Source organism: Protobothrops mucrosquamatus, unplaced genomic scaffold (genome assembly GCF_001527695.2).
Source record: "Protobothrops mucrosquamatus isolate PMUCROS unplaced genomic scaffold, P.Mucros_1.0 scaffold1, whole genome shotgun sequence".
Classification (NCBI taxonomy): domain Eukaryota; kingdom Metazoa; phylum Chordata; class Lepidosauria; order Squamata; family Viperidae; genus Protobothrops; species Protobothrops mucrosquamatus.
Window position 1 is genome coordinate 5,173,423 of NW_015386388.1, and position 127,783 is coordinate 5,301,205.

General features: G+C 38.0%; 2 protein-coding genes and 1 non-coding gene across 6 annotated transcripts in view; all 3 read left to right on the forward strand.

The window, feature by feature from the left end:
* Positions 1-36,107: 36,107 nt before the first annotated feature.
* JUP (junction plakoglobin) lies at positions 36,108-93,404 on the forward strand. 4 transcript variants are annotated; one of them, XM_015832292.1, is made up of 15 exons: positions 36,108-36,181; positions 74,770-74,993; positions 77,740-77,993; positions 79,012-79,250; positions 83,281-83,482; positions 83,830-83,974; positions 84,653-84,756; positions 85,100-85,438; positions 86,342-86,497; positions 87,054-87,173; positions 87,904-88,054; positions 88,975-89,096; positions 90,485-90,524; positions 90,840-91,018; positions 92,049-93,064. In XM_015832292.1, exons 2-14 carry the CDS (start codon positions 74,777-74,779, stop codon positions 90,983-90,985), a joined length of 2,235 nt encoding a protein of 744 aa, XP_015687778.1. In that variant the 5' UTR covers positions 36,108-36,181; positions 74,770-74,776; the 3' UTR covers positions 90,986-91,018; positions 92,049-93,064. The 4 variants fall into 4 exon arrangements, with proteins under 4 accessions (XP_015687778.1, XP_015687777.1, XP_015687776.1 ...); XM_015832291.1 differs by lacking the exon at positions 92,049-93,064 and adding an exon at positions 93,331-93,404 and having other exon boundaries at positions 36,166-36,181; XM_015832290.1 differs by having other exon boundaries at positions 36,166-36,181; positions 92,052-93,064.
* On the forward strand, positions 75,784-75,914 carry LOC114923960. The gene has a single exon (XR_003810750.1). It is a non-coding gene; the product is annotated as a small nucleolar RNA SNORA5 (small nucleolar RNA).
* Positions 93,405-122,895: 29,491 nt separating the features above from the next.
* Positions 122,896-127,783, forward strand: part of HAP1 (huntingtin associated protein 1) — a 63,052-nt gene continuing 58,164 nt past the window's right edge. The window contains exons 1-2 of the mRNA XM_029287363.1: positions 122,896-123,081; positions 124,258-124,456. Coding sequence (XP_029143196.1) covers positions 122,896-123,081; positions 124,258-124,456 — 385 coding nt within the window. The remainder of the gene's footprint in view (positions 123,082-124,257; positions 124,457-127,783) is intronic.

A 127,783-nucleotide genomic window follows, 5' to 3' on the forward strand; every position in this document is an offset into this window, starting at 1 on the left:
CCTCCCCCTCCCCCTCCTCCTCCTCCTCCATGTCTAGGTCAAACTTTAAATTGTCAGAATAAAACCACCTTCTTGGCTTTGTCATTCACCAAAAATAAGTCATTTTCAGTATATTTTTCTGATAGTAGCTGACATACCAGCAGATAGGCCAGGCTCTACATCTCTCCACGTTCATATAGTGTGTTGTTATCCACTAAGAGCTTCCACATTGGTTTTATATTTAGGCACTCCAACTCTCAACCTATTCAGGTCCTCCATGTAATATAAGAGAGGTCCGATTTTTAGTTATGTCCTCCTTTAATGTTATTCCTTGCTCGATGGTCTCCTTCCTCCATCTTTTTATTCAATTTTTGTCTTGTGTACCCTCAAGAGTGTTTGTTCTTGCCACAAAGATGTTCCTAGATCTATGTCGGGGGGCTTGAGACCTATGTCCATTGAGAGGATGTCAAGGATCATTCTCTTGCTTAGTTCTCTCAGCATCTGCTGCTATTTCTCTCCTGATCTTAGATAGGGCAATGCCAGCAAGAGGACATATTTTTTCAATTGGTATAGGTTTGTCACAAGCTGTCACTATACTGCTTCATTGACAGCGATATCATACTTGTTTTGCATGTGCAGATGAGCCTCACACATACTCTGCTGCAGAGACACTCAAGGCCAAGGTTGATGTGCACAATGCAGGTGGTTGAGCTCCCCATGTGTAGTTTATCAATTTCCTGATGACATTGTTCCTCAAGCTGACTTTAGTCTTAATATTCAGGCAATCCTTATTTCATACAGTATGACCAAACCATTCTTTCAGCTGCTTTCTTTATTGTTCTTTGTGTTTTTAAGCTTCTAGTCCATGTAATGTTTGTACTTGGAAACAAATTGAGAACCTACGCAGCTCCTGCAGCAGAGCTGTAGCAAAACTGATTAGATTAGATGGAAAAATACAGCCTATGAGCTGCAAACTATTGGCACAATAGTTTGTACCATACTGTACCATGCTTTTTTTTTCACTTTCCACACCTGCTTTTTTCATCATGATCCTACCTATTTTTATAACACGGCCATGCCCATCAATTAAATATGTCCTTCAGACTGCAAAAATTGCACAATTGTGCCATTAAAGAACTATAGTATCTTCTTTTATCATATATACATTTACCAGCTCTTTTCTTACTGCCAGTACTGTTACAATCTAATCTCCAACAAGGTTTTGCCTGTCAGGGCTGTAATCCATTGAATCATTACCTTGTATTCATAGTATGGGTACATTAATTTGCAGAGGCAATTTGCAGACCATTGATCAATATTCGTAATCTTAATCCATCTGGTAACCAAAAAAAAGTGGACATAAGAGATTGGTATGCAACACTCCCTGGAGGGCAAAATCTTTCGGTAGTCAAAAAAGAAATGAGCCATTTTTGGTGGCATTATATTATTATTATTATTATTATTATTATTATTATTATTATTATTATTATTATTATTATTATTATTATTATTATTATGTTGTTGTTGTTGTTGTTGTTGTTGTTGTTGTTGTTGTTGTTGTTGTTTCACCGCACAATCAGCCAGTTATTCAGACTGGATTTTTGTTTACCTATTGAGTCATTACAAAGGACCTGGGATAGGCAGATCTGGATGTTTGATGGAGTTAGAAATATCGTCGCAGAATGGAAGTTGTTCTCTGTAAGGCCACCTTTTGCAATTGACTGATGACAAATTTGTCAATGCTAATGGTGTTCAAGTGGTGCTCCAGTTGTTTTGGGATTGCACCCAAGGCACTTATTACTATTGGTACTACCCCTGCTTGCCTTTGCCACAGTCGTTCTATTTCTATTTGTAGGTCTTTGTATTTTGTTATCTTCTCCAGGTCTTTCTCTTCTATTCTGCTGTCTCTAGGCACTGCCATGTCCACTATCCAAACTTTTGTCTTTCTTATCAACAGTTGTTAAGTCCGGGGTGTTATGTGGCAGGTGCTTGTCTGTTTTGAATTCTAAAGTCCCAGAGCACTTTAACTTTTTCATTTTCTATGACTTTTTCTATTTTATGGTCCCATCAGTTCTTGCTTGCAGGCAAATGATATTTCTTGCACATCTTCCAGGGCACCATTATTGCTACTTTGTCATGCCATTGCTTGTAGTCAGTCTGTGCGATCTTCTTGCAGCAGCTTACCAGGTGGTCCACTGTTTCTTCAGCTTCTTTGCATAGGCGGCACTTACTTTCTGTTGTTGTCTTGTCAATTCTGGCTGTGTATGCATCATCATCATCGTCGTTGTTGTTGTTGTTGTTGTTTGCCACCCATTTCACCACAAGGCTTTGTTACAGGTCTTTCAGGTTCCTAAAACAAACTGAGAAAAGGGGCAGAGTGTCTCAATTCAGTTCTTGAGCATGTCGAAACAGGACCATCATTGCAAGCCTAAAAACCATTTTGCCATCCCAGCACTTGGCCTCTGTTGATTCAAAGGATTCCTGGTTTTCACAGCCGCATCTCTGATGCCAATGGAATCAGGCACTTGGTTGTGACTGGCCCATCCTGAATAGCATCTGACTTAACAAAATGATATTGAGCTTCCCCTCCGAGATCCAGCGGCATACTTCTTTTGGAGGCTTTTCCAAATATATTTCACGAACGCCTCATCTAACTGCCTTCCACGCCCTTCGGATGCTCTATGTATTGCGCTGCTCCTGACCGGTTTCTCGGCCCGGCCCACGTGGCTTTGAACTCTTCTAAAGCGCTTCTCCCGACGATGGCAGAAGGGCGCGGAATAAATGCATAAATAATGGCAGCATGGCTCATTATGGCACCGAGCAGGAGCCCGATGCGACAGCTGGGCCGTGTGCGCGTCTGGAAGATAAAAGCAGCCCATCGTGGGATCTTCAGAGAGCCGTCCCCCTTTCTTCCGGGGAGCACGGTGGGTCTCGCACAGCTTCAAAGCGCTTTGAAACTTCAAGGCGCTCGCTGCTAGCTGGGGAGAAGGCATTGTAATAATTAGGCTGGGCGACTCTTCTGCCACAGCTCCCGGATCTGATCAAAAGAATTCAAGCCCTGCAGAAGCGTGTCTTCCTGCCCCTCCCACCCCAAACACTTTTGATTATTCGGAGCTAAGCTGAGAGGGTGGGCTGAAGTCGTTGCCGCTCCATCTTACTGTAAAATATGTTTTTAAAATATATCATTTAGCTTCCCCCACTCCTGTTGTTAGTACTCTCAGCTTTTTCCTTGTACTTTGCCCCGGTTTATATTGCTAGAGAATTGGGGAATCGGGATTTCTAAGTTAATCATTAAAGTCCAGCTTTTCTGCTCTTATGTGAGGTTCACCAACAGCACGTTGCTTTTACAACCTGCATTCCCAAGATGGAGATAGATAGAATGAGCAACAGATTCTGCCCATCTGCCATATTTTTCACGTGTGACAAGCTTTGGCAAGCTTGAAAACATCTTGCTCCAAAACACTAGTCTTCCCATGCAGGGATATTTAGGATTTGCTTAGTGCTCTTTCCAGTGCCATGGAAAGATGCTATCAGTAGGACAACTCATCAGCTAAGACTGCCATCACTTCCATATTTTGTGGCTGCTGCCTGTTCACTTGACTGAATCTCTCTGAGTGTAATCACTGTAACACTGGAGGAAGATGACAGCTCTTCCTCACTACATTCTCTTCCTTGGAGAAGACAGATAGCAACAGCAGGAGGAAACAATCAAGCAGGAAGCCTCAGGGAGTGGGAGTGGCAGTGCTCGGTAATACTGATCCTGGATGCCAGCCCCAGATGTACTTTTAGTACAGGATGAGGGGGGGCGGGGGATTGGGAATGGGATGATAATGCATCCCTATCAGCAACATTGACCTAGCATTCATCTATAGAGGCCATGCCCTGGAGATTTGTTCCAACCCGACCATGTTCTGCAGTGTGTCAGGGTTTTGTGGCAGATCTGTAAGAGATGGGTCCTCTGCAGGAAAAATATTTTGCAGAACAAATTTTGAATAAAATAAGATGGATGAAACACGAGAATCAATCTTCATATAATAGATACTCTAACACCAATTCTACTTGTAGCATTGCAATATATAAGTTTATTCGGTCAAGGCCTCATTATTTGGAGGCCCATGTTTTCCTCTGCTGCTACTAAATGTCAGGCCTGCCTGTAATAACATCTCTCTTCTATGAGGGCAAACCTGGCATGAGTTACTTAAACTTGGATGGGTCCTGAGGGAGAGGTTGCCCTCTGAGATGGGACTATCTGGATTTTGGATCAGCTCTAATCCCAGGGCAAGGGGGAGTCGAGTGGCTCATGTCATCCAGCATTCTGGTGGTGTTCATAGGTGCTGCCATTACTGGATGTGATGACCTGTGTGTAAAGTTGACCTTTAGGGATCAGATGGGATTTTTTTTGCTTCTGAACCAGCCTCCCTGCTATGTTGTGAACTTCCAGACTGAAGTCTTGGATCCTGTGGCAGGTTAGCAGAGGAGCTCCTCAGGTTTATGGTCTTAGAGGACCCAAAGGTGCTTTTTCAAGAGGCAAGTGAACTTTCTTGACTTTCTCTGAAGAAGTTTCGCTTCTCATCCAAGAAGCTTTTTCAGCTCTGACCTCCATTCCCCACCATCCAGTTAGAGCTGAAGATGAAAAGCAAAGCGTCTTCAAAGAAAAACAAGAAAGTCCACTTGCTTCTTGAAAAAGCACCTTTGGGATAACTATGACTTGGATGACTGAGAATCTCCATAGACAGGTGTTAGAGGACTTTGATCTGCCTTCTCTGACACTAGAATCAGAATGATGAGAGACAGAGCAGTTCGAGCTGTTCTTATGAAGGCAGCAGCGTTGTGTCCCTTTCTTAGGAAGTCATTCCTGGGCCTGATCATTTTAGACAACTTTCCCCCTGTTTCCAATCTCTCCTTTTTAGGGAAGGTAATTGAAAAAAATGGTTGCCTTGAGCTTCAGAGAGCCTTGGATGAAGTGGATTTTCTGGACACTTCCAGTTAGGTTTTAAACCATGGTATGGTATGTAGACAGCATTGGTTATACTTTTGGATGACTTCTGGAGGAAACAGGTTAGGAGAAGTACATTCGTCCTTGCTTTGGTTGATTATCAGATGGAACCAGGCTGTGATTTGAGGGTTACTGGATTCCCAGCTTCTGTCTGAAGAGAAGTTGCAGGATGTCTTTTCCTGGGTGATCTAAATTAATGCATTCACACAATGAGCTTAATTTGCTCATGGAAAGACCTTGTCCATTTGATTAGCATATAGTTTAATATATAATACAAATAAAGAAAATTGATTAGTTTAGTAACGGGGTTAAATTGTACAATGTGTGTAGAGATTTAGTCTCTCCACTAAAAGTGATCAAGATTCCAAGTATTTTGCAAAACATCTCCATTTGAGTTGGGTCCATCACGATCATTGCCATTTGGACTAGTTAAACCAGTCTAGTTGTGATTGGCTCAGCAATTTTATTAGAATCTTAACTTTTCCCTTCAAATGTATCGGATCAAAGAAGAGAGGATCTTATAATTGTGGAATAAATCATATCCAGCTGTTGTTGTTGGATGATGAATTCAGCATTCGGAAAAGCTCAGCATAATCTTTCTTTGAAAGAATTTCTCACCTCAGCTTTTCCAGATGTCAAGACAGAAGGGAAGAGATGACAAAAATCTCAGAGTCAGTTCTGTACCTCTGTTAAAACATGAGCAAATATTTTGGTGGCCAGGAACATATAGCTTCAGTGACTTTAAATCCGTTGTTGTCTTGATGATTAGCCACAGTAGGACAGATTAAATGCAAAATATGCACTATTTGCATAATATATAAAATCAGCTTTCCTTCATGCAGAACTTTATTTTCTGCCTTTCATAATGTAGAATGTATATAGCATGTTATCCCTGGCTTGATTAAGCCTACTGGAAATGGGATAATTTTCTTCAAATCCAAATAAAGAGAATAAAATGTAGCAATTGGCCTATAACTGAGGCTATAATTTTACTTACTTACTTGATTACTTTTTATTATATTGTAAGGTGCCCACATTTGTTATATTAGAGAGGTGGGTAGCATAGAAATAAGATAAATAAATAACCAGATGATCCAGTCCATAACCAATTCATCATGATTATGTTATATTCAGGAAAAAATGATACAGAATTTTTTTATGTTTTCAGTTTGTGTTGAAAAGAATTGTATGAGATGAGAGTTTACAATAGAGAAACAGACAGGAAGGGAAAAGTTAAATAGTCCTCCCATCATATTTCCCTCATAATTTCAAACTCCTTTTGTTACTTTCAGAGAAAAGATAAACATTGTAAACAAGCTGTGTTATGGCTCTGAATGAGGAGAATTCCAGGAAGTAAAAGTGTCATAACCAGTGAAATGTTTGACAGAAAAAATATTTTTGCTATCTGAGGCAAAAGAAAAGATAGGGCATCCTTCTCCTTGGTGCTGCATGGAGAAATAAAGTAGAAATTTGATAGAAATATTGCTTCTATTGGAAGGGTCTGACAAACTGTAAGTCACAAATATAGGATAATGCAGTATGGCAGAGAGAACTCAGCCAATAAGCTCTCTGCAATCAGATGCATTTGAGATGGGTGGCTATATAAATTAGATAATTAAATAAATAAAAATGGAGAGAAATGGTTCGAGGGCTTGGCTTGACTATTGCTTCTTGGCATCTGCCATAGAAGGCAGTGGCCTCATCCGGATGAATGAGCCAGCCCTATCTTAGTTTACTAAACAATTCTCTATCTCTATCTCTCTCCCACTCACAAGGTTGAAGGGAGAGCAAAAACCTAAGGAAATGCAATACTTATGAAGCAATACTTACAAAGCCTCACACTTTACTTTATTACACAGAAGAAAACATAAATATCTCCTGTATCCTCTGCTTGTAGAGGGTTGGAAAGAATTTCCCAAACTGTGCTATTAATACTTCCTTTACCAATCTTTTCTTATTCATAGAAATCACTGTAGTGTATTATGCTGTTGTTGCTACTGGCTCATAAAGTATGTGAATGATCTTATACTTTTAATGCATTATCTTGGCTCGCCAAGCAGCAAAAGACCCCAACTTTTTTATTTTAGTGAGTTGTTTTTTTTAAAGTCACAACAGTGGCCACAAATTGGGATAATGACTTTAAAAAGCCTTTCAAGCTTTGCTTTATCTCCAGAAGGAGAGAAAGGCTAGTAAAACAAAACAAACAAGCAAAACAATACTACTTGTAAATTGGTCACTGTGAGTGAAGACAAAGGGGAAAAGAGCCCAGTAGGATGACTAACTTTACTGCAATAATTAAAGTGTTTGATAATATCACATTATATACAGAAAAGGGTGAATAAGTTTTTGAGGCAAAAAACATCATTTTATTGAGTATTATGACAAACTCATAGTAAAACTGTAACTGTCCCATAAAATCTCTTGAAAATGAAAATGATGTAAAAATTGTTGGTGTCAAAACCACAATTGGGAAATTTTTTTTTTAAGAAAACCCTTTTTTAAAATCCCACCTGTCATAATTCTTATGCCCAAGTCAGTGGGCTCCACATATAAGAGAGCCAACACAACAATACAGGTTCTTACACAACACATACACAAGCATTCATTCACAGGTTAGTACTCACTACTACTTCACTCTTCCCCACTGCTCTTCCAACTACTATTCCTAGTGAGTCATACTACTGCTGAAAAACCTCTCTTTGTAGCTGCTTTAATCAGTGGAATGATTTGCCTCCAGAAGGTGTGAGTGCTCCAGCACTGGAGGTTTTTAGGAAGAGACTGGACAACCATTTGTTTGAAATGGTACAGGTAGTCATTGACTTACAACCACAATAGAGCCCAAAATTTCTGTTGTTCAATGAGTTTGCCCCATTTTATGACCTTTCTTGCCACAGTTATTAAGTGAATCACTGCAGTTGATATGTTAGTAGCAATGTTGTTAAGTAAATTTGCCTCCCCCATTGCTTTTGCTTGTCAAAAGGTTGCAAAAGGTGGGATGCAGAAATAGTCATAGGTATGAACCAGTTGCCAAGTATTTGAATTTTGATCATAGGGATGCTACAAAGATTGTAAGTGTGCAAAATGGTCATAAGTCACTTTTTTCACTGCCATTGTAACTTTGCATAATCACTAAATTCATGGTTGTAAGTTGAGGGCTACCTGTATAGGGTTTCCTCTATAGGGCATTATACAAAAAGACCTACAAGGTTCCTTCCAACTCTGTTATTCCATTATTCTGTTTTATTTCCACACAAATGCACAACTCTTTCACACAATCATAACCAACACACCCCTCAGCCCAGCTTTTATAGTCAACATTGCTATGTTGGCTGTGGAGAGGGCTTAACGAGATAGGACAACAGCAGTACAGGTGCTGACCATTTTCTAGGCTGCATACTTTCCCATATCCCCTATTATTATTTTTATAAATAATTCAAGGTGGTGAATATACTCCTTTCCCCCCCTATTTCAGATTTCATAAAGAAAAACTAGATGAGGGACACTACAGTACACCACTTCATATGCAACTGTACCTAAATAGTAAATCTGGTGATGTGTTGAGAAATCACCTCTTAGTATTGATCTTAATGACAGCATAGATATATTTTTCTCTATGAATAATTTAAATTACATCGTGAATTTGAGTAGTATTTTAAATAAACAAAAACTAAAAAATATTTTACAATTATATACATACTGGAGAAAAGATCATTTCTAGTATACTAATACCTGTAGAGTCTTTGGTGTTCTCTAAGCTTGGTTATTTCCTTGCAGACTTTTCATGACCAAACTAAGTAACATCATCAGTGATGTTGTTGAGGGACAATCTTTTTCCAATAATCTCTACCCATCCAATTTGATCCAGGAGATTGGGCATCCAGCAGATCCTATTAGTCAAAGAGTGTTGACTAGTGGGAACTAGAAAATGGGCCTTTTCTGCTGTAGCTCCTGTTTTGTAGAACATTCTTCCCTTGGAGATTAAAATGGCCCAAATCCTGTAGGCCTTTTGTACCTGAGCATATACCCAGGTTGGGGCTCAGGATATGTTAAGGACCCCAATCCTTGGCTTTACTATTAGTTGGTTAACTACCTTGGCTGCTGTATGTATTTATTTTATGCAATAAATAACTGTTTTCTGGTTTTAGAATTATAAATCACCCAGAATCCTTTGGCTGAGATGGGTGATTATTATCACCATCATTTTAGCCATTGTCTATCCACTGCAGGATGAAGGCTTCTTCTGCATGTTTCTAACCTATATGGTCCTGAAATTTCTTTTGGTTATAATATAACATAACATAACACAACACAATATAACATAACATAACACAACACAACAAACACAACACAACATGGAATGTTACAATTGTGGGGATGGTGGTTAGGATTTGTTAATTATGATAGATTCTTGCTAAATTTAGCAATACTCTTTAACACTTTACTAATGAGAAAGGTCTAGCAGTAGAGAAACTATATGATTAAGTTTTCACAGAAGAAAATGGTGACATCTGACATGTGCTCAGATCACGCTTACCAGTGAAGCTGGGTTGTGAGGCCCCAATATGCTTTGGCATAGTTATGTCACACTTCATGAAAGATGGCAGTGAACGCCTGATAGCTTTTGGATCACTGTCACAGAGAACATTATTAAAAAAGACAGGAGTGCTGAGCTTCCTTTGAGCTGTGAAACATTTCAACCAATACTTGCACAGAAAGGTGTTTACTCTCATTGTTGGTCATAAGACACTACTGTTAATTCTTACTACTGCCCACAAAAAGAGATGTGCTTACAGCAGCTGCTCAATTGTAGACTTGGGCTTTTTTCTGTGGGCAGCACAAATACAAAATATTCCGTGGGCTGCACAAATTCAAAAGGGAACAAGTCACACAAATCTTCATAAGATAAAGAATCTGAAAAATCATTTTGACATGCTTTACCTCACAGAGATCAAGAGTCTTCCCATCACAGCTGAGATGATCCAAAGAGAAACTTGGGACACCCAGTAGTGTCTCAGGTTTACAGAGCAACCCAGAACAACTGAAGAATATTCAGTAAAAATCTCAGTTTACAGAGTTTGTATTTGTATTATCTGGCAACCAAAAGTCATTATAATAAGCTGAGAGCTAAGCTATTGGATGCAGGGGTGTCAAACTCGCAACATCACATGACGTGTCGCAACATATCGTGACCTTTTTCTCCATTGCGGGCAATGGGGTGGGTGCAGTTTCAGTATGACGCATCTGGCCCATGGGCCAGCAGTTTGACACCCCTATATTGGAGTAACTACTTGTTGGAGTAAAGATGAAGGCACTAGCTTGTAATTTTGTTTTGTAGCTGGGAGTAGATTAAAATATTTAACATCTTGCAAGGAGTTGCTCAGGTTGCTATCATGTCTACAATGTCAGTCTCACTTACACATTGGCATGATTTATCTTGATGGCAAAAAATTCAAAAAGACTTTATAAGACCATTTATAGGCACAGCCTTTTTAGGTTTAATAAATGCATATTCAGAATATCCAGAAATGTTTTCAATTACTTTATTACTCACTCACACTGTAAATGTAGAGATGATCTCTTGCAAGAACAGAACAGTTAGTGAAATATAATCATTATTTGTAGCTGAATTTTTTCATACCTTCCTAAAAAGTAGAATCTGGCATATATATAGTACAGGTAGTCCTCAACTTACTACAGTTCATTTAATAACCATTCAAATTATAACAGTAGTGAAAAAAATGACTTATGACCATTTTTCACACTTATGACCATTGCAACATCCTTATGGTTGCTGTATCCTGGGACATGTGATCGCCTTTTGCAATCTTCTGATAAGCAAAGTCAATGGGGAAGCCAGATTCATTTAACAACCATGTTACTAACTTAACAAATGCAGTGATTCATTTAACAACTCTGGCAAGAAAGGTTATAAAGGTAAAACTTACTTAACAACTGTCTCATTTAGCAACAGAAACTTTGGGCTCAATTGTGGTTGTAGGTCAAAGACTACCTGGAACATCTGTACCCAGCTACAAATGGACTGATTATTCAAAGACTGAAGAATGTTTTAGGATTAATATTTGTAGGAAATGCCATACATAATCAAACACTTGCAATTTTCCTATGTACATATCACAACGTAGTACATGCAACAACAACCTAAACACCAGTGAAGTTTTCTTAGATTGTATCTTACATTCACGTTGATCTTTCTTCCCTTGAGAAACTAGCATTGAGGACAAATAGCTGAAATAGGATAAGCAACCTTCTCATTCTCATATATGACACATTGATCAGCTAAAGAATAATGAGATATAGAAATGGGAAGTCTCCTGACAGAGTTGGAAGGTCAGATTCAATTCCTGAGCTATCATCATTGCCCAACAAATGCTATTTGCTGCATGGTTGCCAGTGGTTCAACATCTAGATTATAAATAAAACATCATCTATGTCTTGTAGGGAGCAGTACAGTGGATTGAATTCTTGTTTATAATCAATGAATTATGCATGCTCCTGATCCTGTATTGTTACTTTGGTGAGCCTTTCAGTCAAATTCTACATGTTTCTGTACAGTAACCAACTGGCTCCAGTCACTTTGATCAGTAATGTTAACCTGCATAAATGTTCATGAGAGTTCATAAGTATTTTAGCACTTTTGCTATCCTCCACCTTGGTTAGCAGCAATGAGAGGCTGAGGGGAGGAAACACAATGAGAAGAAGAGGAGTTACACTTCAGGTAAGAACAGTGGTGGGATTCAAATATGTGAACAACCGGTTCTCTGTGTGGATGCCACTTCTGGAAGTCCATTCTGGGCAGCAAAAAATTAGCTACCGGTTCTGCTGAAGTTGTGCGAACTGGCTGAATCCCACCACTAGGTAAGATGCAAATTAGAAGAAAAGCCTATGTTTATATCCTGATAAAATTCGAAGTTCTGAGAAAGATGCTGACTAACATTGTAAACTGATGGATTTGTGAAGATTCCCAAATGGTAGAATCTCTGTTTGTTTCCAACTCTTATCTATTAGCCAGAAATAAATGTTGTGGCAGATCAGTTAAGTTATTTGAGTCAATTATTTTATTTCTCAAAATTCAGATTTATTCTTGCCATTCTTAGTTTGTTTCTTTCAATGAATATACTGTTCCACCTCATTGACTAACACTGCATCTTCTGTGCCATCATTATTGTCACTTGCACACATAGGGAGACATTTTCTATCCTTCTAGAAATCTCCCACCCTTAACCATCAAACCAAATCTCCCTGGAGGAGGAACCATTTCTGTTTGATGAAAGAAAGGCAGCAATTTCCTTTGTGCACAGCTAGTTCATCAAACAATTGTGCTTTTTACTAAGCTAGGCAAGCTTTTGCTCAGAGATTGAATGGCTTTTGTGGGCAAAGAGGCAGCATGTAATCTCCCCAATGCCATGTGGTTTACTCACAAAATGTGTTGCTTAATGTAATCTAGAGTTTTATACATTGACTCCTCATGCTACCCATCCTACTGCATGAAGTGCTTCTATTAAAAGGCCATAAGGTTGCAGAGAAGATAACCCTCTGCTCTGGGCTGCACTACTGAATTATACATTAGAGTAGAACAGCCCCAAATGACTGCACCTAATGGGCTGGTTGAAATATTGACGCTGACTGCATGTTTTGGATTAATCTCTTTCCTTGCTTATGTTGAGGTCAGCCTTTTGCCGGTAGACTTTGAGTCTGCCAAGGTGACATGATTGCCCTTGCGGTCTTTAATTTGTAGGGACCTTGAGGACTGGCATGACTATCTACAATACAACTGTAATCTGGAAAGAGTGGTTAACAGACAGAGTGGATTGTTAATATGATTCTGTGTGATTCAATCTAACTCTTTTTTGCCTGGTTAGTTCAGTCTGCCTCATCAGAATTCATAAGTATATTTTACTTAATCCAGAGCAAAGGCATATTTCTACTATTGGATTCAACCAATTTGGTGACTCCAAGCCCATTCTAGAATAGTTGGTTTGAAGAGGGAAGCAAAGGACGTCAAACAGAAGATGTCTAAGCATCGCTTTTCACCAAAACACATTATGTATATTATTTTGGCTGTAGCTTCTAGCATTTTTGAACCAGTGAGCATATCTGGAATTTAGCAAATTATGATTAATTCCACAATGTGGTTGCGCAATAGGCTTGGCCCAATATAAAATACTGATTTACTAGAAAGTAAAGTAGAGACATCACTAGCACAAAGGTTCTCAAAAGTATGGTTCCTGAGATCCTTTCAGGAGGTCCATTAAGTGAAATAGATAAATATTTTAAAATTCCTCAGTTTTTATTTTTAAAACAATAAATATTTACAGATATACCCCACCCAAACTAAAGCTCTGTGGGTCCTTATCATTTTTAAGAATATAAACAGATCCTGAGACCAAAATGTTTGACAACCTTTGCTTTAGTAGAAAAGTTTCAGCCTCTATTGGTTTTATTCTCTAAGAACATTTCTGTGATATGAGTGGAGCCCTGAACTACTCATGGAAAAGAACCTTATGCATGAGAGTAGAGAAAGTTAAAAAAAAAGATTACTTTTTATATAGCCCATTTATCTTCTAGAGATATTTGGCCTCTGCTAAATATGAACTTAACACATGAAATGACAGAAAACAGAAACTATTATTACATTGCACCAGACAACAATACTAGGTAAAGAGAAAGACATCTAATAAGCAACTGCTTATTTCAACATATTAAGCAGTGTAATAGTGTCTCTTTTATTTGTGATACATATAGGAAAGTATATACTTCTAGTACAATCAATCAATGACTTTTATATTCTTATTATAAATTGTGTAATTCCAACCTTTCATCAACAGATGAGACAATTTTTATTATCAGAACATGACATTACCATAGTTATTACAGAAGCAGTTATTAAGCTTATTTTATCTTTCTCTTCAAGACCCCTATACCTATAATTAAATCTGAAAATAGAATAGAATCTCAGCCATAAATGCTTTCCTAATCTCATTTTGCTAATATATGAGTATGGTATCTCCTTTCTGATAGTCTATACATTGAAATAAATCATAGTGGATGTCACTGCATATCAGTAATGTTTCAAGGTGAATTATTTGGGGGGGGGTTACTCCTTTGTTTAATTTGATATGAGGTTCCTAGAAAGCTTTCTTCATTGGTAAAAGTGAATTTTTCAATATTAATGCAAATGAAAGAAAATATCAATGAACGGTCTACTATTTTTTGAATATATGAGGCAGAATAAATGTGGTTGAGAACATAACTCAGAGGTAAGAGTTCTTTCTGTTTTGTTCATATGATTTTGAGTGAATTTATAGGATTGTAAACAAATTTCTGTGATGGAGCATTCCTCAGGATTTCATTATATAAATTACAATTATCCTTTAAGGAAGGAAGATTTAATTTTTAAAAATTTATCATTGGACTTTGTTTTGATATAGAGCAAATTGACACTGCACCCTGAAGCTACTCTTATCCTGTGCTAATGCCAGCTAAAGTCTAAGAAAAAAAACTATCCGGATTGTGATACTTTGGCATCAGTTTGCAAGAGATTCAATCGAGACTACAAGTTGCCATAGCTGCAGGACTTGGGTTTGGCTAGCTAGTCTAAAGAAAAAAAGAAATAGGGGTGACAAGATAGCAGTATTCCAGTATTTGAGGGGCTGCCACAAAGAAGAGGCAGTCAAATTATTCTCCAAAGCACCAAAGCACAAGAAACAATGGTTGGAAACTGATCAAAGAGAGAAGCAACCTGGAATTAAGGAGAAACTTCCTAACAGTGAGGACAATTAACCAGTGGAAGAACTTGCCCCCAGAAATTGTGGGTGCTCCATCACTGGAGGTTTTTAAGAAGAGACTAGACCAGTGGTGGCAAACCTATGGCACGGGTGCCAGAGGCAGCACTCAGAGCCCTCTCTGTGGGCACACGTGCCGTTGCCCCAGCATTGCCTCCCTCCTCACCAGCAGCCCTCCTAGAGAAGAGTCGCCCCCGAGTGTGGCCCATGCGGAGCAGTGCAGTCAAGGACATGGCAGCCAGGCAGCGTAGACAAGACTCTGCCCTCACACCCCATCATGCATAGTTGATGCTGCAGGGTGCGGGCAGAGGGTGTGGCTGCCATGGCGCTGCTGGGCAATCTGATGCGGGCCCAGGAGGCAGTGAGTGGCCCTGCGGGCAGGCAGGGTGGGGGTAGAGCAGGGGTGGGGCAGGGTATGGAGCAGGGGCGGGGCCAGTTTTTGGGCACTCGGTCTCTAAAAGGTTTGCCATCACTGGACTAGACAGTCACTTGTCTGAAATGGTATAGGTTCTCCTATTTGAGCAGGGGGCTGGACTAGAAGATCTCCAAGGTCCCTTTCAGCTTTATTCTATTCTATTCTATTCTATTCTATTTTATTCTATTCTATTCTATTCTATTCATACCAGTTTTACAGGTCTGAAGCATCAAAATGCACAACAATTTCAAAATAAAAATTCTGTTCTTTCATTTTTCCAGTGGGAAATGCTTCAGTTTCAATTAGCTGGAAAAATGATCAAACAGTGCATCAGTGACCTTACTAAAAAGAAAAAAAAGCTAGTAGAAAAGCTTAGGAATCAAAAAATAAAATTTAAAAAATGTCAGGGAAAGAAAGATAATAATTAAGAAAGTTTGTACAAAGTTGTGAATCAGTGACGTTCTACATATAATGCAACTGTTATAACCACTATGCTTTGAGACTCTGGAGTTCCCGTAGTAGTTGCAATAGAGCTCTGAGAACAAAATATGGCAAGTGAAGGACTTTTCCCAATAGTATCATCCCTTTAAAGTATGCCAAGTTAGGAAACACACATTGCAAGGGCTCCAGAAATGCTAATTTATTATTGTAAAATATAACAACAGAATCTTACAAACTTGTCAGTTTCTCTCTTCCCCATTTTGTACCAACAAAATCAAGATGTGGTTATTTTGAGGTTCTCTCTCGCACTTCCTACTTTCCTGGGACTCAGTTGATGTTTCTTATCTCTTCATGATTCATCCATTCCTTTACAAGGTCATCTCTGCATTCCTTTACAACAGGGGTTCCCAACTGGAGTTGCTCGCAACCCCTGGGGGTTCGAGATGATATTCCAGGGTGTGCAAAAACTTGGGTTTTCAAAATTATGGGGTATATGCATAATTCATTGCCGTTATTTTGAACTTTTGTAAGGGGTGCGAGAATATATCAGAAGCATTCTAGAAAAGGTTGGGAGCTGCTGCTTTACAAGTACCTAACCAAAATGCAAATAGCTCTTGAGTCAACACAAGCTGGAAAATAGTATTGATAGAAATACATGTGGAGACTGCATTTGCAGCAGTCTGGAAATAAGCAGAAGTTAACATCTGCCTTTCAAAAATGGTTTTTGGTCTATGCTCATAATAGGGGCAACCAGGTATAATGGATATTATCTTGGTTATTTATTGCAATAAGGAACTTCAGAATTTACTTCTTTTTGGGGCTCAGCTTGAACACTTTTCTGTAACATATTGAAATTGTGGCAGTTTTAAACTTCCCTTCCATATCTTTATGTGTAACTGTATCTGTGTTTTGAGAATCTCTTTCACCCATTCTAACACATATGACTTATTAATTAAATGACAGTCAGAAGGCTTTCTCTTTAACTACCGTACATTTAACGCCCTCCTAACAGCTATCACTAATATCAAGATATTCTATTTAATATAAAACACTGAAATTTGAGACTATATTGTATTGCACCTTTCCTATTTTACAGTTTCATTCCAGGATTTGTTACCCCCATTCTCAGACAGATATCCTGCTTGCTCAGATTCCTTTTATGTTCACTTAACAATCAGTCTGACTCTGTCTCAATGAACACAGTTAAATATTCTTTTGTGGTCTGAAGTATCCATGATAGCATATCATTTAGCAGCTTTTGTATTTCTTTCTGACCAAACAAATTAATAACTCATTTTCAGTTTTATTATGTTTTATTAACTGGCCATATGTAGGTTTCAAAATTTTGTATACTATTGTTCCTTTTCACTGGTCATTATTTGGAATTATATGTTTTACTTTTGATTTAATTTTGAACTGATCTATGGCCATAATAAAATGAACTGACCTGAATTGTATCTAGTATATGCACATACCTGTGCATATAATAAATGATATTGCAGATATAACTTTAATCCTTTTATCTATGAAAAACATACACTATGACATAAGTAAGTTTTAAAGTAGCTGACAAATCTGTTTATGGGATAAATTGGGTTTTCCATAATATAATTTGTTGCTTGCCAGTTTCTTCCATTTAAGCACTAATAGTTTGGGCTGTTTGGTTCTGATGCCATTGATAGCTCTGAGGTTTCAAATAGTTAGAGAGTTTCTCTGATAAATGGGAAAGTGATGGGTGGAATGTTAAATATAAACAGCCAACGATGGAAGAGAAAGTTGTTAGAAGCTTATCTCTTCTATTGTTGCTCTCTTACAAAAAGCCTCAAAAGAAGACATCTAAAACATTCCAATAAATAAATAAGGGTTGGTAATTCCTATCACATTTCCAAGATTTTGTACTTTATCTTTTAATTCTTACACTCCATTTCCTTATCAAAGTCTTCATGAATCTTGCATCTTTCATCATGCCTGGGATTCAGGGATTGTCACTAAGCCACCAAGTTCTTTTCACAGGATATTGAAGGAATTTATGACATTGATATTTACTCTGTTGGCCTTGTGGAAAGCTGTAAAAATCTGGCTTTTCCCAGAATCCTTAGAGCAGTTAATTAGCAGAGCTTGATATTAATGAGTTTGTGAATGATAGTTCCCCCTAAGGTGCCTTGGCTTTTGGTTTTTATATTTTATATTTATTATGTTTATATTTATGCTATTTTGTTGTTTTGTGCTATGGGCCACCCAGGGTTATTGCCTTAAGATAGGTGGCCATATATTTTATAAATAAATAGTGAATTTTGGAATAGCAAGATTGGGGAGTGGGATGGGCATTACCTAAATTTTATAAATAAAGAAATGGGCAAGTGCATGTGTTTGGAACTAGTGGAAACTCTTTAAGATAAGTTTAATGTAAAATTAACCTTTTTCTCTTAAAATGATATACTAAAAGAATAGAACATTCCACTTACATAGTTGTCTCGCTATTGGTGATACAATTTAGAATTTGGATCATTACCTCACATAGTCTGTATTTGTGCTGTTATTGTCACATTTGGCTGAAATCCACAGGATTGCTGACATGCTTTTAGATTGGTCATTAACTGGTTAAGGATGCCTATAATTGGCTATATTCCAAGCATTTTAAATATATCAAGACATGAAAGATTGTGGATTTTGCATGCATGGGGGATGCTCAAAAAATATTTGAAGGACAAATTCTACATTTGGTTTGCAGTAATTGATTAATATTTGAATTAGATACATAGCTGAATTTTTGTTTTCTTTAAACAAAGAAGCAACGAGGAAGACTTTCAAGCCATCTGTTCAAAGAAATTTGGTTATTTTGTTCATAATATAAATTTCAAATCCTACCTTTGAGAAAGTGGTGGTAAATGTTGATGTTATATAATCTTTTCATGCATGTATTTTTTCTTGTTTTTGCTTAATTAGCTAAATGCAGTAAAAGCATAAAAGAAAGATGCTTATACTTTGTTTTCAAATGTGATGGTTTCCTATTGATCTTTTTAAAGTTAAATTTTAATAAATGACATCAGGAATTTGCAAACATCAAAGGAGGAGTCTGTAGATATTATTTTAGGGAAGGTAGGGCTGGAAAAACTCAGTATTCAAATCCCCTCTCAACCATAATCTTCTGTATGATTTTGAATCAGAAATTGTCTTGCAGCCTAACCTATCTCAGGAGATTGTAGTAAGAATAAAATGTGGGAGGCAATGTTGTCAAGGAAGCAGGGAGAGAATCACAAAGCAGAATGCTGCTTTGAGATCCTTGTATAAAAAGTGGAATACAAACTTAAAATCTTGAATGACCTAAAGCAAGGTTTATCAACCTAGGCCACTTTAAAATGTGTGGACTTCAGCTGCAAGAATTTTCCAGCCAGCAAGTTTGAAAACATTGCTCTATAGGTTATAAACAACAACAACAAAAGTTCATCCACCATAAGCCCATCTGATCACAACTAGCTTCACCAGTTTGGAAAGTAGACTTCAGCTGTTTGGTGACCCCAGAAATTTCATTAAATGGGAGTTCCTAACACTGTCTCTTGCATTTAGATGTATCTAAAATTGGAAGCTGATCTTTAAAAGAGTAGGTGTAATTGTGATTTCCTACTTTTCAGAGGACATTAACATGTCTGAACAGTTGTCAGGTGGCATTTCTCTATTTGAAGGCATCTTTCAATATGAAATCAAACAGATTTTAAAAATTAAGCTATCTGAGGCATGTGCATGTGTGTCTGAAGACCCTTTGCATCTGGATAGCAGACTAAGCAAACTGCACTCTGGTCACAATCCATCCTATTTGCAGGAAGATGTGATTTTTTAAAAAAACAATTACTGTTAATATTTCAAACATTTCATCAAACTCTGCATTTGCAATTGTCAATTTAACAGGTTTTTCTACGTTTTCATTTTTTGCAAGGGGAGTGAGTGAGATTTTTAATTATAGTTTAATCAGAATTTTCATGGAGAAAAATCAATCTATGTGATTACTAATAGTCAACACTGATTTGATGGCACATCATCAACCAGTCAAATCCAAATCTGCTGGTCCCCTGGTGTCAGGATAGAATGGGATGATATGGAGACAATTGGTTATTGAAGGTATCACATGTAGATCGGTTGGGTATATACAACCTACTTTTTTGAACCCTCAGAGATGAGGTAGTAGTACAAAAAAAATCATTCCATTTTTCTAACAAATACTCATTGCTTTTCATATTCTCTTTTCTAAATTTCTTCTAGATTTTTTTCCTACTCTGCCTGAAGCCCAAACCACATGTACAACATTCAGACAACCCATGGTTATAACACAATATCAAAATAAGGTTATGAAATCCAGATTTGGGGTTCCTTCCTAGTCTCCAGTCTCTGAACTCTGTGATGACAGTAGAAAAGCTTTTCAAACCTGAATGTCCTCCAAGACAAGTGGACCTCAGCTCCATTTCTATATTTCTCAGTAAGTGCCATACTGGTTTGGAAATTTTAGTACTTGGTCCACACATCTGGAAAATAGTTAGATTGTAGAAGACAGTACTAAGGCTATCCAGACTAAAAGAAAAATATAATTCAATTAACAAGATATAAATATAGTGTGGAATTCCAGAATTCTTAGGGCTCGGAACAATTTTATAATTCAACCAAGGAAACAGAGCAGCTATCTTTGCTGAAAAGAAATAAATCTGAGTCTAGACAGGAGTGCTTAGATGCTTAGTTGAAAACCCTGCTGTATATACCCTGAAGAAATGATAGATGCAACTAAAATATTAGTTTGAATTAGCATCAATCAGCATTAGAGGTGTTAAAGATGACATCCCACTTTCTGGCTGGAGTCTGTGGTAGTGGCCATTATAAAAGCAATCTATTCTCAGGGGATGTCTGGAAAAGCTCTATGCATTATAGAGGATGTTCCCCCAGAGAAAGCTGTTTTGCTCATGCCAGCATAGCCATGGGAAAATGTATGGTAAGCTTTATCACACTACTTTTCTGTTGCAGTTTTCTTCTTTGCTTTTCTCACAGCTCCAATTTCCAAGCAGCATCAACCCTAGGCTAGAGGATCAGGAAACTCTACTTAAACCTTCTAGAGATGAGTTCATTTCATACCCAGCTAGTACTTTGTTCTACTTTGTTCTGTAGACATGAAATAACAAAAGGATATGGCTAACTTATTCAAGTGAACAAATAATCCAGCTATATACAGTATGGAAGGCAACTAGGGGAAAGAAAACCTGGTTCTTAGTATCAGGGCACATCACTGCTAGATTGCAACCGATAGTGGGAAAATATGAAGGAAAATATGTCTCCAGAAACAGAAAGGGTTTTACCCATGTTTGGTGAGCTTCATTGCCCAAATGCATTATTACAGCTAGACCAAGGGCTCAGAAACAAATGAAACCAACCTTAGAATCAAGTAGTACATTGTAAATATCATACAGCCAGGCCTGCAACCATATCTGGGTTGTGATTCAATTTAAATAATAAAGTTTCCAAACTGAGTAGCCGGATAGATCAGATGCAGTTTTACTTACTGGATGGAAAAGAGGGCATGAAAGCAACAACTGGCCAAAGCCATCTTGCAGTGAGATGGGTGGAAAACAAATTTAATAAATAAATAAATAAATATTTTATAAATATAAATAAAAATAAAATTGAGCTTATCATGGATTCTGTCCTGTTCAAAGAGGTGTTGATAGTGGTGATGCTGAAGCTACTAAGTCAAAAAGATGTTGGCAGGTGGGCTGAAAGAGTGGACAAATAAACATCTTATTCAGAGTTCCCTCAAGCATGATGCCACAGTTGGAAGTTCTATGCCAGAATCTCCAACATCCATGTGTGATGACTCCCTCAGATGCGTCCCCAGATATCTCTACAGATGTCAGTTCAGAGGAGGGTGAGCCAGTCCCAGGCACATCAGGATGGGAATTGGTCAGTGGCTCCAAGCAGGTATCTGAGAGTGATTGGATTAAAGCACAGCTGCAGCAGGATATCCTGAGGCTTCAGGTGGGAAAAGCATACAGCTGCAGCCAGTTAGTGATGATAAGGAGGAACTGCCTTCCTCACCTGATTCAAGAACATGTAAGGCAGAGAAAAGGCAGGAGCAGTGAAGGTCGGCCTGATTACTCAGGAGTAGGCAGCCTTTTCCCTCTTGATGGGCTGCACTAGAAGCTGGCTGTTTAGAACAGCAGACAGATGGAGACGTGTTCATTTCCTAGCTGCATATTTCCTGGTCGTTGTGATTCCTGTCTTGCTTTGGATTGTGACACTGAACTTTTCTTGCCTCATGACTCCTCTTATGTTGTGGATTTAATTTTGCCTGATGAATTTGCCTTGTTTGGGAAACTTTCAAGTGGACTCATTGGCCATTGCTCTGTGGATTAGCATTGGTCTGCTTTTGGCTGGACTTAATTGGGATAGATCTGGGGTTTTGGTGAAGGGAATTAATAAACCTACTAAGCAACTGTTTGTGTGTATGCAAGTGATGGGACAATGCACCATGACACAGAATGACACCTCGGAACCTATTTCAACTAGATATTTAAAAATGCATGAAATTTTATTGTCACATTTGTCTTTTGATTCAATTAAATGAGAGTCAGAGGGGTAATGGTATGTGGTAAAGACATAGGGTGAAGAGAAACTGCCTAGGGGAATGATCAGAAAAGAGACAGAAAAGCCCACAGCTACATAGCAGATGGGACAAGAGGCTCAGAAGGGACCCTTCCTACTTTCTCGAGCTGTAAAGGAGACAGTGGGAGAACTGCACTTTTAGACTTGCAAGATTCTGTTAATGTAGCTTTACAAGAAAGTTGAATTTGCTTCTGTGGTCATGTTTCCTGTCTGGTCTACCTAGTAAGACTGACATAAAAACTGCCCCATTTCCCAAGGTCTGTACTACATAGTGTTACACGTAGGAAAGCAAGGTTGGTGAGAAAATATTGGGGCTTTAGGAAGTAATGGTGATATCCATGGAACATCTCCACAGAATAACATGCCCAATGACTTAAGAGTGCCATTGGGATTTGATATCTCAGAGTATTTCTTCCCATTAATGATTGAGGACTTGATGCTAATGGGCTTTGTGGTTTGCCTCTTCTTGCTAATGCAACCAAACAATCGAAGCTTTTAGTGGAGAGTGGAGGGGGATGGCCATTGGCACTTCTCTTCCCTGCAGGTTGCTGTGCTGGCAGTCTCATGATCATGCTGCCTGCATTGTCCATTGTATTGCAACAGCAAGAAAAGGCAGTGTTAACAATGGAAGAGGGCAATCCTTTTGTCAGGCAGACAAAACAGTTTGCAGGAATATCACTCATCCCTCTGCACGTTACAAAACTAAGCAATGGCTATGGGAAAAAGAAGAGGGATATTTTATCTGTATTGAGTTTAACTATGCATATAACTATGGCATGTAGTGGGGGATTCTTGTGACATAGGCTGGATGCACAACCATGCAAGCTAAAGACATGTTTTACTTTATTTAACAAGTGTATTCAATTAGAATTAAATTAGGCAAATAAATATTTTTTTCAAATAGTTTTGGCAATAGCACTAAAGTATGAAAACAGTTTGAGCACGGTAGAGTATGGGTAAGAAGGCATTTAAAATATACAATTACATTTTTAATGGGAAAAAATCTCTAATGGAGAAAATGGGGAGCTGGGACAGGAGGTGGGGATACAAAGTAAACCTATTCTGAAACTGCATGGAAAACTGAGGATCCAGAGCTTCACTGGGTCTTTCAGAATCACGTCAGGGATGATGGTTGGGAAGAGAAAGAGAGAGAGTGTGAGAAGGATTCTGATTATAAGTTCCACAGCAGAGCAGCATGAAAATGAGGGGGTGAGCAGCACCTATTAGTGGAGTGGAGTGGAGTGGAGTGGAGTGGAGTGGAGTGGAGTGGAGTGGAGTGGAGTGGAGTCTAGTCTAGTCTAGACTAGACTAGACTAGACTAGACTAGACTAGACTAGACTAGAATAGAATAGAATAGAATAGAATAGAATAGAATAGAATAGAATAGGACTTTGAAGGTCTTCTTGTCCAACTGATTTATTACTTCAGCTCCTCCCAGACTGACCCCTTCAGTCTCACCTGGGATTTCTTTACCATGTGATTGGAATTATCCTTTACTAGAAGGAAATACCTTTTCTAGTAACTTTTTCTAATATCCTTTTCTAGATTCTAAGATCTTGTACCTTAAGCAGAGATCCCACCTTCTTGACTATGGTTAGAGGACATCTTAATGCTTTTTGAATGGATTCTTCCTGATAGAATTATTCCTCATAGAGTTATCTTTGGTTCTATATTTAATTTTGATTAATGGACCATCTCTTTTGGCTTCTCTGACTTTTGCCACCTTATTATGGAGCCGACTGAGCTCAACTTGCCTGTTCCAACATGTTCATCTGTCCATTTGAGATATTGCTTCATTATGTATGAGTATGACATTGATGTGATTGGATCTTTAAAGAAGATTAATCTGTCTCTTGTTCATGAACAATTGATTCCTACTTGAGCTTAGGTGGCTGACAGATGCTCACATATAAAGGTGACAATCCTGTGCTTCAAAACTCCTTTTGTTCAGAATTCAGTTTAAACTTCAAGATTCTAAAAATGAAAGAAGCTATGAAGGTTACCATTAAAAATTAATTCAATGTTTTCCTCTTTCATGAAGAGATGCTTTGTTATCATAGTGATTATGTTTATATTTCTCTGTATATATGCATGAATGCATACATACATATCACAGATGTGTACATATTCGGATGTACTATTTTTGTCAATGTGCTAGTGAGCCTTCTACTGGAAGATAGAAAGCAGAAGCTTTGGAAAAAATGAAAGAATCATCCAGAGATCTTACAGAAATAATCAAATGGAAACTTTACTGTTTAGCAACATATCATGCAATAAGAAAAAGAAATACAATTCAACACAGTGTTAATCATTTTTCACCTAATTAAAATTATTAAATTCATCAAATGATTAAATACTGTCAATCAAATTCTGATGGGACTGTGCCTTTAGATTCTATAATTCTAAGTTTTCTGGCACCGTTACACACTAGAACAAAAATCAAACAAGCAAATAAGTAAAAGGGATGTGTTCTTTAGAAATGAATCCTTTTTTAGGATGTGGAGTCAGAAACATATTCCTTATTTCAGAGCACACCCGGACTCTAACTCTCATAAATATCCACCAGCATGGGAATTCAAAGAAAGGTAGATTGAGAAGACTGACTCTAGCCTATTTTATGATGCAAGCCAGAGTTACAGTGCCAGTATGTTGGAGGCAATCAGGTTGGAGAAAATTACTGTAGATAAACCTGTTAAACAAATCAGTAAAATAAAACCAACAAGCACAACAATGGAACATATATTAGATGAAATATAACAACATGATAGTCATCAACAAATGAAGAAAATTTTTTAATATGCTCTCGGCAAATAAGAATTCATGATGGCTTTTGTGTTTCTATATGCTTCCTAACAGAAAAGAGAGAAAAAACTCAGCTCTTTAGATATGACTCACAACTGAGACATATCTGTGGCTTTTCAGGAGATATTGCTTCAAATTCTAATTTATTTGGAAGTTTGATATTCCTCATTATGCCGCTATTTCAAGGTATTTTTGTTTTTGAGTTATTTTTGTTGAAAGGAAGTTTAACCCTTACTTTACACTGCAGGCATAGAGGCATAATAAGAATCAACTTCAAATAATTTACACATGCATTTAAAACAAGATATATTCAAAGTACCAAGGCCCATAAACATTATCTACTCTATGTGCCAATATAATTAAAATCTGCTGGAACACAGTCTGGAACCAAGCTCATGGGACTTCAAAACAAGAATGCAATAGAAATGTGCCACCATTTGGAACCTTAAGATACTTTGAGATAGGAAAAAGCACTGCTTCTTGACCATACATTTGGCTATCATTTATATCCAGTTAGTGATAGCAAAATGTCACCCATTCAGTGACATCAAAAACCATTTGATAAAACCTTCTAATTCATAAGACATTCCACAGAGATGACCTGACCCCATCTAAGCCCTTGATAGCTGATAAAATGCATATTGCTTGAAGCTGCATATTCAAAGGGCTCAGATATAGGAAAGCTAGAGTTTGTTCTCCAATGTGGCTTAGCCATTTCCATTGAATTCCACAGGGGGAAGAGCAGACAGAGCTTGCATTGTGCAAATGCTTCTGGGCATTGATATTTTTTTAATGGGGATATGAACTAAAACCTGCTAGGAAATGCAGTTATAATTAGAGCTCAGTCCCAAAAGCTGTCTAGACACTAGCAGCTAAGTGCACTAGCAGATATTGTCATTATTTGGCCAATGCCTTAATATAGAAGGTGTTTGAAGAAGATAATTATTGCCTACTCCACCAACCCTCGGCAGAGCATGTTACTATACACTAAAAGCCAGACAAAGAGAAATGTTAGACCTTGGTTATCAGCAGCTATCTCTTTGATTTCTCATTAAGAGAAATAAACGTTAGAAAAACAATAACTCTTTTCATATAATTGATTCAATAAATGTCAATTGTGCAGTACATCATAACTAACTATTAAGCTTCCAGATGATTTAGTTCCATTTAACAAAATTGTACTAAATGCAAGACTTAGACTGGAATAATGGAAGCAACAACGTTTAATGTTTAAACAAGACCACTTATACTATATAACCTGACCTTACTTGCACGGATTTTGAAAAGTAAAACAGGATTGAGTCTGACCAATAGACTGATAGGTGACCACCATGAAATGGCAGTTCTAGTCTAGATCCAGATGTCAAGAACAGATCATGAAAAAAGCAATGGCAAAACTTTTCTTAATTGCTGGCAACAAAGTTGCATCATTATGTCCAATAATCACCAGGAATTGAGCCTGTCTCGAATGAGATTTTGACTTTTTAAATTTCAAAATAAGAAATTTGAGAAGTGGTACCTCCTTGAGAATCCTAACTTCTGTTTTGTTGCACTGCAGGTGGGTAGTGGTTGACCATGCTTCATACTATACTCATGAACAAGAGTGTTTTCCTTTATTTTTGCTACACATCTCCCTGGCATTGTCCTGACACTGAATAATAATTCAAGAATTATATCCAGGGGAACAAACACTCACATTTTTATCAACTTTAGAAGCCACCAAACTCCAAATGTCTCTAAATAGCTTACAATTTAAAAGTAAAAAACACCCAAAATTGAGAAATGCATCTCCAGACGTTATAACTATAAATAATATCCAAACACAATTTCTAGGAGCTCAATAACTATCCTGCCCCAAGGCCTGGGAGAGCAGCCAGATTTTCAAGGATTTTCAGAACATTATCATTAAACTCTTTACATTTTTTTCCAAAGAATACAAGAGATTTTTTTACAGACTCCCATAATTAAGCTGAAACATATAAACATGTAATATCTAGCTTGTTTAATATAGATGCATGCATATATTTAAAGACAAAGTTCTCAAGATGTCACAGGAATATTTCAAAGAAAAAAATATGTGTCTCCAGAAATGTCAGAAGCCATCTATTATAATTTTTCAAGAAAATATAATTATGTCATGTTAATTTTAGCACAATCAGACCAGCTTACAATATCTTAGAGGTATGAAGAAATTGAAACCCATGGGCAAAATTCATTTTAAGCCAACAAAAAGGAAATAATATTTTTGCTGTTGAGTTATGGTACAATAATTAGTTAAGCAAGGCATATAGCACATTTCCTTAATTAGCAACTGAATCTAAATTACATCTAATATTAGTAAAACATGAAGCTATTTTTGCATGTATGCCATTTTAGAAATTAACATTTGAATCCGTAATTCAAGAATTGTAGTTTATTGATCAGAGCCATAAAATGCCTGAACTATTATTGCCAATCAAACTCTTTTTTGACATAATATTCCTATTGCATATAATAGGAAAAACATTTTTTAACATTCCCAATTCTGAATGCTGTTATACTTTTTAGGCATTATAAAGAAACCTTTTAGTAGGGAAAACACTAAATAATAAACAAATATTTTGTTTAAATTGTACATATCTTACTGTGTGGTTATTTTGGGTAGTCTCTAGCTCAGTTTTTATTAATGGGATTTAAATCGAGTTTCAGGACAGTAAGTTCTGGAGTCAATGGCAACATTCTAAATCACCGTCCACCTGCCTTTCCCCCAAAGTAGCATTTAGGGAAAGTGATTTCTCTGTACCTTGAAGCCAGATCAAGGCCTATTCAAACATGATCTTTCTTTGGCCAGGATATTCTGTTTTTGAAGAATTGTTCTGCTGGTGGAGAAACAGATAGAGCCTGGAGTCCTCTTACTGTATATAATTTCTTTCCAACATAACTTTGAGTTGAAATAAATAAAAAAGGCTTCTTTTGCTTAAAATAAAAGTCCATTGCAATGAGCTAATGTTTCTACTGGACAAAGAAGAATGGTCCGATTAGACTTGTTTGCAGAAGGCGGGGGTGGAAGGAGATATGGCACAACAGGAATGTTTCAAGTGCTGAGCCCTTTAAAAATAGCAATGCTACAGACCAGCAACGAATAAGTACAAAAGAGTATTTCTGCAAGAGAACACAACTTAAAGCTAAAAATTAAAAAACTGTTTTTTTTAAATAACAGGAACAATGTAAGTTATATAATTCTATAATTGTATGTCCATGTATCCTGCCTAAAAAGCAACCATTCAATGCTGAATTTATTTATTTTTATTTCTAACAATTTTGTTTCTCAAATATATAGACTACTCTTCAGCTCCAAGGGATCCCAGGGCAATTGATGTTATGGAACATCAATGAAATCAAATAGTCCCAACACAACACAATACAAAGGAAAAAAACAGTCCAACCTATCAAAAACAGTACCATAAAAAACAGATTAGAAACACAAGTTAAGATAGGCAAGAAAATGTTAAATGAGCACCTATCCACCCAAGACGAGTTCAAATCACCAGGACCAGATGGATTACATCCCAAGGTTCTCAAGGTACTGACAATGTGGTCTCAGAACCACTGAACTATATTTTCAAAGATCCTGGAGCACTGGGAAACTACCAGAGAACTGGAAAAGAGCTGATGTAGTTTCCATCTTCAAAAAAGGGGAAAAAATGGATCCAGGAAATTACAGACCTATCAGTCTGACCTCAATACTTGGGAAGATTCTGGAAAAGATAATCAAACAACGAATCAGCGAATACCTAGAGGCAAACAAAGTCATTACCAAAAGCCAACATTTGTCAAAAACAGATCATGCCAGACAAATCTTATTGCATTCTTTGACCAGGTGACAAAATTAGTGGATCAGAGGAATGTTGTGGATATAAATTTACTTGGACTTCAGTAAGGCATTTGATAAGGTAGACCACAACCTACTACTTGATAAGATAGAAAAATATGGGTTAGACAGCATCACCACCAGATAGATTCATAGCTGGCTGACTGGCTGTACTCAGCATGTGGTCCTCAATGGAACTGCATCTACATGGAGGGAAGTGTGTAGTGAAGCATCCCAGGACTCTGTTCTGGGCCCAGTGCTCTTCAACATCTTCAGCAATGTTTTGGATGAAGGATAGATGGGGAACTCATCAGATTTGCAGACAACGCCAAGCTGGCAGGAATAGCCAACACTCCAGAAGACAGGCTTAAGATACAGAAGGATCTGGACAGACTTGAACATTGGGTGCGATCTAACAAAACAAAATTCAATGGTGAAAAAAGTAAGCTTCTATATTCAGGCAAGAAAAACCGAATGCACAGGTACAGTATAGGTGGTACCTTGCTCAATAGTAGTAACTGTGAGAGGGATCTCGGAGTCCTAGTGGACAATCACTTAAATATGAGCCAGCAGTGTGCTGCAGCTGCCAAAAAAGCCAACACAGTGCTAGGCTTCATTAACAGAGGGACAGAATCAAGATCACGTGAAGGTTAATACCACTTTATAATGCCTTGGTAAGACAACACTTGGAATACTGCATCCAGTTTTGGTCACCATCATGTAAAAAAGATCTTCAGACTCTAGAAAGTGTACAGAGAAGAGCAACAAAGATGATTAGGGGACTGGAGGCTAAAACATATAAAGAACGATTGCTGGAATAAGGTATGTCTAGTAGTTAATGAAGAGAAAGATGAGGGGTGACATGATAGCAGTGTTCCAATATCTCATGGGTTGCCACAAAGAAGAGGGAGTCAAGCTATTCTCCAAAGCACTTGAAGGCAGGACAAGAAGCAATGGATGGAAACTAATCAAAGAGAGAAGCAACCTATAACTAAGGAGAAATTTCCTGACAATTAGAACAATTAATCAGTGGAACAACCTGCCTCCAGAAGTTGTGAATGCTCCAACACTGAAAGTTTTTAATAAGAGACTGTACAGTCATTTGTCTGAAATGATATAGGGTTTCCTGCCTGAGCAGGGGTTGGACTAGATGACCTCCAAGATCCCTTCCAACGTTTTAGATGATGATGATGATGACTGACTGACTGATCCATTGCAGTTTCTCCATTGATGGTAGAAACATTTCTGATTGGATTGAAATTGGAGGTTTCAAGCTTTATATCTCTGATCTTCCTGGCTATAGCTGTTATTTGCTGCTTTATTATTTTCAGTGCTTCGATCTTCCTTGTTTCTAAGAGGTATTTCTTGATTAGGTATTCTTTGTTTTTTTTTTGTTCTTCAGCTTCTTTTCTTTAATCTGTTTTAGCTTGCTTGCATCTAATCTTAACTTGCTAATCTTATTTTCCAGTCTAACCTTCCATTTTTGTGGTGCGCTGTTTGATTTTTTTTCTTCTTTGTTGATTTTGCATCCCAGGTATTCAGTTATAACTGCAGCTGTGCTGTACATTAGTTGGTTTGTTTCTTGCAATGAATTGGTGCTTATGCTTGATATTGCAGTATTTGCATCTTTTAATGCTTGTGCTAGCTATTTCTTTGTAACAAGCGTCAATGCAGGCAGCCTTATTCTCTTGTTTTTGTGTTGTTCTAGATGCTGTTATTTTTTGTTTCAATTCTTTTATTTCTTTAGTTAAAGGGCTTTGTTCTTCCTGAGGAAGAGATGCCTGGTTTCCAAATGAAAACAGGATTCTGCTGGATTCCTCTACTGCCAACTCCCCTTGGTTTGCCTCTACATTTTGAGTTACTTCTGGCAAGGCTTTGATTTCTTTGCCATGAATAACCATTGCAGTTCGTCGAATTCTGTTTCTGTGAATACTTTATTTCATATTATAAATTGACATTGATCTGCTAGTCTCTGTTCTGTTATTTCTTATTCTGGATGTTGTTCTTTCCAGAACTGGTGCATTCATTTCTGATATCCTCTTCTAGGTGGACTTGATCTGTAATAACAGATTATTTTTTTGTTTTCAATCTCTGTATATTTGTGACGGGTAAACACCTTTCTTCCAGTAGTTCTGCAACTGCTGGCCCTGGTTGCTCAGCCAACAGTCCTGAGTCCTGTAGCCCATTTTTCATCAGATATCCAGGAACTCCAACATCTAGTGCAGACCTTGTTAATCCAGGCGACATCTGAGCCAGTATGGCTTTCTGAAATTTACGTCTCACCATATTTTTTTATGGGAGAGACACTCTTTGTCTGACTCCTCTGATGAGTCCTGTCCAGCTTGGTTGAACCTCTGGCATAGCTCTCGTGTTCCTCGGAGCACACAAGCCCCACAACTACATCAAGGTAGTGCCTCACTGGGGTGTTGTTGTTGTTGTTGTTGTTGTTGTTGTTGTTGTTGTTGTTATTATTATTATTATTATTATTATTTCAAAATAAAAGGCACAACAATTCAACAAAAAAATAAACAGGTCAAGTATATCATATTTTAGCAATGCATATGGGCTTTTTAAAAAAAGGATCATTTTGATTTGGTGCTGTACTAAAAGGAAAGCAAAATTATCATGCAAAGTCAAAATACCAGCAAAAAGAAGGCACTCTCTTTTACTTATTTGATTTATATCTCACCTTTCATTAAGAGCTCAAGATAGCATACTTAGCTCTCCCTTTTATTTTTCCCCACAACAAACCTGGGAGATAAGTTGGGTTAAGATTTTCTGGTGAGTTTCCATAGCTGACAGTGAAATAGATCCCAGATGTCCAGAACAAATACCAACATTGCTGCATTGTAATGATTCTCTTTTGAAAAGGTAGACCTTGTTTCTCTGTTAAGCTATTGAGGGAAGGGGGACCTATAAGAATGGGAGCCAAAACTATTTAATGTAAACTAGTAATCAGCACTTTTTATTGATTTGGAAGCAAAAAGAAACCAGATGCCTCTGTAGCTTGAATACCTATCCAGAAAATACTATGGTGGATGAACCATCAAGGAAAATCGCTGGGTATTAAAACTCTATACTTATTTAAACAGATGTTCTATAAATAGAAAGGGTATCTTCAAGAAGAAGAAGAAGAAAGCCTTGCTTGAACTCCATTCTTTAAATCGGGTCCCCAACCCCTGGTCTGTGGACTGGCACTGGGCTGCAGCATGCCAGAAACTGGTCCACACATACAAGCAAAGCCCATCTGTGGGATGCAAGCAGTACATGAAACCACGCCCTCTCCGGTCCATGGAAAAACCTCTCTCCACGGAACCGGTCCCTGGTGCCCAAAAGGTTGGGGACCACTGCTTTAAATAACTACCCAAACCTCAGAAATGATTTTCTGGTGAGCAGATAAATCTCTGCTTTTTTCTTGAAACTTGATGGAAATGTAGTATACTGGATTATGCTGCTCCAACTTTTTTGTATTATTAGACTGGATTTTCACTATAAACTCAGCACATAGCATTATGACCATAGAACAAAAAGGAACATGATAATTCTATAATGCAGATGCAGTTGGAATTAAATATTGGATTAATCTACTTACTGTAAGAGAAAGGACCTGTTTTATAACAATAAGAATGTTAACAAGGGAAGTTCTAATTGCAACATATTAGCAAACTGTGCATTTCTTACAATGTTATGCTGCCCACTGTATCTGAATTTTTTTTCTTGTTCTGTGACTAATCCTGAGGATTTTTTTTCATGACTCAGAAAACCTATTGTTCTATTTCGAATCTGACTTTATAAAGCAAGTACATCGCATCCCCCTGTATCATGGACATCTGAAATTTACAGAATCTTAAGAGAAGACAGTCAGATAAATTGTGTCCAAGAAAAAGACCTCAGATGGAAAGAGATAATATTTGTCCTCATTAAGGCTCCAATATAGCAATCTTGATTATATAATCAGTTTCTCCAAGAAGGTGGCTGCAGGTTCTAGCACTTCAAGGTGTTTATACCAGTTTGAATCATTTCTTCCTTCAGGGAGGTTTCATTTTATTTCATTGCCATTAAATGGGAAATCTTTTATCATTGTGCCTGGTTTGGAAGAACTGCCTTTGCCATTTCTCTGTTGTTGCTTTTGAATCTGAAGTGAAAAAAGCCAATCTTGTTTTCAATTTTGTTTTTGTCAGTCATCATTGTATACTTTGTTCTCTCAGTTCTGAGAGAACTATTACTTCTGTAATAGTAAGCGAAAGTCAGTAAAAGGCTTAGGATAGGTTACACTTCTAATACAGATAGTTATTTTTAAGACATACTTGTGATCAAATAAAATAGTAGTTTTGGACTAGTTCTAATTACTGTTGTGTTTGGTTGACTATTATGATTAAGAGCAAAGGGGCAGGCATAATACCAAAGGCATGTATTAACTCTTCTAGGGTTAATAAGTGTTCATAACCTCCCCAGATGGTTACTGTAGTGCACTGACCTTACCAGCTGGAACATAAATCTTCTCATTTACTTTTTCAGAGGTATTCTGCAGCTAGATTTGCACATTATGCTAAACTGTGGTTTGTTTAAACCATGATTTGTAGAAAAAAATCATAATGGTTAGATACGCAAAACACATGTGTGCCAAGTTGAACAAATGATGTGGCAGAGTGAAATGTGCAAATCAGATTTTATGTCAGTCACTTTGTCTTAGCTCAACCTAACTCACAGGGTTGTTGTATGAAAAATTGGAAGAGGGAGAAACTTAGAGAACAAAGTTCTCAAAAGGAGGCATCATATTAAAAAAAATTATCACTTTGGTATTCTACCGTAGATCAAACTGTTAATTTCACAATAGCAACTGTATAAGGAGAGCAGTAATATGTTTCATATTATTGACTTCTGATGCTATTTTGGCAACATTTTATACCAGATGCAGTTTCCAAAGATTTTTAAAGACAGCCCTATTGTTACAGTACACTAATTTGCAAAACGTGGCCAAGTCCACCATCTGCAGAAGAGGCTATGCTTAAAGCCCCTCTCATAGTAACATAACAGCAGTCTTAGCTACTGTTGTCATTGTGACATTCAGGGTAAAGGGAGACTCCCAAACAGTCTATCTGATTTTTTCGAAGAAGCTAAAGTTCAAAAGGACTTTGGTAGCACATTTTCAGATTAACACATATTACTAAGGTGTAAGCTTTCGGGAGCTACACTTTATCAGCATCTTGTCCCAGAAGACATATATATGGTATAAAGTTTTTTAAAAAGTGACTCTCTAAAGGTATATTTGGGCTCCAGGCAGATCCCAGATCTGAGAAATATGAGATTGCTAATGAAATAGAGTAGCAGCCTTTAAATGAAGTTGTAAATATTATGGGCAGGAGGAAAGATATTAATCAAACACTAGCTTTCTATTTTAACCTTACAGAGCTTATCTTCCACACTGGATCTGAATAACACAATATGGTATCATGTCATCCAGCTTTAATCCTCCAAAGTGGTCCAGGTGTTATAGTAAATAAACTTCAACTACCACTGTGTTTTTTGTGAAATAATTGAAGTTTCATTCTTTTCCAATTTAAGTGCTGGTTATTAACCAAGGCAGTTTCAGTCTTTATGCAACAAATCCTGAGATATTTTACTAATCCATATGTTTTCTCAAAATGCAATGAACTGGTATTATATGTGTTGATAGTTGCAAGGATTCTATTCACTTTCTATTGGAAAACATGTTTGGTTTTCCTTAATGGAAAGAATTACCACCTACTTTAAAGAGGAGAAGCATCAAGGAGAGCTTTTATGGGGAGGAGGAGATAATAAATTCGAGAAAGAAATGGATGAGGAATTTTACAAGGAAAAACCTAGTGAGATAATATCATTAGAGGATTTGGGGAGTAAATTGTAGACATAATTTCAAGGGGGAGGAATTTGGGAATGTTCCTTTTTATTACATTAAAATGGTACTTTTATGACTGTTACATCTGTCTGTATTGTTATATATTAAATGATCAGTTTGTTCTTTTGAGTTCTTTTTGGAAATTAAATGAGAAAAGCTAGGAGGTGATGGAGGATAGACTGTGAAATGTACTGAACAATGAAGAGCCAATTTGATGTAACATTAGACTAGAAATTGGGCAATCATGAATTCTAGTCCTGCAGTGTATACAAAGCCAACTGGGTAAGCTTGGGCAGATCATTCTGACTCAGAAAGAAGGTGTTGGTAAACCATTTCCAAAATATTGCCAAGAAAATTGCAGGGACTTGTTCAAGCAGTTACCAGGAGTCAACAAACTGAAGGATGAAGACAATAGTTTTAGAGTTGAATTCAGATGAAAGAAAAATGGGAAACAAAATGGGGAGGAAGGTTTATGTATAAGAAAAAAGGGAAATAAGATGAAAACCAATGAAAGAGCTGGAGTCAGAAAGAGTTATTCAAAGAAGAACAGAACATAAAAATAACGAGTAAGTCACAAAGGCTACAGATTCTAATACAGATAATTGAGAAACAGAAAGAGGCGGTGGGATTGCTTTCACTTCTGTCCAGGTATTTCCAGAAACACTTGGCTGACCACTGTAGGAACAACATTCTGAATTGGATTTGCTTTTGTCTGATCCAGCAAGTTTCTAGAAGAATTAGCAAAGGGCAATATTTATGGAGCTGGACTGAGATCCCAACAGAATTTAGGAGACTAGTTATTGAAAGCGTTATTAAAAAGGAATTCGTAAAGAAAGGAGCTCACAAAATCGTGAAGAGACAACGGTGATAAATTACCATGTTTGCTACGGACACAGGATTTCAAGCAGAGGTTTTCTACCTTGCTTGCTACCTAAGACTGAATTTGGGACTTTCCGTCCGTTGAGCACATGTATTGCTTCTCTTCAAAACCAGCTTCCCTCCCCCGAGCGCGGTCATTAACCCACCCACCTTGTATCCGGCCCCTCCCACACCTGCCCGTCGACTAGCCCTTCTAATTTGCGCGAAAGTTCCTTTCCGGCCTCCTGTGACCACCTGCTCTTCGCGTCTAATCAGGAGACTTGGTCGGTAAACACCATTCCAGGGCAGGGCGAAACTGGGCGTGGCAGCGGAGAGGTGACCGCGCCTCCTCAAGACGGAGTAGGCCATTCAGAGATCTGGGGGCGGGGTCTGTGTCCATGGGGACCAGGGATGGGCTCTGCCAAGCTCGCTGTTCACCCCCATTGTTCGCTGGAACGAGTCACTCGGAGCGGGGCGGAGTGGAGAGAGGCAAGCAAGGCGGTGGCGACGGGGCCGGCAGGTGGGTCTGCAGGGGGGAGAAGGGCCAGGGAAGGGAACCCCGGGCAGGCTCTGAGTGGTCGTTTTGGAAGGGGGGGAGTGCGGGGGCAGCAAGGGATGCGTTTTCTCTGGGGAAGTGGGCTGGGAAGACAGTCCCGAGTAAAGAAGTACGCTTAATGGGAATGGCGAGGGAAGACCCCTCCGGCTGAAAGAAGCTTTGGGCGCTGCCCCACAGCGGTGAAGTGGCATGCAGGGGGGAATTCGTGCGGGGAAAGGGAATAAGAGGCGAGTTGAGCTCCGCATTCCAAACTTATCTCCCCACTTTCTACCATATGTCGAGGGGGTGATGTTTCCCTGCAATCTGGGGGGGGGGTGCCTTGGGGGGAAAGCGGAGCTCTGTGAGGTGGTTTGAAAGAAACGGAGGGGTGGGTAAAAAGGAAGCGGCCCTGGGGGCGTGGGTAAAAAAAATACGCCAGGGCCTGAATGAAATTCGGTGGGGTTTTCTCTGGAGTCTGAAGGGAAATGCGGGAACTTGTGGTACGGAGGCCTGTGGATAAACGGAGGGTAACTTGTTAGGATGGGACTGCGAATCGTTTGAAGAACTCGCTGATTGGTGGTTTGTGCTTTCAAGATTTGGGGAGCTGTTCTTGGGCCCAAGATGGTTTTGAAATGGTGGTGAGTGGAGTGGAAAGCTCATGCCAATTTAGGTAGTTTTCATATGCGCTTATCGAAGCTGAAAGAAACAAGACTTTGGCCCAAGGGAATAGGGAGAAGGTGCTGGAAATGAGCTGTAATAGCGTCATGGAAATAGTAGCACAAAGACCATTTTGAAGTGGTAGGTGTGAGATAAGGTTGAGTGGGGCATTGATTCTAGCTCTGCAGAGAATCAGTGAATCGTTCTGATGGTGATATACATTCCAGGAATTGTTGAGTGAAGTTGGGCAGGGCAAAACATTATAGAATAAGGGAATGGAGAAATGAAGACAGTAAAAGAGACCATTCTGATTAATGGAGGTGGAAAAATACTTGGAAATTTGGCATTGATCTCAAAAGATTTCTAGTTGTCAGTTGTTCTGCTTCTGTTTCAAGGACAGTGTTTTAAAAAATACGGTACCATATGTTTTGGCCCAAGAATAATATCAGTTATTGGGATTAGGGATTGAAACCCCATTGGCTTACTAGTTTATGGATTCAGCTTTTCTAACCATAATAGGTATATGTCTACTCTTGAGGGACAAAATATGCCTGCTTTTTGCTTAGTTTTGAATTTGCAAGAATGAATTTGCAATTCAATAAAATATTTGTGTACATATTAAAAATAGATAAAATGGTTAATTGTTAATAATTAACATGTGTTAATTATGGGTGAATAGCATTCCTTCTCTGTAGCATTGATAGGAAAAAGCATTGTGCATGAATGCTGGTTCATAGAAAAGTGTGCTGTGTGCTCATTTATGTGACTGATTTGTGAACAAAGGGTGCATACTCCTTGACTCTATACTTTGATTTCTGAAGTGTGCTAATTAAATTTGGCTCTTGTTTGCTCAACTTAAGCTATTGCATTTAGAAGTCTCATAATCCAGTTTGTCTCTCCCAGACACACCCTTCAATCTATGTTGTCCCAAAACGAATTGTTCATTATCCTTCAGCCATTTTAATAGTTGTCTACTGTATTTAAAAAGATTGTAATGTCCTGAAGTATAAATACTATAATAAGTGGAATGAAGATAATGGCATATGGGATTTCAATTATATTTGTATGGACAGAATTTCTTTTTAATCTGCAGGTACATTCTTAGATGTTTAGCTATTTTGGTTATTGTTGCTAATTTAGTACTTATAAATGAAATAAATAAATAAAAAACTGATATAATTCATAATCTTAGCTAATGTGTATAGATATGTAAGAAGTCTCTATTCCTTTAAAAGTTACCTTTTAAAGACTCTCTAATCAGTTCATCAGAAATAAAATGTGATTAAAAACAAGTCTTTGCTGGCCTCTGTGTAAAAGCTTTTAATTGATTAAACGGGATTACTTCTTAGAAGTGCACGGGATTGCTTAGAAGTGTATTGTTGATTATGATAATACACATTGTTTGTTAGAATAGTTAACTACAGAGTTCTATTTTTTCACTCAATATGCATATTTGTGATAATTTAGCAGCCAATATATAGATTCTCTCTAAAAATTAACTGGGTTATATAACTTGGAACAAACCTGAAGATGGCCCTTATGGGCTAGGGAGAGGAGGGCAAAGAGTTCTTATTGCTGTGGAAATCTGTATTGCTAATTAAAATAGCCAATACCCAGAAGAGAAGGTCAGAATCCAAAAAGATCTTGACAGACTTGAAGAATGGGCCCTATCTAACGAAATGATATTTAATATGGAGAAAAGCAAAGTTTTACACCTGGGCAGGAAAAACCAAAGGTACAAGTATAGATTACGCGAAACCTGGCTCAAAACAGTAACTGTGAGAGGGACCTTGGAGTCCTAGTGGACAATCACTTAAACATGAGTCAGTAGTGTGCAGCAGCAGCCAAAAAAGCCAATATAATCCTTGGTTGTATAAACAGAAGCATAGAATCAAAATCACGTGAACTATTAGTACCACTTTATAAAGCCTTAGTAGAGCCACATCTGGAATACTGCATCCAGTTTTGGTCACCACATTACAAAAAAAAGATGTTAAGACTTTGCAAAAAGTGCAAAGAAGAGCAACTAGGATTATTAAAGGCTTGGAGACTAAAACATATGAAGAACAGTTGCAGGATTTGGGAATGGCCAGTCTAGAGAAAAGGAGTAGGGGGGACATGATAGCAGTATTCTAGTATTTGAGAGGCTGCCACAAGGAGGAAGTGATCAATTTATTTTCCAAAGCACTAGAAGGCAAGACAATGGATGGAAACTAATTAAGAAGAGAAGCAATTAAGGAGAAACCTCCTAACAGTGAGGACAATTAACCAGTGGAACAGCTTGCCTTCAGAAATCGTGGGTGTTTCATCACTCGAGGTTTTTAAGAAGAGACTGGACAACCACATCTGAAATGATATAGGGACTCCTGCTTGAGCAGCAGGCTGGACTAGAAGATCTCCAAGGTCCCTTCCAGTTCTTTTCTCATTGATTAAAAACACAAGGGAAGTTACAAAGAACAATACTGAATTAGTGATTGCAACTTGATTTACACTCAATCACTACAAGAGAAATATATTTAGTTCTTGATTTTGTTTCTGTTTCTTGAGACTAGGTTTGATTGTTTTTGTTGCTTTTATGTAGCTATTCAATAACTATATGATGTTATTAGGAGGAGATACATACGTAAGAATATGAACTAATTTCTTCCCATAATAACCCATTTACAGATAGCTAAAAAGGATTTTGTACATGGAATTGTGGATCATTGGACATTCAACTTTGTGTTCATTGCTCATACTTAAACTCATGTTTGGCTTCTGAAGCAGCTCTATTATTACTTCATAAATGATCCAGAATGCCAGACATTTTACTGCTTTGTCTGTGTACTGAGTGAGTCATATGGGAACCTTGGTGAGTTTCACAAGAGGGGGGTAGTAGGAAGGAAAACTGATTCTCATGCATGCATTTTGTCATGTCTCTTCCATCACCCTGCTTCCCAGCTATTTCCAGTGTAATAGCAACTTTTCTTTTTTTAAATGAAGAATAGGGTTTCTGTGGAAATAGGAAGCACAACTTTATGCTTAGAAAAAAGGAAGTGGAACACTTGAAGCTAAAATTTTCTCTTGTTGGTTCTGCAGCAGAAGTTCTGAAAGGAGCGAGGATTATTACTTTTAGCTTATAAATGTTCAATAAGAGCTAAACTTTCAAGAGAAATTATATTTTATGGGTGGAAAATGAATTTTGTTTAAAAAAATTATGTCAATCAGCAGTTAGATTAGATTTATTTTTTCTGTATGAATTTTTATTGCCATTTATCCTTGCGAAAATCAAGGTTGGGAATCTGAAACTAAGAATGTTGAACTGAAAAATATGGAAATTGGCCTCACCTTTACCCAGTAACTGCAATCAACAAATTATTTCTGTTTTACTTTTTTTGCTGTTTGCCCTCGTGTAGTATATTGACACCAAATTGTATGGAACAGATATTCAAAAGTTAAGATCTATATTTATGTGTCTGATGTCCTGATTTTACGCAGGAAGGTTTTCATTACATGCAACTGAAAAGCTCCATCTTTCTGAGGGACTGCAAACTGTTTTCTCCATTCTGGAAGCTGCAAAAAGAGTTGGTAGACTACACTGTCTGAATTCCTGTTCTAAGAACTTGAGTGGAGAAATCTATAAAGATTCTGATTTCTATGTGAATGCATAGGTATATAAGTCAATTTAAAGTTTGCTTTTTTAGTTTGCTCATGTATCATAGCTGGTTTTTTTTTAAAAAAATAAGAACTTATTTCATAAAAAAATAAAGTAGCTTCTCCCAAATATTTTCTTTAAAGATATTATGTTTGAATTTGATATGCATGTTTAGCCATTCATTGCTTGGCAGAAGCTGATGAATTTGAACTGAAGATTCTTTTCTTTTTCAGTTGCCTTTTAATCTTAGCAGAGGGTGAGGCAAAGGGTGTTCTAGTTACATTAGCCAAATGATTTGCTTAATTAATCAGCCTTGCAGCATAGATGAAAGGATAAGTGTGGGGAGTTGGCTTGGGAAAGGAGAAGCTGCTTCTAATAAAATACTGGAAAAAAAGAATAAGTGAGAGATCCAGTTCTGCTGTAAATTCAGTATAATATAATGTGTGTGGACATGTATATGCAAGCATTACATTGTCTCTTCTATAAAGTACTGTACTGTTTATTTTAAATGTGACTCCAACATCAGGCCCAGCCACTATATAAAAATATTTGCTTATATTTAACTAAATGCTATAATTATATTTAGTTCAGAATTGGAAAGAAACTTGGGTGGGTCTTCTTACTGTTCCTTTCCTTTTTCCTTGAATGTTCCATTTAGTGTCACTAATTAGATTGTGTGCCTGAGTACTGCTAAGATCTTTCTCCCTTTTTTATTGTCCATATCCACCACCTTTTAATACCTAGGTATTTGAAGGCTGTCCTTTAGCACTTCAGTGCCCTAAGATGAAGGTGAAAAAAATGTGGTAAAATGCTTAGTATCAAGGCTGGATATGCATATTTGCTATGTTTCTAAGACAGATCAATGAACCAAGCTTTGGTTTTGGTCATGGAGAGTTTTTGTACCTTGTGAGTATTTTATAAATTAAATTCTAGAATTCTCATATATTCGTCTCTATTTCAATATAATTTTTTGCGGAGAAAGATTACAGAGATTACATAATTCTGACAGGTTTGTTTAAATACACTTTTCCTCGATTTAGGAATGATTCAATTATTCTTAAATTCAATTAAGGTTTTTTTTGCTATAACAAAAAGCTACCAGAAGTTAGAGGTGGTATGATTACCCTTGCTAAATTATGTTTATGTACATAAGAAAGCTTTAATTTCACTTCATTCCTAACTGATTCCATTCATACCAAAAATTCTCAAATCAGTCATCTGTGAGTTATATAGGAAAGTACACTTAAAATAAGTTAAACCTATTGCTTGCTGGGCTTATTTTTAGTTTTCTTGGGAAGTCTTTGAAATAGAACTAGATTAGTTCTTAAAATAAATTCGATTATTGGCTGGAATGAAATAGAGAACATGAAGATCTGTAGGTATAACTATAAAAGCTTTGTTTCCCAAGGTGTGGAATTTATAATGCATATTACTCCTGTATTTCTCTTGAAATAACAACAACAACAACAACAACAACAACAACAACAACAACAACAATAATAATAATAATAATAATAATAATAATAATAATAATAAACAACTTGGAAGGGACCTTGGAGGTCATCTAGTCCAACCCCCTCCTCAGGCAGGAAACCCTATACCATTTCAGACAAATGGCTGTCCAGTCTCTTATTAAAAACTTCCAGTGTTGGAGCAATCACCGCTTATGGAGGCAGGTTGTTCCACTGATCAATTGTTCTAACTGTCAGGAAGTTTCTCCTTAGTTCTAGGTTGCTTCTCTCCTTGATTAGTTTCCATCCGTTGCTTCTTGTCCTGCATTCAGGCGCTTTGAAGAATAGCTTGACTCCCTCTTCTTTGTGGCAGCCCCTGAGATATTGGAACACTACTATCATGTCCCCCCTGGTCCTGCTCTTCATTAAACTACACATACCCAATTCCAGCAACCGTTCCTTATATGTTTTAGCCTCCAGTCCCCTAATCATCTTTGTTTCTCTTCTCTGTACTCTTTCTAGAGTCTCAACATCTTTTTTACATTGTGGTGACCAAAACTGGATGCAGTATTCCAAGTGTGGCCTTACCAAGGCATTGTAAAGTGGTATTAATACTTCACGTGATCTTGATTCTGTCCCTCTGTTAATGCAGCCTAGCACTGTGTTGGCTTTTTTGGCAGCTGTAGCACACTGCTGGCTCATATTTAAGTGATTGTCCACTAGGACTCCGAGATCCCTCTCACAGTTACTACTATTGAGCCAGGTACCCCCTATACTATACCTGTACATTTTGTTTTTCTTGCCTAAATGTAGAACCTTACTTTTTTCACCATTGAATTTCATTTTGTTAGATAGCGCCCAGTGTTCAAGTCTGTCCAAATCCTCCTATATCTTAAGCCTATCTTCTGGAGTGTTGGCTATTCCTGCCAGCTTGGCGTTGTCTGCAAATCTGATGAGTTCCCCATCTATCCCCCTCGTTCAAATCATTGCTGAAGATGTTGAAGAGCACTGGCCCCAGAACAGAGCCCTGGGGGACCCCACTACACACTTCCCTCCATGTAGATGCAGTTCCATTGAGGACCACACGCTGAATACGGCCGGTCAGCCAGCTACGAATCCATCTGATGGTGATGCTGTCTAACCCATATTTTTCTATCTTATCAAATAGTAGGTTGTGATCTCCTTTATCAAATGCCTTACTGAAGTCCAAGTAAATTATATCCACAACATTCCTCTGATCCACTAATTTTGTCACCTGGTCAAAGAATGCAATAAGATTTGTCTGGCATGATCTGTTTTTGACAAACCCATGTTGGCTTTTAGTAATAACTTTGTTTGCCTCTAGGTGTTTGCTGATTCGTTGCTTGATTATCTTTTCCAGAATCTTCCCAGGTATTGAGGTCAGGCTGATAGGTCTGTAATTTCCTGAATCCATTTTTTTTCTTTTTTGAAGATGGAAACTATATCACCTCTTTTCCAGTCCTCTGGTAGTTCCCCAGTTCTCCAGGATCTTTGAAAAATATAGTTCAGTGGTTCTGAGATCACATCTGCCAGTTTCTTGAGAACCTTGGGGTGTAATCCATCTGGTCTTGGTGATTTGAACTCGTCTAGGCTGGACAGGTGCTCACGTACCATTTTCTTGCCTATCTTAACTTGTGTTTCTATTCTATAATGATGGAAGCAATTCTTATTTTAAGTTGTGGAAATATATTGAATTCATTCTGAAGGAATAGTCTATAATAGCCTTTCCCTGTGTATGACATTCAGACATCTGGAGTTTGATTATCAGAATTCTCCAGCCAGCATAGGCATTGTTATTATTATGAGAATTGAAATCCACACATGGGGAGGACACCTAATTTGGACAGTTTTGATTGGTAGATAGCAAGTTATACACCTGAAGTAATTCTAGACAATTAAGATGAAATGGGGGATCCTGTATTAGAGTAAATATTATTTAAAACACATTTCTCCAAGTTCATGTTAGTTACACTTGGGACTGAAATATAGTACAGCTGCCCCATGTGGATGGGATAGGTTTATTGTGGCAAGAAAGATGTTGGTAGTTTGAAGTAATGCCACAACTTTCAATGCCTGGGATGAAAATTGATACTGTTAAAAGGTGTGGCATTAGCTGATTTGCCCATTTATGCTATCTGTGCTGGAATCATATCATTAAAATTTGTTTCTTGAAGTTTTAGTGACATACATTAGTATTCAGTCTAAGTTTCCTCAAGAAGATTCAAATATGTACTTGTCTTAGACAAAAAGTTCCAAGTTTTCCTGTTTCACTGGATTTCTGTAGGTAGGTTAAAAAGCAGCCGTGAGGCAAAAAGGCAAAAGCTGTAGGACAGGAACTAGGCCTCTCCCTTACAGGTGTTATCCTTAATGACATTTGGCAACAAAAGCTGCCTGAGCAATATTCAGAGATAGTGAAAGACAAAAACATCTCTTTGATATTCAGTTATAAAAGTTAAACCTGTTGTTAATCTCATGTATTTAATTTTTCTCATGTATTTAATTACTACTGGTATCTGTACAGAGGATAGTGAATAAAATTAGCCCTTTCCCCAAATAGCCACAGAAGTTCATTTGTTTAGCAAGCCTGAACACATTGCCTGAACTGAGATACATATAGTATATCTAGAGCTATAGCCTTGATGCTCAACATTCTGTTCAGGAAAGCAAAATGAAGACAATCTCTGATGTTTTAATGTGTATATATAAATAGATAGATTTAACACTGAATGAAATGAAAGCTTTCAGCCAGTCTTATTCTTTAGTCATAAAAACTCCAATGACTCAATTAGGCTGTCCCTGGAAAGGTGGATCCTGTAAATTCCTCGGTTTGGAAAGCTTCCAGACAATATCATGAAAAATCAATTTCCCTACAAATTTGGCTTAAATGAACTTGGATGCTTTTCTAGGTAATGTAATAACACTTTTTAATTTAATGTTTGCTTTGTTGGATGTACATGGCAGACATGGCTATCAAGCAAGAAATTTAAAAATATTGTGACTTTATAGTAAAAGTTAACTTTCTGTAAAAGAACATTTGTAGCAACATTTGTAGTTGAATTGTGGAATTTGGGATACTAATTGAGCTTGGTTGTTTGCTTGCTTGAGATTTTTCATTTCTCAAGTAAGAAACTTAAATGTGAGTTTATTAAGTATGGCAATTAAAGGCTTTATCTATTCTCACATTGTGCCAATGTCGCACAGTACCTGCTTCTAAATAATTTTTATAGTTTATCTTTCCATGAAGAATGTGTCCATAGTTATAGTTATAAGCCTGTGGTGGCGAACCTATGGCATGCGTGCCACAGATGGCACGTGCACCGTCGCCCCAGTCCTAGGCTTTCAGCTGGGTTTTATAAAACCTTTTTGCTTTAGGCCTCCTCTGCCGCCGTGTGCAAAAAAAAAGAAAGTTTCAATCAATCAATCAATTTCAACTTCTCGCGGGGGAAAAAAAAAACCTTGCAAAGTTGGAATTGATTGATTGAACATTTTAGTCCCACCCAGTTATCACTGAAGCCATGCCCACCCAATGGGACACGCCCCCCCGGCACCCGACGATACATAAGTGGGTTTTGGGTTGCAGTTTGGGCACTCGGTCTCTAAAAGGTTTGCCATCACTGTTATAAGCTAATACGACTAAGAATGTGTTTATTAAAAGTGGTAATGATATACAATACATTATCTTAAAATAGAATATGAAGATTGAAGTTAATTTGTTGAAATTCTTAAATTTTGGAGTTGAAATTTCTGGCTTTTCAAGATTTATGTCTTCTAGATAATTTTACTTTTGAGTTTAATAAATAATCTAATTTGACAGAATAACTTCCTGGGTTTAGATTTGGCAGAAATGTGTATGTTTGCTGTTAGATGATGGAATTTATGTTTGTTTCGTTTCTGTTTATATGCAATCTTTTTATTCTGCTCTTGTAATACAGAGGTATAAGGTTGCTCTTCCTAGGTGCTAAAGAAGGTATCTAGTAATTATTAGACATGCTAGAAGAAGGGATGTTTAAAGGATCTGGTTGGCAGAGGGGTTTTTATTTTGGTATTTATTAATTTTTTTGGTATTTTATTGTTACTTGTTTTTAATATGCTGTGCACCGCCCTGAGTCCTTCGGGAGAAGGGCGGTATATAAATCTAAACAAATAAATAAATAAATAAATAAATAGTATTATCTTTACAAATACAGTATAACAAAGTGATTTCAGAATACATAACTAGATTTTGACAAATGTTTGGCCCATCAGTAGTTTTTATGGGAATAGACATTATATCTTGCTATTTTCATTTAAAGGTTAGAAAAAGGAAATATGACCAATCCTGGATAAAACCAGGTAGGTGTCACCTTCCCCAGTAAACCAGACAGGTTACATGACCAGATAAGCTAATTCTACTTTATTGTAAAGCTACTGTAACCAAATATTGAAGTCTTAAAGTACCAGTTTCCCCCAATCACTTTTAACTGCCTGATATATTAGGGGGGAATATTTCCTAAGTTTCTTTTTCTGACCATTAACTACTGGTTCCCACCCCTACAGCTTGTCATTGCATTTCCTGGGCAGCCTTTCTTATCCTGTCCCTCAAGATCATTCTCAAGGTCATTCTCACTGTTACAGTAGGTTTAGCTAAACAACCATACGTTAGATTAACCTTCATTAGACTGATTCCTTCCAAATATATTTAGTATATTTTACAGTTAGAGAACACACTAGGTTGTTGTAAACTGTGATAAACATTATAAATAATGGACAGGTTTGTTTGTTGTTGTTTTTTCAGGGATCCTTAGTGCTCTCTGAGCTTGCTTGTTTTTTTGCAGAAATTTCATTACCCTAACTAGGTAACATCAGCGCTAGTAAGGAGTGCTGTTTGCTGTCAGTCTTGGGGTCTTGCCTATCTGTGTGGGTGGGGACGGTCTTAGGGATTCTTCGCTTGGGCTTTTATTAATAGTTCTTTGGCAGTTTCTTGATTGGGGTATTGCTTACTTGATTGTTGGTCTGAAGGTGACTTTGGAGTTAATCTATGCTGATCTGAGTGCTGATTACTGGTGGGGAGGTGCTGGAGTTTTTTTTCTCATTGGGGCTAGTTGATTGTCTCTTGCGTAATCTATAGATGTTGTTAATGTCTATGTGTCTACTGGGGGCTGATTTATCAGAGTGCCAAGCTTCTAGAAATTCCCTGGCATTTTGGGATTTGGCCTGGTCTAGAATTGTCACATTTTCGCAATAGAAACTATGGTTAAATCTGTCTATATGTCGTGAAATTACAGAATTTTTGTCATGTCAATTTGACTGCCAGTTGGTGTTCATGGATGCATTCTACCAATTTTCTGCCTGTTTGTCCTACATAGTGGTTGTTGTAGTTCTTACATTGTGTGTTGTAGATGATTCCTGTTTTTTCTTCTGCGGTTGCTGGGTCTTTGGGTTTACTTAGAATGTTTTTTTTTTTACCCAAGAAGTCCCAGTAGCATTCTACAGGTTTTTTACTTATTAGTCCAAATGGTATTCCAGAAGTAGTCCCACAATTGGGAGGTAAAGATGTGGTCAAGTGAGTACCACATCACCACATCTGATTTTATGACTTTTTTTTCTACCGTTGTTAAATGAAACACACAGCTGTTAAGGAAATCTGGTGTCCCTCATTGACTTTGTTTGTCAGGAGCCAGCCAAAAAGGTCATGAATGACAAACACATGACCCCATGTTGCTGCAACCCTCATAAATACATTTCAGTTGCCAAGCACCTAAATCATGATCATAGGGACATGGGAATACTACGATGGTTGTAAGTGTACTGGTTGTAAGTCATTTTTTTCAGTGACATCATAACTTTGAATGATTGCTAAATGCATGGCTGTAAATCAATGATTGCCTGTCTTGTGACAGGACTGTGTTATGTGTTAAATATGGTAGGGTCTTTTAATTTAATTTATAACATTTTTGGACCATTTAAAAATTGTTTCTGTGCTTTCATCTGATTGAAGAATGAAATCCTTATAAATATCTTTTAGTTCATAATGGGTGAACTATAATGTTTGTCATGATCTTGGAGCTAGATCATGTGCATTTTGGGAGATTTCTTCCAAATACCGCTCTTTCTGCCTGCCTTTACAATTTCACTGTAATATTTGGACAGTTCTTGTATAATTGAATAGATCATATTCCAGAGATAAATCATGTTTGACTAATAAAAAAAAAGTAAAGGAACAAGTGATATTTCCAACTTTAAATGTGGAGACTAAATTAGTTCCCTCAGCAATTAGCCATAAAATTAGATGTAATATTTTTTAAGTTTTGAAACCATAAGGGACAAGTTGAAGCAAGTTTTTCTCTGTATTATTTCTTAAGAAAAAAGAATTTGGGTCTGAAATATATGCAATATTCATATACCACACTTTGCTAAAGAAAATACCTAATTGTAGGAATTCTTTTACTCTTTCCCAGTTGTCTTACAGAGAATAGGACAGAACAAACACATTTTTTCTTGATTCCTTTTTTCTATTTTTCTTACAAGGCTTTCCATCTTTAGCTATTCATGATGCTCAGTACAAAATACTATTATCAGCTGCAAGGTTTGGAAAGCCAAATAAGCACTCTAGCAGAAATCTCAGGGCTATCTCCAGAAATACATGTGCTCATAGTTTTATTTACATATGTGTTAATAGTTCTTTAAATGTAGGATTGATTTCCTGTTGTATAACTAGTTTTGGAAACACCAGTGGTTCCATCAAGCTAGTTTGTATTGTATTACATGTGAGAAGGAAAAACATGTAATTAAAAACAGAATGTAGTACCTTATTTTGCTTTTTCTTCTGTATTTAATTAATTCTAAAAAGCACAGCCTTATAATTCTAAAAAAACCCCACTCAGTAATTGTTTAAAGCAGGAGGGAGGGAGAATCTATAATATTTCAGATGCCAATGAATTCAGGCTCTCGACATCTTTCTCCACTAATGAGGCTGGCCATGGTTGCTTAATGTTGTAGTTTACTGGAATGTTTTCTATTCTTTATTTACTGATTTTGTGACTAGAAGCAGCTAAAGATTAATTTATGAAGCCAACTCTTTTCATATCACACCCTTGGTTGCTGTCTCCTTGCACCGCTGCATTTCCTCAATATGCCATTAACTGAGGTGGGTGACATATTTAGATGTACCCTAAGGCTAGACTGGTTGACATCCTCCTTGTGTCATTTGATTTGGCCGTGTTCACACACAGCACCAAATTGAGTTTTTAACCACAGTAGGCAGCGTGGTAAGCAAGCTTTTTTGGCCTCAAGGCAGCAATATATATTTTAAAATGATTTTAGTCTTCAAGAATTACAGGTGGTTTGTATGATGATGTGGTGAGGCAATTATTTTTACTAGTTTTTTCCTCATTGTAAGTTGTGGAGAGATTTAACTGTAAGAATTTTAAATGACAAAATATTTTAGTGGGATAATTTGAGAATGGTTCGAGGACCATAAAACAGGAGCTGAGGATCCATTGCTTATTCCTGTGTTAAGCCAAAACAACTCATACTGTGGTGTAGCAGAGTGTGTGAAATAGTTGTTTGAAATTTAAGTGCATTTTGCTTAGGGCATATTCAGTGTATATGATACAGGTTTATAGTAGCTTTGTACTTGTTCAGATGAGCTTATTTGAGATAAGTCCCTTAATTATGGTATTTTGGTTCTCTTCCATTACTTTCTTAAACTATTTACTATCCTATAAAAATCTAATATAATAATAATCATTTAAGTTTCATATATAAAATTGCCTAATGCTTTGAATTTAAACACAGAATCACCCCTGGGTTTGAAATCTAGATTTTGTTGTTGTTGTTGTTGTTGTTGTTTAAAATGAACCATTTCACAAAGATTTAGAAGGCAATATCAGGATCTGGCGGTCCTGCAAGTTGTTTGAAAGATCATTATGACTGAGCTGCTTGCTGTGTGTGCTGCACTGAGCTACAGGATGTTTGTAACTTATAGCAGGGAACACATACTTTTGTAGCCTTTCAGTTCACATTCATGGTTGAGGTGATACATATCAGTCCTCTAAACAGTCCTCCCTGCTGCTTCAATGGCTTTATGTGATAAGTAGCATTTTGTGAATTGTCATGCTGTCTCTTTGTTGAAACATTTAAAGCATGCAGAATGCAGAAATGTTTGAGACTTGAGGACTGTGTTTATTTGAATAGCTAGATCACCTCTTTGACCTCCTTCAGTTATGACATGGCAAGTTTAATTTGAAAAAGTTCAAATTAAGTAGAGGAATTAATCTTGGCCATGATTATAGAATCACACAGTTGGAAAGGGTGCTGATAATCATTGGATCGAACCCCTGCCCAGGTCAGGAAGGTGAACAAAATATTTTAGATTCATATTTTTAGTTCATGTTTTATATTTTTCTTTTAGTGAGGAATTTAAGATATCACAGAAGAAATAAATTCATTTTTAAGCTTGGGCTTTTAATGCATCCTTTTGTTCACAGGAACATTATCAGAAAAGAATTTCTTTTTTCCCCTCCCAAATATAAAGAGAGATGCTTGTCTGAAGAAAAGTGGGACAGCCTATCAGTGTAATAATCCTGCAGGAAGAAAAAGATATTAAGGAAAAGTTTACTCTGCATATAGAAGTAATGTATGTCCTTCTCTCTAAGAGGTGTTCAAAAATTCTTAATGAATGTTGACTCAGACATTATATTTTTTGAAAGTAAACTGCAATGCTTTTTATTTAATGTCAACACTTAGAATTGGAGAGCCACTGTCTCCTACTATCTAACTAGTCCTTTAATTTGGATTAGTATTTTGTTTGGATGTTACTAAGCTAATCATTTCAAGAATAACTTGTTCAACCATTTGTAATATTAGAAATTAACTTGGGTGTGTTGTTCTAGTAATTCCTCCCCCACCCTCCGTTGTGAATTAGATTTTGTCATGTGTAGACATTCAGCATAACTTCAAAACATGTTGTTTTGCTTCTTGTGAAAGCATTTTATAAATAAACTGTTCTCTCTCTTTATCTGATGGTTCTTTTCCCCACAAGACATAAATATTCCCTGGCATATTCACATATGTTCTAATACATCTTTTTGGTATAATTTTAGCATCTGAAATATTTGCAGTGAGAAATAGCTGAAATCTCCAAACCAGTTGACAGACAAATTCAGCTGGTTTGCAGAAGGTAAATTTCTGATATCTCTTAGTAGTCCCGAAGGAAGAGAGGGCCATACACTGTACTCTTCTGGGATGGGATAAATACAAATCTTTGCTCATCCATAGATCTGGTAGATCTAAGTAACCTGGGTTGAGAATTCTGTTAAATTAAGACTGCATTTTTTTTGGTACACATGTTAGAGATCTAGGTAGACTTCATAGACTTCACCATTACTCCCTCCCACAAATTAAGTAGATTGAATGGCCTGAGTGTCCCACACACTTATGAATGCAAGATAAAATTAAGCAATTATTCTTTGCATTTTTATTTTGTTTTCTAATAATAAAGTCTAACAACTAGGATCCAGCTTTAAGTAATCCATAGATTTTGGGTGGCCAATTTTAATCTCACAGTTGAAATCATTCTTCCTTAATATGCTGAAGTCGTTTTAATATTGTAACTAGAAAACTGATGCCCCGTTTAATTGAACACATGTTTAAAATAACTTGGCATCACCTCTTGCTTGAGCTCTTAGTATAGCACTGAAAGGCCATATGTAGCCTTAACCCTCCAAAATTGTATCTCTGTGCCCAAGTCCATTGAATGTAGAGTATTGGACTGGAAACCATTAGATCAGTGTTTCTCAACCTTGACAATTTTAAGGCATGTGGACTTCAACTCCCAGAATTCCACAGCCAGCATTGCTGGCTGTGGAATTCTGGGAGTTGAAGTCCACATGCCTTAAAATTGTCAAGGTTGAGAAACACTGCATTAGATGTAATACATTTTTTGGCTCAGTTATAATTTAAGTACCATTGGCCCAGTCTACGTATCTTTGTGGAACTCCATTTTTTTAAATTCTCAAAAATTGCTGGTGAGGAGGTAGTCACCAAGCTTTCTTGATGAGAAAGCATGTCTTTTGAGTATAACAACTAAGATTTTTGTAGAGGCTAAATTTAATCAGTAGAATCAGCATCTCTATAGCAAAGTACCAGTGTGATATACAACCACACAAATTCTTAATTTATTCTGATATGGCTCATTTTGTCTATATGATATTTACAGATGATTAGAAGAGATGTCCAATTCATTTGCAATTTTCATATATTTAGTTTTTCTGTCAGTTGCCAAGTTGCCTGAATAATGAGGATTCTGATGATAATGACTTCATTGTTCTATTATAACACACACAATATATGGCACCAATAGAAGTGGGCAAATGTCCTCTAGACACTCCTCTGCTCATGGACATTGTTCCATTCAAAGCATATTGGATAATGGTATTAGGCAGATTGCAGAATTCTCCTTTTTCATTTGTAAATAGAGAAGGATTGCAGAGCTCAATGTTAGGCTAAGAATATAACTGCATCATCACAAAACTCTTTTCTGGATTTAAGCTGAACAGTTTTGTTAAATAAACAATCTCTTCAAAGCACAAAACTTGTATGCTGCACCACAATGTTCTCTCCTTGCAAGACTATAAAGTTGATAATCTTGTCTTTTTTATTGTTCTGCAATGCTTGAGGTCAGAAAACACAAAAGTAGAACCATGCATCAGAAGAGTAAAGTCAATTCACAGGAACAATTGCAAATCAGTCTAAAGGATAAACAACAAAGATAGTCAAAAGTTCAACAACAAAGGCCAACAATGTAAACGGCAGCATTGGGGTATGAACAAGAAATATAATCCAGGAAGCCTAAGGTTCAGCCATGTAACAGGAAATAGACAACCAGGATGTAGTTGATTTTTAAAAGAGCTTTTTCTTGTAGCCAGACATTATAGGTGTCTAGTCTTTATAACTCAGAATCAACAGGATCTCTGTTTCTGATAGGTTCTGTGTAAATCCTGGGTTCTACAGGTCTGCTTCCATTTTTGGTCAAGGATTCCAGGATTGCTATAATATTCTTTTTCCAATATATATTTTTAATGATATGGAGAACAGTACTAACAACAGCTACATCCATGTTTTATAGGTTTACTGAGGCGATAAGTTTGTGTGATGCTAATTTTTTTTAAAAAGGCTTAAGATATGCAACAGATGGCATAGTAATAACTAAGATTCACAGGAGAGGTGAGATTTGAACAAGGTTCCCATGGGGTGATACTGAGCAAGGTAAAATCTTTCAATTCCCTTTTTGTCTACAAAATGGCAATAATATTGATCTGTGCAGCATGCAAGAATGGTTATCAGTGTGTGCAAAACCCTTTTGTGTGCTTCCGAGTGTAAAAATGCATATTTGCAATACATTTTAATATTGTAGTGTAAGGTTCTCCTCTTAACCTCATAATGGACAACTCTAGTTTAATACCTTTTACAGCTTGTCTGTCTCTCCTTCCTTTCCCTTTGTTTCTCTTACAGCATTTCCTTGTACAAAGTTGGAGGTAGAATATAATTTATTTAGTAAATGTATTCTTTATGCATATATTTAAATTTTGAAATTTTGCATTTTTGGAATTAAACATTTTCAATATGGGGCTTCTGTTGAAAGCAAGAGAAATGAATGCAAGCTGATTCATTTGCATTGCTTTGTGTCCTAACTTAATTTCTACTTCCAGCCAAATTACATCAAGAAAGCTCAAGTGCTTCACAAGGAATTAAAAGCAACAACCTATCAATGGCTGGCCTGTCACCGCAAGTTAATAATTTATCATCAGAGTCTGTCCCACATGTCTTGCTGATTACTGTGAGGTTGTGCATAAGGACCGAAGGTCGCTTTTCTTTTACTAGTTTTAGAAAAGAATGCTTTGCTATATAGTATGGAAATGCAGAATTCACTCATGCATTCCTGAAATAGCAGTTGCTTGAAGAGATGCAGTGCTGTTTCCAAGCACTGACACTCTCAAGACATATTTCCAGGGCTGGGATGTTCACTCCCTGTGCTGATGAAGCCTGCACATATGTTTCCTATTTATATCATCTCAAGCCCACCCTGTAAGGCAACTGTGAGGAAAGTATCTGAAGCAGCCTTGCTCAAATCTATTATCCCCAGGGTCTGCCAGCCCTTTGAGGTGCAGGAAATGAATTTCATGGTTTGCCATTGAATTGTGCAGTCATATTGAAATAGAATCACCTTGACTGTGATGCGATGCTAAACTCTTCTTAAGCAGAACTTATATCACCTACAATCACATGTAACAGAACTATTATTTTGATGCTGTATTTTGGAAAATAAGCTTTCAAAGCAGAAATGTTTAGGGAAAGCGTTTAATTCTTACTTGATGTAGTGGTTAAGGCATCAGGCTATAAACCAGAAGATCGTGAATTCTAGTTCCACTGTGAATTTTTCGGCCAGTCACTCTTCTCAACCATGAGAAGAAGGTAATGGCAAACCATTTCTGAAAATCTTGCCAAGAAAATTATAGAGACTTATCAAGAACCAACACTTAGTTGAACTTGTGCTTACACATACAAAACCTCACCAACCCTTAATTCTTACCATAATGTGATTGTTTTTCTTATTTGTTCTCATAAATATAGGAAAGAAAGTGAATATGTTTTTTAAAACAGGAATTGCAGTGAGAATGTAGCCAGCAATGAAAATCATTCCTTTCTATTTACCATTTTATAAAAGCACAGCTATATGTGATCCTAGTATACAATTTTATATCCCTAACCAGGGCTTTTTTTGTCATAGAACGCCCAGAACAGAGTTCTGGCACCTTTTTTGGATGGAACCTTATAGGGTAGGCAAGGTGGGTTGTATGACATGTGTGAGATACGGCACCTTTTTTTTTTTTTTACAAAAAAAGCACTGTCCCTAACCATATAAAAATTGGATCTTTGAAAAATTATTCTGGTAAGAAAACAGTTCTCTCAGGTCATTTGAACTTTCTGATTACTTGAACAGAAAAGTGACTAACAAGGCTGAATTACTTTTGGCTGTTAATAATTTTTACATGAGCTAATTTTTGAATGATTGAAATAAATTGATCGGTACTATCAGTAGGAGCTTTGACATGTAGTTACACATGCATTGCTTGCCTTCTGCAAATAATTAATTGAGATTCTGTTATTGTTTCCCCATCATTTATAGCAGGATCTCCAACCCCCGGTCTGTGGACAAGTACTGGGCCGCAGCATGCCAGCAACTGGTCCACACAAACAAGGAAAGCCCCATTCAAAGGATGCAGGCAGCACACAAAACCATGCCCCCTCCAGTCTGTGGAAAAATCTCTCTCCATAGAACTGGTCCTTGGTGCCCCAAAGGTTGGGGACCTCTGATTTATAGGAGCTATTAGTATCTATTCTTTTTTACAAATGATAGTAGAATGCCCCCCCCTCCTGTCTTTTGAATATTGCTTTGAGTTGAATGAGATACCTAGACCCCTTTCTATTTCATTCTCTTCTGTCCATCCCCACCCCCATTTTTCTTCTGGAACATTTTAATGAGTGCTTGACATTCTAATCTTGAATTCTTAAAATATACTGCTTCAGTTAATTGTAAAATATTTTATGCACTTGTGGGAAAAATATTTCAAGAAAAGCTTGTAGCTGAAATAAATTATTACAGTTGATATGTTTACATTTGCATAGTTCTACTCCTATGCTAGTTTTTAAAATCTATTTTTTCTTGTTATTTCATCTTACCATAAGTCTACATGGTAAGGAACAGCCTTCCCTCAATATTTATTTCCTGCTGAAAAAAAGGGTAAATAAACTATTGGCTTTCTGGCACAAAATGGTACTCCAGTTAGTGATTGAAATGAACTGTTTTGTAATTGAAGCAAAAGCCACTAATGATTTTGGAGACTGATCTCATGTATTTAAACATAAATCTCTAGGGGAGGATTTTTAAGTGGCTAGAATCCATCAACAGAGTCTATAATATCTTTCAAGTCATCATCAAATAATATTTTATGGAGAGTCTAGAGTTCTTTGAGAAAACTAAAAATAAATTTGGCATGAGCTTTTAGGAATTGGGCAAATAATATTATATAGAACAGGAATTTTGTAAAGCAGCTACTCAGTAGCTAAGACATACAGGTTAAAGGAATGTCACTATAGATTTATATGCCAAAGCAGCCATCTGACATTAGCAAAAGAACAGTAATATGGCCGATATTTATATAAGCATGCATAAGATATAGGATAGGGCAACCTACTTCTTAAATTTTAATGGGTCATGTTTTTCTGATTTCTCAGCCTAGATGCATGCATGCCAATACTTTTTTCTTTTGCTCATATACAGTCGTGACAAAGAAAGTATACCCTTTTTGAGTTCTATGGTTTTATGTATCAGGACATAGTAAAAATCATCTGGTCTGTAGCAGTTCTTAAAAATACAATCCCAGATGAACAACAACTCCTGACTTATTACACCAGGCAATCATTTATTTACAAAAAGAAACCCAAGATATTTACCTACTTTTAAGAATTGCTAAGGATTACGGTAGATGATTTTTACCATGTCCTAATATATAAAACCATAGAACATATAAAGAGGGTGTATTTTTCCCCCACATAACTGTATCTGTTTCTTGGCTTAAATTTCAAGATTGAGTAAAATGCTATAGCTTGTATATTTACATAAAAATGATCATGCAGGAGTTGAAAGCAGTTATTGCTAATTTCTACAAGAACCACAGTATGGTGCAGGGAAATGGCAAATCCTGCACTATTGTGGAAGTGATGCTATCTTGCTCCAAAAGAACTGGAATTCTTTTTCTTTGAAAAGATCTGGTATTCTTTGTCAAAATTAGCGCTTCATCTGCTTTTGAAAGATATGCCATTAATTAAAACAATTAATTAAAAAGCAACCTCCATAAATGCTTTTCCTAACTTGTTCACAGGTAGTGGTTTAATTGTTGGGGACACCTTAATATTGGTATGTCTGACCCACAGTCCTGGTCTGCATGAGGCCCTGGATAACTAGTAATAAGACTCCACAGGACTGTAAATTATTAACATTATTATGTGTTATTTACACACATTAAATGTATTATATATTTTATATGCAACCCAAGACAGTTCATCTTCACTCAATGCAGCCCTGGCAAGCCAAAAGGTTGGGCACTCATGCCTTAGTATAAAAAGAATAGGGTTGATTAGTTCTGTGTTATATCTGACTTTTCTTCCAGGGTAATAAGATAAAAGCTCCCTTCATTTACAAAGTTAGTCCAGTAAAAAAAAAATATGTTTTGTGCCTTGAATGTACACTTTGAAAAATATTTCTAATATTTCCCTATAGTTTGACATAAATGAAAGTTGTATGGTTGCTATGCTATGCTAGAATGAGCCCATTCTTTGTCAGGGAGTCTCTCAAAGCTTAAGTTTGAATATAATTTGAACTAAACTGTTTAATCTACATAGTTTTCTCAGTTTCAGAAGTTAATAAAGGTGAGTTGGGGTAAACTTCAATACTGGAAAATATGACCATATAAAAGACAATCTGGGACTTGTGAGATAGTGGCCAATGGCTGGGTTGAGTGCTAATGTAGGTGTACTGCAAACAGCACATCAGAAGAACATTGAAGAAGACTGGGTGTGTAGATCAGAGGTAGTCAACTTTGGTTCCTTTATGACTCGTGGACTTCAACTCCCAAAATTCCTGAGCCAGCTAAGGTTGACTACCCCTGGTGTAGATAATATGCAAAAGGTATTGGAATATTTGCTCCAACTCTGAAGCTTAAAATGTAATCTTTCTACAGTTTTGAGACATTTATGAACGAGAGTGAGGGTTCGTACTCTGAGCTTGTGGATTGGTTTCTGAAAGTTTTGTTACCTAGCCTGCTACATCCTACACCCGAGCTAAAGATATTCGCCACTATTGCAAACATTTATGAATAGCAGGATATTGATAGGAAACTGTGGAAATGATGCACACATGTGACTTGTAGGTTTTTTTTTTATTTTTTCCACACAGCAAGCTCTCTTAGTATTGTACATCCTGTCAGAGCTAGTCTTGTTTTTGCAAATGAAATTCATTTTCTGATTTTGGCTTGAAGTACAAGTAAGTCTTATATTAGGAGTATCTAGCAAGTCAAAAATCTAAAACCCAATTCTGTATTATTGTGCAATATCACAAGAAATCCCTATTAATTCTCTAATAAGGTGTGCGTGAAATAATAGTAATAAACATTTTGCCTGAAATATAATCCAGTTCTCCAGATTATATTTAGATAAATGCACAATTTTTTTTCCTTAAGAGAGGAAGATAACTGTGTACATTCTTTTCAGCAAACTGGACAGGGATATCGAAGAGGCCCCTGCCAGGTTATAGCTACATAAGTGGCTATTGCACTTATGTAAGTGCAACAGCCACTTATGTGGAGTCAAGCTATTCTCCAAGGCGCCTGAGGGCAGGACAAGAAGCAACAGATGGAAACTGATCAAGGAGAGAAGCAACCTAGAACTAAGGAGAAACTTCCTGACAGTTAGAACAATTAACCAGTGGAACAACCTGCCTCCAGAAGCGGTGAATGCTCCAACACTGGAAGTTTTTAAGAAGAGACTGGACAGCCATTTGTCCGAAATGGTATAGGGTTTCCTGCCTGAGCAGGGGGTTGGACTCGATGACGTCCAAGGTCCCTTCCAACTGGTTTTTTTTTATTATTATTATTATTATTATTATTATTATTATTATTATTATTATTATTATTATTATTATTATTATTATTATTATTATTATTATCCTCATAAACTCTGACTCTATAATAAAAGAAACCAAATCAAAAGCTAGGCAGATACTCTAGGCATATTTACCTCCATAATTTTATATCTGAACTGAATTTACTAAATACCCAATCCCTCAGATTGCGTCCTCTGCCAAACAATGTTTTCAAAAATGATATTGGATTAAAGATTAGAGGCTATTACTTACCGTTACATATTTGGAAGCATTTCACATAACAAAAAATATTCTATGCAATAGCAGACTCAACTGATGAAGCTTTTCCAGTATTCTGCTATTTTTGAATGTATAATGGAGATCTTTAGGTGGTGTTGGGAAATTTTGTGACATAATAGAGAAATAAGGAAAAAAGAATTATTTGATTGCCTGACTGATTATGTGCCATCAAGTTGGTATCAATTCTTAACAATTACATAGAAAGATTATCTCCATGACAGTATGTCTGTACTCTGCCAAAATTTAAAAATGTTAATATTCTTCTTATCCTGCTTCTTCAGCATCCAATTTTTACTTCCACAGATGCATCAGAATAGTGCAGACAATAGACAACCTGTGACACTTTATGGAAATGAAAGTTGGAGTTCATGGCTGTCTACAAGCGCTACTCTGCAGTGTATTTCCTGAGTGCTTGTCTCTTTATTGTTGAAGAAACAGGACACTTTCCTAATAGTTTTCTTCTATTCTTGTATTTTTACTCTATCTGATATTATCTGGAGTCATGTATAAAATTGGAGGAGGAAAGGGAAATCTTTATAAACAGTAGGAAAAGTCCACTTGAATTCATCAACATTTCTTTTTCCTACTCCGGTTCTATACTTGGCTTTATAAAACATCAACATCAGAATAGAAATGTATTTTTAACATTTACAATAATGGAAAGTTATAGATGATAACACATCTTTCATACCTGAACAGTGTGCTGTCATGCCATAAACATTTTACTTTTTAATTTTAATATCTTTCTTTAGACATTGCTGACTGCAAAGAAGAGGAAAATATGAACCTTTCCAGTTCTTGCTAGTACGTTGTACTGCTTGAAAATCTATATATTCCAAAAAGAGCTGTGTAGACTCTAGAAGCAAGGGGGAGGGGAAATTCTGAGTTGCAGAGAACAATTGGAAAGACTTGCAAAGGTAGGAAGCTGAAAAGCCATAGATGCTCAGTGTAATAGAATTCAATGATAAGGAGAGAATCCCATTGCACATCTACCCACTGTCATCAATCCAGAAATGATGAAAAGAATAATGCCATTTATGTCCACAGAACTAGGCAACTGCCTTTTAAAAATGAGCACTCCAGCAAAACAGGTCCCAGTCTGTGCAATAATTACTCAACAGTGTTATTTCATTATTAAAATGCTTAGTAATTTAATTACATCATAGAAATAAATTAAGTGTCCTCTTTTAATAACATCTTGTTATTTAGTGCCAAATATTTTTCATGGGTTTGTTTTTCTATGCAAGCAAAATGTTAAGCTCATTACATTTTTTCCAACGTCTGAGATCAGAAGAAAAGCTTCCTAATGTCTGTCCCAACATAAGCCTTGATATATCCTCAAAAATTGTTTAATTCTACATGCCTAAATACTGTGAAATAATTATTATACAGTAAAGTAATTACTTTAGTTATAAGTTCCTTTTTAGAAAGCAAGGAATTAAACTTGTTAACCAGGTTCATTAGGTATCAAGACCTTTCAGAATTCACAGATACCAAGTATATCCATAAAACTTATTGATATGCAAGACTAAAATCAGACCCAAAGACTAACTTTTCCAATCTATTAAAAACCTTGTCCCCTTTCCACCCAGAAGACATGACCCTTCTAACAGCAGTCTGCTTTGCTCAATTTACAGCTCTCTCAAGAGCTTATCAATGAAATTCTGAACACAAACAGAGTCTCTGCATAACTTCATTAAGTATTTCCTCTATTCAGAGCTGGACTATTCTGGTTTACTGAATAATTTATTTTGTTCTTTTCACTGCCATTCTCCTTTCTACCACAGACATGCCAAAGTGCTTTCTTGAAGCTTTATCCTAAGAGTTATTATGCGGAAAACTTGGGGATGGGGCAAGACAGAATTCAGAGTAGGGGGAAAAAGAAACGTGGAATTAGTTTGTATAGGATTTCAATCAAATCAATTCAGAATCAGAAGGATTTTATAAAGCCCCAACCTTTTTTCCCACTCAAAAACCAAGGAAGTCCTGTCAAGCCAGCATCTCTGATAGAAGAAAGAAAGGATGTATTTTTTGATTAAACAACAACAGCAGCTTCTACAATAATAGTAACTTAACAATGGAATAAGTGGCGTAGAACAGAGGTCCCCAACCTTTTGGACACCAGGGACTGGTTCTGTGAGGAGAGGTTTTTTGCAGACTGGAGGGGGTGTGGTTTTGCGTGCTGCCTGCATCCTGTGGATGGGACTTTGCTTGTTTGCACGGACCAGTTTCTGGTCCACGGACCGGGGGTTGGGGACCCCTGGTATAGAAGATGATGGAATCTCATTCATTTCAGAATGGCTTTAGATCTAGATGGGGTCTGGATCTCATAGGTCCATTACTCATTTTAAATCAGATTAACAGAATCATTTCAAGGCTGAACCTCACCCTTTCATGACATTAGGTTAACTTATCTCATCCCAAGTCCCGCATTGCAAGTCTTTCATAATACTGTGCAGTAGTTACATTGCAGTGGCTTTTAAATGACTCTAAGCCATTTTTGCTATTGATTTGCCGAATGGCATTAGACATGCTATTGTTTTGTAACCTTACCTGCCCTCCCATCTACAGAAGGATAATAGCATTACCAGCTCATCTTTAAAGGGATGAATATAAATATTGATTTAAAATATGTATGTAATACAGTACTCTTAAAAACCTTAAACTGCATTGTTTCATTACTGCTTGTTACTTATTTACTTTTCTTACTTGCCAAAGAAATTCCTTGGTTTTTTTTTAGCTATTTGCCTTGCCTCCAACCTGGCCTACTAAGACCACACCAACCCTGAAATATCAGAAGTTGGTAAGAGAATAAGCTTTTATGAAGATCATAGATTCATTTCTCTGAATCATACCTATATATCTGGGGATAGGCCAGAACTACAGCTTAGAATGTAATATCCAAATATGTTTGATTGTTATTACTATTCTTAACAAATATAATTAAGCCCTACCTGTTTAGGACAAAAACATAAATAAATGGATTTAATTGTAGATATCTATTTTGTATTCGTTATCCCTACTCATTTGATATGTACATCTAAATCTTTTTGTCTGAAAATCACTTCAGTCTACTGAGTAAATATTTTTATCTCCTAGTATTTAAGAGCCTGTTTGCTAGAACTATTTCAGTAACATAACATCAAACATCAGGCAAACAAGCAAAAGACTTTACCTGCTTTTTGTTTGGATGGATTTCAAAATAGGATATGGATTAAAACATCATTATGTTATTATCAACTTTTCTAAAAAAAAATCTAGTGATGCATAATTTAATTATTGAGGGAAAGGCTGTTCAAAAATCCTTTTAATTATCTTTTCAGTTTGCAACCTCTTAATCTATTCATTTATCAAAACTTGAAACATCTTGATTCTTATTTTACATATCTCCTTTTAGTAGTAATTCTCATTGTGCATGTTTGGATTTTGTTTCTTTCTGCATGTTTCAAATAAAAAAAATCTTATAAATCAGCTTCTCAACCTTAACACCTAGAATTCCTCAGCATGCTGGGTGGAGTCCTTTGAGAGATGAAATCCATACATTTTAATGTTGCCGAGGTTGGGAAACACTGCTATTTAATTATGTAATTATGTGAAATATTATTACAATATTCATGGCATTAGACCAGACATGTCAAACACAAGGCCCAGGGTCCGGATGCGGCCTGTGACGTGGTTTCATGTGGCCGACGAAGCCATCCTGGAAACAGTGAGGGAATGGCCCCCGCTGGCTTGGCCCCGGCCCAGGCTGGCCAGGAGCCAATGTACAATTTTGTGGTGGCCATCTATGCTGAAACGCATTCAGTCTTAGCTCCACAAGACCATCTGGAAACAGCAAGGAACCAGGCCCTGCCACATCGGCCCCGTCCCCTGGGTGCATGCTGGGGAGGTGTCACCCTTTGTGAGGAATGAAGAAATGCACCATTGCCTGGAAGTGGCCAGCAAATGGCCCTCACCTACTTCACATATCCGGCTTGATGGGCTCTGGGGGAGGGGTTTTGGCTGGCTCCTCCAGTGGACCATGCCTTGGCGCTTGCCCTGGTCCCACCCCCTTCTGCCAGAGACCCTGAGATCTGTCCCACTCCTGCCCAGGCCCCACAGGCACCCTTGAGGCCACACCCACTCCAGCCATGCCCACCCAGTAGGCCACACCCACCCTGGCCACACATCCCCCGAGGACAACCGCAATGCTGATGCGGCCCTCAATGAAATTGAGTTTGACACCCCTACACTAGACAGACATTTTCAGGTCCAATTTTTACAATGGACACATGCCTCTTTTCAATAAACTGCCCTTGTCAACAGTGTTTCTTAGAGCAGGATTTTTCAAACTGGGAGGAAAGAGGAGAGGAGACAAACTATTCAGTTTTCTATCACTGGAGTTTTGTCTTTCGATCAGGAATCCTGGAAATTATTTTTTCAAACTAATAGTTTTGCACCCCAAGGTGGTTTGAAAAGCTCTAGCTTTGAGGATGGAATCCTGTGAATAATAGGATCATTGTACAAAGAAGGAAAATATTTTAATCCAATATAAATGTCAACAATATGCATACATATGATTAATCTAATGGAAAAGGGATAGACTGAATGAGGGATTCCAACAGAGTGGAGATATCCCTGGCAGTGTAAAGAAGCTCAACCAACCTGATGGAATATGATATTTTTATACATCCCAAAATTGTAAATGCTTTCTTAAAAATGTATTGAGCAAATAAAACTGTTAACAATGGGTTTGGGTTATCAAGAACATATGAAGTTATAAACATTCATTTTGGAATTCATTTCTATAGCATAATTTCTGTATTGAAATGGTCTTTTTGAAGCCTATCTTTTTTTTTCTCCAGTATATAAAGAACATGGATCTGTATACATAGTTCATTTGTGAACTTCAGACTGCCTTTCTGAGAGCCTGATTTTTTTTCTTTTGAACTGCTCTTTCTACAAAATGATATAAGGTGGTATATAGGAACTGGTTATATTATTATTATAATATTATTATATATTATAATTCATGGCTTGGTGTTTTGGAAAGCTATTTTTGTATGTCCTCATTTTTTGTCCTGAGAATTGTAAATGATCCCTTTTGACCTGCAAGACTTTGTGTTAAGAGCTGTCTCTTTTTCAGATCATTAAAGCTCTAAATTTGACAGGATTTGTCAAATGAGGAAAAGTGCATTGTGATATTGGCCTTCCCATATTTGAAGGGCTGTCACAGGGAAAAAGGGTATTCATTTATTCTCCATAGCACCTAAAGGCAGGAAAAGAAACAATGTTAGAAGCTCATCAGATTTCCAATCTGCAAATAAGGAGAAATTTCCTGATAGTGAGAATGATTAATCAGGGGAATGGCTTGCTCCCTGGAATAGTGGGTACGTCATCACTGGAGGTTTCTGATAAAACTTTGGACAACAATTTTTCTGGGATGGTATAAGGACTCCTGCCTTGGGCAGGGGGCTGAACTAGAAGACCTCCAAGGTATCTTCCAGCCTTGTGATTCTATGATTCACTCAAAGAGCTGTTTTCTACAGAAAAAATAGAATGTACATTGAAGACGGGACATGTAGAGAACCACTGTTTCTTGAACTTATTTATCAGGGATGTTCAAATTGCATATCTTCCATCTGAACTGATAAATTAATACCATACATAAACTACTAACCTATTTGAGTTTTATTTAAAAACAAATAAATGGATGTTTTTAACTGAGTCTGAATTAATAAAATAGAATATTTGTAGCTCAGGTTTGATGTGAGAGATCCTTGGTGCTCTCTGAGCTTGCTTGTTTTCTTGAAGATATTTTATTACCCAAACTAGGTAACATTAGCATAGCACACAAGCCAACTGAAGCCCTTCAGAACATCCTAAGCATACCAAAAGACCCAGCAACCCCAGAAGAAAAAACAGTCATCTACAACATACAATGTAAGAATTGCAACAACCACTATATAGGACAAGCAAGCAGAAGACTGGCGGAACACATCCATGAACACCAACTAGCAGTCAGAAGACATAATAAAAATTCTTTAATTTCACAACATATAGATAGATTTAACCATAGTTTCAATTGGGAAAATGTGACCATCCTAGACCAAGCCAAGTCAAAAAACACCAGGAAATTTCTAGAAGCCTGGCACTCTGATAAATCAGCCATCCATAGACATGTAGGCATTAACATCTATAGACTATGCAAAAGGGACTATCGTCCAGCCCAAAATGGAACAAAAAGACCCAAGCACTTCTCCACCAGCAATCAATACGTAGATAGCCTGACTCATTGTTGACAAGTAAAAATAATTTGCTACAATACAGTATATGAGGGCTAAGTACGTCTCCACATATATGAAATGCAGTTTGCTGAATTCTGCTGAAGTATTTCCCCGTTATTCCAAGTTTTATGTTATGATTATGCATATGCATCCCCTCAGTTTATGCTTTAGTCAAAAAGGTGATGGAAATGCTGATATGTTTCCACAGAGCTGCATTTTATGCTACTTTGGTTTGAAATATTTATCATGAATGTGTGTGTGTGTGTGTGTGTACAATATATGAGAAAGAACAATAGTTTACTTGCAGTTCTCAGTCAACATATTAATATGTTAGCTATCTCAATATGGTACCTGAAAAGGGAATAAAGAAGCCCTGCAGGCTTTTAATTCTTTTTAGCTATTATAATGACTTTATTGTTCATACAAAACTATGTGTTTTGCCCCACTCCCTTCAATTTCTAGCCCCTACCTTTTCTAACAAATGGGATAAGTGCAGGTGCCTTGTTGCATATTGTAAGCTGATTGTCTCATTGAATAACTTCTCAGCAGATAAAACATGCTTAAAGTGAAAAACAGATAATAGAAAAATGGATTAGTGTTCTGATCTATGCAATCCTTTCCCAGTCAAATAAGTCATTGTTCTTTCGACTTGCAATGTTTCTTCCACAGGTAGAATATGAAAACCTAACACTTGCTAGACTAGACTTTGAGTTGGCCAAGAAAACTGCAGGGATGTATCAAACTCAACTCAAAAGAGACTTTAATTTTTAGTCTTTCTTCCTTCATAATGCATAATTTTTAGCTACAAACTTTTTAGCTACAAATGTTTTATATCTGAGATTATATGTCTAGACAAGCCATTTGTAGATATTCTGTAAATACTGTCTAATATTCATAAATATTACATTGTATATATCTTCACTGGTTTTAAAACCTGAACCTGGTTGGAATTGGTTAATATTTGGGCAGGGGATTATGGGAACTGTAGGCTAAACTAGGAAGTAAAAATATCTTGGATAAGGGCAATGGAAAATTATTTCTTTATTGTTTTGAAAACAATATGTCACTTGCATTGATGTCTCTATGCTGTCATCACCAATTGGAAGGAAAGATTACCTTTATTTTTAATTTTAGAATGCTAACAGGATGTATTATTGATCCATTTTTAATTTCATGTATGGGAGAATGAAGTTATTCTACAGATCTTCTCTACAATAATCTTTTTGTTTTCTGATTGCTTTACTCAATGGATAAATTATTCCAGTCAGATGTAAATAAAACCCTCGTTTTCTTTGGTAGTATCTACTGTCAGCAGATGCTTCCTCCTGCATGTCTAGCCAGCATTTGTGCAGGCACTGGGTGTCAAAAAACTTGAACCTTTTAAAAATATTTACTGACATACTTACAGCTGCTGCCTTCTTTTGACATGTATATATCAGCCTATTTGCCATCTTGTTAATATGGACTCAATTTCTTCCTGTAAATATTAACATTAGTATTTTAATTGTTATCTCTGTGCATGAATAAGGAAGGGAAAGTTCTATATATTTTTAATGTAGACATTTAACCTTATGGCTGTCTGATCAGGTATCCAAGATTTTCCCCATGTACCATTTTTTTAAAATGTCCCCATTTACTGCTTAAAAAAAACACACACCTCCCTGTACATATTTCAGAATTATCAGTGGCAGCTCCAGGCCTCACTAGGGCCAATAGATTGAAAGGAAGCAAATATTACAGGTAGGTAATAGCAGTTCTTGAAATGTTAGGAATAGGGTTGGACTATTTTAGTCAGTAATAATATAGCAGAAGGAATGCAAATGCAAATGGAGAAAAAATGGGCTAGTTATTAGATGAGCTTAAGTGCAGAATTGCATTCAGTTCACAACTCTGAAGCAGAAAAAAACTTGATATTAATAATGTTGTAAATTAGAAGTAGGCAATTTTGTGTTCTCCTTTGGACTATTCCCCATCACCATTACATTCCCTTGCCATGGTTCACCCAGGTTGAAACTGATCCGAGTTGAAAACCAAGCTAAATGGAGCACATTAGTTTTATCTGTACCTATATAAAATCTGCATATTGCTTAGTGGGCTTTTTATTTGTAAGTTGTTATATTTTTCCATTAATAATTCCACTGTTTTATATGACATACTTTAGTTTTATGTTCACAAAGAATGAACACAATAACTCTGAATAACTCATTTTGCAAAGTACTTGATGTTGCTATTTTCTTTATTTGTTGTGTGGTGCATTTTTGCATAATATATCATAAGGGTAGACATCTGCTCTCATTTTAAATAAAAGTCAAATGTTGTATAGAGCACTGTAAATTAATCACATTATAATCAACTATATTTTGAAGAAGAGTAGCCATTTTAACTTTTGCAGCATAATTATGAGGGGAAGAAAATAATTATTGGGCCGGGTTGGCAGTAGATTTAGATTTGTAAATTCCCCTCCACTAAGGAAATGGGATTAAGAATCATTGGTAGTCCTTTAAATTGGATCATATTGGGTATGAACCTTGAATCCATAACCTAGCTATTGTAGAAATTCTAGTTAGTTTAGTAATCTGTGGGAGTAAGGACTTAAGATATCCATATCTGTCTGGAAGTAAATATTGTCACCTCTTAGTATTTTTTATCTGCAAGGTTTGGATTTCTGATTTAGCCTCCTTTGTTAGAAATGAGTGGGAGGAGGAAGAAGGAAGGCAGCTGGAATGTGCTTCTTTCTATTAAATAGGAGCAAATTATGTGTTCAGCTGTCTCGGTGTGTCCATAAAAGGAAACTCTCTGGCTTTATTCAGTTGTGGGAGTTTCCTTCTCTCACCTCTCACAGATGCCAGCTCCCATCATTGAACTGGTTAATCAGGACCCCCAGTGGAATTCAGAGAGACAGAACACAAATTCCTGGGGTTTTTTTTCCTGAAACTGTGTTCTCCTTGCACTACCCACCCTAACCACCAAAAGGAATCTCATTATCTTATAGCTCAGACTTGGATTAGAAACAAGCCTTTTCCCTCAGCTATAGTTGCTTGAAGAAGATTGCAGAATCAGCAAACTTAGGCAAACTTGTACTTACTTTATGCAGCAATACAATGGAGAATGAAGCCTAATGTAATTCAAAGCACACTCCTGCTCTGCTTGAGCTGATCTAGGCCAGGGATGGGCAGATCTACTTTTTGTTTTATATATTGTCCTATTCGCACCAATTAAATTTAGGTGCACAAATAATGGTGACATTTTTATTAATAATGATGCTGTGGTTTACATATATTTTCAGCTTCAACTAAATGTGTGAATCTAGTTGTACATTTAAAGAGTCGAATCTCTGGATATTTCCACCTCTTTCTTTTTTAATTAGACAAACAAGTCTGAATTCAGAATCTTTTTAGATACTTTCTTCATTTTCACATAAATTAGGCATCTGCAAAGATCATATTGCTAAGACAATTAAAAATTGGTAATCCTGCTGATCTACTGCAGATCACTCAGAGATATTTCAGGCAATCCTGTACCACTGTGTGCCCATTTTCAGTATTTAATTGTTAGGACTACTGCATTGTTTTGAATCAGAACAAAATAATCCATTCTAATATTTCTGCCTTGATATTCTTGAATTAATTAACTTCTTTAAAAATCTATTTGGGACTTGCTGCCTTGGCTTTTTTTAAATTTTTGATGTGATTATGAAAGATCATATTTGCTTCCGATAGTAAATAATAGCTTTTATATTCTAAACTATACTCAGGAAAAAGTCACAATAATTAATAGCCCAATGACCAATCAGAATTTATTCTGAACTATCTGACAGACAAGAAAATAGTTCTGTAATGTCCCACAAATTGTCAGAGAAGCTATAGATGGAAGACAAGGCCTTTAAGTAATTTGTAAGCTACTTTTGTGAATTTATTAAAAGACTACTTAATAGACTCTTTCAAGAATCTCATAAGAGTACATATAGTATTTGAAATTAAAATGCAATTAATAAAAAACTTAAATTTAAAGTAGCATATTTGAAATGTGAGTGCTTGAAAAATACTCCCTGGAGAGAACCAAATGGGAATTATTGAATGCTTTTCTCTTCTCAAAATACTTCACACTGTATTTCAGCATTGCTTGTCCTGTGTTTTTGATTCTCATGTTATGTTTTATATACTGGTTAAAATTTAAAATATTGAAAATAACTACATATAAATATGATACAAAGGAGTAGAAATATTAGAATCCGTCAACCTAAGACAGTAAATTGTTATATCTGAAACATTATTTGAAAGGCAAGGCTAGAAGAAAAATACAAATTCCATGCAATTTTCTCTAAATGTTTTAAAAGAAAAAAAACATTAAACTTTCCCTGTTGCTTGAAACAGGTTTGTTTGAAATTCATCTGATCCATTGATTTTTAAGACTTTAACCATAATTAATTTTACTTTCTTTTCCTTTGTGAACTATGCAGGTTTTAAAAATATTTTTTTATAGAAAATTGAAGTACCCGAAAACATTCTTATGCTCAGTGTACATTTTGAAGAAAACCCAAAATGAATGATTTTTACAGATTTCTTTGCTGAAGTTCACTCATTATGCAGGAGATCCAGTTGGTTAACTAGGAGCCATATGGTTTCATTGCCCAGCAAGTAAAGAATTAACCTGCAGTAAGAGACCATAACTCTTTATGCAGTTCTAGTTTTATTAAACTGTAAATCGGAGAGCTTGGCTGACTTAATTAACAGCATTTGGCTTAATTTTCTTGTTACTTTTGTGTTATGCTAACTATTGCAGCCATCATGCTTAACAGTGCAGGAAAGACCTATATGTATGTAGTGATTTTAAATGTGTCAGCACAATTGATTGAAAAAGAATTAAATGAATTTCCTGCCCTGCCACTGTGCAGCAATTCATGTATGCTTCCAACTCAACAATATATTTTGGGACATTCATTCTGAAAGCAACAGCTCTGCCACAGAATGGTCTTTTGGAGCCCTAAAAGAAAGGGAATTAAAAAGATTGTTTCTCCTCCCCCTCTTTTAATGAGTACCATGTCACTTCTTAGAAAAAGACAGGGTTCGTCCCTCCTGTTTTTGAGTGGGGACAGAAACGTTGGGGCACTGGACTTTCAAACTAGTTTCTAATGTAAAATTAAACTAAATTCAATTCCTAGTGATTTTATAGACACATTCCTGTCCATCTTCTTACATATGCGGATAGTAGTACAGAACTGGGTTTATCACTGCCTTCTTCCAGGATGATTTTCATTTTCTCAGTCAAACCTTGATGGTTTCACATTCCAGTATCAAAGTATGACCTTGCTTACCTTTTTGAGATCACCCAAGAGTAACTAAGTGCTGATACCCAACTAGTTGACAATATCAACAAATCAACAATACAATCATTATAGATTTTGTTGTTATATATTTTCAGGGTGTAATATGTATCCACTTTGAGCACAGTGGCCGTTGTCATCTGGAAATCAGAGTCTACTTTAGGACTGATTGAAACATTCTAAAGACTCAGACGTTCAGAAAGCATCATTTCTTTATACTTACCTTTCTCTCTTTTTTCCATGTTCTCTTACTCAACTTACCAGATAATTTTTGTTGGATGAGACTGGTAACCTAATTTTCTCCTATCTTCTAAATGAATTTAGAAATCTTACCTCTTCCATCCACATTTGATAGAATATTTCAAAGTACAATTTCTGAGACTGTTTATGTGTAGAATTAGGAGGAAAGTGTGATAGCTATACACTCATTTAAAAAGCTCAGTAGTATTTCTTGAAGCATTCCAGAAATACATGGCAAGAGACCATCTGGTTCAAGCAAATATTTAAATCTATGCTGGCCAGTTATTTATACAAAGCAAATACATTGATGATTACTTTGGATTGGTTTGCCTGATATACTAGCAGTTGGAATGCCAAGCTAGGAAGCCATTTGCTGGAGGAATACATCTTCCTTCACAAGTTTCAATTCATTTCTATCTGACAGAAGAAACCTGTCTTACTGTCTTCCCTGGGGAATAGAAATGAGAAGCAACTTAACTGCCATTCCTAGCTTGGGTGTGGCAGTTATTCTCCTTTTGCTTGAGGGATTCTCTTCCTAATCACCAACATAGTTGATGCATCCTTTGTTAGTGCTTGGCCCAGTTTCCCTTCTCCTGACATTAGAGAACCACTTTGCTTTAACACCAGACCTACAGTGTTCCCAGTGTAATCTGCTTAGTATTTGACTGGGTATATCTCTCAGTCAGTACTAGCCAACACTATGAAGCTAGGTACACTCTTTCTGAATGTGATACCATCTAGTTTATAGAAATTACAGTTCTCAGTCAATGGGTTATGCTCGCACTCTAAGTTGAAAGGGTAGTATCTGGATAGATGAGACAGAAGAAAGTTGTAGTTTATGATTCTTACGCTCATAACACTATTGCAAAACTAGAAATATCCAAGCAGAAGGCGATAAGGATTTTTCAGGGTAATGATACATTTGGCTCGGGAACTTCCAATACCATCAATTAATAATATACTTTTATTTAAGTCATTTTATATACTCAGGATTTCTTTTTAAATTATACATTTTTCAGTTACTTTTTTATATTATACTATATAGAAAACAAATAGTATATAAAAACATTGAATATAAAAGTATATGGGCAAGCATGCTAATTTTCAAAAGTTAAAGTAGTTTTTTTGTAGAAGAATATTTAAATATATATAGTATTCACTGTTTGCCTAGAATTCTCCTCCAAACTTAGTAATGCTGAATGAGAACTAGTCATAACTGACTTTTCTTTTTCATTTGAATAGGATTATTCTATTCTCTGTGATTTGGCTTTTAACTTTGTGCTAACCTTAACAAATGCTAATAACTCATTTTTGTGATTTATTGATAACAAATCAACAAATCATATTTAAGAAAACTATTTTAGCTTCATGTAAGAACTAAAATATAAGAACCAGATGTACTTCCACCAAAACTTTTCCATTGTGTTCTGCTAATTGTATAAGCTAACTCTTATCCGTCTTAAAGTGCTGTTTTGAAGATTTTGTATGACTTTAAGAAGACAACTCTATTTTAAATTAAAATACCTGACCTATGACTTAAGCTACCTTGTCAAAATCACAAGGTTGTGGTGACTATAAACTAGGATAAGCCTGCATATATTGCACTAAATGCCTTGAAGGAAGACAGCCACACAAATATTGTGATGAAAATTTATTTGGTTTCAATGTCAGAAAAAAAAAACTAGACAGGAAAAACTGGGATTGATGATATATGGTTACTTCTGTTCTATAAGAGGACATGTGGTAAATTAAGTTCTCTTCCACCCTGTTATAATATTCCAAAATAAAATGAATTCTGACGTGCCAGTAACTACAGTATATTCCTATCTTTACTACTAATGCTTTAAAAAATAAAGCATTATTTACACAAACCTGTAAATTTTGAGAAATCTGGGTGTAGTACCTACAAAATATCTAGAAGAAGTCAGGTTGGGGGAAGATTGTTATGCAGAAACAACTGCAAAAATGATAATCAAATAGCTTATAGAATAAATCATAGCTTTTCAACATGTTAGTTTAGCATTTTCAACAACTTATTCTAGTTGGAGAAAACTTTTCCAAACACATCTAGTTAATGGCAGCTGTTGAAACTGCTGCCATTAAGCTTTCCCTACCTTCCTTGCACATACACACCCTGTAAGTTGATTATCTTGATGGCATCAGACATACCTTCTTCTTCTCAAGTTATACTCTGCAGATTTAATAGAAGGCAATGGATTGCTTAGAGTACAAGGGCAACATTTTTTTAGGGAAGAAGCAGCATTTAATTGGTGCCTGTTATTAGTTTCTAGCCATTGGAAAACAAGCTAGGAAATTTATCTGGGACAGAAGGCTGCTACCAAGCAACTCTTATGCTAGATTTCCATTTCTACCCTTTACTTAGGAAGGATTGATGCCATCTCAGTAGGCACTATTTCGTTCTTCTATCTCTTCATTCACTTTCCAAAGCAAATAAAATACTAAAAGCACATTTCATGCTGGGGACTACAACTGGCAGCATTTCTTTTAGGTTTCTTGAGAATGCCCTAGAAAAATTAAGCCTTTAAAAAAATATATATTTGTTGTCCTGTCTTTTAAATACTGGCAATTCCTTCCTTAGCTGTCACTGTTTTTTACCTTAATGGTACTAAAGATTATTTTCCAGTATTGGTAGCTGTTGTCTTCCTGTTTTGTAAAATAGCTGTTTTAAACAAGCAGATATATTTATCTTGCTCCCTTGACACAGAAAAGTAAAATAAAAAGCTGTTTTCCATATACATATGAAATAAATCTGACAAGAGAAAAATATGTTTGAGTATACAGTATATCATTTAAATCCTGGGGTTTAAAATAGAAGACGGACCAAGGCTCTGAACTTAGCCGCTGTGTAATAAGGAAGCTTGCTAACAATCACTGAGGATATATCTTCATATTGGAGTCTTTATATCAGGGCCAGCATGCTGCTGAAGCAGTTTGGCAGAAAGATAATTCATTCCAAAGGTAGAAGCCCTTCTTTCTCTGTAAATGTTCTATGATGCATGGAGGAAGAACCTGAGACAAATCAGTGATAACCATTCCCTCATTCTTCCCCAACCTGCCTGCCTTCTCCATATCCCACCTCCAATGAAGCACAAATCCTTTGCCTCCCCTGTTCCTCTCACCTCTACTATCCCTTCCCCATCTCTGCACTTGTGAGAGAATACTACTGCATCTCCAAAGAGCAGCCATAGTTAATCACAACCCTTGGAAAGATACATGCCTGGATTAGGTGAAGTGGTGAACTTCTGCTGCTGGGGCCACTGATTGTTCTCTCATAAAGTGTGGCTGTAAGTGGAAAAGTAGCAAAGAAAAGAGGAGCAGGGAAGGAAGAACATCTGTTGTTTCATGGCCATGTTCTCACAGTGTTGCAATTCTGGTGTGGTTTAGGTTAACATCCAGTTTTAATGTGCTGAATGCAAAGAGGGACAATGTCTTGCTTTGATTCCATTATGCTTTTAAGTAAGTGACCAAGTTGTTGTTTTTCTCTTGCTGGGTGCAAATTGGATACTGAATGTTACATTCAATTATTAGTCAGCTAAAGGGAGCATTATTGGTTCATTGGGGGCACTGTGTATTATGAGGATGGTAACAGTGTGAGGATCATACATTTTTCGGACCTTTTGGGAGCTGAAACTGTTGTACCACAATCATTTCATTGGACTAAATCAGGAAACAGTCTTAACTGTAGAGCAATAGCAGCCTTTGTGCTTTATAAAGACTATTAACTTATAGCTTGGTGGGAGTCCATGTGTGTGAAACAAGAAAAACATATAAGCTGAACAGCTTTAGTTTTGATGTGGGGAATTTGACGTCCAAACTATAGAAGCAAATGGTAGGAAGCAGCAGACTTTATTCGCAAACTGCATTCTGAAAAATTTCCTAGAGCAAATGCAGATTTATTGAGAATTGGACATTGGGGAAGATTGACTCTTAATGGCATGCATTATGTTTGAGAGTCTAATCCCAATGGGTGTTTTTTCAGAATAGCCATGGAGGTGATGAACATAATAGATCAACCCATCAAGGTGACAGAATGGCAGCAAACATACACCTATGACTCGGGAATCCATTCTGGAATGAACACCCAGGTGCCATCAGTGAGCAGCAAGGGCTTGATGGATGAAGATGACCTCTATGGCAAGCAGTACACCATTAAGAAAACTACTACTTACAGCCAACCTGGATCGGGGCAGGGCCAGACTCAAGGTAATATTTGCTTTTATTTAATTAAGCACACAATTTGCCTTTATTCCATAAAGAAACTAAAAACAATGTCTATGCTTGACCTATGCAGGGCTTTTCAACCTTTTCACTGACTGTACCACTTTTAGGATATGGCAATATTCGAATACCACCTAGCAAGGTGTCAAAAACTTGATGAACAAAAAAAAACCCTGTTAAGTTGCAATTGCACTGAAATGACTTATGACCATTTTTTACACTTATGACCATTGCAGCATGCCCAGGGTCATGTGATTTGTATTTGGATGCTTGGCAACTGGTTCATATTTATGATGGTCAGTGTCCCAGGGTCATGTGATCCCCTTTTGCAACCTTTTGACAAGCAAAGTCAATAGCAGGGGTGCTGGTGGCCAAGTGCTAGACTTCCCTCCCTCCTTCCTTCCCTGCCTCCCTCTTTCTCATACCCACCTCCTTCTGAAGGAAGAATTTGACCCCCCCCCCCATATTTTCTCTCTTCCATATATTCATCAAACAAGAAAAAGCCTCCAGAGACAGAAAAGACAAGCTGCTAAGTGAACTAGCTTAAAAAGGCACATTCCCCTTCCCTGCTGCATTTCTTGCCTGTTTGTTGCTGCCAGCACAGGTGGCTGCCACAAAAGTTGTATATCGCTCATGGCTGGCCTGCTTGGCCTGCTTGATCTCTTCTCCTCTCCCCCCCCACCCTCCTCCTTCCCCTTTGATGCAGCTAGAGCTGACTCCACCTCCTTCCAAGGCTGCTTTTTCTCTCTCTCCCGCCCAAACTGCCTCCTTTTATAGCTTCTCCTGTCTCCACCCCCCCTCCTTTCTTATGGGGGAGGGTGAGCCAGAAGTGAGCCCCAGCCACTCTGCAGCTCCAGAGGTCTCTCTCTTAGTCCTTGCCTGCGCTGTATATGGCTGTGTACCACCTGTCACTCATTAATGTACCACAAGTGGTACATGTACCACTGGTTGAAAAGCCCTGTTCTAATGCACTGGAAATAGAAAGTCCAGAATTCCCAGCTCCCTAGATCATGCACTCCTCTATCACAAGATTATTAGTCAGGGAAAATATCCATCTTAAAGTAATGTAGTCTTTGATCAAATCACAGTATGCCATAGTAATATTGCTATCCGTAAATTCTGTGTCATTTAGTTTAGTTCACATTTATTTCTGCTAACTTAAAGTTATGTGAGATAACAATTTTACATTATATTCAAGTGGTTATCAGTGTGAATGTAAGAAACAGTATTTAATCTGCATTAAAACATATAGACTGAACGCTATCTGGTATGCAGGCCTACTCTTTGCTTATTTTTGTTTTACAGGCTTATATCTACTACTTTTTTTAACATAGACTCTGACTACAATGTTAAACTGTTATGACCCACTATTGAACTGTTGGCTATAACTTAATAGTGATTTTTAGACAGATGAGTAAAAATAATTGTCCTAATAATTCCTGAATCCTGACTGTGTAGAGCTTGTTAAACCAGTGTCTTTGAAATTACCAGCACACTCTTTGAAGTTAACAGTTTGCTTTGGTCAGTTTTTAATTTTAAGGAAAAGATTTAGAACAGGAGTGTTAAACTCGCGACGTCACGTGACATTTTGCGACGTATCGCGGCTTTTTTTCCATTGCTAGCAATGGGGTGGGCGCGGTTTCACCATGACGCATCTGGCCCACGGGCTGGCAGTTTGACACTCCTGATTTAGAACCACATCACATATGCTAGAAGCCACTGATGTGAGTGGTTACAATACAGCTATTAGCTTAGAATCTGCCTCTTTTTGTCATTTATCAATGTCAGTCAACTTTTAGAAATGATCCTCTATTTTATGAATTGGGAGATCTATTCTAGACTTAAGTTCAAATGTGGTCATGACACTTTTCCTAAGACTTAGCTCACTCTCTGTAAAGTGAAAAAAGCCCATGCAAATAGATTATTTCAAAATAAAGTATAGAAACATAAAAGTCTTCTAAGCATTACAAAAGTAATCCAGAGAAGTTTAGGATTTTTTTTTTTTTTACTACTGCTTCTTGCTTTCGTGGGAATCAATACCTTCAGGTGTAAGCAGAATATCTTGGCTGTTAAAAAAAAAAGGATTATGTTTTTGTGATTGAGTAAAATGATATGGTCATGTGCAACCATATTTTGGAAGATAGACGAAAGCTGAGTTAACATTAAAATGATTCACTGTAAGGAATCCCTAATGCCAAGGACCACAGATAGCACAGAGATGAGTAAAATTTACAAACATTTCATATTATATATTGAAAGAATAGGGAATACAGCAGAGAAAACATTTAATGAGAAACAGTAAAAAAAAAATCCAGGCACCAAGAATAGGCAAGTGCAGGCACCAGCTTCTTTATAATGTCTCTCAGAACTGCAAAGAAATTTAGATTGCTGCAAAAACTTAAGATTTTTCACCCCAGTCCCTCCCTCCCTCCTTCCCTCTCTTTGTGTGTGTGTGTCTTTATGTGTGCATGCCTGTACACATAATTTTTTCAGGTCCTTATGCATTCTGGTTCCCATTTCCCATCTCACTTTCATGTTTTTAATTAAGCAGCTTTGTATTACAGCTGCCTAATCATGCTGGTTAATTAACACCAGCCTTATCTCTTTGCTCAGATGTAAAGTCACCTACACCTCATAGAATTGAAGCAGCTCCAGGAACTTCCTAATATGACTGTCAAAAATTCTGATTAGAGCTTTGTCTTCAATCCTATCTTGTCAATCATTCTTGCAGCGGAATTGGAGTCCCAGCTTGCAATGACCCGTGCCCAGCGTATTCGGGCAGCCATGTATCCAGAGACAGCCGAAGACCACACTCTTCTAATGACTACCCAAGTTGAGGGGCAGCAGACAAATGTACAGCGATTGGCTGAGCCCTCTCAAATGCTCAAGTCAGCCATTGTGCACCTCATCAACTACCAAGATGATGCTGAACTAGCCACTCGTGCTATCCCTGAACTCACCAAACTGCTGAACGATGAAGATCCGGTATGGCAGTGCAGTTAGACCCTTGGTGTCTCAAAAGGTTTCTGGGGGACTTAATAGAGCTAATTGCTTGATTTGCTATGATTTTAAGCATTGCTAATGCTTCAGTAATCTTATAATATACATAAAATGATACTTTCCATGGAAATGCAAAGAAGCTGCAGAATGCATTGTTATCAGCCCAGAACAACTTTGATCTTTCTTTGTATTTATCATGTACACTCAAATGAAAGCTCTGGCTGTTATTTTTTAGAGATATGGTTTGGAGGAGCTTAAACAGTTTTTGCTTCTAATGAGTAAGATTGTCATTTTGAATATTTTTGAACCTTGTAATTTCTTCCATAGGACTCAAAAAATGTTATCCAGCTCACAAAAACTGTTCCACTATTCAGAATAGGAGACTTGATACATGAACATTAATTATCAATTCATTCAGGACTCAGAATTTGGCTGCACACAATAGCATGGGCTTTTTAATGCAGAATGCTCACAAAAGTGCTTTTGCATTGGTTTGTTATAGTACATTTGAATTCGCAAATTTAAAATGATGATTTTTCGCTATTAAATCCTACATGGCTCCTGGCATGGGTGTCTAACATAACACCTTTTCTGGAGAGATTCTGCATGCTGCAGAAGGGAATGCCTTCTGAAGTTAGATGTGATGGGAAAGAGCTTGACAGCTGCCATCCCTGTAGAGGCTTCCTTTTTCTGGAACATCTCCCTCCTCCCCAAGATAAAGGTGACTCTCATGACCTTCCAAAGGCTAGTAAAATCTCAGCTCTTTGTGAAAGTTTCAGAGAGAGTGTGGAATCATTGGTACCAAAATATGTGTTACTGTTTTATTACGATAATAATACTAACCATCTTGTACACCAAGTGGAATTCCTTGGCTCTGAAGTAGTAAATTAATATAAATAGCACTGAAACATGGAATCTGGAGTTCAGTAGAACTTGGTGCTCTGAAGAGTGCTGTAATAATTGTTCCATTCTACAACTTCCATTCCTCTTCTTCTCCCTCCAGGTGGTAGTCAGCAAAGCAGCCATGATTGTGAACCAGCTGTCTAAGAAAGAAGCCTCACGCCGGGCTCTTATGCAGTCTGCTCAAATTGTTGCTGCTGTGGTGCGCACCATGCAAAACACCAGTGACCTGGAAACAGCCCGCTGCACTACCAGCATTCTCCACAACCTGTCTCACCATCGTGAAGGGTTGCTGTCCATCTTTAAGTCTGGGGGTATCCCAGCTCTTGTGCGCATGCTTAGGTAATGTCCCGGGGGTTGCGCCATGAAGAGAAGATACAAGGTTTTTAAGAACTGTTTTGTCACTGGAAGTATTGCAATAGCTTTGTCTAAGCACTCCTCCTATCCATTTTATTCAATATTATAGTTCATATGCGGCTTGGTGTAATTTGACCTTCTCTTTTAGGTTTATCTTTCTGAGCTTTGTTTATTAGAATTTTTCAATACAGTAAAATCATACAGAGTTAATGGAAGATTAAGGGAAAAATACAGAAAATAATAAAAGAAAACAGAAAATGTAGAATTATTTCTGTGCTTCTTTCTATTGAGTATTTTTCCTCTTCCTCTTTGATCCTTTTTAATGCCTAAATCAATAAGTCATCGTTCTTTGCTTCTTTCAGGAAAAACCCATAAAAGTCTTCCGGTCTTTTTTTAAAAAGGGATTATTGTTTTTTCTCTGATCAAACTGGTCAGCTTTGCCATTTTCGCAAGCTCCATCCCTCCTTCCTAGAGTTTTGGACTAAGTAAGAAAAACCAAATATACAGGTATAGTATAGGTGGTACCTTGCTCAATAGTAACAACTGTGAGAGGGATCTTGGAGTCCTAGTGGACAATCACTTAAATATGAGCCAGCAGTGTGTTGCAGCTGCCTAAAACGCCAACACAGTGCTAGGCTGCATTAACAGAGGGATAGAATCAAGATTACATGAAGTGTTAATACCACTTTACAATGCCTTGGTAAAGGCCACACTTGGAATGCTGCATCCAGTTTTGGTCACCACGATGTAAAAAAGATGTTGAGACTCTAGAAAGTGTACAGAAAAGAACAACAAAATGATCAGGGGACTGGAGGCTAAAACATATAAAGAATGGTTTCTGGGATTGGGTATGTCTAGTTTAATGAAGAGAAGGACTAGGCGTGACATGATAGCAGTGTTCCAATACCTCAGGGGCTGCCACAAAGAAGAGGGAGTCAAGCTATTCTCCAAAGCGCCTGAAGGCAGGACAAGAAGCAATGGATGAAAATTAACCAAAGAGAGCCTAGAACTAAGGAGAAATTTTCTGACAGTTAGAACAATTAATCAGTGGAACAACCTGCCTCCAGAAGTTGTGAATACTCCAACACTGGAAGTTTTTAAGAAGAGACTGGATAGCTATTTGTCTGAAATGGTATAAGGTTTCCTGCCTGAGCAGGGGTTGGACTAGATGACCTCCAAGGTCCCTTCCAACTTTTTTAGATGATGATGATTTACCAAAGTCTTAAGCTTTCCTGTTTTGCATTGTCCCAAGCTTGTCTTTGCATGTGACTACTGCTTTGAAATAAATAACAAAGAAAATATCCCTATTTTGAAAATGCATTCTGTTCAGTCGTCTACAACTATTCTCCACAGTCTGTCTCGGCACTACAAAAAGCTGCTGTCTATCTTAAAGTCTATTCAGAACACTCTGAATAATAAGTTACACACTACTTCTTCATTGATTATAGTATTTAAAATGTATGCCTTAAAATCAGATTTTTTAACTGCGCTTTGATTTGCTATATTCACTTGTCTGATTTTCCTGAAACACTGTAACTGCTTCTATTACTACTTTATTTAACCCTTTCTCCTAGCTTTCATTGAGAACTATCATCTGATATGTTCATTTTGTCTTTAATGTAGGGCTTTTCAAAGCCTTTTCATCTTGGAACTTTGGGACCAAAAAAAGGAGGAAAATAGTTGACATAATTTCCAACTGTGGCACTTTAGCATTTATTTATTACATTTCTATAGTGCCATATTTATGAAGAACCCATAGTTTGCAGCTAAAAACAGCACAACAAATGCATTGAGTAAATAATATAGTAAATAAAAGATGATAGTAGAATTATTCAAATCATTAAAATCCTTACTCTTGCTGTTATGCTTATAATATGATATCCCAGTGACCATGATTTTAACATCGTCAACTGAACTTCAGAAGATGGGTACCATACAGCTTTCCGGAGGAAATCTCTTCCAGAGAGTTGATGCCAAAATGAAAAAGACAGTTTCTAACTCTCCTTTATATCTCATACTCATTATCACAGGGCTAGGGAATACTTAGCATTCTTTGCAAGTTGGATGGTTATGTTATACCTAATGTAGAGAATATTGCAAGTGGCAAACTAAATAGGGTTCAGGAAATCAAAAACAACACTTTGAAGTGTACCTAGTGGTAACTATTTCAGAACTTGCTTTACTGCTATTATGTGTGAAGAACATCTCTTTAGGAGTACTGGCCAAATTTAATATTTAATATACACAAAGGGCAATTGTTTAAGATATGCTGACACTAGCTATTCAGCGCAGGTCCAACAGGAAATTAATCTGTGCAATATTTCTGCCAGCTGTTCCCACAACTCTTCTGTCTCTCCTGTTCCTTTGCCAGGCAGATCTTGCTGCAAGTCCACACCCAGTTGGCACAAAATGGAGCTGATGAGCAGCTGCTTTGACATGGAGGAGTTGGCTTTGTTGTGGAAACACAAGTCTCAGCAAGCTATGGCTGAGTCATACTCACTCTTGCTTTTTCCTTGCAGTAGAAAAGGTCTTACAAATTCCATAGTAGTATCTCTGACACCACCATATTGGAACCCCCAGAAAATAAAAATAAATTCTTAGTGGTTGACTCATAATTGGATTAACACTTTCACAGTACCCTATCACTGATTTCAGCCTCAGTTTACCTTGACAAATAGAAGGAAAATATATTAGAGGTGAGGGAATTCATAATTAAATATGCAGAAGTGTCCTGATTGCAAAAAACTTTATTCATTTCATCTCTTGCTTAGTGGCTTCCAATGCTGCTTCAGACTCAAGAAAAATTTCTGTGGGAAATTTAGGAGAAGTATTATTATGGAAGAGAAACAGCAAAGTTTTCAGAACTTGATTCGTTTAGAATATAATAACAAAATCTTGAAAGCCTACTAGAGAATCTTTCTGTCCCTTCTTACACCAAACAGATTCAAAGTGCAGTTACTTTGGGTTCTTTCTCATGCCTTCTCCTTTTCCATTACTAAATTTTCATTTTCTTTCTCTTAACCTTGATGAAGGAATTCAAGAACAGTTAGCTCCATACTCTTCTACAGTACGAACATTCAGTTTGGAGACAACTTTTTAACAATTTAATGAAACAATATTTTCATTCAGTTTGGAGACAACTTTTTCACAATTTAATGAAACAACATTTTCATACATACTAAGTCCCAGATTTGATTGATGGCAAAAAAAAAAAAAGCATTACCAGGTCCCTACTTTCAGTATACATTAGAATAATTAATTTTAGAAAATAACTTCCATGATCCTTAAACATGTTGGCTGGGCTTTTTTTGTGGGGATACCATTTTGCTTTCTGATATAGTAATTATTAGATTAAAAGAATTAGAGGTAGTCCTCAATTTACAAACACAACTGAGCCTGGAATTTTGATCATAAGTCATTGTAGTTGTAAGTTGAATCGCCATGTGACCAGACTCAATTTTATTACATTTTTAGAGTGAGTCACTGCAGTTGTTGAATAAACTACATGGTTATTAAGCAAATAATGTTGTAAGCCCAAATCCAGTTTATTCAATGAGTCGTCATTTTGCCAAAAGATGGCAACAAAGATTGTAAAACACAATTATGAGATCACAGAACCCTGCACAGGTTGTAAATGCAAGCCAATTGCTATGTACCCAAAATGTGATCATATCAGGGATAATATTGAGTCATAACTTTGATTGTGGGTTGTAAGCAAGTTGTATTGGGTCCTCTGTAACTTTGAATGCTTTTAAGTGACCGCCTTTTAAGTTGAGGACTATTCTTTTTTGTTGTTGTTTTATTTGTACAAAATGCCATTTTCTTTAGCCTCTTTACCAGGGGTAATTTGCATTAGGGTGCATAAGCAACGAAGATAATTTTATCTTAAACTCTATGATATCAGCTAACTTCACTTCTAACTCATTTTGGCTGCAACACATATATGCATACCATTTGTTATCTGTCTTTAATAACAAAAATCTTCTTTGTTATCCTCCCCCCTCTTCACCCATAGCTCTCCAATGGAGTCAGTCTTGTTTTATGCCATCACTACTCTTCACAACCTACTGCTGTACCAGGAAGGTGCCAAGATGGCTGTTCGCCTTGCTGATGGTCTTCAGAAGATGGTCCCCTTGCTGACAAAGAATAATCCTAAATTCTTGGCTATCACCACTGACTGTTTGCAGCTGCTTGCCTATGGAAACCAAGAAAGCAAAGTATGGACTTATATTCTATCCATGAAATACTTCTGGGGCTGGGGGGTGGGGACAACTGCAGTTTAGTAACTTAAATTTGCCCTTGTTCATAGAATACAGGCAACCATCCCAGTATAGGCAATCACCCCTGTGAGACACATCACAGCTTATGTGTTAGTTTAGGCACACCTGTATACATATTTCTGAGGAGTAGGTTTCCTTGTTCTCCCAAGGAAGAGCTTTATTTTGGGAGACATCAGCTGAAGACAGGAGTAAGAGAAAGTACACAATTAAGACAATGAATTGCAATTATCTTGCCTTTGCCCAGAGAAATGAAAGAATTCTATTCTCTGTGTTTGTGTCTGCAGCTTATAATTTTGGCCAATGGAGGTCCCCAAGCTCTTGTTCAAATTATGCGAAGTTACACCTATGAGAAACTTCTGTGGACTACCAGCCGTGTCCTCAAAGTCTTGTCTGTCTGCCCCAGCAACAAGCCAGCCATTGTGGAAGCCGGTGAGTGGTAACAGTTGAGACAGAATTGGAATGCAATCTGATGAGGACATGTATGACTAGCTTATTATGTAATCTTCTGTAGGCCAATTGCCTAAGCAATAGAGTTCTTTATGACAATTCTGGGAATTCAGGTCTAGCAAATAACTAGGTAGGGGGAAACTAAAATTCTGCTGCTTTAAGGTATCATGTACAATAATTTATCAATATTAGGTGCTAAATATTCTTTCAGTAATATATGTAAAGTATATGTTCCCCAACATTACATTAAGTTATGTATTTATTTAAATATATCAATCTGCCACACAATAAAACTGAGCATTGAATAAATAAATAGAAAATATGCATAAATTGTACATTTTTAAAAAGGATTAACTTTCATTACAATCAAAAGATAATTTGTTACATTATGTTGTTTCTTAAAAATATATAAATGTTTTTCTACTTTTTAGCTATTGTAGAAGCAAACCAATGATTAGTCATATAAGTCTTGCTGATTACAGAACATATCACTAGTCATACTTTGCCTTGCCCTTAAAAGCGCAACTTACATGTAGGTTATTATAAAGAGGTTATAATACTCTGAATACATTTTTCAAACCATTTAAATTCCATCTTTCCCATTTTCTTTCTTTTGTTTTTGTTCAGCCGTGGTTAATTTTTTGTCCTCTTTTCCAAAAGGTGGTATGCAAGCTCTAGGAAAGCACCTGACTAGCTCCAGTCCAAGACTTGTTCAGAACTGTTTGTGGACTCTAAGAAACCTTTCAGATGTGGCCACAAAGCAGGTGAACAGTGCTTTTTTCCCACAGTCTCCTTTATTTAAAACAATTCTTCAGCCTCAACTAGCCTTTTTTATCTAGTTACTTAAGATTTCTATTTAATAACTCTTTTCTTGGAGACATAATTAAGGAAAGGTTGTAAAAGGATTTATTCACCAAATATGTTCTGGCATATTCTGCTATTGAGCCTTCCCTGACTGTGTTATAGTTATTGAATTAAAATGAAGGATTGTTTGCTCCAATAACTCTGTAATGGTACTATCTTAGAGGGTCTGTCTGATGACTTCTTTATGTTGACCTAGCTTCTGTTTGAGGTAGTAATTCTATATGCTATTTATTGTCTTTAAAGGAGGGTCTTGACGGGGTCCTGAAGATTCTGGTCAACCAGTTAAGTTCAGATGATATCAATGTGCTAACCTGTGCCACTGGTACCCTCTCCAATTTGACTTGCAACAATAGCAAGAACAAAACCCTGGTGACTCAATCGAATGGAGTTGAAGCCCTCATACACACTATTCTCCGAGCTGGAGACAAAGAAGACATCACTGAACCAGCTGTGTGTGCTCTAAGGCACCTCACCAGTCGACATCCAGAGGCTGAAATGGCACAGAACTCTGTGAGGCTTAACTATGGAATTCCTGCCATTGTGAAGCTGCTTAATCAGCCCAACCAATGGCCACTGATCAAGGTACAGCCATAGGGAGATAATAGCTAAGTATTTATGGGCAGACATAAGCATTTCTATTCTTTTTTTTTTACCACAACAGGCTCATATTTCTGACTTGAGCACATTCCAGGGGTAATCACTATGTTCAGGGAAGTAGATCATAATTTTGGAATCTATACCCATCAGAATGATTATTGGGGAAGTGATGATCATAGTGAAACCTCTCTGATAAAACTCCAGATCATGGGACAACAATTATGGTTATTTTTTTCCTCATAGACTTCTCTATGAGAAAAGAATCTTACTAGTACTAAAAACTTCTTACCACATTGAATAATTGTGAGATATAGCGACTAAGTCTTTAAACTGCAAGCTACAATAGCATTACTTTCAGATCACAGTTCAGAGGTGTAGATTAGGTAGCCTTAAGCAAACTTCCTTTTGCTTTCACCCAGACATTTATCTTTAATATGGTTTTATAATAATACCAGCCACGATGGCATGCATGCAATAAAAATTGCTTACATAATTTATGTAAAGTACTCTAAGCATATAATTGCATTTCCCCCCGTAAGTGTTTAGGAGATACTATTAATGAGAATAGTATCCAAGAGGCTGATAGAAGTTTGAGAATCAAGCTTCTTTTGTGGAGGAAAAGACAAAGCCAGCGTGTGATTAAGCCTGGATGGAAGGTGGGGGAGGATAATTCTGTGTGCTAGTCAGAGATGGAATTTTACAGTGATGTTTTTGTATTTTAGGATTAATTTAGTGTAAAATATCCTGGCTTGAATTGAATACTGTCTTTCCTTGGTAGACCCAAATGACAAAAATCATACACCATAACTGATTAAACTATCTGAAAGCTTGTCTAGCTTTTCAGTCTACCACTGTTTTGAAGACATGCCTTCTCCTTTCTGCTCACAGGCTACAATTGGCCTCATCCGTAACCTCGCTTTATGTCCGGCCAATCATGCCCCCCTACAAGAAGCCGCTGTCATCCCTCGCCTTGTTCAGCTACTGGTGAAGGCTCACCAAGATGCTCAGCGTCATGCAGCTGCAGGCACACAGCAACCATACACAGTAAGAGAGCCAGATCATGTCAGCTGGATAAAAGCAACTTCTATTTATGATCTTAATTGGCTTTAGAAGTTATTTATTTAGGATTCCTGGAGGGTTAGGTACCCAACTATAATTTGAACTTGATGCCTTCTGAGATGCCTTCTCTGTCTGAAGAGGAGATCTTTGGTTGAAATGTTAGAAAAGATGACAAGTTACCGAAATTATTTATATTTGTCTTGATGAAGGGGGAAGCTATTTTTTATTATTTATTTATTTATTTATTTATTTTATTAATTGTATTTATATCCCGCCCTTCTCCTTTCGGACTCAGGGCGGCTCAGGGCGGCTCCTCCTTTTTCTTTATATTTTTATTTTCTATTTTTTCTTGTTTTCTTTTTTTTTCTTGTTATGTTTTATATTTTTATTAAATTATGTTAGTTTTATTATCTATTTTAATATTTAATTCTTTTATTAAAATCATTATAAAAAGGAATGATGCCTTCTTGGGTATAGGGTGCTAGCCTAGGAATGAGCAGTACTGTTTTTCCATTCTTTAATGGTTCCCTTATTTCTTCAGGATGGGGTAAAGATGGAAGAAATTGTGGAAGGCTGCACAGGTGCACTACACATTTTAGCCCGAGACCCTATGAACAGAATGGAAATCTTCCGTCTAAACACCATTCCTCTCTTTGTGCAGGTCAGAATTTCTGATTAGATGGAAGTTGTAAGGGAAGAGCATTCAAGGTTAAATGTGGGTAGGAACAGAGAGTTTGATTTCTGCAGAAGTAAAATAGTGAATAGGTATAAACAGTGCTAAGCAGAACATGAGAATTCAATCATTCTTTTTTGTAAACCAAGGCTTGTGACAATGTTGGGAAGCCCATGGGTTCCATGTGAGTCTCAGAATTATAATACCTAAGTAGATGGATAATTCCCAAAGAGTAAATTTCATTTATTTGCTTTTCGAGAATGTTTAAGGTACCAAGGCTTAATGTCCATATATATTGTGTTCATGAAAAAAATTACCCATTTTTGATTTCTTATTTGGTGAGAATTCAGATACACTGGGTTAGGTTGATACCCATGACAATGCAGTGAGTAAATATTCCTTGCATAATGACTCAACATTTGTCACATGTGATGATAAAATATAGAAAAATTGCAATACCCATGTAATAAATGTAATCATGATTGGCAAGCTTATTCCTTAAAATAGCTTTGTTAAAATTATCAAGGTATTGCTTACCCTTCTCTCAATTTGCATTAGTTCTTAATAATTTCGGTATATTATGATTAATACTGACCTCCTGAAGGAGACAGGCACTGCTAATTGAAGGCAATTTTTGTGGACTTGAGCATAGGTAATTTACCAAGAGGGAACTAATCCCTTGCTTATACTTATTCTTCCTGTTTATTTGGGAGAACAGCTCCTATATTCTCCAGTGGAAAACATCCAGCGTGTGGCAGCTGGTGTACTGTGTGAGTTGGCTCAGGATAAAGAGGCGGCTGATGCCATTGATGCAGAAGGTGCCTCAGCACCATTGATGGAGCTTCTGCATTCTAGGAATGAGGGCACAGGTAAGGATTATAGACACATGTCCATGTATACCTGTTTCATCACCATAGTATCACCATAACTTAATTTAACCATTGGGTTTACAGTATGTACTTTTCCACCAGTACCCCAGTGAAACTTCTTATATTTTCATACATTTCCAGGTTTGAGAAAAGTCTTGGAGCAAATGTTAAAAGAGTGAAATTAGGTGAAAGGTGAGGTGGAGGAATAATATAGTGTCTGGTTATTAAACTTACTATTTAAAGGAAACAGATTGTGTATATTGTAGTTGAACCATTTGGTAGTAACAGAATATCACCATCTAGGACAGGGGTGTCAAACTGCTGGCCTGCAAGCCGGACGGGTCATCCGGAAGCCGCGCCCACCCCATTGCCGGCAATGGCAAAACCGGCTCGATGCATTGTGCAACATCACGTGATGTCACGAGTTTGACATGTCTGATCTAGGAGTAAGATTGTAACTTAGTTTTAGTCCTTTTTAATTTAGAAATCAAATGTAGTCCTCCTTTATATATTGTTTTGTTAATGCTGGAGCCCAGAGACAATGATTTTTATTACAGCAAAGGAGTTAATTATATAAGAATTTACTCCAAAAGCTCATGATCATAATAATATTAAAGCTCTGGATAGTTTCAATTACCAGATAACTCCTCCAATACAAGAGTATTCTAACATGCAGCTCTTCTCTTAAAACCTAGAATGTGATATAGGCCAGAAGTAATTGTATTGTAAAACTGGCCCCTAAAATGCTTGCAAAAATGAAAAGCTTTATTATCAGAAACTAGTGGATTTTGTTACAGTATGGGAAAGAAAACTGGGGAATCAATGCCATTCACATACTTCTCAAAGTAGTCAATGCAACAACTGATCAAGGGGCAGCTTTTTTTAGCTAGCAGCTTACGGTCCCCTTTTTACTTCTCCAGCTACATATGCAGCTGCTGTGCTGTTCCGCATCTCTGAAGACAAGAACCCAGACTATCGGAAACGCGTCTCCGTGGAACTCACCAACTCACTCTTTAAACATGACCCTGCTGCTTGGGAAGCTGTGAGTTTTTCTGTTATTTAGATGGTATGGGTTTAGTTGACGTCCCCAAACCAAGACTGAACATGGCAATTCTTCCAAGCTGAGTTTTTTATTTTTTTCACACCTATAGACTGCCAGGCTGAGGACTCTACTATCTGCATCTACAGTATACTCTGTGAATTTTTAGGGAGAGGCTGCCTTCATCCTCTTTCTCTCCCACATGATATCTGGGCTGAGCTTGCCTCTTACTCCTCTGGAATGCAGTCTCTCCCTCCTGGAAATCCAACCCCTTGCTACCTTCACCATCCATTTCACTTCAAAGGCAGAACTTTGGAAATATTAAGGAAGTCAGACATTTCAAGATGACTTCAAACATGCCTAGGAGAATTCTTTTCAGTTCTGAGAGTAGTACTTTTCTGATTTTGTCTGTTACCATCCTCATGTCTAGATCTTTTTGCTACTAAAAAGGTAGAAAGAATGATCCTAATTAATGAAATCTTTCTCCCCATTTCCCCAGTCCTCTGTCAAAGCAGTTTACTCCTTGATTATAAGGGAACTGGCCATAATTGGAAGGAGAGCTACAGATATCTGGAATTCTGTCTAAAATAATCTCCTGAGAGAAAATTGCAATCTTGGCATACTTGAAGTCATCTGGAAATCTGCCAAAATGAAACAGAATTTGTGGACCTGGTTTCAAAATTATCTTAAAGTCCACCTGAATCATTGCTAATTGATATTCCACTTTTGTTAAAGTAGTGAGTCTTTAGTAAAGTGCTGAGGAAAACCATTATAAGTCTTTATTTCATGTATGGAAACAAATACATATCATATGGAGATTACAATCCAACATCTGTTTTACATTAAAGGCAGTACTACTGCTAGTAGCAGTGGTAAATGTTGTAACATCTGCACAAATTTTATCAATGGATAACTAAGGAAGAACTTGAGAAAAAAATGCCCGTCCCTCATTTATTCATTCCTGTGCCAGTATCACCCCTGGGAAAGACAGCAAAGGAGTAGCCTATTGGGATAAGCTAATTATGCATAAAAGAAGACTTAAGCCTTCTGTTGTGTATCCCAGCCTAAGTAAGCTTAGTATCTAAACTATTGGCTCTTGGGGTAGGTTTAATCATTCCCCATGGATGGATCATTCCAGAAATTAGCAAACTGGATGTCTCTAGGCTCTCTGGGTCAAACATTTAGGATTGCTTGCCTGAGTTCTGAAATTTTTGCTATCCTGCTTATAGGCAATCAAAGTTAATTAGATAATTACTTTGCCATGGGAAACCAAAGCTCAGATGCATAGGTAGCATCCTTCAATAGTGACCTCTTATGGCAGGTTTGGTTTAACTTGCAGCCATTGCAAGTTTCTATCATTGTTCTGACAACTGTTGGGTTTCTTTCCACAGGCTCAGAGTATGATACCGATTCACGAACCATATGCAGATGGTGAGTATATAGAGGGCTTGTCATTTCAGATGAGAGGGAGAATAATGATACATAACCCAGGCTGCTTTGCTAAAATGTCTTATTCTTACTGGCTTAGCTATTGTTTATTCTTGGAAGCTGCTCATGGAAACATCTATGATAGTTAAACAGGCTGTTTCTGGGAACATGTATGATAGTTAAATTAAAAGTCTGAACACATCTGAAAAGACTCATTTTGGGAAATTCTGCTTTAGAAAACCATTTTATTTTACAGCTTACTGCTTGTCTTGCCAAATATGAATGATATATCCCTTTCTTCTTTTTACGCTTCAATAGAATTGGATGCAGGATATCGTGGCATGTACTCTGCGGAAATTCCTATAGATCCCATGGACATGCACTTGGACATGGATGGAGACTACCCCATGGATACATACAGTGATGGTGTGCGAGCACCTTACCCAGACCACATGCTCGCCTAATATGTCCCTTGGACATGTTGGGCAGGGCTCAAGGTAAAAGCATCTAGTTTAGTACATTTGGGAATTGACCAGTTAATGGAAATAAAACCTAAAAGAAGATAAAATGGATGCTTTTGTTCTTTATAACCAAACATATTTCAATTTTCATTGACCTGTAGAACATATCCATGCTTCCCATTCCAGAGGAAAATAGATTTCTGTCTTGCCTTTCTTTAATAAAAAATTAAATCTTGATAATGATTACTCAGTAAATAAAGGGCAACTTTAGACTAAGCAAAATAAAAGTCATGCAGGTTTATCACCGACAGAACTCGATTGTTGTGTTTGATTAAGCCAAATTTGCCTCCTTTCCAGCTTTCTGCATCTGACAGTCTCCAACCACATTGCCCATGATTTTCTGAAACCACCTGGTAAAATTGATGGAAAAAATATGACATTTTGAAATGGAACCTCAATTTTCAATGCTATAAATGCCCCTTGTGTATTCTGCTAAATATTACTTCTCTTTTTTTTATTAATGAGTTGTTTCTAGTAGCTGTGAGGTCCTTGTGGCTGTTTTCCACTTTTGGGTAGAAAGAGAAAAGAAAACTTATACAACAATGCATAAAGTGTAGAAACTAGCCAATGCTTAAGAAAAAGGAATAGGGGGTACTCTATATTACCGGGCATACAGACTGGCTGCACTGTTAATTAAGCTCATGCTAAAATAAATATATAATTTCTGTTCATAGGAAACAGTGAAGATTGGAGCATTGCCAGTCTTGTCTTTTACATAATATATGATCACAAACTCTCATCAGTCTCTGCCAACATAACAAATATGGCCCATCATATTTTGGTGATCTGAGACGGGGGAAGTCAGAAGTGGCTGTTTTGTTTACAGGGACCAGACAGCCCCCCTGCCCCCCCCCAAATTGGGACCATAAAAGTAGACAGAGCTTGTTAGATGGACAGTGGCCTGACCTGATGCATTCAGAGCAGCTTCCGCCATCCTAAAGGGAAATCTTGCTTTCCTGTATATGGTGTAAATCTAATTTTCCCTTCCTTTGTTTTTCTTAATCAGCAGATGTTTCCTTAACACAGAAGAGGGCAGCCCCAGTGCTCAAGTTCTGGGAGTTCAGGAGACAGAAGTGCCTGAGAAAGATGATGACAAAATTCTTCTTTTCCCTTTGAGGCGGTTTCATTTTCATGTTTCCCTCCTGTGGGCCTATGGGAAAGATTCCCAGTCCATAATCTGTGCTTCATCTAACAACATTGTACTATTAGCAGTCAGCTACTCTTTCTGCGCTTTCCCGCAATATTCTTTGTTAACATTCAATATATATTTTTCTTGCAAATTGGAGCACTATCCTTAAACTGCCGTGGGATCCTAATAAAGTACTTTTAAATCTATACACTAAAACTAACACACTGATAATAGAACGTAAGAGCATAAATGCATAACATAGATTGTGTGTTTGGTGCAGAGTTTTCCATTCGATAGGATTTTATTTGCCTCTTTGCATTTTTAACATAAATGAGAACTAAATCAAAGAAGACAAAATGAAAATATTTCTATTCTACTCCTCTCACTTTTTAAATACTTAACTTTTAAAAATAAAACAGAAGGAGCCACTGGGTGTAAATGCACCAAGAAATAAACAGCTTTGCGTTTGTCCAGTTTCTTCCATTTTTTAGCCCAACAGATACATCTATAGATTTGGGACCTCAACCCAATCGGCTTTTTAAATTGCCGTATAAATCGGAATAACTAAAAAAATTAGGTAAACTCTCTTCCTGCCCACCAGACCACCTTTTTCATATTTTTAATCCAATCCCTATTTTTGGTCCCTCCCTTTCTCTCAATCTTCCTGGTGATTGGTGTGCTCTCTTCCTCCTATTTCCTTGCTCCTTCTAATGCATTTTTAAAAGCAGCTCTCAATGTGATGGCTTGAGGCTTCCACTGGAAAAGGGATCGATGTAGCTGCAATTGTACTTTAGAACATTTTATTATTATTTCTCTAAGGGATTTTTTTTTGTATAGACCAAAGCTAAAAAAACCCAACAAAAACAAATAAAATTTTAAACCTAAACTTGCAATGCAAATGAACTACTTTCTTGTGTTTACGTAGTAAAATTCTGTTGAATGAGGGGGGGGGGACAGGAAATGCGTAGAGGGAATGAAATAAAAAATGTATGTTCAAATTAAGTTATACATATTTAAACTGAGGGAAAAGGGGGAAATATTTTCCTTGACCCAGTTTTCATGAAAGTGGTGGGCCTTGAGAGAGAACAATGTGTGTGTTTGCGATGTTTAAGACCAAATTGTTAAGTGTTTGAATTGGTGTGTTCAATTTTAATTACAGAGGCTGAAAAGTGAGAGTACACAATTTCCTAAGGCTGATCTGGACTGCAGACGGGAGAAGGAAGAGAATAAAAAAGAAACCATACATTCCTATGTCACACTATTCAGATTTCTTTGAATTCTATACTTTGATCTTTCAAAAACAGCTTTTATTGAAGTTGTGGTACTAAAGCAGCTTTCAACAATGCATTGAAAGCCCTCCAGCACGTATTTGACTGAACCTTTTGTACTAAAGACAAAGTTCAGGAGCTTGAAATCCTTCCTTCATGCGGATATACATCCGCATGATAGAAAGGCTATACCCCGGCTGTATGTTGTAGCAGTTAATGTTTGTTGAACATTAACTGGTATACTGATGTATTGCCAACATGTGAAATCACATATTTGCCCTTGAAGTCAGGTGTGAAAGCTGCCATGTGATTAGCTAATCCTATAGCAGGAGATGGCTGGCTTTACACTATCACAATCCTTTCAACTACAATTTCCATCAATAAGTACCATGGGCATGACCAATGGCAAAAGGACAATCCTTGACTATTTGAACTTAGACAAGCCCACAACTGGTGTTTTATGGCTTGTAAAGCACTTCTGGCCATCATAAAATGTCTTCCTGCCCTTCATCTCTCAGGGCTATGTGACTGCATTTCAGGTGCTTGGCAATTCATTCGCCTTTACAATGGGCAAAAAATACTCTCTTGGAAAAATGGGTTTGCACTTAAAACTGCACTGTTTGCGTAATGGCTGCAGATTCAACAACCATAGTGATTCACTTAACCACGATTGCAAAAATGTCATAAAATCAGGTCTGATCACATGGGTACCTTGATTTATGACTGTAACGACTTATAATTATAAATCCGGTCCCAATTGCAGTCATAAATCAAGGACTACTTGTATAGTCCAAAATGACTGCAGAGCACTCCTATGGGATGTGCCCCACATTTTCCACTGTCTTAATCGTAAAGTAGTGGGAGGGTAGCTATAGCTCCAAGACCACGTGTATTCTTTTTACAGTCCTCATACCATCCTGATCATAAATGCTCAGAACCAACAGCACAATTCCCTGTTATTTTGAGGTGGGAAATGGAAACTGCAGTAGAAGAGAGATACATTACAGATACAACTTATCCCAAAGCCTAGTCTGATGTCCCTAGCCATTCTGTAACTCTTATTGCCATCCCCCCAAAATTTAAGAGACACCCTTGTTATCAAATGGTTTCTGCCTCTTCTATGCTGCAGGAGCATGTGACTTAATCTATATTATCTATACCCCAGAAGTCTGCATTGATTCAGGTGTTGTGCCACTTACCTGTGAATGCTACAAAATATCTATCAAAGATGAACATGAAACTATTTGGATGAAGTTCTTTTCTATAACTTTCTTTGCAATTTATCTCTTCTCCATAAACAGTAATCTGTCATGTCCTACACTCCTAAAATCTGTATCAGGACTTCTACTTTGGTTCCTGACACTAAGCAAGTTATTCTAAACATTCCCTGTTGAGCAGACATCTGTCTCCCAATGACAATGAAAACATTATTGAGAATGGAAAAAATGTTAGCAAGCACAAGGAAGTACTAAACTTGTACGTTAAAAATCCCAGTGAATGTGCCTTGGATAGGAGTCACAGTATTTAAGAACAATTTTCTCCTGGGTTAATTGTGTTTGTTTGCAGAAACACTCTGCAATATCAGTTTCCTACAGCACATGTGATTATTTAAAACAAACTTTTCCAACATGGTACCTTCCAGATATTTGGGACTAAAATTCATAACCTGCATTGTCAAATATGGTGGCTGAAAATTCTGATTTTTTTCCTAGCCCTCATCCTATATGGATTATGTAAATTATGGAATTACTATGATGAAACAGCTATTTTCACCTAATGATATTTATAGTTTTCTCTGATACAATGGGATAGGAAATCAATCTCTTTTTTCCCCCTCCTGATTCTTTGCCTTTCTCTATATTTAGCTCAACTGCCAGTGTTACATCAGCCATAAGGGTCTGTAATTGTTTCCTAGGGAAGAGAAAGTATAAAACAACATAAGCAAAGTTGCAGTATTGATACTATACTTCTAAATGACCTGGTTCTCTTACAATAAAGTGTAGGGAAGTAGGCCTTTATGCTTTTCCCCAGGTTTTTATTCCCCACCCCCACTGCTGAGATTCATCCTTTGGGTCTACTGGAGCAAATTGTATTTTTAATACCATCCCGTGAGCCACTAATCTTTCTAGAATGACAAATGAAAGGAGTCAGGATCAAAGGGATCTAGGAAGCAAAGTTGCTTCTGTATAATTATTGCCATCCAATGTCAAGCCATTTACTCTCTCCTGCCAGCTTACTGGTATGAATTAAATTTGATTTTCCAGAATTAGACATGGCATAATCGAAGAGTAGAAGGAGAATGGCAAGATGGATAACAGAGTAAAGGGAAGATTAGAAGAACTTCAGGGTTTTCCTTTCCACTACGGAAAAGCTGCTTAAAAGAAATCATAATGCTGACTGTGGTCTTTTCTTAATTTCTATCTATCATGCTCCACAAGTTGAAATTTTAAACAAGAAAAGAAGCAACATAGTAGATTTGAAAGCAATAATATTTTTCTCAGTTCTTTTATCTACCAAGAATCATGCTGACAGAATTATTAAAACCAGTTTTAGTTTTGAGGTAACAGTTGGCTTCTACTTTTATGACTGCTTGGAAAGATAAATGTGTGAATGATAAAATTGTCAGATTATTAGATAAGATTTTGGAGGGAAATACTTTTGTGTTATTCTTGGCTTCTCTTTGGATATATAAAATCCACCCAGTGATTGTACACAGGGAGGGTTACAAAATACTAACCCTAAATCTCAATTATATGACAGTATAATATATAACATTCAAGTTAGCTTGCTGTAACTGGCTTGTGACTAGCTTAACTACTGAAAACCCATCGTTGAGATATTTGATGGCAGATGGGAAACTTCATTTATTTTCAATTTGCTTGCTTATAACCAACACTGTCAAAAGTGACAGATCTCAAAATTTTGACTATGTCAACAAGTTGGTGCTCTCTCAGTGTAGCAGGGGTTTAGAGTTTTGTTTGTTTTTAGTGGCTTTTTTCTTTAGCTAGCAGAATTTTATCTGCCAAGGTGAACTCCTTATTACTTCAAATGATAAGACCTGAAGATGTTTGTATTCACCTGAAATTATCTTCAATGTAGATTTCAGCTTATGTTAGGGTGTGTTTTTGTTTCTGCAACTGTTTTGTTATTACTGATAGGCAATGTTTTATATCCCAATATCTGCACGTAAAAAACAAAAAAGATCTTCCTCTTCCATACTACCAATAACAAGAGTTAATATGAGAAATTTTAGATATGGCTAGCTGGTATAAGTTGTCCCAAAGCCTTTGGGTTAGCTGGCTAGAAGTTGTTAAAGCTAGTACAAGTGAAAGCTTTTGTTCATTAAATCAAGATATTTCTTACATTTTAAAGGAAATATTTTGTCTGTACAATTTTGTTGAACAAATGCAGACAAAAACAGATCCTACATGCGTGACCTTAATCAATAACCCAGGTTGAATATGTGAACTGACTACTGAAAAGCATTGTGTGGAAAGTTTTGTTTATTGTGACCATCTCTTGATGAAGTATCTATGAATGAAATTCATGATCATGCATCATTGCCATCAACTGAAGAAGGTGCAAATGCAAATGAATTGTGGGCTAGCACTATAATTTGTGAAGGAACGTGCTATAGCTATTTTGCTAAAGTTAAAAAGCTTTGTCTCATTCATCAGTTATTCTGGGGAAAACCATGTTTCCCAGTACTCTAAAGAGTTTCTCAGCCTTGGTCACTTTAAAATATGTGGACTTCAACTCCCGGAATTCCTCAGCCAGTGTGCTGACTGTTGAATTCTGGGAATCGAAATCCACTTACCATAGAGAGGCCAAGGTTGAGAAACATTGCCACTGTCATTCATTGGAGCTGATAACCTACCCTATGCATCCTAGTCCCCGTAGTGAAGGTATGGCCTCATCTATTAATTCTTCGCCATTCTCTGAAGTCCCCAGTGTGGCATAGCTTTAATTGGCTGTCTATAACTTGATTCTTGAGACTTCTGCAGCCTGAAACCAAGGGGTTGTGTTGAGCAAGAGGGCATTATGCCAAGTTCCCCCATAAGCCTCAGGTTAGTCCTGGTTTCATCAGTAGCTGCATGGGAGATAACATATTTTTTACAAATTGTAATATTCCTGTGACATAATGTATTTCATAAACATGACAGATCAGCAAGAATGCACAGACCTATTTGTTGACTTTCCCACTGCTGTCTTCTGACAGCAGTAATTTATAGCTTTGTCCAGAACTGTCCTGTATATGCATCAATATGTTTCTCTGCCTCTTGTTCTAACTTGACCTGCCAGTTATTAACTTCATGTTCTCACCTGAGCAACAGGTCTTGTCAGTTTCATTTAATCAGGTGGCAGCAAGAGAAAGAATTATTTTTGATGCCATCAGCAATATGTTACCTTGGCTGAATCAAGATGCTTCCAGCTTCTGGGCAAAATATGTTGAAAAGGGCAGTTCTAACATTCCTGGATCTGGCTCAGCCTTCTTGCTATTTCTGTTCCTGCTCCTATGGACAGACTGGAAATTAAATATTGCTGGAAGAACCCTTTGAGCTATGTATTCATTTTCCACTTAATCAGGTGTGTTGTTCCTACAATGTATGAATCTCTCTGTTTGCAAATGCCACCTATAACCTAACTATTTGCATTATTTTTCCTCCTTAGGTGAAACTGAAATATATATTCCATTTTACCTTAGTTTTTCTATTTTTATTAATGATTGGTCTGTAAAACAGGATTGGTCACTGTATATTTAAGCTAGATTCAGCTATTATGTAAAATTTGGCATGTGAAGCATAGTTATCCATCACTTTTCAAAGCATTGTTCAAAATTGTGTAGGTAATACAGTCACCTCAAGAAGGGAGTCTGAGTTGTCATTTCCATCTCTGGATTAGGAGCCAGTTGAAACAGCTCCATTATTTCAGAATTTTATCTCACTGTGGTTTGAATTCTGATAGGTATACAGATAACTTCTTACTTACGCTGCAGTTTATTGTTTTAATAATGTTCTTTTCCAGTTATGTTTGCTTTACTAACAGAGTAGATATTTGATTCAATGTACTCATTTGCTCTGAGATTTGTTCCAATAAGTATGATGATATTTTTACTATCTGGTAGGTGAGCCTTTCTCAACCTGGTGCCCTTGGTATATGTGGGATCTCAAATCTCATAATCATTAACACAAGCCCCATCCTTGGTGTTTGGGAATGATGGGAGTTGCAGTCCAACCCCTCTGGTGAGTACCAAGATGGGAAGGCTTCTGTAAGTCCTGACACGTGAAATTATTGTTTTGGGTTTTTTTACTTGGGAAGTCTTAATATTGGATTCACCACTAGTTGACATTGATAGTATACAGATACAGGCAGTCCTCAAGTTATGACCATTCATTTAATGACCATTTGAAGTTACAATGAAAAAAGTGACCTACAGTTGTCCTTGTATATCTGTTGCAGCATCCCCATGGTCATGTGATCAGATTTTGGGTGCTTAGCAATCCACATGCACTTAGGACAGATGTAGTGTCCCAAGATCATGTGATCACCTTTTGTGGACTTCTGAAAAGCAGAGTCAGTCAGATTTGCATAATTATCACAGCAAAAAGGTTGTAAAATTGATTGTGATTCATTTAACACGGCTTAGCAACAGGAGTTCCAATCCTAATTATGGTTGTAAGTTGAGGACTATCTGTAAATTGGTTTTCAAGATATAATCTTGTAATGGATGCTCTTAACCAATTCTTCAAGAAAGGCAAAAAAAGGACACTTTTTCTCTGAAATATTAGTTCAGCCATAGTATGCTGTTGCCACATAGTGGCTGTTTTGAAGCACAGCAGTAAAACATCAAATTCTGGAGTCTGAGCTTGGAAGATTTTGAAAAGGATCTAAGCAGCATCACCTCAGCTGAGCAACTGAGTTCCAGCCCACTCAGCCATTGTAAGTTAAGTTGGAGAATAATATATAGGAGCACAGCTTATTTGGACCCATTTGGGATCTAAGTGACTTAAATCACAAAAAAATGTAATCTATGAGTAAGAATCCTTCTACACAAAGGTCTTCCCATAACCAATCTCTCCAAAGGATTTTCAAACCAGCAATGATGATGATCAATCAATTGTTGTCTTTCCTGATGAGCTATGGAAGCTGAGAAGAAGCAGAGAGTACCATAAATGCATTCAGCTGTTAGAGAAGGCAGAAACTGGGATTCATTTACTGCCCTCTGCCTAGGTCTTAGCAGCTTCTGGAAAACAATTCTTGCCGATAAAAATAACTTTCTTTTTGTTTCTGGTAAATGTGGCATTCACTTTGCAAATTTATGAGCTCCCCGGCCACCAAGACTTCACACTTGTCAATAAATTCTCATTGAAAGCAATGATGGCAGGACACTGCAGCGTTGCAACTGGAAACTTTTTCAACAGCTTGGAACATTATTTGTGCTTGGAAAGACGCAGAGAGAAAAATGACTCGTTTAAGTCCAAAGGCCGGGAGATGAGATGAAGCAAAATTTTGCATAGACTGCTTATAGAAGCAAGGAAAATCAGGCCACTTTCTTAACAAATTGTGAAATTTGCTACAAGAATAAGATTGAATTTGTTGCTAAGCTGCGTATAAAACCTACTGAAGAACTCCATGGAAGATCTGGTAAGCAAGATGGAAAAAGAGTGCATATCACTCTGCAGAACCCAGCAGCATCACAGATTTAAAAATATGGCTTGTCAGTGCCAAAAGCTGTGCTATTACCGAACCAAAAGAAACCTTAAATGCCAAGGGGGAACAATGTGAGAGTGCAGCAGTTCAGTAACAGTGTTGGATTAACAGAAATATATGAATAGAAGGCCCTAAATTGGTTTTCAACCCATTTTAATTTTGGCCTATATTGTTTTTTTATAATAAATATACTAACTATGAACAGCAATAAGCAAGAAGTCTGAAATTTGATTCCTATTAAAATGGAATCATGAGATTCAGCTGAATACTCAGCAATACTTATCTTTCTTTACTAATTTTCTATTCTGGTTCTGATTCAGCAACACTTTATATTTTAACTTGGTGCTAGTTGGACAGAAACTTAAATAGGTATGAGCCAGCAATCTGCTGTAGCTGCCAAAAAGCTAATGCAATCTAGGTTGCATAGAGGAATAGTTTCAGGATCATATGATGGCAGCACTTTATACTGCACTGATAAGACCACACTTGGAACACTGCATCCAATTCTGGCACCACGATATGAAAAGATGTTGAGAAACTAAAAAGAGTGCAGAGAAGAACAGAAAAAATGATCTAGAGGCTGCTAAACCATATGATGCGTAGGTATGCGTAGTCTAACAGAGTGGACTAAGATGAAATGAAACTAGTCTTCCAATACTTGTGGGGCTGACCCAGATGAAGGGCTCAACCTATTCCCCAAAGCACCTACAGCAGGAAAAGGCAGAAAGTCATTAAAGAGAGAGCCAATCTAGAATTAAGGAGGACAATCAGTGGAATGAGTTACCTCAAGATGTCATGGGTATTCCATCACTGGAGGTTTTCAGATCAAGGCTAGACAGAAATTTGTCTAGAATGGTCAAGGAGCAGGAGGTTTGACTAGAAGACCTCCAAGGTCCTTTTCAACTCTTATTATTCTATGTTCTATATCTAATTCTGTGTTAAAATATTAGCTCCTATGGAATTTTCTAAACTTAGAATTATTTTGGCACTGAATGTTATAAGAATAGACATCGTATTTTTCCAAACAAAAAATGGAGCCCCTGTTTATTGGGGGTTTTTTTGGTCTTCTTCTGAAAAATGAATAATTATAATTAGTGCTGCTATATTTAGAATTCATTTCTAATTACCCTTCACAAAAAATGCATCTAATTCAAATATCAAGGCAAATTGAAATGGCATCAATGTCTCCATTTAGAAATTGACAAACAAATTCTGTTATCATGAAACTTTAAAAAGGAATAGGAGGGTAGGATAGATAGGATGCATGAGCCCTTCTTAATAATTGTCTACTTAAAAGCTGCCTAGCTAATTATAAAGATGAAAAAAATGAAGAGAGAAGGCAGAGATTTTGGACCTGCCTATCAATGCAGAACATCATTTTCTAATGACAACAAGCATCATTATTGTAAATTTGCATATAGAAATTTAAAGTGGATTGATTTTTCCCTGCAAATTTGCACTTTCCTTTTTTCCTTTTTCCCATTCATGTGTAAAGTGGCTGCACAAGTAAATATGTCAAATGCCCTGGCAGTTTAATTGATGATTCCTACTCAGAAGATGGTATATATGAAATTTGATTGCAGCTGACAGAAATTGAAATTCAACCTTAATGGCTTTATGTGACGAAGATGCATTTCAACTGTCCTTGCTTTTATTTTTACCAAGATAACCCTGATGGATAAAAAACAGAACAAAACCAAGTAAAGGCCAATATTTATGTTTCTGTTTAATTCTCACTTGCTTCCCTGTAAAGCAGTGTTTTTCAACCTTGACAATTTTAAGGCATGTGGACTTCAACTCCCAGAATTTCACAGCCAGCATTTCTGGGAGTTGAAGTCCACATGCCTTAAAATTGTCAAGGTTGAGAAACACTGCTGTAAAGGAATAGCTTCTGAATATAATTCAAGGTCACCCTCTGAGTCAGCCAGATGTTCCTGATTTCACTAAGTAGATACCTGACTAGCCTCTCTTTGAATCACCTGAAACTGATATTTTTTAATCATATAATTTAACCCCCAGTTACCATGTTAGCTTTACTATTTCATTTGGGGGGGGGAAACATCTGAGCTTGGGGTCAAGAGAATAGAGGCAGGAGGACTATTACTAGATCCAGAGGGCTTCTCTTCCATCTGTTTAACCTTCAACTTCAAATGGCCTTGCTGTGATACAAATTGCATATTTAAGGGAATGGGAAATATTATCCACATTTCTGCCAGCTGTTAATTACCTATAATCTATCTGAAATGGTCTGGAGACTTATTCAATAAGCTACCGACTTACATCTGTATCACAAGTAGTGTTAAGTTATAATTTGAAAAAAGGGTAAGCTGGTAGCCAGAATGGTGAAATTGAAGCTCTGTCCATTTTATATATGCGATGGACATAAAAATAAGAGATCTGTTTGCATCATGACTGTTGCCATCTTGACATTTTTTGCTACAGCCTGTAGCCATTCATGATCACTTTTTGTTCGCTACCTTGAATTATTTAAAATAAAGCTGTGCTATAAACAAATAATTCCCAACATACAAATCATGCAAAAAAGAGGTTGTGCTTCAATTATGCCATTGCCAGTTTGATTTTGGTTTAATTCTTTGTAGATATTCAAAGGATTGAATGTTTTTATTCCTTTTCTAAGAGTGCCAAGAAACCACAGTGACTCTGCAGAACTGGCTGCAAAAACTTGGCAGTGTGATAAAACCATTCTTTAAGTCTTCTAATTCTTGATTTAATATTTATTTTGGGGTTCCCTCCCCCTCAGTTTGGGATGGGTTGTGCTATTTTTTCTTTCAACCCCACCTGTATTAGTCTTGCCCCCTGCTACATTCAAACCACCACACAGAAAACCAAATGTTGTGGCCAGCCACTTAAAGGTTGTTCACCATTTTTAAATTTTAACTAATTGCAGGCTGTGTACCACCTTTCAAAGTTAATAGCCTACACAAAGTCACTTAAAGCTATATGAGTAATTGTAAGTAAAAGTACAATAAACATTACTTTAACAGATATCTAGAATTCTTCTCTCAGGGCAGCTGGTTAAAAAATGGTTGAGTATGGAAACTAGGGAAGCCAGCTCCTTTGGTGGTGATGGCTAATAGATTTTTTCAATCTTCAGGGTTCCTCTTTCTAAAATTAGGGGAGAAATATTGACTGCTTAAGTCTCTACCTTTTGAGGCAAGATTCAGTTTGTTCAGAGGAGATAAGGATTGCAATTTAGATAGACTATATTACTAAGAGATAACTCTGTTGCTTTTTTTAAAATAAAAGGACCTTCCCATTTTTCTTGAGAAAAATTCAATGTTCACTGAGATCCACATGAAATTCTTGCGAACAAAATATTGCAAAAAAAGAAAGGAAAGAAAAAGAGAAAAGAAAAGAAAACCTTAAAGGAGCAAAATACATTTTCACAGAAGTGGTTGTGGTTCTGCCTGAACTACTTAGCAAACTTAAACACCAAATTAAAAACAGAAGAAAACCAAATTTGTTACTGATTCAAAACTGAAATAAAGAGTTAGAAAAGAAAAACAAGCAGATCTGAGTACTCAGTAAATTCCAAACTTAGTAATAGGTAGAATCTAATTTCAGACTTCCCCTTATGTCTGGGGCTAAGGCATTTATTACAGAAAACAATACAGACCCAAATTAAAATGCTCTGGAAGTCAACAAGGCTCTTTTTCCACAATAGTTGTGCTGATTCAGCATTGTCACTGACTTGACTTGTTTTATGCCCCCATTATTCCCCTTTGTTATTTTGCAATAGGATTGTTCTGATTCTTTCAAATTTCAGATGCACTTAATATCATTAAAACTTAATCTGCAACAGCCTATGTGTTTGATGGATTGTCTCACCACTGTCATGTTATATCCCTCCTTAAATTTTCAGAGGATATTATTTTAATTTACATGCCTACAACATGGACATTAGAATATAAATGTATTCTTTGTGCCCTTCCTATGGCCAAAACACTGATATAGCAGCATTGGAAAGATAAATGTAATTGATCCCATTTATTCAATGGATTGAAGACCTGGTTAAATTTGCCATCTATGAGTAGTTTGTCTGTAGATGTAGAACTTTGCATAGACAAGTATAATGAAAGATGGAACTCAGTTTTACAAAATGGAATAGATTAAAGATGAATGATAGTTATATAAATGTATTGGAAATCAATATATGTGCACCTGTATTTACATTAGATAAGTATCGATAGAATTGTAACTCTTATACTGCAATGATATACTTTGTTTTTTCTGTTGGTATTTTTCTTTTTCACTTTTTAAAAGTGCTTTTTATGTAGTATCTTTTTTCAGAATCTATGTATCTTCATTATAATTATAACTTTTTTCTTTTTGTTATTTTAAAAGCAATAAATAAATATTAGATGATTGCTATGAGAAGTGTGCTGGCTACTGGTGTTTTTTTGTTTGTTTGTTTGTTTTTGATGGAATACTTGATGCTTGTCAATACCTATAAAGCCCTACATAACTTGGTGCTTGGAACATTATCTGCCTAAGTTGAGTGACCAGAGAATACCTGTGGAAGATTCCTCTCCTTCGAAACAATTTCCCATCTAGAAATAAAAGTAGCCCTATTTTAAGTCCTTTCAAAGAAAAGTGAAACCTGGGTCTCTTAAAATGTTTCTCTGGAAGTTGCTGCATGCAACAATCAACACTAGAATGATAGGGTTCCATGGTTATTTTGTATCATAATTGTATGTCTTATACAGTGGTGGGATTCAGCCAGTTCGCACCAGTTTGGCAGAACCGGTAGCTGATTTTTTGTTGCCCAGGCCCAAAATGGACTTCTGGAAGCGGCATCCACACAGAGAACCGGTTGTTCACATATTTGAATCCCACCACTGGTCTTATATCACTTTGTTACTGTCTGTGCGTTTTGTGCAAAACCCTTCAGGATTAGTTTGTAAGATTGATAAATCTTATAAACAACAAAAGAGATTCTTCTCAATATTATACCGTAGTTTGTTTGTAATTATTCTTCTCCATATGTTTTATTGATTTTTTAAAACATAAATCACTTAATAGTTGGTAAACTGTGTGTTTGCTGGGTTTACATTTGTAAAGAAAAATCATTAACAAATGGTTTCTATAGTCCATAATCCACATAGTACATTTAATTGATTTCCCCCTTTCCCAAAGATGTCTTCTTTGCAAACCTTGAAATAATACAGTTCTTATTATTTTGATAAATAACAGTTACATATATGATTTTTCCCAATATTCCTAGAAATAATGATCACATCAATATAATATTTCTTTTCTATCTAATCATTCTGGTTGCCTCATCTTATATCCTGTTACAGTCCTTATTTAGATTTGTTTCTCCCATTAAGTTCATAGTATTCTTGCTGGTTAAGATTTTCTCAACAGATAATTACATTTAAAGATTTAAATCCATTTTTTCCATATAAACCATCTTAACACTTTTACATTTCTTAAAGAATAGGTAAAAACAGTAAAGAAAAGGAAAAAAGAGCAAGAGGTAAAGAGACATAAAAAGTAAAATACTACTTAAAATATATATTCCTCCTAAGCTAATATATATTCATTCCCCAAATTTCTTATTCTTTTTAACCATGATTAAAATATATATTTAATCTTTAAATATTCCATTTAATGTGTCTAGTCATCTAATCCTTTAACTCGTATTCAAAACATTTTTTTCTTTTTTATACATTATAATTTCCCTAAATTCAGACACATTTAATTATCTAAAACATTTCTGTCATCTAGGCCATTTCAGCAGTATTATATTACTTGCTTTGTTAAGTTCCATCTTTGAGTCTCTTTCAATTTTATGTTCACTTATTTGTTTTTTCTGCTCCTTCTTGTTTGTAATTATTGTGTGCTGAACAGATACACATAGTATAATATCAAAGTCATATACCTTCATATATAAATCAATGCAGTTTTCAAATATATGATAAAGCCTGACTTGGAAAGCCAGACCATTTCTATTTGCCTGGACATTTGCAGTAGAATTTTATTTATCTATTTATAATATTTATTAACTGCCCATCTTATCACATTGTAACTTTGGAAGGCTTACAATATTAAAAGATAAAACTGGGCAAAATCTAACGATATAAATGCAGAACTATAAAAAATCAAATTAGGTAAAATGATGGGGAGGGAGGGAGTATGATGAGAAGGGGAGGTAATGGGATCTGTTGTTAATCTATCAACCACGACCGAATTGAAAACCTTACACTGGATCTGCAAGTCAACTGGCTGAGCCAGGCCTTTAAGCTCTTATGGAAAGTAAGGAGGGTTGGGGCTGGCTTCACTTGGGGTAAGATGCTCCAAAGGGCACTCCAACTGCAGAGAAATGTCTTCTCCTGGACCCCACTAGCCTGAATACCCTTGGCATCCCATGTGGCTCTTGGCATGCTTCCTCTGCTGGCACAGCTCAGGCAGGCCAATCCCAGTGAGATGAGATGGTCTCTCAAATAGCTTGGACCCGTGCCATGAAGGGCTTTAAAGCCCTTGAATTGCATTTAGAAGCAAACTGGTTGCCAGGGCAGGGGTGTTACATGGGCCATCCTTGGGGGCCCAAAAATTGCCCGTACCACTGCACTCTGCACCAGCCCCTAGCTTCTGAATGCTCTGCAAGAATCATAAAGATTTCTAAAAGTGTATCTCTCAATCCATCTGCAACCATTGACTATTATGACAAACATCTGGAAAATGCTTTAAGAGTTTGCTAATCTTCAATAAATCTAGCATTGCTGAAAGATACCAGTGTATGTAATCTTAAATGGGAAAACTCTTCAGTTAAGACATAGCTTGGAATGGCAATATTGGTTCAGAATGGTGGAAATCATATTTAAATAAAGAGACATGGAAGAATATTTCAGAATAATCCATGCAAGATTAAGATTAATACCACTTGGTATTTAAGCTTTTGAGTTTGCTGAACTAGGTCCAGAATATCTAGCATAGCCTACTTTGCCTTCTAATTTCTGATGAACTCATGCTATAATGAATAAAGCTGCATGCATGGGTTAACCATATATATATATAGGGTTAACCACACACACACACACACACACACACACACACACACACACACACACACAATATTCAAAATATTGAAAGCAAATTTCAAGTTTGAGTGTGGCAATAGTAAGAATAACAATAATAAAGACAACACCCAATTCATATGCACTCAAAATATATACTGATTTACAATGGAATTGGGGGGAAAAAGCACAGTAGAAAATGTAAAAATAAAATACTACAAAAGAAGAGTTACAAAGCGTCGGGAACTTTGCAGTGCTAAATGTATTTGTCCTGATTCAGAAAAGTCATAGAAGAGATTTAAGAGGGGGGGGGGAGGAGGAAATAGTGAGAAAATACCAACGAAAAAGCTGGAGGGAAATTGGACTACAGTTCCCAGCTGGCAGTGCGGCCAGCCCTCTCCGCCTTCGCACCTGCTGGAGGAGAGGCTTTGTCTAAGGAAACATAAAAAGGAAGAAAAGAGGAGGAAAAGTTTCTCAATGTTCCTTCTGGGCTGTATGTGCCGGTCGGTCTTAGAAGGACGAAAAAAACTGAGAACAAGAAAAGTTCAGGTAAACAGATTTGGCTGCTGTTGTATAAATGGCAGAACAAGTAACTTGAGAATTCTGCTGGGCGCGGGGGGGGGGGGGGGGGGGGGGGGGGGGGGGAGCCGGGGAAGGATGCTTTTCAAAAGCGGGGAAGAGAGTCCATTGCACATTTTGTGGAATTCGTGCAATGTGGAGTCCCTTTTATATCGGTTTTTGCATTTTAAGTATGACTGTCTCCCTTGGGGAACTTGCAAGGGGGACAGAAATGGTGTAAGCTTTTTTTTTATTTATTAGAACTCTGTCGCAAACCATAAGATTTCTGCTTTTAGGGCTGCCAAAGACACGGGAAATTATTTTCGGGAGGAAAAAAGTGTGGCAGCTTCTTTTTATTAGTGTGGCTTTATGACTCGGGAATGGATATTCCTTCACCTTCACCAATTTTTCCTCGCAGAAGAAGAGAAGGCTGGGTGGGAAACGGAATATATAAACTTGAAAGGGTCAGCAGCGGTTTGGCTACCGAGCCTAAATATGAGATTTATTCTCTTCCCGGTCTCCCAGCGCCTCGGATTAGCCTATGTACTTCTCCCTCTTGTCCCACGGAGAAATGGGCGCCAAAAAACCCGAGAATGGATGGGTCCCCCTACAAACTAAAATACTGCTTTGGTTTTCATTTGTCTGATTCTGCTTTTGAAAGAAGTTCAAGAAAGTACTAGCCCTGCTTTGCATTCACTGCTAGCTAAAAGTTAAATTAGCCAGGGCATAGTTAATAGCTTTTCATGGTTCATTAGTAACATTCATAATCAAATCCTTTGAGAAATATAGGCGGGCTTGCATGCCAAAAGATGTTTCTCCAATGGTGGTACAAGAAGGGTAAGTTAACATTGGGAGTATTTTGGTGGTCTCTCTGCCTTAGCCAGGCATAACTGTTTCCCACTACTTGAATCTGTGCTATTTGAGTCACTGAGACTGGAAAAACACATATAGAGTAGCATTTAATGAAGCCCACAAAATGGTCATATAATTTGAATTTGTACTGCTATATTCAAAGTGATATTTCAATGGAAAATTGTTTCCAATTTAACAGAAATAGGGAATGAAAAATTTTAAACATACGTTTTTTACATGTAGTTTAGTAAACTTTTGCACTAAAGGATAAAAAAAGCTATAATGTAAAAATATGATTAACAAAAATCACAAAATGGTTATAAAAAGCAAAATGTAAAAAAAAATCCATAGATTCAAATATTCCAACTTCCCATTCTGTTTTAGCATGGCTAGGACCAGGTTCATATAATTCTATTACATCAATTTTTAATTCTAATGTAATAACAAGTCTCTTATTTTTTAAGCATGTCCTCCTGGATACTTGGCTGTCTTTAGACGACCATATGACAGCCGTGGCCAGGGGGGCTTTTCATCAGGTTCGCCTGATACGCCAGTTGCGCCCCTTTCTGGATCGTGACGCTCTACGCACGGTCACTCAAGCCCTCGTTTCCCGCCTGGACTATTGCAACGCTCTCTACATGGGGCTCCCCTTGAGGTGCACCTGGAGGCTCCAGCTTGTTCAGAATGCGGCCGCGCGGGGGATCCTGGGGGCCTCTAGATACTCCCATGTAACACCTCTCCTGCGCGAGCTGCACTGGCTGCCTGTGGCTTTCCGGGTGCGCTTCAAGGTGTTAGTAACAACCTTTAAAGCGCTCCATGGCAATGGACCTAGGTATTTGCAAGACCGCCTCCTACCAAACACCTCCCTTCGACCAGTCCGCGCCCACAGAGAGGGCCTCCTTAGGGTGCCGTCGGCCAGTCAATGCCGGCTGGCGACCCCCAGGGGGAGAGCCTTCTCTGTGGCAGCTCCTGCCCTCTGGAATGACCTACCCCCCGACCTACGTACAGTTGCGGACCTGCGCCTTTTTCGCCGAGCCCTGAAGGCCCATCTATTCCGTGCGGCTGGCCTGGCGTAGTTTGATTATGTTTTGGTGGTTTTGTATGGGATATTTTAGAGAAGGCCTGTTATTTAATTTGATTTTAGAACAGAAACTTGCGTATATTTATCGTGGTTTTTATTATCGCCTGTTCACCGCCCTGAGTCCCGTAAGGGAGATAGGGTGGTATATAAATTCAATAAATAATAATAATATTAATATTAATAATAATAATAATAATAATAATAATAATAATAATAATAATAATAATAAATAATGTATTGTTTTCCTCTGATGACATATTCCTCTTCTCCACTTTGCAAGCACAAAGATTAGCAATATTTAAAATCCCAACTGCACCTTGCAGCCACTAGTTAGTTGCACATGTGCTACCCTTGCATTAGGTGGATTTTGGATTGCATTAATCACAACCTGGAATCAGTTTTTAATGTGCATTAAATCAAATATTGCAAACATTTGTGGTCAGCTAATGAGCAATAGATTACTGAAATTGGCACTGAGAAATTGGCACTTGTTAAGATCAACAAGCCAGGCACTTATTGTCTTCTTCAGCAAAAGTTACATTTTGATTGCAGAAGAGACGTCAGCAATCTGGGTTTCTCCATGAGTGTTGAATCCTCAACTCCTTTCAGCCCCAGGCGTTCATGGCTAATGGGAATGGACTGTAGGAATTGGAGTCCAAAATATATGCCTGCAAGTTTGCAAGAGTTGAAAAGCCATAACAGCTACTGTATTTCACTTGGTTCAATTGAATGATGGTCTGAAATCTTATATTAGCATCTCCTTCAGAGTATGGAGTACTGATTGGTTAAAAATTCCTTCACAATTCTGCTATCTTTTTGTGTTTAGAGTGACCAGGTGAATGGGGGGAAAAACTCCCTCCCTTCTCCCTGCCTCCCTTTTTCTTATTCCCATCTCCTTCTGAAGAAGAATTTGAACCCCCCCCCCCCCATATTTTCCCTCTTCCATATATTGATCAAACAAGGAAAGGCCTCCAGAGACACAAAAGACAAGCTGCTGAGTGAACTAGCTTAAAAAGGCACATTCCCCTTTAAGAATTAGCTACTGGCTAGAAAGGAAAGTAAGGAGTGCAGCCAGCCGCTAAGGCAACCTCCCCAAATGGCTCCATTCATAAGTAAAGGAATGCTACAGGCAAAATCCATTCAGGAGTAAAATACTTCAAAATCCCTTGCAGCAAAACTTACAGCTAACAACAGCAGAGCAATAGAAGCTAACACGAGACATCAGCCATCAGCCAAATAGAAATTGCCAAACACTCCTTAAGAACACAAAGCCCTCATTGCACAAATCCCAGAACTTCAAAGTCACTAAAGCACATAAGAATCCTTCCACTCTCCATCTCCCTCCCCCGTGCCTCACCTCCAGCCATTGCTGCCTTTTTTCATTCCTCTTGGAGGGTGACCCCTTCCCTGCTTCATTTCTTGCCTGTTTGCTGCTGCCAGCACAGGTGGCTGCCACAGCAGTTGTAGATCGGTTCATGGCCAGCCTGCTTGATCTCCTCTCCCTCCCCCTCCTCGTTCTTCCCCTTCGGTGCAGCTGACTCTGCCTCTGCCCAAGGCTGCTGCTTTTTTCCCTCTCTCCCTCTCCTGCCCAAACTGCCTCCTTTTATAGGCTCTCCTGTCTCTGCCCCCCTCCTCCTTTCTCATGGGGGAGGGTGAGCCAGAAGTGAGCCTGGGGCCTTTGCAATTCCAGAGGACTCTCTCACTGCAAGTCCTTGCCTGTGCTGGCTCTTTCCCTCCCCCACTACATTTGGCTAGGCAGGGCTGCGTACCATCTGCCACTCATTAATGTACCACAAGTGGTTATGTGTACCATCGGTTGAAAAGCCCTGCCTTATATGCTTTAGCCTCCAGTCCCCTAATCATCTTTGTTGCTCTTCTCTGTACTCTTTCTAGAGTCTCAACATCTTTTTTACAGCGTGGTGACCAAAACTGGATGCAGTATTCCAAGTGTGGCCTTACCAAGGCATTGTAAAGTGGTATTAACACTTCACGTGATCTTGATTCTATCCCTCTGTTAATGCAGCCTAGCACTGTGTTGGACTTTTTGGCAGCTGCAGCACACTGCTGGCTCATATTTAGGTGATTGTCCACTAGGACTCCGAGGTCCCTCTCACAGTTACTACTATTGAGCAAGGTGCCTCCTATACTATACCTGTGCATTTGGTTTTTCTTGCCTAAATGTAGAACCTTACTATTTTCACCATTGAATTTCATTTTGTTAGATAGTGCCCAGTGTTCAAGTCTGTCCAGATCCTTCTGTATCCTAAGCCTGTCTTCTGGAGTGTTGGCTATTCCTGCCATCTTGGTGTCGTCTGCAAATCTGATGAGTTCCCCATCTATCCCTTCGTCCAAATCGTTGATGAAGATGTTGAAGAGCACTGGGCCCAGAACAGAGCCCTGGGGCACCCCACTACACCCCTCCACGTAGATGCGGTTCCATTGAGGACCACGGATCCATTTGGTATATAATATATATTATATAATATATATTATGTAATATATTATATAATGTAACATATATAATACATACCATTATGTGGAGGGTGCTGATGTGAAAACCTCCTCAAAATGGATGGAGGTTTCCATCCCAAGTCCAACACCCAGAGATGGTATAGCACAGGGGTATCAAACTCGCAATGTCACATGATGTGTCGTGACGTATCACAACTTTTTCCCCCTTGCCGGCAATGGGGTGGGCGCAGTTTTGGTATGACACATCTAACCCGTGGGCTGGTAGTTTGACACCCTTGGTATAGCAGCTGGAAAGAGGGTGGGTGGATATGTATTTATGGAGATTCTGTGAAATCATCCAGATCATGCTTGTTCCAAAGGTGCTTTTCCAAAAAGCAATTGGACTTTCTTGGGTTTTTTGTCTTTGAAAACATTTCTGAAGCATTGAACAAGCTTCTTGGATGAGAAGCAAAATGTTTTCAAAGAAAAAGCAATAAAGTCCAGTTGTCTTTTGCAAAAGCACTTGTGGGTAGATATGAGAGACAGCAGCAGACATGGGAGGAGGAAAATCAAGCAGACGTGCCATGGCAGGACAGGACCCTGAATGGGATGTACCATCAATGGATAGCAGGAGTGGCTATCCATTGGGAAATCCTACCAGTGGTTGGAAGAGCTGGATTAAAACATCATGGAGGCGCTAAACATAGCATCACAAGAACGGGCACGAAGCACCAGATCCACAGAAGCAGGGGTCTACCACATTAGACAGGACCTGAAGTGCAGATTTTGCAGTGAGGCCTCAGAGACAGTCCAACACAGTGTCAAGGTGTGAATAGCATGCATTGAATGACATAACCAAATAGCTGGTAATGTGTACAGGAATATCTGTACAGTGCGTGAGCTAGAGCTAGGTCATGGGGAATAGCAGGGCTGGGATCCTATGGGACTATCAGACCCAAAAAACAGACAGTTAATGGTAAATCAAAGAGACAAAGACCAAGACAGTGGTAGTGGTAGTGATAGAAAGTGTTGAGGGAAATCAGGAAGGAGTATGAGCAACTGCTAGAGCAGGCATGTCAAACACAAGGCCCGGGGGCCGGATGCGGCCTGCAAAGTGGTTTTATGTGGCCCACGAAGCCATCCTGGAAACAGTGAGGGAACGGTCCCTGCTGCCTTGGCCCTGGCCCAGGCTGGCCGGGAGCCAATGTACAATTTTGTGGTGGCCATCTATGCTGAAACACATTCAGTCTTAGCTCCACAAGGCCGTCTAGAAACAGTGAGGAACCAGCCCCTGCCGTGTCGGCCCCATCCCCTGGGTGCATGCTGGGGAGGTGTCACCCTTTGTGAGAAATGAAGAAATGGACCATGCCTTGGTGCTTGCCCGGTCCACCCACTTCTGCCAGAGAACCTCAGATCTGTCCCACTCCTGCCCAGGTCCCACAGGCCCCCTTGATGCGAACGATGTAGAGATGGCCACGTCCACCCAGTAGGCCACACCCACTCCATCCACGCCCACCCAGTAGGCCACATCCACCCTGGTCACACCCACCCGGCCCCCCGAGGGCAACTGCAATGCTGATGCGGCCCTCAATGAAATTGAGTTTGACACCCCTTTGCTAGAGAAATACCAGGGTCTGAAGGAGGAGCTAGAGAGGATGTGGAAACTAAAGGCCAAAGTGGTCCCCGTGATGGTAGGACCGCTCAAGATTGTGACTCCTAAGCTGGGAGAGAAGGTGGTTGAAATAATCAATTTTAACAAAATTTGTTCAAAGCAAATGGCTGTTGAAATAAGCTCTGCTAGCATTTCTTTTTCTTTCTTTCTTTTTTTCCTTCTTTCTCTATTTTTTGAGGAACTGGGGAGATGATGATGGAGGTGAAGCTGATAATTCTTTTGAACTATTCAAAAAAAATAATAATCGCTGGTTGAAGCTATTCTCCCTGCTTCCACTATCAATGAAAAATGGTCTGGCCAAAGTCTTTTTTTTTTTGGCTTTTAAAACCACCTGCTAGTTAATAGGGATATATAAAGGGTGGAAAGTTTTGCACAAGCAATATTATGATAGTTAAGAACCGTAAAAGAAGACTCCACTTCAGTAAGAACTGTACAAAAAAGGCTTTCCAGCTAAGCTATAGACCAGGGGTGTCAGACTCAATTTCATTGAGGGCTGCATCAGCATTGCGGTTGCCCTTGGGGGCGGGCGGGTGGATGCGGCCTACTGGGTGGGTGTGGATGGAGTGGGTGTGGCTTACTTGGTGGGCATGGCCAGCTCTACATCGTTCGGGTCAAGGGGGCCTGTGGGGGCCTGGGCAGGAGTGGGACAGATCTGAGGGTCTCTGGCAGAAGAGGGTGGGACCAGGGCAAGCGCCAAGGCATGGTCCATTTCTTCATTCCTCACAAAGGGTGACACCTCTCCAGCATGCACCCAGGGGGCGGGGCCGACACAGCAGGAGCTGGTTCCTCGCTGTTTCTAGACAGCCTTGTGGAGCTAAGACTGAATGCATTTCAGCATGGATGGCCACTTTGCGGGCCGCATCCAGCCCCCAGGCCTTGTGTTTAGCATGTCTGCTATAGACGTAGATCTTAATGGATTTTTTTTCCTGCTTTCACTTGCCTTAACCCTGCTAAATGTTGGCTACCTTGCCTTGTCTGGGCTTATGATAGGGTTGGCCCTTTTCCCAGACAGCTACTATGCCATGAGGACAGATCAAGAAAAGCTGCAAAGCTACGCAGCACCAATCATTGAGCTTTGAGAATTGACTCATTGAAGCTACTAGTTCCTTGGGAAGAAGCCATAGGATATATCTCTTCCTGTGATTAGGGAATGGGTTGGAGATGCATGGTGATAAATATATGTAACAAATAATAATTACTACGGATTGGGATGGCTGTATAGGAATGACAGAAGCAGTCAAGGTGTGGAGGGTGACAGCCCACTGCTCCTCCAGTTTTGGATAGCAGCCAAACTAGCAGATAACTGCCATCCAGGCAAAAAATTATGATATGAATTGCCAGCAGCCAGCATAGATTTGGAAATTCATCTGGATTGCTGGCTTTCCTTTCCAATCTCTTCTTGGAGGCTTCTAGCCCAGTGGTTCTCAACCTGTGGGTCGGGACCCTATTTGGGGTCGATCGACCATTTCATGGGGGTCGCCAAGCAAGGCTGTCCGCCATTTTTTTTGTCCGCCATTTTTTCCCCTTTTCTGGCGGGTGCCTTACCTCCCTTGGGCTGGGCCAGCTGGTGGTCGGCCTGCTCCGTCTCTGCCGCTTGCCAGCTACGCCTCGGCCGGCACAGGGGGCGGAACCACGCATGCGCAGCGCTCCCGGGCAGGGAAAGTCCTTGACTTACGACCGGCTGGGTAGTCCTCAACTTACGACCGGTTTAGTCCTCGACTTACAACCGGTTTAGTCCTTGACTTACGACCGGTTGGGGTCGTGGCATTAAAAAGGTTGAGAACCACTGTTCTAGCCCTTGGAAAGCTATGGCTGGTAGATTCTTTCAAGGACTGAAATAGAAGCTTAGAGTATGTGCACTCATAGGCTGCAGAAGCAGGGGCCCAGTGATCTCGCCGATGTTGCTGAGTTTCCTCTTCCATCATCCAGAGCAGCTTAGAGACAACAGGGGTTGGAGAGTCATGTGTTCCCCAGCCTAACAATGAGCATGTCATATGCAGGTAGAGAATGCCTGCATCTGTATATAACAGTGGTGGCGAACCTATGGCACGGGTGCCAGAGGCGGCACTCAGAGCCCTCTCTGTGGGCACGCGCACCGTCGCCCCAGTCCTAGGCCTTCATCTGAGTTTTATAAAACCTTTTCGCTTTAGGCCTCCGCTGCCATGTGCAAAAAAAAAAAAAAGGTTCAATCAATCAGTCAATTTCAACTTCTCATGGGAAAAAAAAGATCTTGCAAAGTTGGAATTGATTGAACTTTTTAGTTCTACCCAGTCTGCCGTTACCACCGCAGCCACGCCCACCCAATGGGCCACACCCAGCTAATGGGCCACACCCACGCGGCACCCGACGATGCATAAGTTGGTTTTGGGTTGCAGTTTGAACACTCTATCTCTAAAAGGTTCGCCATCACTGGTATATAAGCTTTCTGTCTGGGCTTGCACAGAGGTATGTTTTGTTACTTTGCAGCACCCACATCACTGTCATTGTGATTTATTGCAAATAATCTACCAAATACCATCCTGGGGTGATTAAAAGACCTATTTCCACTCATTTCAGTTTTTCCTTACTATCCCTTGTGCAGTCCCATGGGCAAGCCAATTGTGAGAACACACACACATGTTTTGTGTCAGTCTTTTAAATAGTTTAAAAGAAATTCAGAAATGAAAAGCATTGCTAGTCGTCATCATTCATTATATAATTCTTTTATTATAGTAATGTTTTTGTAACAGTGAACATTGTTCTTTGCAATGAAGCAATAATGCAACATTCTTGAGCTAGATGAAGTGTTAAGATGTTATCTGATAGAAAATTGGTATTTTAAGTGTTTTCTGTGCCTTCCCCTCTAAGTATCGGTATGCAGTTGCAGTGCAGAGCTGGGGCTTCTCCCTAATGGTTTGAGTGTGTGTTTAGTGGGGTCAAGAGTTTCTGAACTTTGTATGTTTTTGTTTATTCCATATTTTCCCTGATTCTCCTTTGTTTATCCAATTTTCTTTCACTTTCAATCCTATTAACAATTCTAGTTTGATGTTAAATACGGCACTCCCAAGGAGTGACAGTGTGCCTGGTAAAGCATTCCATATACAGTTTTCCCATGTTTGCAATGTGTGTGTGTGTGTGTGTGTTTGTATGTATTTGTGCAATGCCTATTTTTTATTTTGCTTTTGTTTCTATTTTCCTTACATGTTTCAGTAGATTACAGGTAATCCTCAACTTACAGCCATTCATTCAGTGACCATTGGAAGATATAGCGACACTGACTGAAGGGCCTTATGACCAGTCCCTGAAGTTCTGGCTTTGTATCACCCCCATGATCAGAATCCAGGTACTTGGCAACCTGCCCACACTTATGACTACAGGATTGCCTCAACTCCTCACAGCCACCTGACTCCTTCCCCCCATTTATTCCCTTTGGCACTCAGCTCCACTCCTTTGGCATTTAGTCCCTCCTGCAGTCCATGCTCCCTGCTACCCTAGCTGACCTTTGCCAACTTCTTGGTTTTGTTACTGACCAAGCATGCCCTACCTGGCCCTTCATGAGACAGCTGCTGGTTCACGAGGCTTCCTTATCCAGGTCAAGCATGTGTTTTTTTCCTCATGAGATTTGGGGAAGAAGGCATCACATGGCCAGAAGGCGCCTCACAAAGGGCCAGGGCAGGCCTTCCTTATCAGCAGCAGAAGTAAGGAGATGGGAAAGGTCACTGGTGTGGTGGAATACAAGGCAGTAGAGGTCTCAGAGTGCAGGCTGGCAAGGGCGACTGCAGCTGAGACTGGGATAGCTGTGGTTCCCTGGGGGAGCTGTGGTTTTTGTGCGTGCTGCTGGGCCATGCTGGGGTTGGGCTTTGTGATGTGAAGAGCTTCAAATTGCACTGCAACTCAGGGGCTTCTTGCACCCCCAGAGCCGAAACTCAGGGCTGGAAGGGATCAACAGCAGAATAGGTTGGATTAGGGTGGATCCAGTTAATGACTGGTGGAATTTGGTTAATGGTGGCAATGATGAGTGAGAGGACTGCTGATGTGGTTACATGATGCCCCAAAGATGCTTTTTCCAAAAGGAACTGAACATTCTTGATTTTTTTTTTCCTTTGAAAATATTTTGCTTCTCATCCAAGAAGCTTCTTTGGTTCTTTTCAAAGAAAAAAAAAATCAAAGTTCAGTTGCCTTTTGGAAAAAGCATCTTTGGGACAATCATGACTTGGATGATTGAGAATCTCCATTGACATTGTTACATGATGTCCTGCTTTACGACCACAATATGGCTGTGCTTGAAGGGCAACCTCTTGGTTGAATCGTAACCATGATGTGAAAGTAAAAAGAGTATTGGGTTTATCTGGGCATCTGTCCCAATTGTTGGAAAGGCAGCGAGAAGAGCTTAAAGAGCAAAATCTTCTTACTTTCCAGAATTCATCCCATGAATGAAAGTGTCCCAGGATAATGTTGCAAGATCCAATCTGGGTGAGTCACCGGGACCAGAGACTGAATCTTCCGAGCTTTCGGACTCGTGCTGGGGCCCCCATCCTCAGGGAACTTCTCTCTCACCAGAATGTCTCTCTCTAGTCTAGCAGAAACACTCTGCTAGAGAGAGAGAGAGAGAGAGAGGTTCCCTGAGGATGGGGGCCCTGGCACGAGTCCGAAAGCTCGGAAGACTCAACCTCTGGTCCCAGCGATGATTCTTGCAGGATTCATCTCATTCGAATTTCATTTCTTGAAACCACGTTATTCTAGGTGGATTCCAATCTTAGAAACCTGTTTGGCTTGGAAAAAAAAGTGTTATTGGAAAATAAGGACCAGTATGGGCGATTCACTTTCTTTTACCTTTTACTTCTCTGCTCTAGTTCTCAAATGTTATGAATGTATAGTACATAAGATTTACCTTCTCTTGTCAAATATTCTACTTGCCTGTGGCTTGTTCATTTGGTTAAAACTGTGCTTCTCAATCTTGGCAATTTTAAGATATGTAAACTTTAACTCCCAGAATTCCCCAACCAGTCCACATACCTTAAAATTGCCAAGACTTAAAAAAAATGGGTTAAGACATGGGTTTAAAGCAGGCAATCCCCTTTTGAAGGCTTCAAAATTCCAAATGACTATGCTACCAAATTCCAGCATGATTTCTGTAAAATAGCAGCATAGTTATGGCAACTTTGAGGTCGAAAATATGAAAACCTCTCTACCTACTGTCACGCATTATTTTCATTCTGTTCTCCCCCCATCTCTGATGCATGCTACTTGTCTTCATGCTTGTTTGCAAATTTGTTCTACTGACTTTAGTGAAGTACAGAAAAGTACATAGACAGTCCTCGATTTACATAGGGCTTAAATCCCATTTGAAGTTATGAGGGACCTCCCCAGTGCTACTTATGACCCAGGTTCAGGGTTCCAATGGCTTTCCCTCCCCTGCAGTCATGTGATCATATTTTGGGTGCTCAGCATCCCACCCTGCATTTAGGGCCCTTTGCTGTATCCCATTGCACCTGACCCCGATTTGCAACATTATGTTTTTTTTGCTTGAAACCAGTATTTACTTCCAGTTTCCAGCAAAAATTGCCCACTGTGGACAATAGATTCACTTAATGGCTGTTGTGTTCACTTAACGACCATGGCATTCACTTTATCACCACCGTATTCGCTTTACAACTTTGGGGCTCAATTACAGTTGTATCCATACTAGGCATTTGGTGTGGAATTGCAACCCCTTGTTGATTCATTTCTATAAGGCATCCATATAACCTGTAAAACAAGTCCTTATGAAACCAATGCGATTTACTTCTGAATAAATGTATACCTTGGATGGTCTTATAGATGAAACAATGTATAATAGTTGGTTGAAACAAAAATAGAAAAGCTGAGTACCTTTTCTAGTCCCTACAATTTTAGTAATTAAGTTACTACGCTTATGTTTGTTTTAATTATACCCTTCTATACTTCTGAATCAAAATGAATATTAAACATTAGGCATGGGGGGAGGTAAATATATTTTTAAACAAGTGCTATAGTGTAAATTAGTGTAAATATAATGTATTTTTAATTAATTTAATTAGAGCCTTGCTAATTAAATTTTGCTCTAAGTGAGTTTTAGTTTGGTCTTAGATAGGAAAGCCAGCTGGGTGATTTTGGGCCAGATACCCCCTCCTTCAGCACAACTTACCTCACAGGTTTGTTGTAGGAAGACAGGCGGAGGAAAGAGTATTAGTATGTTCATCACTTTAACTTATTTATAAAAATAATAAAGTGAGGGTACAGATAAATTAAAAATAAAGTAAAAATAATTGATTTGGATTTTTATGTGGCTGTAAAGACAAATTACATTTTTACTATTAAACCTGCTAATGTGTGATGGAGCAAAGCAGGTTTGTGTATAGAAAAAGCACAATGCCTTCTAAAGTGTGTGGGAACTTAATTGCAATTCTACTTGCAGGGGAAGAGCCATTATTAAATGACCTTAAGAGCTTGTCTCCTAGAAGCTCCTTTGGGAACTGTGGGTTTAATGGCATCCAAATATTGTAATTTATATAACAGAAAGTCAGACTCTGCAAGGATGAGCGAAAAGAAAAAATACAGGTACTCCTCAACCTGCAACAGTTCGCTTAATGACCGTTCAAAGTTACAACGGCACTGAAAAATGCGACTTATGACTGTTTTTCACAGTCACATGATCAAAATTCAGATGCTTGATAACTGGTTCATATTTATGACTGTTGCTGTACCTCAAGGTTATGGGATCCCCTTTTGCGAACTTCTGACAAGAAAAGTCAGTGAGGAAGCCAGGTTCACTTAACAACTGAGTTTCTAACTTATCAACTGCAGTGATTCCCTTAACAGTTGTGGCAAGGTTGTAAAACAGGGCAAAACTCACTTAACAAATGTCTTCACTTAGCAACAGAAATTTTGGGCTCAATTGTGGTCGTAAGTCGAGGACTATCTGTATGTGGAAACCACCAGAAACTCAAGTGGGAGATAGTGCTCCTTGGTTCTTAGATAATACCACATACTATACGTAAAGACTCTGAATGGAAGTCAGGAAGCAGGAAAATAGGATGGAGGTTAATATAAATTGCAGAGAAAGCAACAGGGCTGCATAAATAAATAAATGGCATACCTCATATGTGTACACTTCTCTATCATGTGCTTCTGCCAAAATAGAAAGTATCTGCCAGGGAGTTACCCATTTGCACTTTCCAAGATATAAATAGAAAAATTTATTGCACTTTTTCAGATATAAACTCGTACGTGCATGGAAGGAGGCACACCATAATCCAGAAAGGAACCCATTATACGTTTTGGTAGAGGTTTTTGCTTTGTAGGGCCAAAAAGAAGTCGTTAGCTGGCTAGTGGATCTGTAGATCCAGAGGTCTGTAAGCCTGAACATTGGGAATGAAGGGAATAATAATTATATAAGTGAAAGAAAAAGAGAGCAGTCCTACAGCAGCAAAGGTCAGGCTGATGGTCTCCTTTTATAGAGCATTGAGGTATTTCAGGATCTCAACTGTGGAGCCTTAGACAAGCTGATGGCAGGTATGTAGTACTTTATCAGAATTTCCGTACTGCCTCCCATCTTAGGTTTTTCTGAAGCCTAAAGCACTTTCACAAAACTCTTTTTGGTAACCATGTTATGCAAGAGATGCTCCTGCTTTAGCAGTAGAGGTAGACTACAGTTCACTTGAACTTATAACAGCACTGAAAAAAAGGTGACTTATGATCTTTTTCACACTTACGACCATTGCAGCATCCCCATGGTCACATGATCAAAATCCAGATGCTTGGCAACGGACTCATATTTATGACAATTGCAGTGTTTTGGGTTCATGTGATCAACTTTTACGACCTTCTGACAAGCCAAGTCAATGGGGGAGCCAGATTCACTTAAAAATCATATTAACAGCTGTAGTGATTCACTTAACAATTGTGGCAGGAAAAGTTGAAAAATGGGGCAAAATTCACTTAGCAACTATCTTGCTTAACAATTTTGGGCTCAAGTGTGGTCATATGTTGAGGACTACCTGTATGTGAAGAATCCCTTGGATTTTGGGGGTGGATTGGCCTCTTAACACTGAGCTTAAGAACAGATATTACCAGCAGCACATTAGAAAAGCAAGCATAAATTCTGACTTGGTTTGGATAAAGGCAAGCTGGTTAGGGTTATTTGCCCTTTAACCAAGTGTCATCTGCTTTGACTGGCAGGGCTTCTCCAAAACCCAGCCCTTTGTTCCCTCCATTTCCTTCTACCTGATTATTTAGCCCAGGACCAGCCAGTGTCTTCTGCATCCTGGAGAACACATTTCTTTTAAAAACAAAATTTGGTCTTCAAGGGCTAGAAGGGAATGTGGTGATGATAGTGGCATTTCTGGGAAAGGGTCGCAAGACAAAACAAAGTGTGGGGTGGCGGGTTTCAAAGGTTGTCCATGCTCGATTTAACCAGAGAAGCCAGGAATTGATGGTTCTTCAGTAGCCATGCTTCTTCTGCCAAGTTCCTTGATTAAGGAACTCTTCACTAAGTGCTTTAGAAGCAAGATGAAAGAACTGTCTAAAATCTAGAAACTACACAAGGGAGGAATTCCACTTTCTTAGTAGACATTCTATTGTTTGGCCATAGGAGTTGGCATCCCTGATACCTCTTCAAAAGAAAGGCACTGGTTTACCATAGATAGGAAAAATTGTTCCTGCAAAGTTGAGGCAGCTAGAACATACAACATACCAAAACACCCACAGCCCTGCCGTGCTTAAGCTTACGCACTAGCTGGAGATTACTGCTTCTATCAGATGTTGCTGAAACTAATAAATACTTGAAGGGATATAGGCATTCTGGTTTTACACTAGAGTCCCAGCTCTTTCAATAACCCACTGTTAAAAAGGCACAGAAGGGTGTTTTACATTGGCATCAGCATTGCAACAGCAGTTGCTAAGTTTAAGAGAGGGAGAAAAATGGCCATTTGTGGCAGGGAGAAATGGGTTAGAACTTTTTTTTTCTCACTTATTGATCCCTAATTCCAATCAGCTCTCCTTTGGTAGCTGCATTCAGCTGGCTTAAAAATCTGCTGAATGGATCCTATACCACTTAAGGTAAGCTGTGCAACCAAACATTTGCACAGAACCGATGGAGCCAGAACGTAGGGAGGCCATTTTCATAGAGAGTACCAGGCTGAATAAGGCTGCAGTGGTTCAAAGAAGACAACATTTTCTGTCTTTTGCTTCAGATTACGACACCACACCCTTGAAACCTGGTGACCAAGGGAACAAAGTTCATCTCTTTTCTGCGTGGCCAGCTGGTGCAAGTAAGTTGGTAGATGTTGTTTTACACATTGAATCAATCTTTATTGCATGTGATAATATAGTGAGAAGTCTCCACTTTCAGTTTCATGTTTCAAATGATATAAGTGACATGAGAGTTGAGAGAATGAGCTCCAAATAAAGGATGAGAGAGGGATTTGATGTTTAGAACATTTGGATCCAGCTGTGGATTAGGAAATGGGGTTTGAGAGGTACTACCTGCCCAAGACATTTTGTTTGTCTGGCACCGAACAGCAAATTCTGTCCAGCCCCCATCAAAATGTATTGTTATTATTATTATTTATTAAATGAATTTGTTGTCCCAGAAGGCATCAGCCAATTTGTCCTATTAAAGTCTGTGGTCATGAACCTTAACTGCTTTTGTAAGAACTCTTCTGATATATATTTTTTGTATAACTTGGGATATAAGCAAAATGTAGTATGATTTTCATTAAAATCTCTTTATGATTTCATACCATGGGAAAGAATATAGTTCAGGTAATCTTCAGCTTACAACTGTTCATTTAGCGACTGTTTGAAGTTACAATAGCACTGAAAAAAGTGATTTATGACAGTTTTTCCACACTTATGACCATTCAAGTATCCCCATGGTCATGTGATCAAAATTCAGATGCCAAGTGACTTACATTTATGACGGTCGCCGTGTCTTGGGGCCATGTGATCACCTTTTGTGACCTTCTGGCAAGCAAAGTCAATGGGGAAGCCAGATTCCCTTCACAAGTGCAATGATTCACATAACAACTGTGACAAGAAAGATGGTAAAATGGGGCAAACTTCATGTAACAACTGTCTCGCTTAACAACAGAAATTTTGGGCTCAGTTGTGGTTGTAAGTTGAGGACTGCCTGAATAAAACCAGCGAGTTACCCTTGGCATTTGTAAAGACAATCCCACAAGGTTTTTTTTTTTTCTCCATCTCCAGCATGAAAAATGTGCCAATATCAAATAATTCCTCACTGCTTTTTTATTTAAGATCTGGGATCTCAAGACAGCTACTTCATTCTGTGTGAAATGCTCATGCCAGGGCCGGTTTTGCTTATGAAGTGGGGCAAGCAGCACAGAACCAAGCAGAACTCAACTTTTTTAAAGTTTCGGAGCTTTGTTGTTTAAAGTAGAATTCTTCAGTTCTTATTCTGCGTTCTGATAGTTTTGAGTCCTGTTCCATTCAGTGCTATATTTTTCTGCACAATAGCTGCATTGTCCGTGTGACACCTGCCAAACTGGATGCAGCAGGGCCAGAAGAGGCTGAAGAAGGCTGGAGCCTTTCCAACAGCAGCCATCCCCCACTTCTTCTCAGTAAAGAACCAGCTACATCTAACTCAACCTCCAGCCAGTTCCAGAATCAGCATGATGCCTCCACTCTCACCGGTGAGTATTATTCTACTACCTGAAGACTAAGTTCAGTTAATCTCATGAATAATGAATACCTGTCTGCACCGTAGGACAATGGAGTTTGGTAGTGATTTCTTCTTCTTAGGGAATGCTGGGAGCTGTAATCCAGCAAATGTGACTTTCATTAAACTCCCAAGAATTCCCGAGATTCTTCTTCCCAAGAAAAAGCTCTAGGGAATTAACCCTGCAAGGTCAGTATCAAGTTGTGGTATGTAGAAGTGCCCTAAACATGAATAATCTGTATCATCGTATGTTGCAGAACAATTCCTAGGAGCCCCAACTAGCCTGAAGACTGCTGGTGATTGTTAGCAATATTAGTTGGAAGGGACCTTAGAGATCCAGCCCCCTGTTGGAGCAGGACACCCTATACCAGGGTTCCCCAACCCCTGGTCCATAGACCAGCATCAGGCTGCGGCATGCCAGCAACTGGGCCGCACAAACAAGCAAAGCCCCATCTGTGGGATGCAGGCAGCACACAAACTCATGCAGGGTTAATTCTTCTGGGTCCCTGGTGCCCAAAAGGTTGGGGACTTCTGCCCTATACCATTTCAAACAAGTGGTTGTCCAATCTCTTCTTAAAAGCCTTCAGCAATGGGTTACCCATGACTTCTAAAAGCAAGGCACTCCACTGGTTCATTGTTCTCACCATTAGGAAATTTCTCTTTAGTTGCTTAGTTGCTTCTCCCATTGATTAGTTTCCATCTATTATTTTTTTGTCTTGCCTTCTGGTGCTTTGAAAAAAAGATTATCCCCCTCATCTTTGCGGTAGCTCCTCAAATATTGGAATCTATTGCTATCATGTCTTCCCTAGTCCTTCTTTTCAACTAGACTAGACACACCCAATTCCTGCAACGGTTCTTCATAAAGTTTAGCCTCCAGCCCTCTAATCATTCTTGCTACTCTTCCCTGCACTCTTTCCAGTGTCTCAACATCTTTTTATATAGGTAGTCCCCGAGTTACGAGCGTTCACTTAACACTCGTTCAAAGTTACATGATCAGCGCCCCCTAGTGTTTATGAGCAAATTACGACTATTGCAGCACCATAGCAGTCATTCGCCCTTACAAGCGACCGCAAAGACTCTGCAGTATTCACCCTATTCCCTCCCCACTCCTCACAACTGCTTCCCCTTCCCTTCCTGCCATGCCAGAGTCACTTACCTTGCAAAATCTGTCTCCTCTCCGCCGCGGTTTCTTTACCTTTGAGGGAGAGGAGAAAAGCTTGCAAATGCTTTTCGTGCTGACAATGGAAAGTCCTGAGTGCCATAATATTGCACGAGTTCAAACACCCATTTTTTTGCAAAAGAGATCATGGTCCCCAGAAGCTTCTATTCTCTGGGGGGGGGGGAAAGTGTTTGCTTCATTTGTATGCCTATGGGGCAAAGCGTGGAATTGGAGTCAGCTGGGTGCAGAAACCAATACTGTCCGTGGCCCGGCTGAGTGGCTCACTTGCGTGCGCCGGACTTAGTTTGAGAGCAGGAACGAAGTCTTCAAATGAGTGGGGAGGCATTGCGGGGCCAGGTACTTTGCACCCGCATCCAAGCTGGCACCAATGGCAACCACCTGAACGGCCATGATCCCCCTCTGCAGCCAGCCAGCCCGACCTAGTCCTCGCCTGGCTGGCTGGCTGGCACAAATCCTCCCCACTCTCCTCCTCCTTGTCCTCCTCACTCAAGCGGTGGCAGGAGCTTGGGTTTCTCGGCTCCTCCTGAGTGTAGGAAAGTGGAGGCACAGCAGCAAGATTGCTCTCAAACAATAAGACCTGGGTGCGCTGCTTGCTTGTATGCGCCGGCCTTATTGAGAACAATCCTGCTGCTGTGCCTCTGCTTTCCTCCACTCAGATGGAGCAGAGAAACCCAAGCCTCTGCCACTAATAAACTTCTTATCCAAAGGGAGACTTTGGGGAAACTGGATTCTCCCTCTGTGAGCAAATGGGGCGGTTCAGAACAAAGCAAATTCGCTGATGGTTTCAAATCACAAGAAGATAGATTCTAATTGAACATTAGGAAGCTTTTTTTTTCTAATAAGAGTTCAGTAGTGAAAATGAAACTCAATTATCCAGAGAGTGAAAGAACATCCTTCAGGAGCTAAACAGGACAGTGACCTGGTGGAGATACTGTTAATAAGAATTCTGTGTGAGAGGGGTGCATTTTGTCCCTCACTTCACTCCCCTTTTGTGAAACTATGGTTGAACTCCTGGTCACCCCAGGTTTTCATGTGCCTAACATTGAAGACTGCAAAGTCCCCATATTGTTTTATGCAGACCATGCTGCATTTATTTCTTGTATACTTCTTGGCCTTAAAGGTGCAACGAGAACTACAGATAATCCTTGACTTACAATCATTTGTTTAGTAACCATTCAAAGTTACAACAGCACTGAAAAAAATAACTTATGACCAGTCCTCACACTTATGTCCATAGCAGCATCCCCACAGTGATTTAATCAGACTTTGGGTGCTTGGCAATCGGCGTGACTTTATGATCGTTGCAGCATCCTAGGATTGTTATCTGCAACTTTCCTAGGGAGCTTTTGACAAGCAAAGACAATGGGGAAAGCCAGATTTGCTTAATGACCATATGATTCACTTAACAACTGTAGTAATGTGCTTAAAAACCATGGCAAACAGATCATAAAATGGGGGCATGGTTCGCTTAGCAATGAAAAATTTGGGCTCAATTGGGGTCATAAGTCAAGGACTATCTGTATTACACATTAACATAATCAAAACAGGCTGGAAATACATTGCCAGAAATATTATTGTGTGGTTTTTTCCAAAAAGCCAAATTAACAAATATAAGTAATTGACCAGAACATGTACACCCCTTTAAATATTTAAAAGTAATTTTTCATGATCCTAGAAATCTTATAATGTATAGATGAAGCAAATGGCAGCCTATCAAAAGTTTTGGGGTTGTTTTTTTTTACTTCAAAAGAGGTGAACTACTACCTCTCCAGCATTAAGGGTTTTTGAAGGTAAAACACTGGACAAAATATTTTATGTAGCTCAAGTTGGCCCGTAGAAGAAGAAAAACGTCCTAGAAGCCAGTGACACAAGCCAAGTTTTAAAGGTTTTCCTTTGCTACAGGTAATATCCTCAACTTATACCAGGCATGTCCAAAGTCCGGCCCGCGGGCCATTTGCGGCCCGCGGCCCGGTTTAATCCGGCCCTCGAACAGCCCTCCCTGCTCTATGTAAATGCGGCCCTCCCACAGCCCTCCGGCAAGTCCCATGAGAGAGAGAGAGACAGAGACAGAGACAGAGGCACTTGCACTTGCACTTCTGTCTCTCTCTCTCTCTCTCTCTC

Bases quoted from the DNA above. Each gene is read 5' to 3' on its own strand.
- JUP (XM_015832292.1), top strand. From the start codon at position 74,777: ATGGAGGTGATGAACATAATAGATCAACCCATCAAGGTGACAGAATGG. The intron at 74,994-77,739 runs GTAATATTTGCT...TCATTCTTGCAG, and splicing joins GGGGCAGGGCCAGACTCAAG to CGGAATTGGAGTCCCAGCTT. The intron at 86,498-87,053 runs GTAAGAGAGCCA...TTATTTCTTCAG, and splicing joins GCACACAGCAACCATACACA to GATGGGGTAAAGATGGAAGA.